At 37.2% G+C, this 130,342-nt stretch overlaps 4 protein-coding genes across 4 annotated transcripts; all 4 read right to left on the bottom strand.

Annotated features, from left to right (window-relative positions):
- Window positions 1–49,648: 49,648 nt before the first annotated feature.
- LOC145776784 (multidrug resistance-associated protein 1-like) lies at window positions 49,649–72,427 on the bottom strand. Its single transcript, XM_082588010.1, has 28 exons — window positions 72,293–72,427; window positions 69,305–69,425; window positions 68,908–69,041; window positions 68,065–68,166; window positions 67,585–67,686; window positions 67,146–67,292; window positions 65,677–65,834; window positions 63,741–63,867; window positions 63,079–63,255; window positions 62,773–62,841; window positions 62,471–62,569; window positions 62,192–62,275; window positions 61,907–62,015; window positions 61,431–61,546; window positions 61,048–61,168; window positions 58,678–58,767; window positions 57,978–58,164; window positions 57,423–57,546; window positions 56,627–56,717; window positions 56,134–56,242; window positions 55,318–55,444; window positions 54,788–54,889; window positions 54,271–54,414; window positions 53,851–54,009; window positions 53,326–53,492; window positions 52,732–52,846; window positions 52,005–52,084; window positions 49,649–51,369 (listed from the first exon to the last, which is right to left on the bottom strand). The coding sequence occupies exons 1-28, from the start codon at window positions 72,350–72,352 to the stop codon at window positions 51,261–51,263; spliced, it is 3,330 nt and encodes a 1,109-aa protein (XP_082444136.1). The 5' UTR covers window positions 72,353–72,427; the 3' UTR covers window positions 49,649–51,260.
- Window positions 72,428–74,493: 2,066 nt separating this feature from the next.
- LOC145776783 (ATP-binding cassette sub-family C member 3-like) lies at window positions 74,494–80,720 on the bottom strand. Its single transcript, XM_082588009.1, has 5 exons — window positions 80,634–80,720; window positions 79,982–80,114; window positions 79,234–79,368; window positions 78,177–78,314; window positions 74,494–74,518 (listed from the first exon to the last, which is right to left on the bottom strand). Exons 2-5 carry the CDS (start codon window positions 80,062–80,064, stop codon window positions 74,494–74,496), a joined length of 381 nt encoding a protein of 126 aa, XP_082444135.1. The 5' UTR covers window positions 80,065–80,114; window positions 80,634–80,720.
- Window positions 80,721–84,210: 3,490 nt separating this feature from the next.
- Window positions 84,211–114,445, bottom strand: LOC145777751 (multidrug resistance-associated protein 1-like). The gene is made up of 38 exons (XM_082589196.1): window positions 114,326–114,445; window positions 112,991–113,170; window positions 112,592–112,717; window positions 111,821–111,967; window positions 111,441–111,560; window positions 111,009–111,127; window positions 110,233–110,361; window positions 108,028–108,131; window positions 107,552–107,678; window positions 107,058–107,232; window positions 106,373–106,493; window positions 105,380–105,513; window positions 104,927–105,028; window positions 104,320–104,421; window positions 103,352–103,498; window positions 102,336–102,496; window positions 101,940–102,066; window positions 101,150–101,326; window positions 100,389–100,457; window positions 100,049–100,147; window positions 99,261–99,344; window positions 98,396–98,498; window positions 97,775–97,880; window positions 96,708–96,852; window positions 96,172–96,292; window positions 95,611–95,700; window positions 93,860–94,046; window positions 93,146–93,269; window positions 92,976–93,066; window positions 92,219–92,327; window positions 91,414–91,540; window positions 90,896–90,997; window positions 90,455–90,598; window positions 89,504–89,662; window positions 89,115–89,281; window positions 88,196–88,310; window positions 87,565–87,644; window positions 84,211–86,882 (listed from the first exon to the last, which is right to left on the bottom strand). Exons 1-38 carry the CDS (start codon window positions 114,359–114,361, stop codon window positions 86,774–86,776), a joined length of 4,665 nt encoding a protein of 1,554 aa, XP_082445322.1. The 5' UTR covers window positions 114,362–114,445; the 3' UTR covers window positions 84,211–86,773.
- A 5,465-nt stretch (window positions 114,446–119,910) lies between these two features.
- On the bottom strand, window positions 119,911–125,772 carry LOC145776971 (succinate dehydrogenase [ubiquinone] iron-sulfur subunit, mitochondrial-like). The gene is made up of 8 exons (XM_082588227.1): window positions 125,586–125,772; window positions 124,939–125,075; window positions 124,635–124,778; window positions 122,028–122,106; window positions 121,755–121,858; window positions 121,523–121,634; window positions 120,973–121,095; window positions 119,911–120,623 (listed from the first exon to the last, which is right to left on the bottom strand). The coding sequence occupies exons 1-8, from the start codon at window positions 125,658–125,660 to the stop codon at window positions 120,534–120,536; spliced, it is 864 nt and encodes a 287-aa protein (XP_082444353.1). The 5' UTR covers window positions 125,661–125,772; the 3' UTR covers window positions 119,911–120,533.
- Between the last annotated feature and the right edge of the window lie 4,570 nt (window positions 125,773–130,342).

Below are 130,342 nucleotides of genomic sequence, written 5' to 3'. Positions count from 1 at the left end.
AATTAAGTCTGTAGATGGCTTCTCATTTGTGGAATAAAAATATTTTTATGCAATCAAGGAATGCAAATTCCAGATATGATTGTTTTGTTTACTTATTATGTTTAATTATTCAGTTGCATCCTAAATAAAGGATTCTTTGTAATAACATTGAAGAACCAGAACAGAGGTTGAGGGACATCAGTTCCTATTTTTTTATTCATTATTTTAGCTAATATGATCTTAAATATAATACTGTAAAGGCGACTAGTTACATAATATCAATAGGCTACTGAAGTGATTTCTTGTATTCTTTTCTATCATGCGTTGCCTTCGTGATTTCTCCCCCAACCAGGGCCGTTGAGAGGATATTTCGGGCCCGGTACCAATAAGATCCCCGAGTCTTAAATCAAGATACTTCTAAGAAAAACCGACAATAGCCAAAGAATATGGAAATTTTCGAGCCCCTTAGAATACCTCTGGGCCCCTAAAATTATTTCGGGCTGGGGTCTAAAAGTACCCCGTGGACCCCCCTGTCAACGCTACTGCTCTCAACACTCTACATTAAAAATTCCTTGAAACAATATGAAAGACTGATCGTTAGATGGGTGTTCGCGAAAAATGCAAAGCACTTTTGACAATCAGAGCCAATTTAGCCTATTGTGCATTTGATTATATTGTATTTGCCAAGTCATTTGCATTGAAACTGTTGCTTAGAAAAGTATAATTAGTTTGAGCAGACTCAATTGAATGCTAATACTTCTCTGCATACGTTACGTACAACGTTTATACCGAAGTTCTGGCCTTGATTCCGACGACAAAATACGTTTAAGTTATGAACCTACTTTAGCCTACACACAACCTTCATTCTGTCTGATAGTGTAACTGTAACGTTTAACACTGTAAACGAAATCCAACGACTGCCTTTCTCAATTTTCACTATCCAAGGACTGGAGGACTGGAGGTATGGGAAAGAGCATGCTGCTGTGTGACAGGACACTTAAAGGCATTACCAAAGGCGAACACAAAGATTGGCTTCCTTGCTTTCTCGTCCGCGTATTTGTAATTTGCAGGTCGCTGCAGTAGATGAGGTTCATTAACCAATCAGAAGGAAAGATTTAAATCAGCTGATTGCAGTCATGTGACTCATGCACGTTAGAAAGTAAATTAAATAAAAGTTTTGCCCTCGCCAGTGTGGCTTAGAAGGTTAAGGTTAGTCAAACAAGAAAATTTCGATGGTGTGGGTTCTATTTCCACCCCTACCACTACTCTTTTTTCTTCTGTAATTATCAAACAAAATTTAAAGCAAGAATCAACTCTCTAGCTGAGCGCTAAAAAGGTTTACAATTCTGCATTCAGCTGGTTCATAAACAAAACTTCCTTTGTTAAAGCGTCTATTGGTTAAAATACCCCATCTGCTGCAGCAACCTACAGATTATACATACGCTTGCGGTCCACTTAATCGTGTGCAACACTGCTCCTACTAAATTGACGACAAACTTTTCAGTTAGATTGTTAGAAGAAGTGTGTCTAACCAGAGATGCAATCGTCTGAAGAATATCGCAAGGACATTGTTTCGACGCCAATGAAGGGCTAGGGGCACAGACATAACAAAACAAAATATCGATGTGTTTGCTTCTTTCCTTTCGCAGTGTCAAGCCTAATATCTGACATTCTTTTCTTTGTCATACTGTTGACCTATACATCACAAATAAACTGAAACATTATAGAAAAAACAAATAATTTATTTGAGAGAGCAAACATAGAACGTGTGTCATTACCATGTTTATAATTTCACACTTTATTTAATGGTTTCTAAAAGAAAAATTGCTTTGATTGCTTTGCAATTATGCTTTGCAAATTAAGGTGCTTTGCAATCACCCAGTATGATGAATTGTTTTTCAAACTACATAAATTTGAGAAGGTTGGACAAAGAGCGGCAATAAAGTATAAATAAGTTTTTCTAAAGTTTTTAAAATACATTTATATGCTTTACTTGCTTTGCTTGAAAGGGTTGTCAAAAGTGGAAAATTCACATAAAAATTGAAAAAAGGACAAAATTAATCTGAAAAACCAACATTTCAGCCCCAATAGTCAAGAAAGAAAATATCCAAATAGTTTTTAATGAGGTATCTCCCGCTTTAGTATGCACCCGGTTAAGTACGCATCCCGGTTAAGTACACACCTCAGTTAAGTGAGCATCTCGGTTAAGTACGCATCGCGGTTAAGTACGCATCCCGTTTAAGTACGCATCCCAGTTAAGTACATACGCACCTGTGAGGTAAGTACGTACAAGCCGACAAGATTCAACTTGCGTACTTAAGTGAGATATTGCTGTAATCAATTGTGATAAACTAGAATTTCTTAACAAGAACAGGCAAACTGGACGCATCAACAACGAATCACGCGACCCACCTTGGTCTTGAAGCTTTGAAGATAAGCAAAACAAGAGAAACTTTATTACAATTCTTGTATCAAAATTAGTTGCTTGTTTACTAAAAACCTCAACAGCCTGTTTTACCTTACAGACTGTTAACGTTTTTAGCAAACTATTAAATTCGCTTTGCTTGGCTTTTCGCTTGGCATTGAGCATTTTTATAGTAGTAATAGCACTTATTGTTTAACAGTTCATATACTGAATATATAAGATTTCGCAAAGGCCACCAAAGGCAACGATTGCACTTTGCGGCTTAAAGGCACCAAGCGCCAGCATCTCGTCCATTATCAGCTTCTAAGTTGCATGTACAGAGCTGGGATCCTTCACACCTCTCAAGCCACTTTCCAACGTGATATTGCGGTTTTTTACAAGAAACAATGCATTGTCCAGAACAGACTGGGGAGGCCTTCTTTGCTCCAACGCATTCGCACGATGAGGATTTGAGAACAGACGTGTTTGAACCACAATCTCCCAATCGACATTTTTCAGTACATTCTAAAAAAAATAACAAGTCATTGTCAGAAAGAAAAAAAAGAGTCGCAAGCCAAGTGTGCAATTCATTTAATTCGCAGACAACATTTGTACACAGACCACCTTACTAAAGTTCAGTAATTCATCAATGGAAACTTCAACTGCTCATTTTACTTTTTTAGATATTATTAGTCGTGGTAATTGCATGGTAGCTGAACGACATTCCACACACTGATGTTGTAGGAATTTTGCATGCATTGTGCAGCTATTGTGTTGGTCAATATTATTCGCTCATGTAAGCTGTAAAACGTTTAGCCGGAGCAACGTGTTAGTAAAGTTAGAATTAGTAATGTTTTGTTTTTTACCTCTGTCAGTCAGTTCAACATTGGATTCGTAACCTTTGGGATCATTTCCCATGGTGAAGTATTGAGCAACCACGTAGACATTGTCTCCTGACTTGGCCGAAGCACAACCGACACTATCTGTCTCTTTCCATACTACCTGAGTGAAGTGTTCTAGCAAAGGAAAACACAGAAGTGTTAATTGCAAAGCTTCGAAATAATGTTGGTTTTGATTTTGTTCAAAAATGATATCAGAAAATCCGTAAAAAAATAAAAATTTGAGCGAGTCTTCCACATAAAACAAGTATATAATCACATAGTCTACCTGTATACCAGTATAATAGACAAATGACAAAATTGTTGCACTTACTAGTCTGGTCAGATGGTTTACGTTGATTGTAGTTGTAGTCAAAGCCTTCACTGTACCATTGCATGACAGCATCCTTTACTCCATAGTTCCGCTTCGGTTCATTGCTCATGGCAATGTTTTCTCCCACTCTCTCATTCCTTTCCATACCTCGCATTGAATGCCTCATAGACTTTCGAGTAACTTTTTGCTTGGACATCTTCATGGCGTATCTTTGAGCACTTTCACCAAGTGTGCGATTATAGTGCAATGGCGCCGCTCCGTGCAGGCATCTATAGTAGTTGTGAGCTGATACGCACTGCTCTTCTTCGGTTGCGTCTTCTCGTTCTTCTCGTACGCATCTTTTTGGAGGGTTGTAAGGAGTTTTTACTTTTCTTGATGACATATCTGTTTCAACCTCAGACTCTGACAAAATGTTATAAAGTTCTTCAGAGTCGATTGTGTCCTTATCATATGAATTACCAGCAAACAGAGATTGAGGATCAATATCTACATTATTTGTGTTCCCAACAGTTGTCGACATAGTTGATGCTAATGCAGGTGTACTAGAAGCAGTTTCGGTTTCAGTATTAGGAGCTTCAGTGTAGAACCCGGGACGGAACTGTGTATCCGATCCTTGGTTTTGTGTTTTTTCAGATGTGGAAATGTATTGGGTGTCTGTGTTTTCTGTGGTATCGGTAACTATGATCGGTGCTTCGGTTGTGCTCATTGCTTCTGTGGCTTTGATGGATGTGCATTTTTGACAGAGACCGCAACTCATTGGGCAGGTCCTCAGCATCCATCTCCTGTATCTTCTGGACGTGCAATAGTTGTTTTCGTTGGCAAATTTGGAACATTGCGGATGGTTGTCATCGCAATCTGTTGCAACAATTATTTCTTGAACTCGTTTCTATAGCAGCTAATTTGTATTTCTAAAGGCAGTAATTTTATATTGCCGTTAAGCAAAATTTATTTTCAAATTAAGATTTGAGTTTAAAGTCTATTTAAGTGACATTTTGTACAAAATTAATTATCCCCAAAATAAGTTGTATAATGGTCAATGCATGGCTCCGCGTATAATTTGATTTATAATACGGCTTAATTTTGCTATAACACACGCTAGCGTTGGCATAGAAATGAAAGATTTGATAACTTTGAAAAAATTTTAACTTTCTTTTTCTGTAAAGTTGTCCCTTGTGACTTATTAGTTCTTTAACTCAGGTCTTCAGTTGTAGAAGCATAAATAAACAACTTAAGTGTAATACAACTTTAAATTCTTTTTTCAAAGCATTTGAATTTTACATAAATCACTGGTTTACAAAATTCTCATATTGTTATCAACCAGTTTCAAAACATTATCTCACAGACATTTTTACCCTTCTGACAATGACCACTGCAGGAAATTTTCCAAGATTATTCTTGAACATATTAATTTTAGTTTATAAATCTTATTAATATTCCTTAAAAATTTCGATGACCTTGAACAGTCTTTTAAGTCTGTGAAACAAAGGTTGAAATAGAACAAAGCTTACTACAGTCGCTACTCTCACAAAAGGGCAACTTCTTTCTCGCTATCACTACCAAATAAGTAGTAGCGTTACAAAAATAGCGCGCTACTGGCCAACCCTGTTAAAAACCGCTATCACAGTCTTGGCCTATACTTACCATTCCTGCAGTTCGAAACTGTCTCAGTGGTTTGAAGTGACCTTGATGTACTGCTCGTATCGTTGCATTTTGTACAATAATTGCAACTTTTTGGACAATATTCTCTCATCCATCGTCCATATTTACGAGTTTCACAATAATTTTTTTCAGTTGCAAACTCGCCACACTTCTCTCTTCTGTCGTTGCAGTCTGTTATTATGATAACACTTCAATTTTTTCATGTTATAAATTTCAACGTTCTTAGTTGGTTACACAATCATGCGGACTTTAAACTTTTAAAAGTGATTCTAAATGAAACGTTTACAAAATTAACTCTCATTATTTAAATAGTAGGCTATAACAGATTGGGTTTCGCAGCCTCAAGCCGAAGAAAAGAAATTTATAAAACAATGACATTGACTCCAACACCACATGACTAGGAAACTGTGTTCGGAAAGCTAGTGACAAACTGCTGCACATTGGTACCACAGCGAATCCGTATCATCAGACTAAAACATATCGTTTGTATGCTCACTTAAGATAAAGTTTAGTGTCTACAATTTTAATGACTTTTCCAGAAATCAATGTAATGAAGAGTCACCCTATCTATGGTCTTCCTTGGAAGCCTGTATACCCCAGGTTGGAAAACATTGGCATAGTCATGTAGGCTACTCACCGTCCCTGCAGTTCGACGTTGTCCCATTGACCGGCATATTTTCCGTATCGTTGCATTTTGTACAATAATTGCAACTCTTTGGACAGTTCTGTCTCATCCATCGTCCATATTTACGAGTTTCACAATATTTCTTTTCCGTGGCATATTCGCCACATTTTGGTTTTCTGTCTTCGCAATCTGCAATTGTAGTAAATTTCTGTCATGCTTGTTCTTTACATATTCTCTATCAAATAGTGCTACGCTTTTAAAACACATAAAACTACAATCATTTTCTTCTCTCATGGAGCAAGTCAACCTACGTTAAAAAATATTTGGTTGGTTTGAATAATTATCTTCTGACTGAGAAAAATTCTTTGAAAGGATAATGTTACCAGTTTCGCATACTTGTAGAGGCTTTGAACCACTGACTTAGGCCTGGTTATCAAAACCGACAGAGTGACGTTTCCGATTGTTAAAAGTGGTGTTTCCTATGAAATATTTCATTGACCGGGTGCGGCTGAATGGAGAGCAGTTCTTAAAATTTATTGCTCTAGCGCACATTCCGAGAGTCGAACCAGCGCCGTTTGATTTTGATGTTTCTTTGTGTACAAAGTCAGGAGCTTAACCAGTAGACCAATATGGGGTGGAAATAAAAATTACCGTTAGTGCAAGTTTGATTGGTCGCAGTCGACTTTCTTTCCATTGGAGAAGCACAGTACTTGCATACATTGCAACTTTTTGGACAATTTTGTTCCATCCATGACTTGTATGTGACATCATTGCAGTGATTCTGGGTCTTAGCAAAGTACTCACATTTTTCTTCTTTGTCCTCGCAAACTATAAAAATGCAGACAATTTTCACAACTGTCAACTTCATTTAAAATATCGTCCATCAACTATTGAACTGCAATATTCTATATTACAAGCACATCATTTAAAATGTGTTTCTTACAAAATTATTTGATATGAAATATGTTGTACTCATGCGCTTTCAAAAACGTTTTGCTAGGACAGAACATTTCGAATTTAAGGCAAGTAGCCTAAATTCGTTTCAGAATGTTAAGCATTTACAAAAGCGTAGAAAGTGCATGCCCTATAGCATTTTAAATACTGTTCTTTTGTAAAACTGTAATTCTAATGTCGTGTTTCTTTTTAAAACTGCATAGTATAACTTGCCAGATCTGCATTGAGGTCCAGGCAGAGTTGGCTTTGCACAAGGAAGGCATTTTCCACATGACACTGGACACATTCGTTGGTACAACATGCCTTTGATCCCTGAGTTACAACTCGACGGATTTGCCATCAAAGCGCACATTTGTGGATTTTTTTCCTCGCAACTTCCATCTGTGAACGTCAAAATCTTGGTAGAAAAATTTCTCATGAAACAGTCATTTGCTTTGTTATAAAGCAGCGGCTTTCAACCTGGGGCTCGCAAGCCGCTTTTCTGGGGATCGCGAGATGCCTGAAAATCCAGTCTGTCGTTTTCAATTAATTTTTTTCAGACAAGATTAAAAACTGTACTTTTTTGCAATCAACTATTCATCGACCCGAGGTTACTCTATAATTCAAGCTTTCAGACGTTGCAAAGGCTTTAACAATAGAAAAGCAATCGATATTTTTCTTTCTTTTTTTGTAGGCCTACGTTGCTTTGTGCAAACTAAAGTTAACTAGTAACCAGCACGCTATAGCTAAAAGCAAGGTTATTTGGAATCCTATATCAAATATGGATGTGTCAGCATCGTTTCGAATGGCATTAAAAAAATTCAGAGTGTGGGTTATGTTGTTTAAAAGTTCTTTCAAGTTTGTTAAAAAAAATGCAGCACCAACCATCTCATTGAAGCTGATTTTAATAAATTATTAAAAAATTGCAATTACTTCAACCGATAAAAATGCAAAAATGTAGCTTATTTTTATTATTTTTTCTACTATAATTTTGCCAAACTTGACAGAAAATGGAAATAATGATAGGAACAAATCTAATAAAGCCGTAGACATTTTTAGTTTTAAAAATTTGCATAACATCAGCGAAACGAGACATAGCTTTATATCGTCGTGAGTCAAATTTGGTTAAATTTTGCATTAAATATGCTTTTGTGGAATAGTTTTATGGGGGGTTCGAGAGGCTACGTTGATTTCTTTGAGGGGATTATGGTAAAAACAAGGATGAAAACCCTTCTACTAAAGAATGAGATTTTGAGCAGCAAGTAAAGCTCACAAAGAATATTATTGTTATGGAATAATTTAACAATTTGCAATACAAAATTTAAAAAGTATTATTTTTTATTTTGTTCAACCGATTGTAGAATCGTGCAAGGGATAAGGCGCTGGCTTTCCAATTAAGCAAACCAGGTTTGACACCTGGCTCATACTGGTTGTTGAAAAACACCGCTCACCTTTCCCCAGGGTGTAGCCTATTACATTGGGCAGGCATAGTTGCCGAAAGAAAGGCGGCCTAAGGAAAGGAATTAACCATCCTATTCTCATAAGTGCAGAAAGCCTAGCCTTAGTGTGATGAGAATTTTATCTTCTCATTTCCCGAAGCTCAGTAACTGAGTATCGGTCTGCCTTTACTTGTAGAAAGCTGCATGGCTGGGTGATAAAAACGTTTTCTGGCCATTTACAAATATGTTATCGCATCTGAATTTTTTGAGTGGAGGAAATTGCTATTGCCTGGTCCTTACGTGATATAATTGCATATAATGCATTATAAAATGCATTGCTAAAAAATGACAGGCAAACATAATAACTGTTGTATGAGAATCTTAAGCAATGCATTAAAACGCCAAATCCCGAATCCTCTGTGCATAAAATTCAACTGAACAAGGTAAATTTAACTAAATTTTAATTACAATATTAACAACGCAGTTCTTTAAATTCGATAGTAAAAGCAAAACACCCACCAGCGACGCAATCTTTAAGGAAAATTGGGCACGGCTCACAAAGTCTGCAGGTCTTCCTACACATTCCCTTGAGAAGCAAACTTGTAGCCCCCAGAAAGCATTTGCTGGCCATTCCAAGGCATATCAAATCATTGCTGTCCTTGCATTGTTCTGAAAAGTTAAAAATGGTTTATCAAAGGAGCATTACATTATTTAAATGTTAAACAATTTGTTTTTGTTAACAACAAACGAAAGAAACAACATGTTTTGAGCGTTACACTGTAACACTTGGCAAAGGGAAATTTTCAACATTTCTGCCTTAAAAACCAAAATACTTTCTTCACCAAGTCCCATAGTGTATTTTTAACGCCTGAAACAAGCTGATTGTTTGTTTGTTCTTTCTATTTTTGAGATTTCAACAAAAATAATCGGATTTAATTGCAACTACAAGTCAACAGCTTGAGTTTAATGCGACTTTTCTGGAAAGTGGCGTAGATCAAAAATGTGTTTTGTTTCAATCTTCTACTTTGAAAAACCCAATCATAAATTGAGTTTCATCAATAAAATAATACAGAGCCCAAAATGAAAATACTAAACTCATGTATAGCAAACTTTCGAAAAGTTAACGATTTTCATCTTCAGCGTTATTTTATATCTAATACTATAACATGGGTAATGAGGTTATTTTTTTCAAGCATCAACAGGCATGGCTCAGCAACAATATGACATTTAACATTGTAACACCAAAATATAATAGAACGAACGTTTTCGACTATACATATAGTATCTGCCTGGATACTTCTCCCTGAACTTAATTCTCTACTTGATCCGTTGTGATGTGTAGTCATTCTGTATGTTGAGCAGGACAGGTAGTCTTTCAATGTTTAAATCAAACAAGACTTGTGATGTTATACTGTGTTACTCTAGTATTTTCTTGTGCAATGTATAATTATTTTTTTATCGGCTTAAAAAGGATTATACGTATAGTAGAAAACATTCGCTTTATTTTATTTCTGTGTTACAATGTTAAATGTCGTATCGTTACTGAGTTATGCCTGTTTAGAATATTTAATAGCTACTGGTATCTTTAACTTAAGTAGCAGTTTCAGTTTTCAGTACTGAAGATGAAAACAGTCGACTACAGTTTTCAAAACGTTTTCTAAACATAAGTTTGACATCTACATTGTGGGTACTTTATTTTTTTAATTAGATGGATCAGACGGTCCAGGCGTTTCATTATTTTGCTCCAGAATTATGTATAAATGCTTGTTTGCATTTTTACGTAGATACGAACAATCTAAATCACAAATTTATGATAGTAAAAGATTTACTGTCAACGATTAATAACAACTTACTGCATTGGTTTTGAAGGAAAGACGTTTGGAAACTTCCCCCTGATCCAAACCCACCAGCAAAACCGCCACTTGAGCTTGGAAATTGTCCGGGAAATTGTCCAGAAGTTTGTCCGGGAAATTGGCCAAAAGTTTGTCCGGGAAATTGTCCAGAAGTTTGTCCAGGAAATTGTCCTGGAAATTGAGAAGCTCCGAAATTCGGTGAGCTCCCAGGGGAATTTCCAGTTGGATTACTGCTGAGTAATTGATACAATTGCTCCGGTGTAAGGGATGAAGGATTAGAAGGAATATTGCCGGAGATCGTGTTAGGTATTCCAGATGAACTGCCAGTTTGACCATTATTTGTTGAAGGAAAACTGTTTGTGTTTGGAAAATAATTTGAAGATGGTAATCCCCCTGATGGATTAACCGATCCTGAAAGGAACCCAGCGGGAAAACTTCCGCTTTGAACTACAGAAGAACTAGGAAATCCACCTGAAGGATTAACCAGCCCGGACGGAAAACTTCCGCTTTGAACTACAGAAGAACTAGGAAATCCTCCTGACGGATTAACTGATCCTGAAGGAAAAGTTCCGCTTTGAAGTACCGAAGAACTTGGAAATCCTCCTTGTGAAGGAAGTTGTATTGAAGCAGGAAAAGCTCCTTGAACTTGCGCAGCTGCTTCACTACCAGTGTTTTCACCTGAATTTTGAAGCGGAAATGAAGCCGTTCCTTCATGATCAGCATAAGTTGACGCTAGCAGAGCCAGCAAAACTACCACCTTCATTATTTTTTGGGGTTTACGTGTCAGTTTGGTAAACAACTTTTTTCCCGTATTAATAAATTTCTAAAAACAACAACTGTATCTTTTTTGAAAATTTAAAAAGTGACCCTTGATCAAAATTTTCAGCTCATAAAGTTTCTAAAGTTGTTTATAAACAGTATTTTCCCTTGTCCTTTTTCTTCGGTGTCACTTGAACAGACTTTATGAGCGAATGAGATCTACTTCATGATTTAGACTTTATATATCATCATGAAATTGGAGTGAGGCAGAACATAATCGTCACACGACGTGTATAACATCAACCGTGGAACGAGTTAATCGTCCCTTTGGTCATTACGACTACTTGATGTCAATGAATTTATATTCGTAATGTCAACCAAAGTGATGGTAATACCTAATTGAAAGCAGTGTTTGCCATTATTACATTTAATTTTCAATATATTGTGTAATTTTTAACATAATAAGGAAACCAAGCCTTATTTTTACGTCATTACTGCGTGTAATTTTAAGTTAGGGTCTTGAATGTTGCTATTATCGTTTTCCTTTTTCTTCACAAACTATAGTGTACAGTAACATAAACGTGTATACAACGTTGTTCTACACACTGCACATTGAAACATTTCTCAACTTCTGAAGCGTCGAGTTCAAACTCTTTGTAGCTAATTGAAAATGAATATTTTTAGGTTGCATTTATTTTGTGTGATGCCATAAAATCGTAGTAGCTTCTGCTTTATTGCTTTTCAACTGTTGACTTCAATCTTTTCAAAGGCAGCATAAAGTCCAAACTGTTTTGTTCATTTCATCAAGGCCAACATCAATCAATTAAAGATCGTAATATCCTCTAGATAAGAAAGAAATAAAAGTAAGAATAAATTTGTATATGTAAATTTAAGTTTTCCTTGGCAATTTTGCCTCACCTCAACACCTATAGCTATTGCATACAGCATAATAGAGTTGTATTATAAAGGCGATTACTTTTCCTACAGCTTTGAAGTATTTTAAAATATGAAGGTAGTTTTGTTCAAACATTAACGTGGTAATTATTTTCTTCAAACGAAATAGAATTGTGGACTTCTCCGACTTGAGTGGTAAGCGAACATCCGTCGAGATTGTACTACGGTGTCCAATATGCCGTTCTCAACCACTCGACCACGTCTCAAGGCAATGAAGTTGTTAACTGTAGTCTGGTTCAGTTCGATGGTTTCGTTCAACCTCTACCGAGGTTCGATTTCCACTCAAGTCGGAGAAGTCCACAATTTCCCATCAAGTTAAAAGTTCGATTCCCGCCCAAGACACGTGGATATGCTCCACCGATGAGTCTAAATAGGGGTGAAACCAAGTATGTCGTCTTCCTTTTTGTTCGATTGGGGTCTTATCGACTTACAAGTCTTCATATCCTCTTAATTATTAAATAGAGAGAACCTATCTCACTGTCCACTTTGGTCCATGTAATTTAATGAATACATTTAAACTGCCTCTGTAAGCATCGTAGTGACCATCTTGATCGTCTTGAGGTAGGCCTTATGTTCATATTACCTTTAAGCTTCACATTTCCAGATTTCGTTATTGATTTTGTATGAAATCTACAGCTTTTACCACATTGTTGCTTTTTGAAATCTTTTAAGCTGTTCAATGCTCAATGCATAACTGCTTTTAACAACCGGGGGAAATTTCGTTGCTGTTGTAAACGTATCTTCAATAACAAATTTATTTTCTTAGCACTTGTTACATTAGCAATTCATACAGTATGTGCACTGTGGAAGCCACAAAGTTATTAAAATATTCCGTTCATTGATAGTCTTGTGTTTTGAGACTTGAAAGGCTTTCGTTTGCAAACATAATGGAACTTCTTTTCTTGATGAGAAATATCACGCAAACGTATGCGCTGTTCCTTTAGATAAATATATCGTATTTAACTAGCAGTTACTCAAGCGATTAAATAAAACGAAGACATTCTGTTTAATCAACGTAAACCTTTGTAACTAATTGCAAAATTGTGGGGTCATGTCTGCACAAGCACAAGTGATGCAACCACTTTTGTAAAGAAATTTGTCTAATCAATTGCGCTTAATTGTAAAAGATGATAATTGTCGAGAATGGTTAAACTTGCAATGTAAGCAATTTAAAACCTTGAACCGATGATTATTGACAGCCAATGGTTAAATAGACTTTTCTTTGTTGTTCTTTCTTGTTAACAACAAAGCTGAAAGTCAGAGTCTTCATAATATACTCATTATTCACTCCACCTTTTTTGCTGTGATTAGCTTTAACACTTTTAACACTTACAAACAGTGGTATAACTTGTGCCTCAAGGTGAGAGAAATGAGCAACGCAGTTGAAAGAATAATTAGGGTCTGTGCCAATAACAAGTCGGGGCCTCAAAAACAAGACAGTTTTAATAAAAAGTTTTGAACTCCATAGTATGTGATGTGGTGTTAAGTTGGTGGTGGCATGTGTAATTGCCCTTTGGAAAAAAATTCTGCGTAATATGTACTGTATAGTGTATAAAGACATTCTGTGCTATATAGGCTACAGTACACCAATGATGGAGTGTTTATCATGGCAATATGCAAATTGCTTAGTTTGTTGTATTATTATTTATTTTCGCATAAAAAACATGTTTGATTACGCACAATTACTGTATGCTCAAAGCACTAATCGCTCAATTGATGCAATACGCGTCTTCTATGTCATTTCTAGCTTTGGTTTAATAGACAAGTAAGCAACTTGAAGAGTAGAAAAGTTTTTTTTCTGCTTTACTTAACCTGATACATACGTTTTTCTTTCTAGTATCTAAAGTAAAAGCTGCTGCTTTGTTCAAAGAACTCGTAATGGTTTGAACACAGTTTTTTTGTAAATTTTGTTATAAAAATGCTAGTTGTGGTGAGCTGGATTTATGGCTGAACGTTTTAAACCAAATTTCATTCAATGTATTAGCAGGCTATATCTTCGGTTGATGAACATAGTTGAATGCACAAACAGTAAAACATTTACCGATTAGCAAATAAGCAAATTAACAAATTTCATCCGAGGATATTTTCTCTCCTTGCGCACCTACGTTAATTTAGCGATGAGAATCGGCCATCACTGATCCACCAATTGTGATTCTTGATTAACTAATCCGACGATTAGCTTAATTATCCGCTTAAAAGATGCGCTGTTGGTGCATCCAGCCCCAACTGGTTTTGTGTTTATAATTTTTGCATCACAATTGCCCTTTTGAACTATGAAAACTTGCCCTCGAATTTGAGTGACCACATAGCACCGTAGCACATAAGCCTAGATCATGATGAGTGATAGATTGTTGGCTTAAACTGATTATTTTATGCTTCAAATAAAACCCAACTGACCAATATCATTATTATTTTTATTTTTTTTTGCATTTCTTTCGTCCGTATTTGTATTTGATTTAATTTTTTTCTGTTTTTCCATCTTTTTTGTGTCAATTTGCTATTTATATAAATAAAATACTTGCTTTCATATATCTGTTTGAATGAGAGAGTACAGACTCGACGACCCCTTCCGCCTTTTTATGGCTACGGTCTTTCGCGCTCTCTCATTGGATGCCAACTTTATGTTTTTGATTTCTGTAAGTTTTGTTTTATATTGCATCCACACAAAAATAAATGACCATCCATCCATACTCGAGAAAGATAAACACATTTTTTAAACTTATTATTAAAGTTACTTTACATGCGCTGACATGAATGTTCACAAGCAATTAAAGAATAAAATCTCACGCTAAAGAAGGGCTATAGCTATCTATATCTGCTTATTATCCTTGATATCGTGATATAACCTCTGACTTTTCATCTGAATTTTTGTTCGCTCTTAGTTTTAATTTTCACAATGATTACTTGTGTCTTGAATAGTTTTCCGGTGAAGGTTGATTTTGTGTCATTTCTGTCCAAAAGAAATAATAAATTCACAAGGCTAGTTTCATTATAGGCTATCTGCCATAAACGAAAGAATTATAAAATTTGGATAGATAGTGCAGTACTCCGGCAATGAAGTCTTGATTGAAAAGTTTGTTTTCAAAACCAATCGGATAAGCACCACAGGTCTGGAGAGAGCCTAAATTCAGTCAAAACCATAACCAGGATTTTTTTAGCTTTCTTATCCATGATAAGCCAGACATCCATAAACAAATTGCATTTTTTAAGGTCGAGTTCCTTTTTGTCAGTAAAAACAAATATCTTTAAAGGGTCTAATTAACTGACGTCGATGCCCTGATACCCCCGCAGAAGAATAGGTCGATCACCCCTGCTATACACAATATTAAAGCTCGATGTTTTAGTGAATACTCAGCATTCCACGGATAGCGATGTACAGTTGTACACAACTGTTCAGTAGGTCTTACTTCTGAACTGCAAAACGATTATTGAACAACATTTTATTGCAATTCAGCCTGACAACATCATAAATTCATATTCAAGTGCAGAATTTGTTAAAAAATTGCCATCAATTGTTTCAATTCGCGTCACACATTACAGGAATACAATGATGCCAAACAATAAACTATTCTGTAATTTCAATACGCCCAGATTTACGATGACGTTTTTGACGTGACAAAAACAAGACACGTTTGTTTTCAAAATTTCTTCCAGCCTAAAGAATGTATGGAGGTACGTGGCCGTTCACTCTCTTGAACAACTTCAAAAACCGAATAGCCATTGTTTTTGTGAGACCTCCAGACTTCGCCCTTTTGATCGATTTCATTTCTTCTACAAATTAAACAATATTTTGAAACAGAAATGTTTTAATCTCTAAAACTATTGTTAGAATAATTGCAGAGTTCAATAGGGCCACACCCACACTGCAAGTTATGTTCTTGGGCGCTGTACATGACGACAGTTATATATTAATTCGTTCAATCATAATTGATAAAGCTTTGGTAGAGAGTTTGCTTTGTTGAACCATAGAGAAATAAAACATAGTAACTTTAGCGGGTTTAGCATACTTTATTTCACACAAAATATAACATAATTAAATAAAATAAACTCAAACGTTTTCGACACGTACGTGTCGAAAACGTTTGAGTTTATTTTATTTAATTATGTTATATTTTGTGTGAAATAAAGTATGCTAAACCCGCTGAAGTTACTATGTTTTATTTCTCAATCATAATTCTAAAAAAATTAATAATTGTGTTTATTGGCATTCGTCTATGGCTCAAATTCAACTGTATAATGTACTTACTATTGTGTTTCAATGCTTTACCGGGTAATTACTTTGAGTTTATTGTGTTTTAGCCACTGTAATTAACTACATAACAGCAACTTGCGCAACTTACGTTTTATCCTGGACAGTGAACACGTAGCATAAATTACGTAACACTGTATATACATAAACCAGTTGCATAGTAAACATAGTTGCTATTCATTAAAAACCAGCAAAAAATCTGTATATTACCTCGTAAGTTTATTAGCTATAAACGACTTGTTTTCACCTGATGCTGCGGGTTCACTGTGATAGTAACGAACAACGTTTGTCACAAATGACTAGAAAACTGGGTATCAAAAGGTAGTGATAAAACGTTGCCACCACAGAACCCGCAGCATCAGGCTAAACCAGGTCGTTTGCATCTACATTTGTGAAGTAAACAACGATCATGCTGCTAAAGCGAAACTCGATCTATTTTATATTGCCTCGTAAGAATGCACATTGAGTATTATTTTTAGTCACCTAACGTGAAGTACTTCGCACAAGCGTTTTTCCAAATAGCATACGAGAAGTTGGTCTGAATGGTATTACAATACGTCGCTAGTGAGCCGCGAAGTCGTAGATTAGCATCTGCAAAAATATGGCTTTAACATATACTGTGGATTAGTATAGCTTTTATCAGCTGCACAGTCAGCTAGTGAGAGCCCTGAAACGGCAATCGAAAGGGCGCCGGTTCGACACCATTCAAGAGCATGCGGCCGTGTCTTTGACTGGACACTGAAGGGCATGCTAGAAGGTAGACATGAAGATTGGCTTCCTTGCCTTCTTGTTCACTTAATCCAAATCTTTAACTACCGGACTTAAGCCTGGATAGTACAAAAAAGTATAGTTTTTAATATATATTGTCATAATCCAGTGTATCTACTGCACTGATGAGGCCATTTATGCTGAAATGGTGTACCAATGTCTGCAGTTATATCACAGTATATACTGTACGTGTAAAGGTGGTCTACTCAGTTACTGAGCTTCGGGTAATGAGAAGATGTTCGCATCACATTAAGCACTCGGGTCTAATGAGAGTAAGGTGGCCAGTTTCTTTTTTCTGCAGTTTTTTCTTCAGTAATCAGGCCTACTCCCACTCAGCTGATTAGACCCTGAATAGAAATGAGCGGTGTTCATCAACAACCAGCTTAGGCCGGGTGTCGAACCAGGTTTGCATTATTAAAAAGCCAACGCCCGAAGTGTCGTTGGCATCGCTGATCTTAATTATTAGTCACAAAATCGTAAGTTATGGCTTTATCTTTCTAATAAAAACTGTCACTTTTCACGTATTTTCAACGTGAGGTTTAATTGGTCATAATTGTGGACTTAATTAAACGTTACCTGAGAGGGTCATATAAGTGTCAAAGTTTATGTAATTACGTGTTTATGCAACATAAAACTTTGAAATCAAGTTAAAGAGCATCTAAAGATAAATTATTTTAAAAAGATTTTCGAAAATTTCAATTTGAATATTAGAAAATGCGTTTCAATCACAGGATAAAAGCCACACATCAATCAATTTTAAAGGGCATTGAAACTATTTTCTGAAAACATTGCTTTGTTGGCGTTTTAACAAGGCCATGTCGATCCATTAAACAAGAACAACCACACAATACGATGAGTATTTCAGTACTTTAAGGATTCAACGAGCAACCTCTCTTGTGATCCCACAAAGCAGCAACAGAAGTATTTGCCACGAACTGGCACCCTCACACAAACAAAACAAAAATGCCAAGAAGTCTTAGTTCAAAACAAAAACACACCAATTCCCTGGTGTGTGAAAAAGTTAATATATTCCATAAATATTGATTTGCGGATGTTTGCATCTATACTTTTGTCGAACAAATTTACTAAGTGCTCCTAACAAGGTGACATATCAGCAATCTAACAGTAGGTTTCATTGTAAAAAAGCAACCTACTGTTCTATACACTCACAGTGATTGAGACAGACTGCTATAAGTTTTATGCAGTTGCATTAGGTTTGATAGATATAATGCTGGTTGGTTTTGAATCTTTATCCTCGGACTGACAAAACCTTGATAGGTTATTCCTGGTAGTTTCGCATACTTGTAGAGGCTCTTGACACTGGGCCAGTTACCGAGATTGGCAGAGTGAAGTTTTCTGATTGTTGAAGTGTTGTTGACGGGGAATTATTCCATTCACTAGGTGCCGATGAATGGAGAGCAGTCTTGAAATACTTTGCTCAAGCGCACACCCCGGGAGTCGAACTTGCGCCGCGTGATCTTGAGCCGGGCGCGTAACCACTGAGCTAACGGGGCGGACAATGTGTTGAAAAGGTTTTCATAACGGACTAGACAGTAGATGATAAGACGAATGTTATTATGAGTGCAAACAACCAATAGGATAGATTGTGTTTCGCTTTTAGCATCCTTACTTATAATAACCAATAAATAATATCATAAGTAGCCAATATAATGTGTACTGAAGCGTCAGAGTTGCGACGTCTAAAAATGATCAAAATTTAATGGCTACTACAAAAGCTTGTAATTATTGCGTAATACACACTGCCCCCCCCCCCCCCCCCCCCACCCCTTCTGTGTTTTGAAAGTGAATTCAAACTGGCAACAACGATTACACAAAGAAAATGTTGGTAGTCGATAAAAAACTTCTAAAAATGACGTTTTATTTTCTGCCCAGGGTGCAGAAAATGAACTTAGGGTAATTGCTGTAATAAGTTACGTTTCTACAAATGCACAAAACTCCCTGCATTGTAACCAGGGCTATGGAATCGTGCCAAAAATATACGACTTTGACTCTTCGGATTACAACTGACCTACTACGACTCCACTTTCAAAGTTGCCAGGCTTTTGAGGGTTGCCAGATTTTCCAATTTTTATACTTTTTTATTTTATTTTTTTAATGTAATTTTACTTAAGTTGTGACAAGAGCAAACACTTTTGTTTTGGTGTAATGTTTTAGAGCGTATTACGAAGAACAAGAAACAATATTTTGAAAAAAGATTGCAAACAAAGTTTTATTGTTCATCGTTTTGCATAAAGCCGTAGCCTGAGTGGGCTATTTTTTAACGACTTCAATTCTCACCACGCCGAAATCCCTTCGGCTCTGTAGTCTTGCTTGTAAAACGCTGAGAGCAATTCTTCTTCTTCTCTCGTTTGACTTGTAGCAGCTTAGATTGGCAATGCCTCCTCGTGCAGCCAAGATACGGTAGTTGGGTCCAGTTGTCGAATACCAGTGATTCCACTTGGGGGTCGTAAGATGGAACATTCGTGGAGTATGTGTTGCATTGTTTGTTCTACCGCTCCGCAGACACATATCGGCGAATTATGCAACCCCCACCTAAACAGATTAGCTCCAGTACAGCCAACGTCACATCTGATCCTGTTCAATGTGACCCATGCCTTTCTTGAGAGGTCTGCTCCAGGAGGGATGGAGAGTGCTGGCATAACTGAAAACTGGGGAGGGATATGTAGCAAAGAGAAAGTAGCAAGTAGCAAAGTAGCAAAGAGAAAGCTGAGAGCAATGTATAATTGGGATGAATGTAGCGTTTTATGAAAGTGCATGATAATGGACGGTTTACACACCGTGCGTTAGCTTGGATGAGTGTGCAAATAGGCGTGATGCAGGGAAGTTATAGGCTACACCATACAGCACATTATAAATTAAATATCAACTTTTGAAAGACTTTGTTTGGTTTCAATTCAAACAAGTCAATCATCACTTCAACCATTGATGGTTCACATTGTGCCTAACGAGGCCTACTTACCCCTTTTATCAATCACGTATCCGCTTGATGGCGAAGTAGAATAAACTAGAAGAAAACACAGAATGAAAAATTCAAACAAGACAAACTGCTGTTGCTTCATTGCTAAAAATATTTTATGCACTTAAAGCAAAAAACTTAAATCTTAAAATTCAATACTGTTTCTTTTTTCATGGTAGTTTGATTATAAGACTTTTGCCGTTCAGTTGTCTCACATCTACAAGAAATTAACAATAGTTGTGCTATCAGTCTATAAGCTTTATGCTTGTAAAATTGACAGTGTTGGCTTGTTGAATTTTTGCTTCCATAGCTTAGGTTATATTAATTTTACCACAAAATAGCTAAAAAAAAAACTAAAAAAACACTGTAACTATTCTGTGTATCGTCTGCCATCAAAATATTTTCATCTTTTGTTGTCGATAAACAAAATAGCCTCTGCTGTTCAACCCAACCCACCCACACCAAAAACATATCGTATTATTTATTATTTATCAGGTCATAGCAAAAAATTTGTTTTGCATAAAATTAAGATTTAATAATTGACGATTGTGAGAATCTATATCCTTGGACTGAAAAAAAAAATTAGCTGAATAATCCAGCTGTGTTTCTTGCATGTTGATGGTTGAAGTTCGGGAGACGTTTCGTGGCAGGCAACGAACTGCATTTGTATCTAATTTTCAAGAAAATACATCAATCAGCCAACCAAGAACACTTTGGGACACTGCACGACAAAGGGAACATTGGAAGAATTTACGAACTGAGCATCTAGTTCATCAAAGGCAGCATCGGTTATGACACTGCAGAAAGAGATGATTGAAGTTTAGAACTTTGCTTAGTCACAGAGGCTGAGATAAATTTAGGCTTGTTGTGAAGTGATGTCGTCTGCTAGGTGCCAAACAATAGAACTGCTGTTCTTGCAATGCTCTGCTCGAAATTTCAACTATCGTTGCTTGGTTTCAGAGTTTCTTCATTTTCAGATCCAGGCAATGATCCTCTGAGTTGTCGGAGCCTTATTTTGTAGACTATATGTGCAACCAGGCGCGAATCTAAGAGTTTTTTTCGGGGGGGGGCCAGAAAATTTGAAAATCAATTAAAAAGAAAGAAAAAGCTAAACAGATATGAACAATGATATTACGACATATACGATATGCTAGAAAATAGACATTAAAACAACCATTTTCATCAATTGTGATGCCGAGGGACTAATATCAGCTGTTTAGAAGCATATCATACCATTTGATGCGTAAACATACAATTTTTCACAAAATTTCGGGGGCCCCCCCCCCATAAATCCGCGCCTGTGTGCAACGTAGATTTAGGCTGAGTAGGTGAAGTTTGAGGCACAGCAGCCTGTCACAAATATTTGTGATAAACAATACAAATGAATTTCCAATTGCCCTTTTGTAGCCCAATGTTGCAAATCAAAAACATTTTGCATTGCCAACCATTCGTTGTTGGTTAGACTACACTTTTCTGAAATAAAACTTTCTAAAATTGGTTTTCATACATTTAGTGAAGTAGATGCTGATGTCTTTCAACCTTTCTTCTGGTACCTGGATGTTATTAAGCATGAAAAATTATACATGGATCCTTTATTTAGGAAGCAATCAGCTATGGGGTTAACGTCGCTTCATTACTTCATTGCTATGGAACTATTCAGCTTTAACTTGTGTAATCAGTCTACAACAGCAAGCTCCAATTAAAACGAAGCCTTGTTTTCAAACAGTATAATTTTCCTAATTTCTGTACTGATAATATTTTTACCACTGATTCATTCAAAATAGAGCATCTAATATTTTAACTAGTCGCACTGCTTAATTTGCAAAGCGTAACTTTTACAAAACACATGTTCAAATATACCTTTCTCCACCCGTGCGAGTCTTATCCTGTTTGAAGGGATATCTTCTTAATATATATAGTTGTGTATGAGGCTGGTATAACTGTTTTTGCAACACACATAGGAATTTGACGTAAATTACTCAAAGGACGTCTAAGTGTGGTGATGTGACAAGTTGTAAATCAGAAACTGTCCTGTTCAAAACTTAATGGAAATTTCCATTTGTACTGACATATTTAGGCAACGACTTGAGTGTTCTCTGTTGCATCCCATCAAAAAGCAGGGAGCAGAAATCGATGAAACTATGGTCCAAGGCTATCAGAGACTACGGTATAACCTAAAAAAATGAAAAGTCATTGTATTTTTAATACTCGAGGTCATAAATAAATTCAGATAAAGCTTTATGAATATATGATCATCAAATTGATCAAATAAAAGGCTATTAGCATAATAAGTATGTACTAGATAACACGCAACTAGCGTTGGTCAAAAATGATGCTTGACCCGCACCAACTGATATGAAAAAAATAGTTACGTATAAACTCAAATATGACGCGTTGAGACAGCATCATATATCAATGAATCATAGATTCCTTAGAGACTGTGGCTTTCATATTTTTGGTTAACTAAGCAGTTGATAGAAAAATACAACATACATACTCCAGAGCTTTAACATTTAAGGTAAGTCATAACTCACGCTGTTAAAGGTAAATGATTCACCACTTAGTTGATATATTTTGTGAACATATGAAAATACAGCAACATCCATTTATTTTGATAAAAATATCTCAAAAACTGAATTGCACTAAAGTAAAGCAGAAATTTAATCAATATTCTTTTGCTTGATTTTTGCTTAGCCTACTTTTGCTTCTTCATAGGCTAGTTGATACGTTGGTGACTATCACATATAACAAGTTGCCTTCTCTATAATACTTTTAAATTGAAAGCCATTTTAAAAGTATGTGAAAATAGGCTTCATTTTATCAAAAAGTTTTTACAAAATTTGAACAAACCTACCTAAAATTGAAGATAGATTTAAGTGTGATCCTGTTTCCAAACACCTTGATAATACTGAAAGCAAAATGAAATAACCATGCGTTGGAAAAAGTAGAGTTTGTTTTTCATAATAATGAAGTCATTTTGAAGATTCAAAGAAAATGAAGGGGTGTACCAGCAAACATCTATAGGATTGGCCCATGATACAAGAGAAGGATCCCAAGAGGATACAAACTGATATGAATGAATCAACAAGTGAATAAAAAATAACAGTTAACCTCTCAAGTACATGTAGCTCCACACAGAGTGAAATTTACATGTCTTTTGACTCTTTTTTATTTCTTTAAAAGTATTATTGACTCAAAAAGAATGTCTAAAAAGACATTACGAAAAGTAACTACGGACAAAGGCCAGTGTTTCGATCTTCAGATCTCTTCAGCGTAGTAAAGTGAAAGTAGAAAGTTGTCTTGAAGGCGTTGGTTGCAAATTCTTGCAAATTAATTAAAATTTGCAAATTAATTAAAACTTAATTAATTAAAACTTAATTAATTAAATTAATTAAAACTTTGCAAATTAAATTAAAACTGAACAAATTCGTTAGTTGCAAATTCTTGTCTTTTTTTCTAGTTTTTATTTTTAACAAATTCCTGCCATTTCTTAGCACAAATTCTCCTAAAAAAATCACACCTTTTAATAGGCTGTAAAACTACGTTTCGCTGAGGTCCAAATTTAAAACTTAAATCCAGTCTCATTGTCTCACAACAATCACTCAAGTTTCAAATCATCACCTCAACCAACGCCTTCAAGACAACTTTCTACTTTCACTTTACTACGCTGAAGAGATCTGAAGATCGAAACACTGGCCTTTGTCCGTAGTTACTTTTCGTAATGTCTTTTTAGACATTCTTTTTGAGTCAATAATACTTTTAAAGAAATAAAAAAGAGTCAAAAGACATGTAAATTTCACTCTGTGTGGAGCTACATGTACTTGAGAGGTTAACTGTTATTTTGAAGAACTGGTGTTAATTTTTGTTTTTTGTTTTCTTTTTATTTGTAGGGAAAGACGATGAAAAATAGCCAGACGACTTCGTTGCTAAGTCTTTTATTGTTCACTTTTGTATTTTAAACAGCAGAGTTAATTTCTATGTGTACCAAATGATAAATAATTTGTAATCCTCTATTGATTGTGTTTGGCACATATTGTTTTATTGTGATGGTTAGAAATAAAAACAAACTGAACTGAATTGAAACCATGTAGGCTACAGTATCTTTTTGCAACAAAACAGCAGGACGTCAAAGTCATGGTTAAAGCAGCAAAGCCGGCAGCCGTGGCCGAGTGGTTAGCGCGTTGGGCTCGCAGTCGAGAGCCTGCATGTTCGACTCCAGCCACCCGCACTTGCTGTTGTTTCTCTGGGCAAGAAACTTTACGATAATTGCCTCTACCCAGTGATCGATTTCGAGTAATGGGTAGCCTAGTACCAAATTTAAGTCATAAGTAGAGTAGACAACCGGAAACAGACATTGCCGTCGGCTGCAGCGTGGGTCAGGTGTACGTCGGAAGGCGTACACCGATGCATAGCGCTCAAGTCCGCTTTCCCGCAATGCAGGATAAAGATAAACAAACAAACAAACAAGCACATCTTTCTTTTATAGTTTCTTACCTTCTTCAGCTAAAGAACTTTTACTTTCTGTGCATTGCATTTTCTGCTATTGCATTAGTAGCCATCATCATTAATCGTTAGTATTCGTCATTATTATCATTAGTGATCACCTATATCATCGGCCTATTATTTCACTGCTGTATTTAAGATATCATTTGGATTTTGATTACTGCTGAATATACAACGTTACATAAATAGAAAAATCTCAAAACTGAGAAACTTGGCGCTTCATTGCCTCCAACCCTCGACAAGAGAAAGTAACTTACTGACGTGATGACATATGTATATTTCACTATAACTTCAAAAAGTTTCAATTTAGCTTTTCCTTGAAGTCCCTTTTGGGTTGATGTACTGTCAATCAGATGCGATTTTGCTTTTTGATGTTTAGAAATGAAGAAAAGTAGCAATGGCAACTTCCAGTGGTGAATCCTTGAATACACGTCTTCACACAAGATGGCATAGGCCTAACAGTGGAAAATTAATTTTACTATAGACTTTTTCGTTTGCATCAGCTATATATAATTGTTCTTAGCTAAGTTTTTACAAACGGTAAATACGAATGCCCGTTTAATAGCTATTAAATAATACTTTCAAATATCTTTGCACATTTTAGGCATTTTCTTTCGCTAAATAACGTACACCACTCAGATGTAGGCAGTTGCGCGTTACACCTCTACTAACGAGCAACTTCTTGGTAGCGATCGCAGTAGCGGCGCTACATTTTTGTTAGAATAACTGCTGCCGTAGCGGCTCGACTTTTTTCCAATGTAGCAGTAGTGGAGAGTCGCTACATTTCGCTCAGTTGCACAAAAATGACTTGTTTTTGGAGATTTTTTACAGAAACAATGCGTGGTAAGTCAAGGCAAGAACCATTGGACTATTACAGAATGCATCAAGCCACATTGATACGGACAAGAGTGACACCAACCACCCAGTCATGACCTCGAGAATAAATAAATTTTTTGGTATGTTGGTGCCGTCTCGTGAAACATCGAAAAGAGAAAAAACGTCAATTGTGGAGGCCTTATTTTTTAAGCAGAGAAAGTCCTTTAGTTTTCCCAATAGCGAGTTAAAACAGCTGTTTATTAAATATAGCTCATCCATTTTTTCCATTGGTGCTACAGGGAGGAGACTTTTCTCGGTTGGAAAAGACGTGCTGAAGTCAAAGCAGACAGGACTCAGTGACTCGCAGTTTAAAATTTTTGTATTTATGGAAATCAAGAATACACTTCACTGAGAACGTGTTTCTATAACGACGTTGGAATGGAAGTGTAAGTGAATAATACCACTCGTTTGCAATGTCGTTTTGACATCACAAGTTTGTTGAATTGTGCTTCCTAGTGTCGGTATAAGACAAACGTAGCCCGAGAAGTAGCGGTAGCGCACGTTACTTTTAGTCTGAGTAACGGTAGTTGGTACTAACACCGTATGCCAATGAAACCTCTATTTCCCAGTCTATGCTATACAGTTTGTGCGCACCTGCTCTGTTGTCATGACTTTGTGAGCTCAATCGACTGAGTTTTTTAAAAGTTTGCATAACACCCAATTAAATAAAAATGGAATATAAGAAATATTAGAAAAAATCTTTTTATCTCGACTCAAAGCAAAATTATTTGTCTCCATTTCACTTTAACTTGTTTCAAATAAAAAACTTTTGCAAAAAAAATGGTTTCAACCAAAACAAGTTCGTTTTGAAAAGCCCTACCACACCTACCTCATTTTTCTTTCGTGTGAGAAGATTGTTCAAATCTTAGAGCAGATGATGGAAAGCCAAGTGAGTGTAGCTTCGTCCAGTTCTGCCATGTCATGCATTCCATTTGGAGCCTTGTAAAAAAGGAATTCAAGAAGGACATGGTCAGCAGTTTGTTGCTCCGCGCAGCACTTGCAAGCCAATGAGGGAGCCAAACTCCACTTGTACCTACATATGGGAATGGAAGCGGCCGACTCCTGTTCAAAATTTATTTCGCTTGATCCAAGTCGGTCGGAGCAGGTCCATACCAGTAAGACGCGCCACCAGGTGAGGTATAGAACCATAGAGTTTAGTATTGGTAGTGCACCATGTTGTGTTCCAAATATCTTTCATTCCATATAATATGCTGCACTGGTGGTATGATCACTGTACAACAGTCGTGGCCAAAAGTTTAAGACCAAACCGCAAATTTCGAGAAAATCAATTCTTCATCTACTTCTATATAAGAAAACGTAATAAGCATTTATATTGTATTTTGCATCAAAATCTCAAATTTTTAATATTTAGTGTGTCCTCATTTCGCTTTGATGGGGCCTTGATTTCTCTGGGCATACTTTCGATTAAATTTTGCAAAGTTCTTCAGGAATTTTACGGATCCAGACTAATTTGATTACTTCAATTAGGGAAGGAATACTCGAGGGATGTTTTTCCGCAACATTACTCTTGAGAAAAGTCCAAAAGTTTTCGATATGGTTAAGATTTGGACTGTTCCCCGATAGCTCAATTGGTTAGCGCGTCACTTCTGGAACGAAGAAGCTTTAAGATCAAGCGGCGCTGGTTCGACTCTCGGGGTGTGCGCTTGAGCAACGCACGTTAAGGACTGCTCTCCATTCAGCGGCATCTAATGGATGGAATAGTTCCCCGGCAACAAGACTTCAACAATCGGAAACTTCACTCTGTCAATCTCGGTGACCGGGCCTGCGTCAGTGATTCAAAGCCTCTACAAGTATGCGAAACTGCCAGGATTAAGCTCTTCAAGAAGCTTTCCCAGTCCGAGGATAAAGATTCAATCAATCAATCAATCACTGCAGAAAAGTGACTTTCTTAGCCCTAAAAAATCTGCTACTGTCTTTAAACAATGGCATAGGACTCCATCTTGCACCAAAATTGTACACTCGTGCACCGACATGTGCATTATTGCGCAGTTGTAGCTTCTCTTTTATTAAGTTCAATTATTTCTGGCCGTTCATCATGGTTCTTGGTTTTAGAAAAATGAGTTTGGCTGTACTTTTGGTCGAAATGGCTCCCCATATCATCACACGTGGATGTTTCATCGTTTTCCGGGTATACTTTTCATCAAATTGTGTTCCTGAGGGTCGACAAACATTTCTTTTTCTTGCACCAAACTGTTGGACACTTGATTTGTCCGAAAATTAAACTTTAGACCATTGGGCAGAAGTCCAGCCTTTGTGCTGCAAAGCAAACAGGAGGCCCTTCTTCTTCATGGCTAGTGTAAGCCTCGGTTTTCTTGCTGGTTTTCGTGACTTCGGACCAAATTCTACAACTAAACGGCGCCTAACAGTCCTCCTGCTGACTGGAATACCGGCTTCATTCAAATCGGCCCTGATTTGTTTGGCTGAACATGTTGGAGATTTCACCACTTGCCTTTTCATGAAGATGTCAGATAGGAGTTGTTTTTCAAGGACAACCACTGCGCTTTGCATCAGCATAAGTTCCTGATTTCTTAAATTTCACAATTGCCTGATGCACAGCAGTTTTACTAAATCCAAGCTGATCACCAATTTGATGTTCTGTGTAGCCTTCCCTGCGGAGAACAACAATTTGACATCGCTGAACCTCCGAAAGGGAGCACATTTTGCCCATTTTGGGCAGATAAGTAATACAGAAAAGTGATCTCTACTGGCTGATGTTCAATTGATATTTGCTAAATAATGACTTATTACATCATATTTCGACCCAGAATAAAGATGGTGCAACTTAAACAATATATGATGCAGTATTATTGCGTTATACAAAAAACGTCATAAATCAAGTCTGGTCTTAAACTTTTGGCCACGACTATATTATCGTAATAATTCAAAGAGAGCTGGTACAAAGGGATGTCTTAAATGTAATTGCCGGGAAGATTCTTGAGATGGGACGCCGAGTTTTGCGTAAAGCAAGTGATCAGGATCTGCTGACCGGCGAGTCAGGTGTATAATGGCACCCTTTTGGCGAAGCTCAGTAGATTAAATGCTTGAAAGAATTGGTAGGTACTCTGTTGGAGTACGGAGCAGGCATCTAGTCAGAGTACGCAATGCGTCGTTGATTGGCCGGTCGATGAGGCGGGACCACACCTATCAATGCTCATTTTGACAATAGAAAAAATTACTTAACTGAAAAAAATGTAATGAATACAGATTCACAACTTAGAAGCAATCTGTTGCAAGTCAAGCAACATCGATGATTTAGTCATACCAGTGAAGGAGAAGCGGCGCTTTTTAGAGCTCCATTTTTTAAGTTTTAGAGATTTTTTCCGAGTTTAGTGAATAATCTTGAACTTCATCTTCAATCACTTCTGATAATTTAATTCAGCAACAGCACGCATTGATTTCTTCACAAGCGATCAGAAGTAGCCTCCAGGCATTCTCGTGTTTGTTGAATCCTGTAAAAAATATTAGTAAAAAATAAAACATAGGCCTACTTAATGGTAGACCTACAACGTAGTTTCTATTTTCTAATTTTTTTAAATGTAGCTTACCTTAACTGTTTCGCATGAGAATTTCCGAAACAACTGACGGGAAAGTTTGGTTCCACTTCAGTAATTTTGCTAATCATCAAAGAATAATTTATGACGCAATGACGAGGTATGATTCAATTTAAAAGAGTTCAAGTTGGATCAGAAACACGTTGCCATATGGCAACATGGAGAATGAAATTGTAAAACTGATATCAGCAAGGTGCTGTAATCAAATTTACTTACTGGAGTTCAGTATACTCGCAAACATGATATGGCAAAAGTGTTATGCCATGAGTTCATCCAGACAAGCATAAGTTGTCATCTTTAAAAATTGATGGCTAATAAAGAGGAAGTTATTTGAAGAAAAGAAATATTAAAGTAAAAGGCCTTTTTTCCAACCACTCCATAATTCGCTGTTCTAATGAGACAAGCAACCATTTAATGTTGTTGATTCTTAACCCCGAAACAGACAAGAATAAAAAAGATTATGTAAACGTAATGCAATGGTAGCATTCCGACAAGGTGAAACTACAAGCATCCCATGGCGCAAACCAGGGCCGGATTAACCATTAGGCTAATAAGGCTATAGCCAGTGTTGTACGTTGACGCCGTCAATTTGACGGCGTCATTTGACCGCGTCAACTTTTTGTTGACGCTGAGGCTAGCGCCGTCAATTTATTTTTCAGTTGACGGAAGTGATAGCGCCGTCAACTATTTTGCCGATTTTAAGCGTCAAGCGCTAAGCGTCATTTTTTGTTTTCATGGAAAATCTCGTTTCACAATAAGAGTTTCACAATGTATTCTGGCCAGCGAGACTCATCCGAATTACCGGCTTTTGCGTTGGTTGGAATGGCTCCATGGAATACATGCGGAAGAAGTTCTCCAAATGGTGATCACCCATGTATTGAGAACGAGGGATCAGAGACAGAAAGCGAAAAATCCATGAATGGCATCGCGGACGTTGAATATACTTTATTTCAAGAGCTCTATGCCCCTGAAAAGAGCGATGTTGGTGCAGTGGACCTCGTTAAAAGATTTATACGTGCTAAACTATCACAGCACGCTTGGAACAGTGATACCTTTCCGACTAAACGTTTTCAACTTGTTTTTGAAATACAACACACCAATACCAACCAGCGCTGCTGTGGAACGCATGCTTTCACTTGGAAAGGACAATATGCGCAGGGGCGCCGGAAGCGGGGGGGAGCAGGGGGAGCGGATGCCCCCCTGCCCTCAAATTTCTGTGGATGGGGAGGGAAGAGAGGGCAATGGTGCCCTTTTAAGGTCATGTAAGCTACTGCACACTTTGCAATATAACAATTTATGCTATTCGCTTTTAGCCTAATTATAAGGTTCTATTTTTGCCTCAAAATAATATTCACGACACAAAATTCTCCATCACAGTAGGCTAAGTTATATTACATCATTATAAAATAGCATGATGCCCTTCCGTGCCATTGTTCTTTGTATAGCGGACACTTGTATCATTACTCGATAATGAGCTGATAGATGAGCATTATCGCTATATCTTATCTTAAAACTTACAAAAAAAATTGGCCTTTCAGCAACAAAAGTGCCTTTTTTTCATACTCCTGCCCATCCAGTCAAAAATCGCTCCGGCGCCCCTGAATATGCGTCCCAAACGCAGCAGATTGTCAGACAAACGTTTTGAAATGCTTGTTTTTCTGCAAGGAAATAACTAATAGGCTGAGCAGCTAATTACAATACAGTCCCAAAACATAATACCTGCTCTTTATTTATACTATAGCTATTGTTAGCCTGAACTTGGTTGAAATATTTCCGTTTTATGAGACGCTGGCAAAAAATAGCGCTAGAAATTAGCGCTGACGCTGACGCCGTCAATTTCTTTAAGAGCTTACGCAGTCCTTTACGCCGTAAAGTTTTTAGGCAATTTGCGCGGACGCTGACGCCGTCAAATTATTTCAATGACGCGTACAACACTGGCAATAGCCTTAGGCCCTGGAAAAATTCGGCCCTCAATTTTCGAAAGGCTGATATTGATACAGATCCAGTTACAGTACAGTACAGTTTTTGCTTAAAAACAAATGACCGAATTGAGTCAATACATATGAAGAGCCTATTTCCAAAACCACGTATAGGCGCCACTTTTACCGAAATTGAGTTTAGAGCAGGGCTTTTCAGAGATGTGCGTATACGCCGCAAATTCTACGCCGCATAGCCTACTTGCAGCGTATACTTTTTGTTTGCGCTAACGTTTATGGCTACATTTTTTTTGGATAGTTTGCGCTTGAGGCTACGCCGTAAAGTTTTCGCGGTTTTTTAGCGCATAGCGTCAACGCATACTTTTTAATGTATTTTTTTCGCTACAACACGCCAATACCTTCCAGCGCTGCAGTTGAAAGAATGTTTTCAATGGGCAAAGACATGTTAGAACCAAAACACAGCAAAATGTCAGATGAACACTTTCAGATGCTTGTGTTTCTTCGTGGAAATTCAAAATAAAACTTGTTTGTTTCGAGTGGTTTATACCGTGTGAATGTTTGGCACCTTGCAAACTAAATGAGTTTACGCTAATGTATGCGCTGATGCTGCCGCCACCAACTTTTTTTACAAGTTACGTTGACGCATACGGCGTATGATTTTTCGAAAGTTTGCGTTTACGCTGACAGCGTCAATATTTTTTGTATGCGCGTACATCACTGGGGCTTTTCAACCTATATAGGGATCGCCAGTCGCGAGTCGTTTTTCGGAGGTTCGCGAGGCGCTTGAAATTTCAGTGTATTGTTTTCAATTCTTTTTTGCCAGAAAAGATTAAAAACTGTGTTTTTTTTGCAATCGCCCATTCCTCTACTTGAGGTTATTATATCGTTTAAGCCAGGGGTCACCAACTGGGGCCCGTGGCAGGGCCTCTGAGAGAAATTTTCACTAGGGGCAAAAAGAGTCATTCCGGGCCCCCTTTCACTCCGGGCCCCCTTTGTCTTTGGCAAAAAGTGTGATGTTTGCTTACGCGTATTGCACACCACACAACATTTTACTGCAGAATTGGACATCTGTGCGCAATAATAGTATCAGGCTGCAATAAAACTATTATTTTGTGTTGTGCATATCATGTGATCTTTCCCTCGCCAATTTGTGTATCCTGCATTGAATTCGTGTGTCAGTTGTTGATGGTGCTGTTGAGAGGTGTCGCTTATTGCACATCTTTAATGTAAAATTTTTAAATTCATTTTTTTACTTCTCTTAGATGTAGCTTTTCTGAAGAGGACACTATGTGGTGTCGAAAACCTTGGATTTAATAGTTTTTTCATGTTTTTTGTGTGTTTAACGTTAAATCCGTTAACGTTACTGAGTGTTATATGTATCTGGTACAAGCCAAGGAAAAACCTAGAACATCACACAACTCAAGCGAAAGAGAAATTGAAAAAAGAAAACTAATCAGGAAAAAATGATGGTTTGCGAAAATGAGAGAATTGAAAGTAGGCTAGTTGCTTTTAGCGCCAAAAAAATCTCTTTCGCAAACGTCCCTATCGCAAACCATCATTTTTTTCCGATTAGTTTTTTTTTTCAATTTTCTCTTTCGCCTTAGTTGTGTGATGTTCTAGTCGTTACCACAAGCCAAGCTCTCTACCAAGGCTCAAACATAGCATCTTGTTAAAACATAATCTAGTTAATCATCTGACCAATCGTAACCTTTCTTCATCAACTTTTGCATTCACCACATGCCTAGCAGAGGTGAACGACAGAAGTCGGCAGCAGTGGCCGAGTGGTCAGCGCGTTGGGCTCGCGGTCGAGAGCCCGCATGTTCGACTCCAGCTACCCGCACTTGCTGTTGTTTCTCTGGGCAAGAAACGTTACGATAATTGCCTCTACCCAGTGATCGATTTTGAGTAATGGGTAGTACCAAATTTAAATCATAAGTAGAGTAGACAACCGGAAACAGACATTGCCGTCGGCTGCAACGTGGGTCAGGTGTACGTCGGAAGGCGTACACCGATGCATAGCGCTCAAGTCCGCTGAAGTGAAATAAGCGTGAAACTACCTTTGTCAAAGAGTTTTTAAAAAACACAACAAAAAAACAAAAACACCCGGCCCGTGGAAGGTATCAGCGTACAAGTACATAACCAAAAGTACTTTCCTTGAGGAGTTAAAGAGCATGAAGGCAAAAACTACTTTCAGGGAAGCATATTTTCGCTTTGCCAACGATTCCACCGACCGACCAATCAGATTGTAGTTCTAGGTGGGGTTCGCTTAAAGTTATTCCAATGCGATGTCCAGTCCAGCCACACTGTCCCAGTGGTTGAGTAAAACGCGTACAAAGTGGAATTATTATGCTTCCGGGCAGTTGAAAAATAAGCACCGCATGTGGCAGTTGTCTAATACAATCAAAGAAAGACGGTTTTGTAGACTCTCACAAAAAGGATGAAAAACTAACTCATTGCTTTTTTAGAGGGAACGCTGTTCATGAGTTAGAGATAGTAACGTTTTTTCGGTGATTTCCACAAGCGTTTGTTGCATGGTGCCTGGTTTCTTTCTCCTTGTTATTGGAGCCTATTTTTCGCTGATAGCCTACGTTTGCCGGTCACTATTGTGGCCTGTATTGCGATGTGTCAAACATTTCTTTGTTTACTGAAATTGTTCTAATACAATTTGTATACAGTTCTAATACAGGATCCTTGTTCTAATAAAATTGTTAATTGCAAGATATTTTTTGTGAAGTGAAGTGACGACACCACTCTTGCTTGGCGATGAATATTCTGATAAAACCGCTCGCTTTGCTACAAGTGCGCAAAACAAGTGGCCTCGTTTATTAGACATTGTTAAAGAAGTCAAAAGTTTTGTTAAAGGAGCTTGGCCTGGCAGTAGCGTTGTTCGACTAATTTTGTTGCTGCTGTATTCTAAGATAAATATTAACTTAACAACATGTAACGCTGGATACTGGGTAAGAAATGTGCTCTTTTCTAGCATAATAGTCATCCTACCTAAAATGTTATTAGTGCGACCCGCCACAGCTCTCCTTAGCGCCAAAGTGGCCCGCATGGAAAAAAGGTTGGTGACCCCTGGTTTAAGCTTTCAGACGTTGCAAAAGGCTCTATAGCAGTGTTTCTTAAACTTTTTTAGTCTTTCGCCCCCTTTTCGTTATCGAAATAAAATTTCGCCCCCCTAATTCTGTTAAGTAAAATAAACATTGATAATAGAGTGACAGACAAACTTAGTTTTGGGAATTTAATCAACGAAATTGACAGTAACATGATAATTTTCAATGGGATGGATGAGCTTGGCGACTTTTACAAAGTTTTGAAATGTTTGGCGACATCTTCGTAAGATAGAGTCGAAGATCATCACATATATGAACTAGCAAGTGATTTCTTTGCTTTGAAAGCATCAATGTCACAGACGAAAACCCCTTTTAAACCATATATGAAGTAGGAAACTACAAAATCCACATTCTAGCTTCTTTCCAGAGAAGCTCATATTGGCCAGCAACCTGGCACCAAAACAAATCGTAACCTATCGATCATTTCTGAATTTCACTCTTGACTCATCATCTGTTTGCATATCAATGAACTGCTCTTGAAGTTCCACTTCTACAGTATGTCTGTAGGTTCGGTAGAAAATGGTTATAGCCTACCACCCAGTTTGGAACATGGAGGTCCACGAGATCTGCAAAGCGAAGTTTCATGTCTCTATGAAACATGTCTAAATGTGAGCAGTATTTTTTCTGTTGTTCTTCTGTATAACATTCTCGCTCAAATTGGGAAACTGAGTTAAGACATTTTGACCCGCGCTTTTATCTTGTTGTTGACGCATTTAATCACAATATTCAGTGATTCATGCGGTTCAGGACTGACATTACGGCCTACGGGCAACCAAATGCTGACGGTGAATTACACAATGTACTGCAATAAGTCCAGGAATGGCTCTTTACATCAGTGCAATGAACCCTCGATGCTTTCCAACCATATTGCCGGTGCACCATATTACCGGAGCACCATTAGTTGCACATTGTGGAATATTCTTCAGTGGAGTCCCCTTCTCTTCGTAGAAGTTTTTCACTGCATTAAAGATGCTTGATGCCCGAATATCTGTAGGAAGACTGAGCGCAAAAATCATTTCTTCTTGTTCTCATATTATAAAAAAAACGCACATATCCAAGCAGCAGCAGCGATACATTGTCGGTCAAGTTGGATTCATCTATTTGCGGTAAATGGTTTGCGCGTTGGACTGTTATTGGTGGTTTGATAAATTCGCCCCCTTCGAGCGTTTTTGCCCCCCGATCGCCCCCTTTGATTTTTTCGCCCACTTTGAGAAACGCTGCTCTATAGGAAAGCATTCGATATTTTTCACCTAGTTCTTGTAGGCTACGTTGCTTTGTGCAGACTAAAGTTACCAGTAACAACGCTATGGTAAAAAAGCAAAATTATGTAGAATCCTATGCAAAATATACATTTCTCAGTATCGATTTCAATGGCATTGAAACAAATTAGTGTCGGCTATTTTGTTGGAAGTTCTTTCAGCAACAGGTGCACGCATTGACGGTGCAAGCAAGTTGAAAATATGCAGCACCAACCATCTCACTGAAATTAATTTAAACAAATCCACAAAAGACTGCTATAAATTCAACCTGTGAAAGTGCGAAAACGTAGATTATTCTCATTATTTTTTTCTCCTATTATCTAGCTAAGCTTGATAGAAAATGGAAATAACAATCGGAGGAAATTTAATAAGCTTAAAAGCCGTGATATCATCGCAAAAAAACGTTTTTCGTTTCGGAAGTTTACGTTGGAACAGCAAAACTAAACATAACTAGATGTCGGCATGAATAAAATTTGGTTAAATTTTGCATTAAATATGCTTTTGTTGAATACTTTTATAGGGTGACGCGAGACCACATTGATTGCTCTGAGGGGGTCGCGGTGGAAAAAAGGTTGAAAACTCCTGGTTTAGAGAATCATTAGGTACAGTATTACCATAGGTACCTACTATCCATTTCTTTCTTTCCAAAATCTTTTTCATCTGCTTCAAATTTGACAATAAAAATTGTGTTTGTTTCCAAAACCAATTATGCACCATCATTAGCCATTTTTCTGTTATGTTTATGTTATTTTACACTAAATAATTTCAATTTTTCATGTATGTATTGTTGTTACTTTTTGTAGCTTGGTTTGCAAAAATAGGCCCTTCTCTAGAAAACAGGCTTAGGCCCACAGTACCCTTAATCCGGCCCTGGCGCAAACCATTACTATCATTCATTTTGTGGCAGTGGTCTTGACGTAATCTCTTTAAAAATGCACTCAATTGTAAATGTTTATCTTAGCCACATTTCTATTCTTACTTATCCTATCCTTTATAAAAGGAAAACAATGTGTTTGAGAAAGGTTACAAATGTTAGCTTTCTACTCAATACCAGTGGTTTTTTGTTCTAAATGTCATATTTTCTACAAACAGAAGAAAGTAAAGATGAAAATTAGGAAGACAGCAAAAGTGATAATAATTTTCATTACCACTATCATCATCATCCATATCAACATCTGAAGACTGTTTGTTTTTGCCTCCACAAGTTTTGTAAACCTGAAATAAACTCATAGAAAATGTGATTCTGCATGTTTAAATTCGAATAACTTTTTATAGAGATCACAAAAAGTTAATGGTTTTCACTACAGTACAAACTGAATAATAATATGATCAGTGACAGAAAACTTTTATCAGAACCAAAACAACTTATCGCCAAAATCATAACTGTATAAATAAACTGGAAAGTCTATTTAATATCCATGTAACTTACTCATAAGAACCTACGGACTATAGGCTACTGTCTGTATGTCTGTTATTGCTTAGCTATCCAAATCTCATTTGTCACCTGTAATGTACAACCCTATTAAATTAATTTCTTTGAAGACGTAGCACAATTACGTAACAAACAATTTTCAACTTTTTCTTTGACAAACTCCTGTCGGCGTGTAGCACAAAGTCGTGTGTTTATTAATTACGTGTTGTTAGCCGAAGGGGAGTTAGCAGCAGGTAATAATCAAGATTTATCTGTAAAACGATTAAGATGATGAGTATTTATCAAAATGAATTCAACCTGGCTTTCACAGAACGAGATACGCCTTTAAAATCGTGCTTTAATTCCATGTTGTCGTGGACAGAACCATAATGTTATCGTAAACTGATTATCGTTTAATTGATTTAGCTTGTTACATTAAGATTCAGTTCTGCATTCAACCAATGCTAAAAACAAAGCTCTCACACCATAAAAGGGGCTGTGCCAAATTCTCTTCGAATCGGCTGGGTGGTTGCCAAGAAAACGCCAATTACAATTTCGCCACTACTGGCAATAAATAGCCGAATATGAGTACTGTTATGCCCAATTGCCCATATCTTGAGACTCAAAGGCCCAATCAGCATAAAGTTTTCGTGTAAATTCTGCAGCAAAACATGGAGCGTGTTTTGAACGCTCTTTTAATTGTGTAATTTTAAAACAGCGTCCTCTAGTGGTAAAAAGTTAATTTTTTTTTTTTTTTTACAAAATGGTTCACAAAAACTGCCCTGTGGTTGGGGCAAACAATGATGATTATTTCTTCAAACTTTAGATTTGTAATTAACACTCATTAACGCAAAAGCGAAAAAAGTCAAGCTATTTTTGAAAGAGTCAGGCGTGTGCACTGTGCAACGGCCTAGTGTTCCCACCTTTCTCCAGAGCATACAAGACATATATACAAGACTACAGGGTATGGCAAATAACTTGAGGTAACTGTTCTTTGTAGTAATCAATGCAGATGGGTGCCTGTTTCATCAATTTACAGTAATTTTGCAGCAATAATCAGTAAACGATTATATGTTCGTTATTTGCAGGGTTTATTGCTGCCATATGCTGCTGATGCTCTGGGCAACGGCCGTTTGACACCCGATGAAGAAGGGTTTATTCCAACTACATGTAGCCTATGTTGCGTTTTCGAATGTGTGTCAGGCAGGAACGTTAATGGCACCAATTGACAACAGTTCTCTGTCGCTAATTAACTTTTTTATCAGGATAAAAGCTATCTAGTAAGATATGGAGTTAGGGGTAAGTTAAGTTCCACTCAGAAGATTTAATTTTTTAGTAATTTTAGCGATACTTAACTTTAGCAAATAACTTGAACCAGCAATCTCTTATCAAAAATGAAACAAGTTTTGCGACTGTAAACAATACATGAGTGTGTTATCATGGAACATCATAGGCCTTAAAATAGTTCATTTACTTGGTCGTACATTAAAAAAAAAACAATTGCTATATCATTAAGAGTTACAAATTGCCAGCATTTCAAAGATACAAAGCGTTTCAAATTATAGTATCATCAGGTTACATAATTTCAACGCATAAAAGTCACACTAAATGTTGGTTATCCACATCAATGTTAAAACTGAAAAGAGTTCATCAGTGTTGTTCGAAATCTAAGGCAAACAGGCTATCACGCAATGCAACAAAAGCCCTTTCCATAAAATTCCTTTCTCCAGCAAAATAAGATTAGCATGTCAACTTGTCAAAGTTGCTTTTGAACACCAAGCTTCAATACTACATTTGCGTACTGCGTATTCATCGGGAGGTTAAGCCCACAGCTAACCGCTCCAAACTATAGACATTTATATGGATATATCTCTTGCTTCTAATAAGTCTTGGTTGAAACCACGTTAATTCATATAAAAATGAGGTTTTTATTATTTGAAAAAATCTTTAATGACGATTTGTTGTGAAAATAAATGTGAGGTTTGTTGTAAAACTATTGATTCTCTCTTCTGATTGGTTGTGTTTAATTGATCTTGCGTACTCTGTGCACAGTCGACGTGTTGGCTTCTGGCGTGATTTGTGAAGCTTTTGTTCACATTTTTCTTTGTCCACTTTTCAGTTGTGTTGTGAGGGTTATGTAAAGTTTAGGTGCTAACTTTATGTTTATGTTTAGCTATGTTTTATAAAGCCTTTGATATGGTAATCTTATTAAGCAAATAAAATATGTCAAGGTTTTTGTCAAAAAACACGTGTGTGTAACTGAATGATGTGAATTGGCACAAACACCGTGAACAGGCATCATAGTGACGTCATTTGAGCTATGGGACAGAGTCTATCTTGTTTAATATTCCCTCCACATGCTGTTTGTTAACTGATAATCATGTGCCAAAATTTAATTACTCGAAATTACTACCTTCTGTCTTTCTGATGACAAAATAAACCCAAAGTATAGACTTGCTTAACTCCATATTTATGTGAAAATGCCTTCTTGAATGAGGTGTGATTTCTTTGACAACAAAATCCGTTATGTTTGGCCATTTATACGTCTGCAGACGTTGAATCAATGTAAAGATGATGGATTTTGCTAACTGGGTTAAAGTCACCAACTCACAATTACAACCGGGAAATAATTATTGTTTAAAACTTTTTGCACCTGTTATAACGGCGAAACTATTCAATGAAACGCATCTTCTTATTAATGATGTAATTAATAATGGTGTGGTTTATTTTTGTCACTAGGCAACTGATAAACTATATTTGGCAATTGTATTTTTTTTTTATATAGCCTACTACCCTCACTCATTCTGACTTCTTTAAGCAAAAAATAAATCTTTTTTCAGATCTACAGTAAAGTCGAGAATAAATAGATCAACAACCAATGCACTCGACAACTATCCTATTACAACCATCATCATCATCATCACATATTGCGCAATAATGAACTTTTGTCTGGGTTTCATTGTTTTGTCAGTCGATATGACGTATTGCTTGAATAACTTCAATGAATTTTTGTGGCTTACTCGGTCGTATGAAGATGGGACATGATTTAAGAATTGAGGAAATTATAAGTTATTTTAACTTTAAAGCGTCATAAGAGTTCGAAAAGCAAAACTAGCCTACTCGAAACGTTTGAAAACCAGCCATAAGCGTCTGATAAATTGAGGCCGCACAATCTTTGAAAATTGCCTGAGTAGGTTAACTACAATTATGCGATTCTTGGGCCAAAGAAGCTGCTCCAGGGCAAATGGGTAGCCACAGTGCAGAACCTCGGCAGTAAACTGATAGCACAGATTATAGCCTGCTGCCTGAGAATTCCAAAACGTGCGTTGTTATACTGACAAAGCAATAAAGCCAAGATATCAAATCTCACAGCCATTGTTTCAAACTTGTCTGAAACGTTTTTTTTAAGAAACCTACTCACAAACGAAATCCTTTAATTCTTGGCTGTTGGCATACCACATGACGCCATTTTCTTTTTTCTCTTACCCTCTTCCGGGTTACGCCAGTGTTTCGTTTCTTGGCGAATCTATTCAAAGCAATATGGCAATATACGCCCATATTAGTTATAAGCCGCAAAAATAAATTATTATGTGCAGCACCAGCCTACATGGCAAAAACGCGAAATCAATACGAGCTTAAAGTTATTGGCCTATCAGTGGTGAATAAAGTTTCAAAATACTTTAGTCACGAAGTTAAACACTGCATTGCAGAACTAGGGTAGCCTAGTTATCGCTTGAAGTGCCATATTTGGAAGGGAGCAAATCTCTCAAAATGGCGGGTGTACTGCATGTTGATACTTCGGTTTGATCATGCTCAGGGTCATAACAGACGTATCTACCCAATTATTCACATGGATACTAAGTGGTAGGATAACTTAATGTTATCGACAATCATTGACATTTGTGAATAAATAAAACTCCTTGCTATTGTTTTATCAGTTTGGTCATGTCCTGTGCTCTACACCTTCTTAATTTACACGAAACATTGCTTGTGTCAAATTCCTTGTTAATTTAACAAAGTAGTAGCCTACAAAACAAAGCAAAAAGGTGGCGCTGACCCACTGATGTGGGGGACTGCAATCTGCACCGGTGACCCCACTTGAAGTGAGAATTTAGCCGGAAGACGTATGTAGTACTTGCTCTTTATCAAGTATGAGCTACACAATCAAGAACAATATTTGTAAAACTTGGTACATGAAAAGTTAGTACGCGAAAAACATTCAGTACGCCTACTACCCAGTACTACAGCACAATCTTCTCCGTTTGTGCAATGTGCATTCATCATAATTTTTTTTATATAATTCTTGCTAATTCTTCTCGAAGTTCGATCGGTTTATGACATTCTGTTTTTCTGTTTTTCAAAGATTGTTACTTTCACATTTCGACAAAAAGCAATGAATTGAAAAGTACAGTATTTCAAAAATACGGTAGCCTATTTCTTCCTAAGTGTGATATCATAAAACAAAACTGCGACGTTTGAGAGCACAATACAGTATACATCAAAAAAAGCAAATCTAAGCATTGTTAGTTATGAGCAGATACTATAAGATAGGTATATAATTCCCTTTCACTTGTTAAACTTCAATCGGCTATATACAAAGCAGAAGGCACCAAACTGCAGCCAGTTCTGGACTTTTAACCAACTGTACTTTAGCAATAATGTGGATCATATATGAACATATAATCATCAAAAGTTAACGCTAAATAAATAGGCTACAAATACAAAGCAGGTGAAATGCTAAAGTAAGTTATATCGTCGTCGTCGTGTCAGTCTCTGGGGCCGAGGGTCTATCCTTTTACCACCCCAGAGTCACGATGTATATAGTTTACCATTAAGTGAAATTTTAGTCAATTTTAGTTTAGTAAAAAAAAATTAAAATAGTTCTTTTTTTTCTGAACGGTTAACTATGTTGGACTTTAGAAGCTTGTGATAAAACAACGATTTTATTTTCTCTACAACCCATTTGCTCGTAAAGACTGATCGATTTAATTTTTGTAATTTTTCACGTACAGTTTGTTAACGTAGACTGTATTGAACTGAACCAAATGGTGACCCGACCTGCGAGCAAACCTTTACAGCCATCTGGTCTTTTTCGGAATAGTTTGGTGACTTCTGCATAAACTGGATGAAAAGAGCTCAACTGCATTGAAAATAAAACGCATAGAAAAACGTCATATGAAATCTTGCAATATGGTGATAAGTAACAAGAACTATGACATTATGGAATTTTGAAACAACGAAATTATAAACACTTTGTGTCATCAGTTGCACCAATATAGGCTAGTACCGTACGTTAAACAAAACGTGTACTACCAAGAAAGAACACTATCCGAATTCAAATCATTCACAACCGGAAAATTGCATTAAAAAGTGATAAAATTCTTGTTTTACTACGGTTTCAATGATATCAAATTAGCACAAAACGTCATTGTGAACTGTGACGTCAACGTGGCAAATTTGTGTGCGATTTTTTTCGGGGGACCTTGCAACAAAGTTCATTCAAATTGAAGTAGTTTTTTGTTGCTATCATTTTTATAGCAGGCTATATGCAGATCTATGTTTCGTAACGTAAATGCGGGGATGCGTAAATGTTACAAGGCTAGAATGAGAATCATTCTTTCCTATACCTTTTAAACGGTAATGAATAATCTTACTCATGTAAAAATATTAAGCCTACAGCTGTAGCGACTAAACTGCTACGTTTACAGCACAAGAACATACAAATTGCATTGGAATTAGCCAAGCTATGTGGAAGGAATCTGTATACTTGGTTGCTGTTTTTTTAACCGGATCACAATTCGTATAAGGATTGAAACACGTATTGCTTTTTTTTATCCTTATTTTTGGTTACTTTTGGTACGCTTCAACATACCTGCAAACAAAAATAGTATAAGTTTTTAAGCACCAAGAATCTCTACGAAAAAGCATTGCTGATAAAAAAAAAAGAAACTAAAATCAATTTGAAAATTAAACAAGATTTTGTATAAAACTTAATATATTGTAAGACTGTTTTATTGTTTATACGACACGCTTAATTGCATACAGAAATACAATAACTTAATGACTTTTTACTTTTTGTCAACACAGTATTAAGTTCATTGTTATATTCAACATGGGGATTAATTCATGACCTGTATGATCAAAATTGGTTGGTGATGATGATGATGATGTTCGTTTGAGCAATCCCGATTGTTTCAGTTACGTTAAAGTTTGTTTCATAGGTGTACGAGCCGGGGGTGCAGGGGGTGCAATCGCACCCCCAACCTGTCGAGAATTTGGGAAAGATTTCATATTTGGGCAAGATTTTATACCTAATTCTACACCGTGGAAAAGGATTTCCTGAAACTGGAATATCAACTTTTTCACCAACTCACTCGCAACAGCAAAATTAAAACTACGGTATTGTACAATGTGCAAAATTCTTAATTTTAAATTCGTTAGATAAAACTATATGTCCCACTTTGCAAAAGCTGCAAATATTCTAGCAACAGTTCCTGCAACTTCATGTTCAGCTGAGAGGTCTTTTTTCCGGATTACGGCGACTGAAGAGTGAAGACGTATTTGAGATCAACAATGGGCCAAACACGACTGTCAAACTTAGCTTTGTTGCACTTGGAAAGACCAACAACAAATAAAGTGAATGTCAATCGCATTGTAGATATATTTGGACAACGAAGTGGGCGAAACAAATACTTCTTTTAAATTTGTGTAAGCTATACCGCCAGTCTACCACTGTATTTAATCTATTATAATCAATCCTGGGCATGACGTTAAAACTACAACCGGTGGGAAAGGCTCCAGTGGGCAAACTCTGGAGTTATGGGAAATATGGAGTTAACCCTTAGTTTTCCATTACTCCCAGGTCTGCTCTGGCCCGTAGCAGTAGTACCTGTCAGGGCCCCAGCTATGGGTCAAATAACACCACTCCGGCTTGTCACCTTATTCAAACCTGGATGTGTGGCAGACTGTGCGGAAGAAGCCCATCACTGGATATAGCTCTACGGACAGAAAGGCACCATCCAGTATCACAGTTGCAGGACGTGCCCAAGAACATGACTTGACACGAAGACGTTATGGTTATCCTGCTGCATCTCATGCTTCACCCAATCGCCTCGACCAAGTCTTGCCATTGGACCCTGAAACCTGAGACGAAGGAGTGAGGTTGGAGTCCTGCGCAGCCCTCCCACACTTAAAACAAAATCATGCGCAAATCATGTTTGGCCATCTTCGGAAACGAAGGGCGAACATTACGAATCGATACTTTTTAATTTAGTTTTGCAGTTTTAGAGCCATGTACAACTGCATTCTATTGGTTCGTTAGTGTAGTATCAATTACTCCCTTCAATCGTCTTTTGATAAATTTGTTATTTTGCAAATTTGCATAATACCAGTGGCTTTGTGGAAGTCGTGTCAGTTGATGCCTTATGCTGTTTTTTGTTTTTTTTTCTTGAAGGCTATATTATTGCTTTTTCTTACATGTGTACAGTACTTTTGTTTAGGCACAGTTGATTATATTTGGATATTTGGGCAAGAATTCTTTCGCACCCCCAAAAAACATGCTTCCCGTACACCTATGGTTTGTTTGTTTAAGCTGTTGGCTATCTTTGAAATTCAATAAAACTCACCATTAAAGGTTTCAGGTGAGATTTCACCCATACTGTCTTTTATGCGTTGTTTAAGCTTTAGATACAGCGAAAGAAGTTTTTTTAGGCGATGGCTTGCTGAACTTCGTGTTATTCTTCGAAGTAATTTCTCTTCCATATGTTAACTATTAGTTCAAATACATCAAATCAAACGTTACAATATTTTTAATTGAGAATAATGATAAGTTATCAAAAGCGTTTTCTTAATCAAGGGATTAACTTTTTTTGTATCGTTTATCCTAAACCTTTGGTTTTTATGAATAATTTCATATTATATATTTTTATTTATTATTATTATATTTATTATATATTATTATATATATATATTTTTATATATTATATATATATATTATAAAATAACACAAAAAAGTTTCAAAATATATAAAGTTATTATACAGTACAATATAATAATATACGCAATTCAGCATGTTTCAGCAGCAAATAAATATGTTGAAAAAGCATGTAAACAACGGTTACTAATATAGCCTATTATTGCAAAAAAGTTTACACTATGTTTGTAAATACAGTACTGTAAACGTATGGATGCAATTACGTCTATTATTTGATTGACCTTGAAAATAGTAGAAATTCGGTGATGTATTTTAAAGCTTGGCTACAATTTCAACAGAAGAATAAGTGTTTTGTAGTTTTTTTGTGTGAGACATAATTTAACATCAATGAACTAAAGCGTTTGTTAAATCCAATTTTAAATAGTCTCCTAGACAGCAAAATTCGTGATTTTTACATTGAGTTTGCAGACGTTGAATCAATGTAAACATTACGGATTTTTCTGTCTGGGCTTATACAGGTAAATAGTTAACTAGACAAAGAAAACTATGAAATTAAAAACTGTAAAAATAAAGTGTTGCTCTGAAAACAACACAAGAGAACCATATCAATTTTTACGGTGTCCGACGTTTTTTTCGTAAACAATTGTTCGTAAAACAATTGTTCGTAAACAATTCTTCGTAAAATTAATTTTTCGTAAAACAGTTACAATTCTTTACGAACAAATTAGGGTAGCGTATATGCTAGAGATGTGCTAGATGTGACGTGCTGTAGTGTAGACGAGCAGACAGAGTGTAAAGTCCCTGATTCAGAATGGCAGCGAAAAAGGAAAGCCAAAACTTTTGTATGGTGGCCAGCTTTATCACAAAGATTATAGTGCACTTAACGCACAAGGGCAAGAAACTACTTATTGGAAATTTGAGAATTTTCAAAGGAAATGTCCTGCACGAGTAACAACAGGGGCCCCGAAACAATTTTTGACTGGGGGGGGGGCAGGATTATGAAAAAGGGCACTTTTGTTGCTGAAAGGCCAATTTTTTAAAAAATTTTAAGATAAGATATAGTGATAATGCTCATCTATCAGCTCACTATCGAGTAATGATACAAGTGTCCGGTATACAAAGAAGGACATCATGCTGTGTTATAATGATGTAACCTACTGTGTTGCAGAATTTGTGCTGTGAATATTATTCTGAGCTTTTGATTGAAAGATTTTGATTAACGATTTCAAAAATATTTTCATTGTCGAATATCTCGAAAACTAGAGCCAATTCAAAAAAACTAAGTGCATTTTCGGAATCAGGGGTCTTGAAATACTTTGAAATGACTCTCACCTTTATTTGTGCCAAACAATTTTTGTTGGCCTGTGTTATAATTAGGCTAAAAGCGAATAACAGAAATTGTTATATTGCAAAATGTGCGGTAGCTTACATGACTTTAAAAGGGCACTATTTCCCCCATGTCCCTCCATGATGCCCCCCCCCTGCCCCCCGCTTCCGGCACCCATTAGTAACAACCTGAAAAATTGTTCACAAACAATTGACCTATCACCTGTTTACAAACAATTCCCTATGCGAACAATTGATGTATTCGAAGAAATGATTTACGAAGAATTGTTTTACGAAGAATTAATTTTACGAACAACTGTTTACGAACAATTGTTTTACGAACAACTGTTTACGAACAATTCACCTATAACCAATTTATACTGCAGCAACAACTAACAATTCATGAAACAATGATATGAAAAGCGTTGAATTAATGATGTTTTACTTTTTACAACGCAATATCAAATTCGTTGTTATAATCAATATGAGGAATAATTCATATGGCTTATATAATCAAACTTGGCTGAAGATAATAATGATGATGATGATGATGTTCGTTAAAGCAATCTCAGTTGTTTTATTTACGTTAAAACTTGCTTGTTTGAGCTGTATTCTCGGAACTCAAATAAACAATCACCTTTCCGGTCTTCACATTGACATCTTGTCCAAAGTCACTTTTTTGTGACGTGGAAGCTTGTTATACTGCTGAAGAAGTATTTCTGGGAGAAGGCATTTTGAACTTCGTGCTGTTCCTTGAAGTATTTTCTCTTCCAATATGTTGACTAAAAGTTCGAATGTACCATGTCAAATGTTTGATTGGAAATATTGATATTAAAAGCGATTTCTTAATCGAGGAATTAGTTTCTTCGTTTCGATTTTTAATCGTTTATCCTAAACTTAGGCATTTTAGGAATAATTTTATATGATATAATAATAAAAAATTATTGTGAATTATATAAAAATATAATATAGTATATTAATATACGCAATTCAGCATGCTTCAGTAGCAAATGAACATCTTGAAAAAGCATGCAAAGTGTAATTAACACAGCCTATTGTTGCACAAAAATTTGATTTTTGTGCAACAAAAATTTGAGGACGCCAGGGGTGCACCCAGAGCGTCTTCACACTTCTTCGTTAGTGATCTTATCCATCCAGTTAATTCCCATCATTCTACGAATGAACCAAATTTCAGCACTGTTGATCTTCTTTTCTATCTGCGGGCGTACAGTCCAGGATTCACAACCATATAGCAGAACTGACCAAATGCTCCAGTTACAGTAAATAAATAATCCATTAAGCAAAAGAAAGTTTGAATTCGCAAAGAAAAGCGCGTAGCTTGTGTTTGCTTGCCGGCTAGCATATAATTCCACTTAGAGTTAGACGAGATTTCAAGGTCGTTAGCTGACTGAGACTATACAGCGCTGGACAAATCAATTAGTCATTTTTGTAAAAGCTCTTTTTTATTTTTTTTAACTAAAATCTACACTTTACAGCCAGCTTACCTTTTCTAAACTAAAGATTACAGCATGCAATCAGTTCACAACTATTAGTTTGTGATGACTATAGTCAAAAAAGAAAAAAATAATGCTCTGTATGTCCTTGCGCTACATGCAACAGTTGTTACCTAAAACCGAGCGACCAAGCCGGTTTCAATTGGAGTGACATTGCATATTGAAACTGGTGTACTGCACTGTAGTTTGAAAAAACCTTCTTAAGTTACAGTTTAATTAATTAATTATTTTAATGCGACTTGAAAAACATTCACTTGATTTTGTCAGATCTTGCTGGCAACTGAATCAAAGATACAAGCCAACAAGGCTAGTTATCATCTTTAACATCAGAAGGTAACCTAGTAAATAGTCACCAGAAGACCGCAAGTTACTTTAATGATAACTGATCTGATGGATATTTCTTTTGAAATTCAAACACTTAAGTGTTCACACTAACTTAGTCCTTGACATTTAGTTCCAGTGCGAAGGCTCGTATCTTGACTACATATAAAATGCAAAAATGACTAATATGCCATACTTTTGTATTCTAACGTTCCATGCGAACGACGACGTAGGCTATGCTGAGGAGAAACATACGGTAGATAATAGGGTGTTTCATTTTTTCACCATTTTTGAAATTCAAAATGCCTGGGGTCCCATCTGGTGGTATTTGGGGTAAAAAGTTTACACCCCAATTTTTTTCAATTATGACGTCATATTGAGGTGGTCCACGCGGTTTGAAATTTTTGGGCCTCAAAATCTCGAAATTTGGCCGTATCTCCGGAACCGCTCATTATAGATCGACAAAATTAGTATCAAAATGCGCAGAAGGGTCGGTTTCCTATACCTGATGTAGAGAATATTAAGGTCTATTTGCTTCAAAAAAAAAGTTATTTCAAAAAATCTGATTTTCGGTCTATTTTCTCCTAAAGAACAGAGATCAGGTGATTAAGATAAAAGTTTTTCTGTATTTTTCCACTCTTGGAAGCTGTTATTGCATAATAATAGTTGGTGTAAAGGTTTCAGTACTGGGCTTGTCTAGTCTTGCTATCTGGTTAAGCAAAGCCCCATCTTGCATTGCTCCGGGACCCTTCTTGGCGCCGTCCACAAAAGAAATGACATGGAAAAGATATATTTCGTTTATGTGGAACATGCATTTGAGGGTATGAATATCATGACCAACTTCATCATTAAAATAATTGACCAGTCGAGTATTGACTCCGGACTTTTTTCCTGTGTTGAGAGCAGTCGTATCAGCCATGACTGAATATACTTGGGAAAGGTGAACTCTGCAAGCCTCCTGGATGATGGTGCCAAAAATCAGTTCTGCAGTGACCAACACACTTTTGGGAAAAGATTTAACAGCAAGCACACTTTCGTGCTTTATGCCATTATCATCAACAAGTTGACCCAAGAAAACGTATCGATCTATTTCATCGACAATGCGCCCATCATAACATAACTGCATGGCAGAAGCTGAGTTGAGAGGGTTCTCACTTTCCATCAGAGATTTTTCTCTCAGAGATTTTTTGTCGTTTGCGGTATACTGTCGAAGGTGATGCAGCATTGCAGCTACTTGATCTTTTCCAAGAACCGACCTCATAAGATCTGACTGCTGGCGTACCGAAGTCATCCTACGATCAGCAAGTACACAACTTCTATCATTTATGGAAAAAGCATGTACTTTCTTGTACACTTTTCCCCAAACAGCTGGTTTCAGAGGCTCGTATTCCTTATCATCTTCCCAATTCATATCACCATCAGAGTCGTTTTCGCTACTGTGTAGACATCTAACTACTTCATTTCTTTTTTTCTGTTTCAAACATAGTAGTGCCGATGCTTTGGCAGATTGTATGCCAGAAGTGCTAGGTTTCTCTGTTTGCTAAGCACTGGAAGACCAGCTTTGTTCCATATGCCAATAACATCTTTCAACAGTTCATCTTTGAAATGGGGTATATTCTTCAAAAACTTAGGATTAGTTTTGGCTACTTTCTTCCTCAAGTAAAAATAGTGACTAACTATATCTGAATTAAGGGGAAGTACATTTCTCTCCAATCCTTGAAGTTTTGCATCGACTTACTTATACCTGACCTTAATGCCATAATGACACTTAATCTAAAGCAGGTGATCAGCATACCTCTTCGCTCTTCCTCAACGGTTACATTAATATTATAATAGTAATACCTTCAAATTACTATTTCATCTCTTGCAAAACGAACAAGGACTATTATTACGCAATAGCAGCTTCCAAGATGGAAAAACACAGAAAAACTTTTTATCTTGATCACCTGATCTTTGTTCATCATAAGAAATTAGACCAAAAATCAAATTTTTTAAAATAACTTTTTTTTTGAAGCAGATAGACCTTAATATTCTTTACATCATATATAGGAAACCGACCCTTCTGCGCATTTTGATACTAATTTTGTCGATCTATGATGAGTGGTTCCGGAGATACGGCCAATTTTCGAGATTTTGAGGCCCAAAAATTTCAAACCGCGTGGACCACCTCAATATGACGTCATAATTGAAAAAAAATTGGGGTGTAAACTTTTTACCCCAAATACCACCAGATGGGACCCCAGGCATTTTGAATTTCAAAAATGGTGAAAAAATGAAACACCCTAGTAGATATACGTAGGTGTAAAACAAAACACAATAGTGCGTAATATGTTCAACCATCATATAAAGTTGAAACCACAAAATAAATGAGTCATACAGTACACAAGCATTGTTAGATTCTCATGACTGACATTTTTTGACCTTTCCTTGTTACCAGATGGTCTTGGAAGTTGCGACAGCGCTAAAACCTATTTCAATATTTGTAATTGCAACACCAGCGCAATAGCACTTCAAACTCATAGAACATATGCATAAAGTTTTTTTACATTGATTTTTTACATTGATCCAACGTCTGCAGACGTTGGATCAATGCAAAAGATGGTTGATTTGCTATCTGGGTAGGTCGTTATGTTTAACACCAACCAATGTGGAAAACGGCAAGCAGTTTTGCTGTAATACTATTACAAACAACATGTATAATATATAAACAACATGAAAAAAACTCTGGAACTTCAGCTGCAAAAAGTAACCAAAAGCAGCATTTCAACTCATTCAATATCACGCCAACTCTTGGTACTTCAACCACGAAAAAGAAACACTCTTTTCTACCCTGGATACATGCTGGATTGTTGCACAATATTTTGCCACAACTACCAGAGTTCAGAGGCATCACTAACAACATAAAACGCTTCTACAACATAGAGTACAGTTGTAAAAATAACAAACATGTTACAGAAATGCGATCTTGAATTGCATAATATTAATCACGTATACAAAAAGACTATAGTGATAAATAGTGAAAAGATAAGTTGCATGAAAAAAATTGACGAAGAGGCACCACGTTGAAGATTCGGGACAATGACTAGGCAGTTTTCCTTGGTTATAGATTAAAGGTTGAAACTCATAGCAACATAATTTTCTTTAAATCTGTTACTTCCTGCACGTTTGGCAAAGCGATTTCAAATCTCTGAACGTCGAACACAAATTGAAAAAAGAACTTGAAATCAAACTTGGAAGTCTTCCATCGAACAAACTTACAATAGAAACGCGTTGAAAATGCTAACATGGCACTACCGCAATCACATGAAAGGAGATTATCAACTTCACATCGTGTATGACGTCAGAATAATTCGAGCACAGCAATAATAATGTTATTATTCATTATTATTATTATTGGTTACCGTGACTTCACACGCGTCTCAAAGGGAAGGGGTAGAGCAGTAGCATGTTTTTGCCGGTTCGCACAAACTGCTTCCTAAAAATAAAAGTTCGCAGAACCGGTTCCTGGCCAACTGTTTCGAGTGGACCTAATACAATCATCGTACGCAGGGTTGCCAGATGTGGCTAATTTTCGTCAAAGCGAGCCGGTTGCTAACTAGATTGCATCTCACCACTGGGGTGGAGCGCACACTTGCTTTGGCAACATTACTGCAAGTCACCGACATTTGAACTGTTGTGCTCCGTCTACAGTAATCCAGCATCTTTCGCCATTGCGTGGAAGACACCTTCAGCTTTTAGAAGATTATCCGGGGTGTCAAACTCCACTATCTGACCAGCATCAAGGACTAAGATTCTGTGGAAGAGACAACATTGCTGAAACAACTAAAGAAATTACTTGAGATCAGCTCTCAAGAAACGTTCAAATATTGAAAAAGGAACAAACCTCACATACTGCTTACAAAGAAAGTTATTGGTCTCTCTGTGGTAACATGGTGGGCGGTGGGATGGTGCAGCGGATGCGCTCGCTTTGTAATCCTGGTTCGACTCCCAGCTTAAAGCTGGTTGTTGAAAAAAAAAAAACGCTCATCTCTACCCAGGGTGCAACAAATTGCTGAAGGAAAGGCGGCCGAGAGAAAGGAACTGGCCACCCTACTCTCGTTGGTGAGGAAGGCTTAGTATAATGAGAACCTTATCTTCTCATCCCCCGATGCTTGGATCAAGTATGGGACTCATCTTTTACCTGTAGTAACTACCCTCAACTACCTTTACCATGTCCCTACCCTGTCCGCCCGTTAGCTCAGTGGTTACGCGCCCGGCTCAAGATCACGCGGTGCTGATTCGACTCTTGGGGTGTGCGCTTGAGCAACGTATTTCAGGACTGCTTTCCATTCAGCGGCACAAGGATAAAGATTTAAACCAACCAACCTACCTTTGCAACAACAACTTAAAGCAGTCACAAAATAACTAAAAGTGTCCACACAAAGATACCTTGTGCTATCCATGATAGTGTTGAGTCTGTGGGCGATGGTGAATGTTGTGCAGTCCGCAAACTTGCTTCGAATTGTCGACTGAATGAAAAAAAAAGCGTAATAAGAAAACTGAGGAGTAGGTTCGGATGGTGGTGCAATGTGACATCAAAAAGATAAGAATTGAGTCAAAAACGTCATATTTTATAAGGTGTGTGATCGTCATATGCAGGGAAATGATTTGATTAAGTGCAGATTTCAATTAAGTGAACTGAAAGGAAAGGAAGCCAATCGTCGTTTCCAACTTCAGGCATGTCTTAGTGCCATGCTAAAAATGTGGAGGTGTGCTCTAGGTCAGTGTCGAATCAACGTCCTTGCGCCCAGACAGCAAAATCTATCATTTTTACATTGATTCAACGTCTGCAGACGTTGAATCATTGTAAAAATGACGGATTTTGCTATCTGAGTGGGTGAGTTGACCCACTGCTGCCACCACTCTGTCACACAACCGATGGGAGGATGGTGACAGGAAAAACGAAGGTTGGAGGAATGTTGCAAAAGACATGCGAAATGTTGGCAGATGCAAGAGATCGTGCTCGAAGGATGAATATGATAAGCAACGAACATGGCCAACTTCTACATTGATCAGCGGGAAAAAAATGCATGCTTATAACGAGATGATGATCGAATGACCAAAACGTTATGTGAACACGCGAAACCAAACGATGAGCAGAATGCATCTAACCCACCTGAATCAAGCCATCGGTTTCCAGGTCTACCGCTGCAGTCGCTTCATCGAGGACCAAGATCTTCGATTTGTTAAGAAGTGCCCGAGCCAGACAAACAAGCTGTCGTTGGCCAACGCTGCAAATTAACAACCAACGTCTGATAATACAACTCTGATACGTTTACTGGTGATGCCCGCGCTATTCAAACTGAACACAGTATTTCAACGTTCAATATAGTAACAACCTTTTATGTCGTTATAAGTTTTTAAAAAATTGTTACATGGATGTTCTCTGCAAATTCTGATGCTCTTGTCGTCCCATTTCAATGGTGCCATTCGCAGTTTACTGGCTGACAATTCTCCATCAGAGCATTGTCTATGGCGTTATTGTGATCATTTTCAACTGGCTGTTTTGAGTATTGTGCTGTGAATGTGGGTCTGTTGGTTGGATACATATTTGTTAAAAAAATACTTGTCTTCCTCTGAAGCCTACCGCTGGCAATTAGTCCAATCAGATACTGTAGTTTATTTATTTCAACCCTATCAGTTTATCAATTGAAAGTTTTAAAAGAATCTGTACCGGTAATAAACCAAGTTTAAACAAGATCCCACCAACCTCAAATTAGTTCCACCTACAGCAACCTTGCACTCCAGTTTAAGGGGTAGTGACGTCACAAAGTCCTTGAGGTAAGTGTGTTCCAGAGCATCCCAGAGCTCTTCATCGCTGTGTTCGTCGAATGGATCGAGATTCACTCGTAATGTTCCAGAAAACAATACCGGATCCTGCAGACAATAGAATCTGTCCTAAAATGAACATTGAACAACTATTGATTCCTTGTGGTTTATTACAGTCATAACTTACCAACTCCTTTCTATTTCTAAAGAAATAGTTTTTTTTTTTATGGTAGAATGAAAAGATAAGAGTGAAAGGGCATTGTATCTCAGGATAAGCAGTTAACATGTCAACAACAAACTCCAATGACATTCTCCTTAATTTTTGTAACGGAATTTCTATAAGAGCAATTTTGCGTATGATCAATCATATTCTGAGCGTTGACCAAATCTTCTTCACAAAAAAACGAACATCAACAGTTGATCAATTAATTTTCTTCACACAAAAAAGCGATAACAATTTCCTCACTTGTGGCAATATCGAAATCCTTTGTCGAAGGTCCTGTAGGCCTATGGTCGCGATGTCCAAACCATCAATGACGATTCGGCCTTCGAAGGCTTCAATGATGCGGAACAATGCTAAAGTCAATGACGACTTTCCGGCGCCAGTTCGTCCAACAACACTGATCTGAAAGGGAAAGCAGGGTGTTCAAACTGAAATACAAATGACTGTAGGGTTATGCTCTTGGATTATCATCATTATCAACCATTTTTGGTTATACAGGACATGAATTAATCCTCGTGTTTAGGGTGTGACCTGTCTGTCGCTACACTGGGTGATCGAACCAGGCCTCGGCAGGTTTGCACAATCGTCAAGATTATACTTAGGAAGAGTCCCTCATAGTCCGAAAAAGAAATAACCCGCAATGAATTAACATCTTTCATTTACCTTTTCTCCACCTTTTATATCAAAGGAAATATCCTTGACCACAAGGTCAAGCTCATCTCTGTACTTTGTGCTGTATCTCTCAAAGGTAATACCACCGATGGAAGGCCAGTCGTCGGGTGGGCGGATCTTTTCAATCAAGGGAGCCTGAAATCGATTTGTTTATTGGTCTCATTCATGCTCAAGCTCAATTTAATCCACTGAGCAAAAACACGGCATTGGAATCGAACCGACAACATTGTCTCTATAAGTGTGGCTACGTTTTAAATCGTTATTTCGAAGTTAAACTTGAAAACTACATCAATTAAGCTTAAAAAAAGCATTTTCGTAAACCCAAGACAAAACATTCCAACGACCATTCGAATAATCTAAACCTTAGTTATTACCCAGACAACAAAATTTGTCATTTTTACATTGATTCAGCGTCTGCAGACGTTAAATCAATGTAAAAATGACGGATTTTGCTGTCTGGGTAGAAAAACAAGTCACATAAAATGATATATACACCAACAGAACGGACCTCTGCCTCCAGCATAGAATATTCGTGGATCCTTTCCACTGCCACAAGGCGGCTTTCTAAGTCACTCATTCGAAGCACAAGTCTGTTCAAAATCACGGTGATCTGGAAGAGATTGACTGAATTATAATGATATCAAGCAAAAGTAACTTCGTATGTCATCACTACCGAGTGCCAGGAAAATGAGGCAATAACCCAGACAGCAAAATCCTTCATTTTTACATTGATTCAACGTCTGCAGACGTTGAATCAATGTAAAAATGACGAATTTTGCTGTCTGGGAAGACATCCAGTCAATTTAGAAGGGATCGGTTTGATGGCTGGGTTTTCAATGTACCGGGTTCACAATAAACTTCTAAAGTTCTGGATACTAGGTCTAAAATGGTCAGTTTCTCCCGGCTGAGCATGTACGATTGTATGCCTATTGCCATTATTAGACCCTGTCTGCCAACGATGCACCGATATGAAAAAGAGCTGATGCTCTGGCCGGGTTCCCAAACATTTATATCTGACGTGGATCTTTCTAGCCTCACCTGCATCGCAAACGTGATTGAAAGACCGACATAGCCTGCTCCTATGCGATCTTTGTTAGCCACAGCCAACATGGCGGCTAACGTTACCAGCACAGTTCCGACAAGGTTAAGACGAAAAGCAAGCCACCTGCAATATACAAAATCGGTAAAGCAAAATTCATAGCCGTTATTCAACCCCAGAAATCAAAATTCGTGATTTTTACATTGATTCAACGTCTGCAGACGTTGAATCAATGTAAAAATGACAAATTTTGATATGTGGAACGTATTTGCTTTGAAGTTTTGATATACGTAACGTCTGCAAACGTTGAATCAATGTAAAAATGACAAATTTTGATATATGGAACGTATATTTCGGCTCCAAAGACGTCTAATAACAGCAAAACTACTAATGGAGATAACAGAAGATCTTGACAATCGGCAGTTGAATATCAAGTATGACTGTTTAATGTTGATCATGCGTCTAATCTTCGAATCCTTGTGTTCGTATGGTAATCTTAGACCGGGCTATCAGATGACGGTGAAAGCGGTAACAACAGTTTTCCACACCAGTTGGGAGCCTGACCAATAGTCAACGAGGGAACGCAAGAACTATAATAGAAGCTGCTTTAAACAAAACGTTTTTTTTCATTTGAGCTTTTAGAGCAGGAAATTAGTTTATTTAGCCTACCATCCCAGGTCATCGATGAAAGATGATGTCTAATGAAAGCTTTAAAATCATGTTCTTACCATTATTCTTACCATATTCCAGATGTTGAATCAATATAAAAATGACGGATTTTGCAGCCTGGGTATATCTCACAAATTGCCACTCACCTGATGGCAATGTATCCAGCATAGCTAACTTTGAAATGAGCATCAAGTCGAGTTTGATCCTCGGTGACGAAACGATCTTCTGCCTGGTACGCTCGAATGACACTCACACCTAAACAACAACATCAAATTGGAAAAAGCTGAAACAAACTTTATTCGGGAGAAACAAGTTTCTTCTCTAAATCTTGCAAGAAAGTAAAACAATATTCTGTCTCATTTTAAAAGATCAGTGTTTTAGCCTTAGGCAACTTTGGGTAAGTTACAACGTTTTGATTGCTCTTGGAACAACCCGATAAAGTTGGTAAAATATTTCTTACTTACGGATTGATAGCCAAGCCGACTCTATGCAAAGCAGACAACTTTTGTAAGTAAGGTAACTTTGCATTCCAGAATTTTTGAGAAGTGAAATTAATGCATTAAAACGAAGCACTGCCAGGGTGCTAGACCATGATGGTTGAGAATCACAGACTAAGAAGCGCAATGCTGGCCGACCTACCTGAGAGAGTCTCGGTAAAGTGGGAGTAGATGGGCGATGACGTCACGGAAATTAACCTCTTCAATTGACGAGAGGTTCTCGTGTAAAATCTCTGAAGATGGAAAGGGAGAAATGAAATTCAGAAAATTATGCATTAAAACATCTACAGTAAAATTTTCTTATCCCACTCCGGTCAAAGACGTTCAAAACTCCTATCAAGTGAGAAATTCGATTCCCGTTTAAGAGTAGTGGTTAGTGCGTTCGCCGGCTCGTTGGCTTAGTGGTAAGTGCACCTGCCTCTGAATCGTTAGGCATGGGTTCGATACCCTGTCTGGTCATACCCAAGACTTTTTAAAACTGGTACTGAATCTAATTCCTGCTTGGCACTGAGCAATAGAATGGATTCGGGTAATGATGTACTCAGTTGCGCCTCCATACGGCTGCATTGACACTGTCTGCTTTGCAAAGCGCTGAGAAACAACGCATTCTGCGATGGATACAGCGCTATAATCAAACATTATTATTAAGACACATGGATATGTACCACTGATGATCTCTGGGGTCTTCTATTTTCGTTCGATGGGGGTCTTAATGACTTAATAAATCTTCACACACCCTCAAAGTTTCCTGGTAAATTCTGTCTTGATTTAAAAGCAAGCAAAGCTTACACTTTTGAGAGGGACAACATACTTCACTACAACAATATTTTTACACTTAACAATTCCCTATGTCTAAGCACATTATAGAAGGGGAAAATTGATCTCTCGTTCAATACGTGTCAGCGGCCACTCAACAACTAAAAGAAACTGCCCCATACCTGAAACAACAAATAAACAAAACAAATTGGAATAACAGCAACCATGTACAAAGGGGTGGAGTAACAAATGGTGAAGAAGGCACCGACCAAATACAACAAGGAGTTGAGGGAGTATAGCAATGCACTGCAAATTAAATTGAAACTGGTTAAGTGATTATCACTCCATCTGTGATAACGTAAACTTTTAACTACTCCTTTAAAGTAAACATGATACATGCCAACAAATTTCGCATCACTTTTTCATTTGGTAAAAAAATGATGTTCTTTGAGCTATAAGAAACATGTTTTTATAAAAATTTAAGAAGTGTAATTTTCATGTATTTCTCTATTTTTTTGAGTAATTTATAATTGAAAAACTACTTTTAAGATAGCAAGCTTTCTACCTAATCACCTTTGAAATGTGCGCTAAAGATACAACGTAAAATACACAACGCGCAGTTGATATTCTGAAAAATGATTAATGGTCATATTAGTGCTTAACGAATCTCAAGTGATCTCAGTTACAAAAATAATCCCAATACATCTCAGAGCGGCAAGACAAAAGAAGGTTTTTACTTAATTAAAAGATGGTCCACGCTGTCCATGTCCACAGAGAAGCGATTGAGGATTCTTCCCGTCGGAGTTCGATCGAAAAATCTCATTGGACAGCGGAGAATGTTTGAAAGCACAAGTTTGTGCAAGGCAGTCGACGCTCGGACACCACAAATGTACAAGAGAACGGACTGGAGTAGAACAAAGACGCCTATATAGAAAAAAGGTTAAAAAGGTTAAAATTTAGATCACGATAAACAAACGTTTGACATAGACAGCAGTGAGTTGCATGACTCGGCTACATAGTGCACAGTCTCCGGTACGACGCTTGAAAAGCCATCGATTCGATGCCGTTTTAGAGTATGCGGCTGTGTCTTTGGCAATGCACCCAATAGCAAGTCTGGAAACGAAAATTGCCTTGCCCCTTCCCGTCCACTTAATCTAAAACCTTCAACCACAAGGCGTAAGTCTGGGCATACAATATGAGAGAAGAAGCTGTATGAGTCTTTTTCCCTAACAGCTTCTGCTACAAAGAAGTGACAAAACATTTCAGAATACCAACCCAGTACCAACAGTATAAATTAAAACTTTATACGAAGGTAGTCAACACGTTAGTTTCTTGCATTCGGAAAGAAAGTCAGTGCGGTAATTGTACGACTTGAATCAAGACACATTTTTTCAATTTTGAGTTAATGTTGAGTAGTTCTCCAATTGCTACTTGTACCTTGTAGTCCACCCAAACCAGCGTAGACTCCTATCCTTAAAGCGGTGCCATTCTGTGTGCCATCAGGATTCTTCGGGTCATTGCTCCATTCTGTTTGAATATTAAGTTGCATGGAAGTAACAACTTTGTTTGAATTTTCATTCTTTGCCAGATAATTGTGTCAATTAATTACAATGGGAAAAAAGGGTGTATTAAGAGAAAAATAAAGAGAAAAATAATAAGAGAAAACTCATAAAAAATAAAGCATAATTCAAGTGCACCTAGTTGTTTTTAAAGTCAATTGATCAACAAGTATAAAGCAAGGCGGGTAGCAACGAGATAGATAATAATAACGCGTGTTTATGCATATCGGTACATCTATCGTAGATATGCGTTGCTCTCTGCGCATTACAAAGCAGACAGTGTCAGCGCAGCGGTGTTATTGATACAGATACAAAGCGATAGGATGGTGTAGCGGGTAAAGCGCTCGACTTCCGGCCCGATCATGCAATCATGGTCCGATACTCTGTTAAAGTGGTTGTTGAAAACACACCGATCATGAAAACACAACGGGTCTGCTACTATTCGGCGAGTCCTATTCGACGAGAGCCCTTTTTGGCGAGTTCCCTATTCGGCGATTTTTTGAATTTTTTTTTAAATTATCGGGTAGGCTACCGTAGCCTAATTAAGTAATTATCATTGCCGCTTTTACATCGTCTTAACGTCGCTAAACGTTGAAATAAGACCCTAACCCCTCACTCCTAACCCCTAACCCCAACCCCTAACCTCTAACCCTAACCCTAAAAATCCCTTTTCTAGACCCCTGCTATGTTATGGTAAGTCATTACGGTCGTGGCCAAAAGTTAAAGACCAGACTTGATTTATGACGGTTTTTGCATTACGTCATAACACTGCATCAGATATTGTTTCACTTGCATCATTTTTATTCTGGGTCGAAATCTGATGTAATCAGTCATTATTTAACAAATATCAATTGAACATTAGCCAGTAGAGATTACTTTTCTGTATTATTTGTCTGCCTAAAATGGGTAAAATGTGCTCTCTTTCGGAGGTTCACCGTTGTCAAATTGTTGTTCTCCACAGGGAAGGCTACACAGAACGTCAAATTGGTGAGCAGCTTGGATTTAGTAGAACTGCTGTGCATCAGGCAATTGTGAAATTTAAGAAATCAGAAACTTATGCTGATGCAAAACGCAGTGGTTATTCTTGAAAAACAACTCCTAGAGCTGACACCTTCATGAAAAGGGAAGTGGTGAAGACTCCAACATGTTCAGCCAAACAAATCAGGGCCGATTTGAATGAAGCCGGTATTCCAGTCAGCAGGAGGACTGTTAGGCGCCGTTTAGTTGTAAAACTTGGTCAGAAGTCACAAAAACCAGCAAAAAACGAGACTTATACCAGTGATGAAGAAGAAGGGCCTCCTGTTTGCATTGCAGCACAAAGGCTGGACTTCTGCCCAATGGTCTAAAGTTTAATTTTCGGACGAATCAAGTATCCAACAGTATGGTGCATGAAAAAGAAATGTCCGTCGACCCTCAGGAACACAATTTGATGAAAAGTATACCCGGCAAACGATGAAACATTCACCAGGTGTGATGATATGGGGAGCCATTTCGACCAAAGGTACAGCCGAAATCTTTTTTCTAAAACCAGGAACCACGATGAACGGCCAGAAATACTTGAGATTAATGAAGGAGAAGCTACAACTGCACAATAATGCACATGTCGGTACATGAGTGCACGATTTTTATGCAAGATGGAGCCCTATGCCATCGTTTAAAGACAGTAACAGAGTTTTTTAGGGCCAAGAAAATTACTCTTCTGCAGTGGCCGGGAAAAAGTTCCAATCTTAACCCTGTCGAAAACTTTTTGACTTTTCTCAAAAGTACAGTTGCTGAAAAACATCCCCCGGAGTATTCTTTCCCTAATTGAAGCAATCAAATTTGCCTGGATTCGTGAAATTCCTGAAGAACTGTGCAAGAATTTAATCAAAATTATGCCCAGAGGAATCAAGGCGTCAGCAAAGCGAAAGGAGGACACACCAAATATTAAAATTTGATGCAAAATACATTATAAATGCTTGTCTTATATATATTTTAGCAAGAAATAAGTAAAAAAACGACAAGAAATAGGTCGAAGAACTGATTTTCTCGAAATTTGCGGTTTGGTCTTGAACTTTTGGCCACGACTGTAAGTCTAAAACAGAACGAAAATTAAAGACGCCATAAATAAGATTAGATTTATGGCTCATGGTAAGTAATATTTTTCGCTTTGATGGTCAGAAATACTGTGGTCGAAAATATATAAAATAAAAAAAGATAAAGCTAAGCCAATAAAGATAACACCTCTTTCTATACAAATCTATAGTACCTGCTAGCCAGATCCCGTACACAACGATGGTGGCATTTTGCAAAAAGAATGCAAGACAGGCAGTCGAAACCGCGAAATAACCCATGAACTTGATATAATGCTTTAAAACGGCCATGCTGATCTAAAATTAAATTTTAAAATATATAATTTGGTTTGTAATTTTAATAGAAAAAATAGGCAATAGGCATACGAAGCCAAGTAGGCTAAATTAAATTACTTGGCTTCGTATGCCTGTGGTTGAACAAGATAAACTCTCTACCAAAGCTCTAATATAGAAAGCAGATTTGTGTTATTTTCTAATCACACAGCAAAACAGTACAAGTCAACAGACAAACTGTTGAATTATTATTAATATTTTGTTTTGAAAAGTTGACATATCTCACATTTCCAGTACGGGGAGTTTCTTCATCGGTGAGCTTAGAGGTTGCCTTAAGATCTCCGTTAGGTTGCTGCCAGCTATCAGGGCTAGAAAGACAACTACTGTCGACGGAATGATATGCTGAAAGTGAAAGAACAAACAAAGCCATTTATTTAAAATGAAATCTTTTTTTTACATTTCCAATGGTTGAGTGGAAGGCGACCTCTTTTGAATCGACAAACGTGGGTTCGATACTCTACCGGAGCATACTAAGGGTCTTGTAAAATGTCAGTGAAAGTCATTCCTGCTCGGCACTGAGCATTGAGGAGAATGGATTTAGGAAAACAATGTATTCAAAGCTGAAAGTGTCTGCTTTAACGCGCATCTGTTAGAGTAGCAGTGCTATATGAAAATACCCTTTATCAATATTATGTTTCATCAGCAGAGCAAAGAGCACATAAATGTAAATATAGCGAATGGTGAAGGACTGTATGCTCTTACTTGAGCACTTTTCGCAATAATCTTCGTCTGACTGCTCGGCCTGAGAACAAGTTTTCAGTATTTCCGAAAATGCACTTTTGTCTGTCAGCAATTCAGAGTAGGTAGTGACCTATGAGAAGGTGTAGGATTCACAAAGCGGTGGAATATAATATCGTTTCGCCAATGAGAAAATACATTTCCATTCATTCATAGCAAATAACGTAATTCTTTTACAACAACGGTAAAATTTATTGCCAAAACCTGTACAAAAATGGTTGATTGTTTCAAGGGGTCTCAAAATCTCACCTGTTTGATTCTTCCATCCACCAATACAAAGATCTGGTCAACTTGGGAGAGATAAGACAATGCGTGGGTTACCAAGATTCTAGTCTGAGGCAAAAAGGTTATCAATGCAAGGAAGATGAATGGCAAATTGTTCTGGAAGTTTTGCTGTATTATAATCACTGTGAGTCATAATCGACAGAACTTGCAGAACAAAAACAGTTTTACAAGCATCCTAATGAGAAAAAAAAAACTTTCTTCCAGAGATAGTTGACGATTTTAAACAACTTTTTCACAACTAACCTTTGTCTTGAGACAACCATCCGGTCCTATGACGTGGTCGAATATATTCTTCCCCACATGCGCGTCAACGGCGCTCAGTGGATCATCAAACAGATAGATCTGAAAGAGATGCGTGGATTGACTGCATGGATGAACCCAATATGCAAACAGTGGCTTAAAGCGACAAGAAACAAGTTTAAAAAATAGCCGGAATTCGGCAGGAGCTGGAGGTTGTTCAATCACTGTTAAAGTAATATTTTTATTAGTGAAGCTTTTAAAGTACAAACTTAAGCAGGTTAATTGCAACAACATTTTTTCCAAACCTCACGATCTTGGTACACAGCTCTCGCAAGAGAAACCCGTTGCTTTTGCCCGCCAGAAAGGTTGAGTCCCTGAAAGTATAAAACTTGATAATCTCACTGAAGGCAGATAAATTTGCCCCACTTCCCTTCCTTTGATTAGAGCTGAATTTACGCGGTTACTATATCATTTTCTGCATGTTTTCAACAGCAATGAAGAATAAATTACGTTGTAATTGTAAACAAGCTTCAACATACAAAAAGCCGTACTTACAAACTTAATAATAAAAACGTAAACCAACGTTTAAAAATCTTTATTGACTCGCTCACCCTTTCTCCGATTTCCGTCTGGTCTCCATGAGAAAGCATATCGAGATCCGGCACAAGTTCACAAGTTCTAATGGCATCTTGATATTTGAGGATGTCCATAATCTTTCCAAAAGTTATGTTGTCACAGACACTCAAGTTCTGAATCCATGGTATTTGTGGAACGTAGGCGACAGTGCCCTGAGGAAGAGAAGCTTTGGTTTAGTGCAAGTATCAAGTGAACAGTCCGCCCGGTTAGCTCAGTGGTTACGCGCCGGGCTCGCGGCGCACGTTCGACTCTCGGGGTGTGCGCTTGAGCATCGCATTTCAGGACTGCTCTCTATTCAGCGGTACCTAGTAAATGGAATAATTCCCTGGCAACAACACTTCAACAATCGGAAACTTCACTCTGTCAATCTCGGTCACCGACCCTGCGTCAAAAGCCTCTACAAGTATGCGAAACTACCAGGAATAACCGATCAAGGCTTTGTCAGTCCGAGGATAAAGATTCAAAACTAAGCCAAACCATTCAATAAATATACGTCAAATAACATTTAATATAAAACCAAAACAGTTTATCTTAGCCAAGACGCAGACTAATAAAGAACTATCACAAAACTCATTCGATCAAGGAAGTCGGCAATACAACTTGCTTCATCGAGAAACTTAAAAGGAAATAACTTCACCTTAACAGCGACACGACCTTTAGTCTTTTCCATGTCGCCTAACAGCGCCGACATAAGCGATGACTTTCCACAACCGACCTGCCCCACTACAGCGACCAGTGACCCCTCCCGGACGGACATAGAGACACTGAAACGAATGGATAGATTTGTTAAATTTATATTGCGAGATTAGGGAATTCTAGTGACGAAAACGTAAGGCAGGGGTCAAAAGACGGGAATAAAGGATATGCAAGAATGCGAGAGAATAGAATGTTATTTGTAACAGTAAATGTTGTTTGTAAGCATATTGTGAGAGAGGTGTGCATCCTGCTGGGCCAAACACGCGTGTACGACTGTACGTGTTAGACAGTGGGCCAAACTTGCATTTATTATCGATTAGCTCTAGCACAAAAAGAAAGCAATATAGTTTATTTTAAGATAGCCAAAATTTAAAAATCTAGATTACACAACCAGTTTTCGTTTTTGATTAATCATGAATTGGTTGCCTTTTTAATTTTCAATAAACATAGGGATATGACTTCTACCTTCAGATCACAAGATCATCTGAGCATGAGGCCTTCGCTTAACCAACACATTTCGGTAAAGAACAACAGGTCTCTTGATACGCAGAGTTAAGATAATGCAAAAACATAATCACAGCAGTGCGATTAAAAAAGTTGACAAATTTACTAGATTAAAATGTTTTATTTCAGAGTATTCTTGGCGTGGGCCAGAAACTAAAGTGTGCAGCTGGCCGTATATTTTCGCTTCACGGCCGCCTTTGGTTCATAAGTTGCACAAAATGCACACCCCTGCTGCAAAAGATAAAAAAAAGTCGTCGATCACTTCGGAACTGTTGGCTAAAAAATCACTCTTATAGTCTAAGTCAAAGAAACACTTCATATTTTATATCAGGGTTGAGAAAAACCCGGGTTTTTTTAAAAAAGCCCAACCCGCCCGGGTTTTTTTTTAAAAAAACGGTTTTTTTGGGTTTTATTGGGTTTTTTTAAAAAAGATGCAAAAAAAAGATAGATTCATGCTTATTTCACCTCAAAACTACTTTTTACGAATGAAGTGCCTTTCACTCACAGTACATGCTTGCATAACTCAATAAAATAATACACTAGGGCTGTTGTTGCTTGAATGTTGCATCATCCATTAATTTCAAGATCAAGTTGGATGTTGCATCATCCACTGATTTCTATACCAAGTTGATGCTACCGTGGTAGAAATCACATTATTGCATCATTTGCTTTAGATTTGAAGGCAAGGAGCATTTATGCCATCATGTTTAAATATTTTTTATCATTTATATATATATTATATATAGTAATGGATGAGCAATTGAGCGATTGCGTGGCCAATGGCCATTTAGGCAAATGCTCTGAAACAGCCATGCGTTAGAATCCAGAATCTGTAATTGGTAAATAGCCTCCTAAATTGCATTTCACATCATATATACAGACTACAGTAGAGTAGTACTTTCACCAGTTTAACTATAAGGCCTTCTTGCATAAATGAGTTTTAGTGTAGTATACACAAAGTGGCATTACTTGATTTTTGTGTACCGTACAGTACAATATCCACTGCGTTTTCAGTTTATTCTTGAAAATTTACTTCACAATCACATCCTTAAGTCCTAATTTGAAGTTTGTTTTAAGTGCCTTGTAGTGTTTTTGTTCATTTTTTTAATTTTCTAATAAAAAGTGGACAAATATGGTGCTCTGGGTTTTTTTTATGTTTTTTGGGTTTTTTTTTTAAAGTGCGTTTTTAAAAAAAAAAAACACCCGGGTTTTTTTGGGTCGGGTAAAATACCGACAACCCTGTTTTATATTGCATTTTTCTCTTTACGAAACTTTAAAGTAGATTGGTCGTTCATGCCGACAGCATCTCCATCACGATGTCCAACCGGTTTTAGAACCTAGAAAGACAAACATCAAAACCAGTAAAAGCTTACTCGGAGAGAGTGTCTGGTTCGTCAGAATTCCATCTAAAATTCGCGTTTTCAACAACAATAGCATCTCCTGGCTGACCGACGACATCGTGTTTCAAGCCCATCGGTTTTAACTCGTCTCTGGATAGGAACGAAACGACCCGGCAGAAACTGACGTATGCCTATCAAAGAAGCAGACAGCTTCTTTAGAGCAAGAAATTATTTCATGTGTCCAACGGATGAAGCTTGTTGCAACACATAACTTCAAATCTAAGCCATCCAGATTTTACAACAAAAACAGTCAAAAGGTTTAGCTGACTACTTTCTTTAAATGCTTACCCAACTTTGTATTGTCAATATATTCTCTGAATTCTTTTCAAAGTTTAAAAGTTGGACTAGCCGACTAACGTAAAATTATGTTAACAACAAAAGTAATTTGATATACAAATGAAGAATAATTGGTTGTAAAATGTTCAAATACGATCTGGAAGCGAAACAAGGACTTCTATTGAAAACATGATGTTATTGTTAGTGCTTGTTATTTATAAGTGTCACAATGTTTATTGTTTATATTGTGTCACAAAGTTTATATTATTTACATTATCCCTTGTTTATAAGCAGAAAAATAAGTGACAAATATACTGTCATGCAAAGTAGCAAAGATAAAAACAAGTCTGATACAAGTCAGTACGCTTCTCGCCTTGTAGATCAGGGTAGAAAACAAGAAAAAAGTTGAAAACTAAAAATTTCAGGTATAGGATGCGAAGGTACTTTGCTCGGAGGAGAGTAGTTAAATAAGCATTACCAGATCTTTTGTTTTTAGCTCAAAAATAGTTGAATCTATCCAACAATTTCATAAACTCCACAAACTAAGACAAAACGCGAAATTTTGTTGTCTCACCAAGTGGAAATTTTGCTTGTTGGATCTGTCTACTAATGGAAAATTTTCGTTTCAACCTAATCTAGATAGGCGATTATATTGAACACGTTTGTTTGAAGACATTCAAAATCAAACTTTTGAGGACAGCCAATGGTAATTAGCCTCCTGGTTTATAAAGTTTGCAAAAGCGGACAATTTGGCCGAGTTCTGTTCGTTTTAGCAGCGGTACACCTGGGTTTGACACCAGGTCAAGTGATAGTTGAACTTCAAAGCTTAGAAATGCCAAACATTCAACGTTAAATCAATTTAAAAAAGACAGATTTTGTAAATTGGGTATGCACGCTTGGAGCAACTGTGCCCAAGCACTACAAAATGGTGATTTAAGTCTAAATCAAATCATTTTTCAGTACCATTTTAAACCGAGTTCTTAGAAATGATACTAACTCATATCAGCAACAAGGAGGAGGCATGAACAGCTGTTAAAGCTGACAGACGGAAACAAAAAGATACGGTCAACGCTACACTCTATGCACCAACAATAGGCAAATATTTGCATAAAATATCTGAACTTTTTGCATTCAACTTCAGATTCCAATGCTAGCCATGCACTTACCTCTGTCAGTGCAGACACAGCCTGTGACATTTCAATTAAAGGAAACTTCAGACTGTTGACAAGAGCTATGGATACAAAGATTTTTTTAGCATCCAAGCTATTGCGTGCGTCTATCAACATGTACGAGCCAAACATGGCCAGAGAAACCTGTGATAATGAAAGTAACCCATATATATATATCAAAGTATTGACAATGTGATTGCTTGCCTACAACAGGTAAAAAGAAGAGTTCAAAAAAAAAATCCCGCAATTAATCAGGTTGGAATTGGTATGAACTGGTCAAATTTTAACCAAAACATTTTTTTTCCCTTTGAATAAACGGTTAGTTTTTATTCGTATATTAAGTCGCAAAAAGGGTCTCAATATACTAGCAGTCACAATGTCACATGCTTTAGTTGAGAGACACTTCAGCAACTCAAAAACCTTCAAACATACTTACGAAGAAAGGTGTACATAAATATATGACGAAAAAGCACGAAAGAAGATACGCGCATTTTTTAAGATATCCAAGTTCTTTTGAGCGGATAGCCGCTATTTTGTCCTGAAGAAAAAAAGAAACACATAACTTGGTATAGCTGGTATACTAGGCTAGAGGCTATACAACGCAACGGTGAAATGAAGCATTAACGTTTTCGTCGGCTTTCGATTATGACAGCATCAGCAGCCGCAAACATGAGTTGGCAGCAGAAAAGCACAGGAACAGTGTTAAAACTTGTCGATTTGCTATTTCGTGTATGAAGAGAGTAATAATTGTTGTTGTACGAATATATGTTTAGTTCTTCTGTAAAGTGATAAATTTCATGATTAAGTGTAAAATATAATTTTATATAGTTCAGTGATTGTGAGTTTTCACCTGCAACAGAGGAACCACAAGCTTATGTGAACACTACCAATTCTAATCGAAACATGCAGTACATACCTGAAATGAAACTTCCCAAGCATGCATCTTTATAGCCTTAATTCCACTCAGTATTTCATTAGTCAGCTTTGTCCGCTTATCTTTGGCCTTCATTTCTTTAATCTGAAAAAGTAAACGACCAATCCAACAAAATTCACTTCTGTGTCGCTGTTATGTCACCAGACGTTAAAAGCGCTTTTATAAACAAAAAAACACTAAGAAATGCCACTGTTCAATAACATCTACGATCGATACATGACAAATGCATTAAAATGTTGTTGTAGACCAGGGGTCGAAAACTTTTTCAAGCAAAGAGCCATGAAAGCTACATATTTAGAAATGCATTTTCGTGAGAGCAATATCATGTTTTAACACTTAATACAACTAACATGAAGTGGCGGCTGAGGAATTGTGAAGTGGGTCACGGTCTTCGGTGAAGACGAGAATAAGAGCGGGATCTGGGGACTTCACCCATAAAAATTTGAAAACTTAAATTTAATTTATGCATTTTAAATTGTGATAAAGAGTTATAATAAAGCTTTCGCGTTTTGAACGTTGGAATATAAGATTTTTCTGCGAGTGAGATGACGTCATCAAAAGAGCCATATGTGGCTCGCGAGCCGTGCGTTCCTGACCTCTGTTGTAGACCATCGATTTTGTTATTAATTGTGCAATCGTCCGTTGCAAACTGTAGTCTCAACAAGCCTAACTACGTACATGAATGACTAATGCAATACCGTCCTTTCCCTGAGGAAGTACCGCATGTACATTTTTTAATAATAACTTTGCTTTATTCCAAACAAATTTTTACAAAGCAAAAAAGAAAACAATTTTACAAGCTTTAAACTATTTTGAACACCTTACTTGAATCTTATTGGCCGTTTTGCCGAAAACAGTGTTGAGTGGTACGAGCATAAGAATCACAGCGAGCCCAGCAAACACAGAACATCCAAGAATATTCCACATAAAATATACCGCTAGTATCAACAGCACAGGAACTGAAGAGCATATGTAGCAATATCATACATTTGAAATGTGGCATGAAGGAGATAGTGAAGTTTGGTTTGGTTTTTAATCTCAGATAGTCTTACTGCTAATAAAAGTAGCTCGATACTCTATTAGGCAACAACAGCTACTAATACATAACAGAAAATGAAACACAATCTTAAGCTTAATGCAGATTAATACAAACAAAAATAATAATGCAAAGGTCAATCGAAAATTTAAGCACAAAAGTCACTAAGCGAACAAGATTAATTACCGGCCCAAATTGTATTAATGTATTGTATTGAACTGGCGAGTCTCCGCGTATCCACAGCTAATAAATTGACCAGTTCCCCAGTTGTACTTTTGCTCATTGCAGAATTGGAAAGGACAAGTGCCTGGAAATAATACGCTGTGTTGGCAGGTACTACGGTATCACAATTTATCAACACATGGTCTAACCCTAAAACATTTACCACGAGTAGGCATACCACGAGCTTACTAACAATATTGACTCTTGTCTGTATTTATTGTTGTGCCATGATTTTGATGAGCAGGCAGGAAAAGAAAAATAGATCTTTTTTAAGTAAATTTAACCTCGCCACACATTTCTTCAGGCTAAATCAATGTAAACTGGACTGGCTTTCAAGCTGGGACGCAACAGAAGGGATGACACTACAGCAACTGAAACGTTTAATCAGGAAACGGTCGAAGACTGCGGATGAACTGTAGCTTGCCTTCCGGGAAAGCAACCTACATCAAAGGTGATGCAATAGCTTATAAACAGGACCACAATATAATTAATCCGCCAGCCTTACTTCCACTCGATTCGAAAAGCGTGATTTCGAAATGTCGAAAATATCTGAAGATGGCACTGCCATATGCCATTTTCAGTTTGACTCATAGACTCCTTAAGACAGTAAAGGACTGGAACCTCCCATGCTCGGGGTTTGTAGCTTGAGTCCGAATGATCAACTTGAGCCTGGCTTAAATGACTTCTAGAGAAGCTAGAAACACAATCTTGGATTCTATATGAGGGTTTTTGAGGATGGCGAGTTCAATAGTGTTATTTTCAACAATACCTGAGGTCATTTTCAAGGTCAAAATATCATATTTTAAGGTCAAATTACAGAATTTTGGTCATTTTTGCCCATTTTTGCGTCTAAATCGTAAAGCAAAACTGTTTCAAAGAAGTCTGTGACGAAATATGATATTGTGAACCTACTGCATCTATTGTGTAAGATATTTTCTCTACACTGCGTAAGTTCTTTGAAGTTCTTTTTATTTATTTTCAGAAATATTTTGGTGATTTCATATGCCCTAGCAAAACATTGCGGTTCCAAGCCTTTGTGACGTAACAGTTTATTGAAATCAAAGCTGTGATTTGCATGGCAAGACTGAAATGCGTTGCCGGTTTCATTTTGCTGAGTTGTTATCCTTTGCAGATGCACCTTTAGCTAGTAGTATAATGCTGCTTGTACCACTTTAGCTAACATTCAATTGAAAGCTTATGTCCTCAATGTAAGTGACAAAGAAAAGCCTTTGGGATGCCTCAGGGGGCAAGAAATGCTTTCCAACTAGTGATAGACATTGTCTATTATAGTGTCATCTTGTTATGTATTGTCAATTTGTGTATTATATTGTAATCATTGACTCTTTTAGATAATAGCCATAGTGTTGAGAAATACATATGATGTTTATGTAATAGCATATTTCGTCACAGACTTCTTTCAAACAGTTTTGCTTTACGATTTAGACGCAAAATTGGGCAAAAATGACCAAAATTCTGTAATTTGACCTTAAAATAAAATATTTTGACCTTGAAAATGACCTCAAACGATGTTGAAAATAACACTATTGAACTCGCCATCCTCAAAAACCCTAATATGAAATCCAAGATAGTGTTTCTAGCTTCTCTAGAAGTCATTTAAGCCAGGACTCAAGTTAATCATTCAAACTCAAGTTAAAAACCCCGAGATCGTCAGTTTCCAGTCCTTTACTTAAGGAGTCCATGGTTTGACTACATATCTCAAAAGAACAAAACTAAAATCATGTGCAATAACCAATTAATGGGTTTTTCTAATGACCATTAGCAATAATGTAGAGTAGAGTGGTTCAAAAAAATACAATTTTCTCGGAATCTTCCTCCACAAGGCTTAAAATGTGCCATTTCCCCATAGAAGTGCCCTTGCAAAAATTTAGACTGATTGGAAGTCGTTTAAAGGTCAATCAGATTTTCACTTTTTTACCACATTCTGCCTATGCCAAACCCTATCGCACACAGGCCGATATTGTGTACAAGAATTACAGAGAGGGAAATGCCCGCTATCACCTTGAAAACCACAGCAGAGAATGAGCTAGACTTCTATATGATGCAGAATTAAACTTAGTGTGTATGTAAACAGATTTATTAACTTAACACCCAACAAAGCAAAAATCTTATTTCCATACTAAACTATCGGCAATTCGGCATCTACCATTATTATTGAAAAACACTCGAAACCGGCAGTAGTCTCATCAGTCATCACTTCAATCATTTTCATGAGACTCAGAAACAGTACCAGTACCTACTGCAGTTAGTAAGCATCCACAGGAAAAGGTTTCCGGTGCCAACCAAAGCAACCCTTAATCTCAACAAAGCCTGAAATGAGACTGTGACGAAAACAGTGGCCGAATGTCATATCTGATTTAACACCACAGTCCTTGATGCTCACATTGTATTTTAATTCATTTATCGTGATATGGATGTCTCTTTGTGATAAAAGCAAATTGTATTATGCTTAAACTTATTTAACCTGTCAAAATAATTGAAGTGATGACTGATGAGACTACTGCCGGTTTCAAGTGTTTTTCAATAAAAATGGTAGATGCCGAATTGCCGATAGTTTAGTATGAAAATAAGATTTTTGCTTTGTTGGGTGTTAAGTTAATAAATCTGTTTACATACACACTAAGTTTAATTCTGCATCATATAGAAGTCTAGCTCATTCTCTGCTGTGGTTTTCAAAACAATAGGGGGCATTTCCCTCTCTGTAAGTCTTGCACACAATATCGGCCTGTGTGCGATAGGGTTTGACATAGGCAGAATGTGGTAAAAAAGTGAAAATCTGATTGACCTTTAAACGACTTCCAATCAGTTTAATTTTTTGCAAGGGCACTTCTATGGGGAAATGGCACATTTTAAGCCTTGTGGAGGAAGATTCCGAGAAAATTGTGTTTTTTTGAACCACTCTAATGTAGAGCAAATTAACCGTTTCTTACCTACCTTTCTGTATATGAGAAGAGACAATGCTGAGCGCAATCGCATACCCAAAACACTACTCATTTTGAAATACTGCGCCGAAGCAAATGTCCTGATGATACAAACGAGAAAAAATCCCCCCGCAATCAAGTAACCTTTCCATTGTGGCCCGCCAGTGGAAATAAAAGAAAGAAGACGCCTGGAAAGACACAAAGCCACAGTTACTGATGATGTTACAACAATGTTTGATGAAAGTGAAGTCCAAGTAATCTGATTGATTGAATCTCTATCTTCGGACTGGGAAAGCTTCTTGCAGAACTTAATCCTGGCAGTTTCGCATACTTGTATAGGCTTTGAATCACTGACGCAAGCCCGGTCACTAAGATTGACAGAGTGAAGTTTCCGATTGTTGAAGTCTTATTGCAGGGAAATTATTCCATTCATTAGATGCCGCTGAATGGAGAGCAGTCCTTTACGAGCGTTGCTCAAGCGCACACTCTGAAAGGCGAACCAGCGCCACTTGATCTTGAAGCTTCTACGTTCCAAAAGTCACGCGTTAACCAACTGAGTTATCGGAGCGGACTAATCTGCCTGCAATGTAGCTTCTGTAGCATTAGCATAACCTGAAAATGGGCTTGCCTTACGGGTCTGCTACTATTCGGTGAGTCCGATTCGGTGAGTTCCTAACTTCTAACCCTAACCCCTAACCCTAAAACGGCAATGATAATTAGGCTACGGTACCCGATAATTTAAAAAAAAAATTGAAAAAATCACCGAATAGGGATCGGACTCACCGAATCAGACTCACCGAATCGGACTCACCGAATCGGGCCATTCCGTGCCTTACAGGTGCAGGTTAACTTCCTCGACATTTATAATCAGACAATGATCGGACAAAAAACGTTACTACGACGCTACGTATATGAAAAAAAAGAGTTAACGAGCGACTTTTATGGTGTGAAGCTACGCAACGTACTTTAAGGTCAATTCCATATTCAGTTCTAGTGGTTAAAATAATTAACACAAGGACACCAATACTTCCATTAAAAACTGGAACTACAGAAACCTTGGTAACCTGGCCAGGGTCCTAAACTTTAAAAGTATGAGAAGCTGCCAATTCCGATTTGAAATCAACTACTTTAGAACATGGTAAGTTTTAAAGCACTCGCTTAAGCATATTGCACTAAAATTCGTGAAATTTCATTTTATGAAGTTGAAGTGTATCGTGCCCAACCATTCTAAACGTACATATACTCACATAGAGATTTCTAATATTGGTTTAAGAGTAAGACAATAAACAGTCGCTTGGGTGGGGCAAAATAAAATAAAGCGCAAATACTTTCCTGGCAACAATTTTATAATTACAGTACCATAAAAAATTATGAAATACGTAGTTTCTTTCCAAACAAGAATTTAGTTGTTACAAAATAACATTTTCTTGTCTATTGACCTGAGAATTTCTGGATTGGCGAGACGAAGAGCCAGTATGACTGATCTTGAAAGAATTGTAACCAAAAGGCATGGAGCGTATGTCTTTAAGATTGCTTGGAAAAATAGCAACCTTTGCGCATTTTCTGCAACATTCGTGTAAATTCGGTTAAATCAAAAATACAAACAAGAATGTGTCCACCTTCGAATAGGTGGGCGTGGGTTCGATGTCATGTAGGATCATATCAAAGACTGTTCAAAAATGATACTGAATCTTATTCCTTCTTGGCACTCAGCAATGGAATGGATTCGGGTATTAATGAACTCGGTTGTGGCTTTATACAGCTGCACTGACACTTTGCTTTGTAAAGTGCTGAGGAGAAACGCGTATCTGCGATGGATGCAGCGCTATATAAAAACACACATTATCATTATTAGATACTTCCAAGCGAAAAACATCAGCAAGCGACGTTAAGGCAATATATTTGCCCTAACTACTGCCGATGCAATAGCTTATGCATGTTTTAAAATACATTAGAAGAACACCTCGTATTGCAACTATTGACTTATTTTCTACATAAAAAAGGAGATCAAAAAAAACTTAGAAAATTACCATCCGATTGGCCTACTTCCGGCAGTTTACAAGCTTTTCACCAGAGTAATTAATAACAGAATTACTTGAATTTTAGACTATCAGCAACCTAAAGAACAAGCTGGCGTTAGAAAAGTTTTTTAGCCATGGGAAATCTGCATACTAATTACTATCAATCAACTAATCAAGAAAACATATAAATACATTATTCCGCTCTTCTTCGGATTGCACTGGAAAAACAAGAAATCGATCAACCATACACAATCATACAACCATACAACATTCATACAACACAATCATACAACCATACAACCAAATCGATCAACCATGATTCGGTTACATAAAGATTCTAAACCATTTTTAATTCAAAAAGGAGTACGCCAAGGTGACACATTATCTACAAAATTATTTATAGCAGCCCTGGAAGAATGTTTTAAAGAATTAATTAAGAAGAAAAAGGAATCAAAATAGACGGTGAATACATACATCAATCATTTGCGTTTTACTGATGACATATTTCTTATACATATCTGAACATGATATGTATAAGAAATCTGAACATGATATGTAATAGCTAAAAGAACATGAAAAGCAAAAAGGTTCGTTTTCAAATGAACAAAACAAAAGTCATGTGTAACACATTAGTAGAAACAAATAGTAATAGCCTATTACGCGAGATGAAATAATCATCATCATAATCCATCGTCGGTTTGTTCCCCACTAGTGGGGGTGGCCGATTGTTTCCGCGCAGCAATTGTCTTAATCCCTTTTCTCCATTTCACCCTGTCCCTTGCATCTTCCTCCTTCAGTCCGACTTTTTTAAACTCATCCTTCACTTGTTGTTTCCACGTTCTTCTTGGACGACCGCGTTTCCTCTTCCCATCCACCTTTAGATCTAGTGCCTTTCTAAGAAAACTTCCTTCCTCCCTCCTTATCACATGTCCATACCAATATACCATCTTACTCCATTTGCCCTTGCCAGTTGGTCTATGGTCTCTCTCATCTCTAGCATATCCAACAATTCTTCAGTCCTTTTTTCCCTTCTCGTTTTCACCCCAAACATTGCTCTCACCATTGACCTTTCCGTTCTTCTCAGGATTGCCAGTTCACTCTCTCTCAATACCCATGTCTCGCTACCATATAGCATTGCAGGCCGCACACAGCTCCGATATACTTTTCCTTTCATCCTTAGTGAAAATTTTCTGCCATGCAACATTTCCCCACATTCCCTGAACTTTGCCCAACCCAATCTTGCCCTTGTTGTCACCGCTGCTTCACATCCACCACTTCCATTTATCCGATCACCCAGATAACAGAAGTCTGTCACTGTTTCGATGCCTTCCACTTCATTCCTTCCTTTACTGCATTTCCCACAAACAAAACACTTCGCCAATCTTGTTGCGGCTCTCTTGACATTAGCACATCTTGCATGTATCCACTTTCCACATTCCTTGCATTGCATTGAATTTCTCATCACTCTCTTGCCACATATTCCACAGGGATCTACTTTGCTCTCAACAACTGTTTCTTCTGCTCCACTCACCATCACTTTTGTTTTTTCAAGATTCACCTTCATACCCTTGGTTTCAAATGCTTCTTTCCATTTCTCAAACTTTCTCTCCATTCCCTCCATACTATTACTTGTCAAGACCAGGTCGTCTGCATACAAAATTTCACTCAATAAGCCCTCCCTCACTCCTTCAGTTACAACGTCAACCACAATAGCAAATATCAGAGGTGACAAAACTGATCCCTGGTGTACACCAACCTTCACAGAAAACTCGTTTGAATAATTTGATCCAACTCTCACTTTTGTTCTTGCATCCTCATACATAGACATCACAGCTCTCACTAATACCTCCGGTATACCTCTTTTCCTCATTACCCATTCTATCACTTTCCTTGGTACTCTGTCAAATGCCTTTTCTAAGTCGACGAAACACATATATAGTTTTCTCTGCTTCTCTCGGTATTCCTCCTGCATTCTTCTCAATATAAACAGAGCATCCACTGTACCTTTTCCTGGCATAAATCCAAACTGCATATCATTTAATTTCACCAATGTTCTTAACCTCTTTTCTAGTATTCGCTCCACAATTTTCATTCCATGCTCTAGTAGTTTTACACCTCTATATGCACTGCAACTTCTCACATCCCCTTTTCTCTTGAACAGTGGAACAACAATACTATGCTTCCACTCCTCCGGCATTCCCTCTCCATCTAATACCCTTTGGCTAAGTTGTAGCATTACTTCAATTCCCAACTCTCCACTTGCTTTTATCATCTCTACGCTCACTTCTGATGGACCAGCTGCTTTATGCAGTTTCATTTGTCCCATTGCCTCCACCACTTCATCACGAGTAACCTTTCCCACTGGACCCTCCACCAGATCAACCTCTGTCATATGAAATAATAATCGAAAGATTTGATCAATATATTACCTTGGTCAAAACATCACAACTCCAGCAAAGAAAATGAAATAGCAAGAAGAATATTACTTGGTAGGCAAGCCTTCAGAAAAGCAAGTTCGATATTTAAGTCAAAATTATCCCTTTCTCTCAAAAAACAAGTCTACGACCAATGCATCCTTCCAACTGTTACATATGACGCGGAAACTTGGAACCTTACAAAAAAGTTAACTTATGTATAAACTAAGATCAATGCAAAGAGCACATGGACGAATTATGATGGGTTTAACATAGCCAGACAGAAAAACTGCTGAATGGATTCGAAATCAAACAAAATTACTGGATATTGTGATAATAGCAAGATATCAGGACAAGAAATGGACAAACAAATTAACAACTTGGACACCCTGGGAAAACAAACGCAAACGAGGAAAACCACAAATGAGATGAAGCAGGGATGAAGAAAGGAGATTGACAAAAAATGTGAAACAACTAACTGGTACCGTACATAAAAACACACAATCGACTCGATTGGAAAGAAAAGGGGCCTACGCACAGCAGTGGGCTACCACAGGCTGAAAATAATGATGATGAATTTACTTTTATTATAGTTATGTTAATAACAAAAAAGCAAAATAATAATAAAGTGCTGTATTTAATATATGTTTACCCTTTTGGAAAAAATTGCAACTTGTTGTTTGATCAGAAGACAACCTTTCTATCAAAAATAAACCATTTGTTCAGGGATATCTATAACTACGGGATTGGAAACTCTATTCAGTGCTATACATCAGTAGGGTCATCACATTACTACGACTACAGAAAGATTAACAAAATAAAATGCAGACTAAAACATATACAAAATTCGATTTTACAATAATAATACAAAATGTACACTCATATTAAAACTTAATTGATTATAAAAGTACATTTACGCTGCTAGAAAAAAAATGATGAATCCAAAAAATGAATGAATGCAACGAGTCCAAAAACCGGGTTGTTCTTTAGCATTTTGCGTGCTGCAAATAGGATCAGAAGTAAATGAGGAGTGTTCAGCAATTAGTGAAATATGCTGTTGTATCATCAACTTGTTCACAGACCAATCCAGTGCGAAACCAATTCGTTTACGATGTCATCAGAACTAAAACCAATAGTCATTCTGGAAATTTTTTAAGCAGCAAACAAAATACAACATGACTACGCTATGGAATACAAACAAATAAACAAACCAGGCAAGCGTAGACCTTACAATTTACAGCAGGTGAATTGATTGTTACACTTTTGGTTGTTCGTTTAGCCTACTACTTGCTGCCCTTTGAGGTCAATTTATGTGATTATTTATCACAGCAGCGCACATAGAAAAGTGACCCTACTGGTGTATAAAATGGTTTTCAGTTCCATAGAGTTTCCAATCCCGTAGTTATAGATATCCCTGCATTTGTTAAAAGATTTGTCAGAGAGGACATTGTTGAGCAGGCACCACGTATGAGCGACAAAATGTGGGCTACCAGCTACTCGATCCCTGCACATACCAGTAGTTTCATCAGCCGCTATTAATTTTTCGTTTTCTTTCTTGCAGCTTTTTGTTTTTCTATCCTTTCTGAATTGATTTTCCGCTCTACAAAAAAGGTTAAAAGCGTTCATACATATCATAAAAGCATACACAAGAACGAAACTAAGACACAGTATTGAAGCACCACACAAAGAAATTCAACAACAAAAAAGCCAGAAAATAAATTTGTGTTAAGATTGGTTATAAAAAGTAATGTATAGAAGATTTTAAAAGCAAGGCATGATGTATTGATGTAATACAAATCCAGTTCTACCTCCGACAATTACCCTCCTACAGAAAAATATTTTTGTATATGTACAGTATTCAATCGACTGACAGACGTTTAAGCAATTGGCCAAGATATACTGCCAGGTCTTGCAATGATGCAAATGCACAGAACAGCAATTTTACCTGAACAAGTAAACCTCAGATCTAATATGAACATCAGATAAATAGGCCACTGTGTAAAGGTGGTTTATTCTTAAAGAGTCTGTTTTGGTTTAATGTAACTTAAATAAACTTTTTGCCCTCTATTGCAGCATAATTTAACTGAGTTTTACTGTTAATTTAGGCATAAAATAGAATGTCTAGTTTTAAGGGTTTTTTCAATTTTTTCTAAGAGTGGTCTGAAGGATCTCTTTTATGAAACGACTGAAAAAACTATAAAAAACAAAAAACGATGACTAAAAGAACGTTTCACCCATCCGTAATCATCAAGCATGAGATCAGTCTGCTGAATAGCCGAGTGGTGAGAGATTCAGTTAGACGTTCGTTGTTCAACACTCTTCTGTTAATTAAGCGGTTCTTAAACTCAATAATTGTAATATCTAGGTGACTTCATAAAGCAACATCACTTGTAGCACAAACATAATAGCAGCAGCATCCATGATCCACGTTTATCGCCTCACGCAAAGAACCAGCTAATGATTATTCACACTGAAGCGCTCATATCGAAGTAAACACAATCAAACAACACAGGTTGCACCTTGTTGACATCTCAGTCTGTTTGAATTTCAAGTGTTTTGAAAGAAGTTGGTAATTTGCTTCTGCTGTATTGGGCTCATCTAGTTCCCAAAGATCTTCTTTTTCAAGAGGGCGTTTGTAGCCAGTAAAAAAAATCCTGAAAGAGTGAAATATTGTACCACAAAATAAACCACAGCTGTTCAAAAGTAAAACTATTGCAGTACCGTAATGGAAAGTCTGTACTCTGAAGACAATATATACAATGATAAAGAAATGCATGAAAAGCAAAAAATGTAAATCATCATATGTTTTAATTTATGCACATGCAGTCCAATCAATGCCAAAATCGAACATGATTTACTTACTTCAATTAATCAGTTATTGCCTAATGTAGGCCAAATAGTAATAAATTATTAAGTCCATACGATGTGAACACAGGTCCGATGTTTATATCAAGCAGGCTTGTTTTGAAACTTTTGCTTGTACATGAATCGCTACTGCTAATAAACAGTTCTTTGAGCTAGGTTCTACTGAAAAAAAGTATTTTTTTATGCTGCATAACTGCACACAACAGGTTTAAACAACCTCATTTATCCAACCCAATAGTTCATTTGACAAACACTTTAGAAACATAAAATATTATAGACGATCTGTCCACAATGATTTAATTTTCAGCATAGGTCTTGCCATCTATCCCATCAAAGAGTCAAATACAATCAAAAAGGGTTATAGAAGCAAATAAGTTTATATCTTTGTTGTCTTAATCTTACCTAGTGAACCAAGAAAAAAACACTTTAGATAGAATCGATGCATTTTTTTCTGGACACGGTTGATTCTCATTCATCTTTTTCATATTCAAATTATGTAATCAAACATTTAGGCCTGCAATGGTTTCTGGCACCCCTGTAGTACAAGAAAAAAAAAACTTTTTAAACAATTTGCTAGATGAACATTCTAAAACTTGGAAAAAATTATGAAGTATTAAAGATTGATCTAAATTAGGCTAGTAGGCTACAGGTGGGATAGAAATTTTTTTTTTTTTTTGGCACTAATTTGGTAAATTAGCTTGAGCCTACAGAGTTTTTAATAATTCTTAGCAACTTTACCATTGTTGCAGTAACAATAGTTAGCAGTGCAAAACTAAATCAAATTCCCTCTTTGGCAGCTGCGGTTTGAGCTACTTTGGCACCTAATGTGATGTCGCCTTGATTATCTTAATTAATTTGAGATAAGGTTGTTTATTTATTACTTAATAAAACCTAAACCTAAAAAAACCTATAGCCTACACTTTAACCTAAATTCTTAAACATAAGTTTAGGCTAACATACGATACAGTGCTAAACACTTTTCACTAGGCTATATATTCTATCTTTTAACTTCAAGGATTTGGGGGAAAAAGGCTTCTACATGTAATCTATTTACCTCATATAAAATCCTTCTTATTTTCTGTTTTAAATGTTCATTTCTGTTATTGTATCTTTTTCCACAGTGCAGGTTAGACTACCTGGGAATCTACCACAAAGGCAAAATATGCAAATGAATAGAAATGATTACATAGTTTGCTTATTGTTAGTGAAGGAACTCATTAATAACAAGTAAGTTGATCTTTATGACAGCCTTTGAATGCAGCTTACAATTATACTGTATATGAAACTAATCTGAGCAGAAACAAACTTTATCAAAACTTTCAAAGGTGAGGCTAGACCTGCTGTTTTCTCAAGCAAAGCTTTAATTTTCAGGCTACACTAGAAAGACCCATGCTGATTCTGTTGCAGTCGAATTTGACCACTCATGATGCAAGACATAAAGCTGAATGAAGCACAGCCGAAGCAGAAACCAGTGAGCAACCTGCCTTCCTGCGTTGCCGCGATTCGTTTGAATATTTCGCAGAAATTAGCATACAACGATATTCATCATCAAAGTTGCCAACTCAAAATTTCGCAATCTTTATTAAAAATAGGTAAGAGCATAAAAAAAAAACAACAAGTGCAATACTTTGTCGTTCTTAAGAAGATTACATACTGGCAGAATAAATTTCACCTTTTAGGCGCGATAAATTCAATTTGATTTAAAAATTTAGAACTACTCATTAGCCTACTGTTTGTTTTGTTTGTCGTGTTCAGGCTTACACCTGGTGGTTGAAGATTTAGGTTGAGTGGACGGGAAGGCAAGCAAGCCAATCTTCGTGTCCACATTCAGGCATGCTTTTAAGTGTTCTTCTTCTTCGTTTGAACCTTGTTCTTCGCCACTTCAAGGGTCGAGGGGCTCTGCCTTTTACCACCCTTGGGCAGTGGCGGCGACGCGGTCTAGATGTTTGGGCAGGTGTCGAGACACAGTGTTTAAGTGTTGTTCCCAAGACACAGTTGCATGCTCATGAGCGGTGTCAAACCAGCGTCTTTTCGATTGCCTTTCCAGGGCTCTCACCACTCGGCTATAGGCCTACACTACAGCCTACTGTTGACACCAATCAACTGAAATTAAGCATAATTACTACTTACTAGATGCATCATGTAGCCTACCCCGTGGTGCTAATTCTTTTGCAGTCATGCGGTTGCCTTTTTCTAATGTAATTTTTTTTTCTGTCTGTTTGTTTTCTGCACTATTGCTTTTAATCGCTGCGTATTTCTTGATCCTTTCAGTCAGTTAGCTAGTTATCTTCAAGAAGTTGAAATTTATTGCATTTTATAAATATTTTCAGATTCCTGATGATGGCTTAAGTTAAGACGAAAACGCTCGACGGTTAAAACTATTTGTAAATATGTAAAATATATTGTTATAATGTTCAACCTTGTTGTATTGTTGTTTCTTGCCTGACTTTGGTACAAGAAAGCAAACTTTCTCCCGAAACTAAATTAAACAACATCAGCCTACGATTCACTATGAATGTGAAACAATACCTACAGTAATTTAGAGCCTCAATTGCTCTCCCATGTTGGACTTTCAAAATGATAATAGCTTGTTATTACTGTAGTAAAAAGCAGAAATTTCACTCAGTCGATCTCGGTAACCAGTTCTGCGTCAGTGGTTGAAATCTTCTACGCGTAGGCCTATGCGAAACTTCCAGGAATAACCTAGCCTATCAAAGGCTTTGTCAGTCCGAGCCTAAAGATTGAAATCCAACTCCGGACGCCAACCAACCAGACTGCAGTTAGCAACAGCTTTATTGTCTTGAAACGTGGCCGAGTGTTTAGAAACGGCATACTGGACACCGTAGTAGCCTACAATCTCGCCGTAGGTTTGATTCCAACTTAAGTCAAGAACATCCACAATTTCCATCAAGTTTGAATTTCGATTCCCGCTCAAATTACATGGATATGCACCACAGATGATTTCAAATAGGCCTAAGGGTGAAACTCAAGTCTGGCACCTCCCATTTTCGTTCAATCGGAAGCCTTTGACTGCAATTCCCACATCTCCCTAACTAAGTTATCACTGTAGCCCAGTAGTTCTCAAACTGTGCGTCGCGACGCCCTGGTGCGTCGTTGCAATTTTCCAAGGGCGTCGCAGAAGAGTTTCGTTTCGTAGCTAAATTCAGTTTATCTTATAAAGATGAGGTTAATCCTTTGATTAGCAGTTTCAGTTGTCATCAAAGTTGTTAACTTCATTAAAACACGCCCACTGAAGTCAAGAGTTTTCAAAAAACTTTGTGGAGAAATGGATGCAGCGCATCGGAGTTTGCTCTTTTAATTTTCATCCAGGTGGCTTTCGCTTAGAAAATTCTTTGAACGCTTCTACGAATTGGTGGATAAACTTCAGGCTTTTTTGCAGCAAGAAAATAATCCACTTGTAGATTGTTTAGCTCAGAACAATTTTTTATTGAAATTGGCTTACTTTACTTGTGTGATATCTTCGCCAAACTGAACATTTCTATGCAAGGGCCGAATAAAAATGACATTTCAGATAAAATTGCAGCATTCGTTAAAAAGCTGCTATTGTGGAAGGAAGATATAGCAAACCTGTATAGAAGCTCTCGATACTTCACTTTCTTGTCCAATTTGCTTGAAAAGAAAAGTATGACGCTGCCTTCAAATTTGTGAAGCATATTTGGGCAACATTTGTCCAAGCTCGAGTCGAAATTTGCGAAATACTTTCCGAAAAATTTATCAAACTACGAATGGATTCGTGATCCTTTCGTCCAACCTACTCCACTGTCTTTTACTGCACAAGAAAAAGAAGCCTACATTGACCTTTTTTGTGACAATTCCCTGAAAAGGATGTTTAATTCAGGAAATCCGGCAAATTTCTGGATTTCAATGAATAGCGATTATCCACTATCCAGCTTTGGTGAAGAAAGCACTACGAATTATTATTATCCCATATGTCACGTCATATTTATGTGAAGCAGGATTTTCTGCCTTGGCGGTGATAAAAAGCAAATTTCGATCACCAATAAACACTCAAAGAAAAATGCGGGTGGCAATTTCAAAAATTCTCCCAAGATTTAATGAACTTTGTAAAAACAAACAAGCCCACACGTCACATTAAATAATATGCATTGCTTTTTGTTGTTGTATCAACAAACAAAACTTTAATAATAAGTTTCCTCATTAACTTTTATTTGCTGGTGCGTCGCAAGTCCAGAAAACTTTTCCAGAGGCGTCGCAACAAAAAAAAGTTTGAGAACCACTGGTAGCCTAAGCAAGCAACACAAAAACCAAAAGTTCTGCATGAAATAACCATCAGCTTCAACATCGTTAGAACGAGCCCCCGCAACGAAGTTTGGTGGGCAAGAAACAAATCTTTCGTTGAGTCTTCATATCACAAATAACAGGAACCTTCTTTATATAACTCCAACTCCCTTATAAATATGACGTTGGAAGCATGAGCAGTGTGCAGATTGCCAGTTGATAGGCTAACTTCTGACTTACCTTCACTATTTTAACTTGAAAAGCACTCGATATTTGTCGAGTCTATACTTTTGTCTTCACTTATTGACACCGATTTTACAGAAGATTCTTGCGTTTTTGTAGCAATAACCGCGAAGACAACTTTTGCAACTAAGGCTTCAACAGTTTATTGTTGTCAGAAATATTCGGTGAAACCAACACATAGCCTAATGAGATGAACAAAAAATACATCAACACTCAATCATGCAAGTTGACGGCAAGAAAACACTGCGCACACTTCGTAGCTGGTTTAAGTATGGCAAACTAACTAGCAACTAATATAGGCCTACCTGCTGCACTACGTTGCTATGGCCACAAATAATTCGATGTCCTTTGATTGTGATACCAGCAGTGTGCGTTTGATGAATGACTTCAGCTTTGAACAGTTCAATCACACAGCTTGATAAATGTTACGTAATGTTTTGATCAACGTCAAAAGCATGCTGTTGTAACGTCTTTTCTACGCAATCCAATCTGTGAACACATTGCAGAGCCATTGCAAGCAACACTTCAATATTCGAAGCAGCAATAACACCAAATATCTACCATATGCTGCAATTATACTTTTCTAAACTGCAGTTCTTCGACAAGGGAAATATCGCTTCACAGATAACGATTTTTTCATCACAGGGCTTGACTGTGACAGTTTTAGAAAGTTGTGGGTTATTTTTCCTTATTGGAGGGGGTTAAGAAAAAAAGAATTGTTTGTATTTCAGAATTTTAGACCACTCGGTTACAATGTGTAAACTAATTCTAAACAATAACAGAAGTCATCAGAATACAAAAAACTAAAATCAACGAAAGCTAAGACTATCAAATTTAAATATTTATTGTCAGGATCAAGCTTTACAAAAGCTTTTCTAAGTCCGAGTATAAAGATACCCACAACTGATCAAGCAAGGAAGTATGACTAACTGCGGGTACAACACTAACATACACATCAAATGCTGATTGTTGCGAGGGTTAGACGCCAACGAATGCCTACTTTGTCTAATGGCATTTCTCCATGCCACCCGGCTCTGAGAGTCGACCGACACAAAACCCATGGACGTCATAGGACTGGATTTTCTTTGGCCACGCGTCATACATGTTGTACGTTGTAATATTAAATAAACAGTTGAGTTGAAGTCAAATTATCGAAGTACAGAAACACATCGCTGTAAACTCAGCCAGAACAAAAAGAACTCATAAAGTTAAGAAATTATCGCAAAGAAATACATCGGTGGTTTTAGCAAGCATGTGAAACCCTACAAGCAGAATACAGAAACGCAACTCAAGAAGTTAGCACTTGCATGACGTCACTCTACGTCAACGCCAAAAGAACCCTTTCTTCTTTCTAACTTAGCATGAAAAACAATTTGTCTATCAATGGTTCTCCTAACTTTTTGAGACATTAAAAGTTACCTTTTTATACCGTTTCAACATCGTTAAACGTTGAAACAATGAAAAAATAGCAATTTTGCTGCCTGACATCAAGCAAATAGTATCTCCAGTATGAGCGTGAGGGGTTTGCTTTTATACTAAGCGATACAATGGCAAGATATACCGCAGGCACACAAAGTTAAAAATAGTGTACACCAGTTTGTAAAAACTATATGAGTACGAAGAGAATATCAATAATTACGTTCTGTTTGTGTTTATGTCAAGGTAAGCAGCGTATGTCAAATCATTTATTCCTGTGTGGTACGTTATTCGGAAAGGTAAAATTACGTTATCACCAGTACAGTGGAGTGTTTTGACAAAGTAAGGTTTGAAAACTAACAGATTAGTTTGTATGAAATACCAAATGTGCATCAATTGTGTACGTTCAAAAAGCAAGCAATCATTCGAAAACAAATTTACACTTGAACGTTGACAGTTAACAGTGCAAATTTGCACTAGAATCTTCAAAAACATCAAACACGCTTTTACATCGTTACAAAGTACGTTGGCACTAAAAGCTGAACATTGACTTGAGAACTATTTAACTAGATTGAGGTGCGTGGTAGCTTGTGGCAATGTAACAGTGCACGCTTCATTCGCAAATCGCAATTGTTGAACAGCAGGAAACTTCACACAGTACTGAACAAAAATCAAATGAGAAACCAAAAGTACCTATCGAGTCACCAGAAGTACGCGCGTGTTTCGTATATAAACGTTTAGAAAGGTATGAAGAAAATGTCAACATAGCACCAAGTGTAACTATAATAGCCTAAACAGCAGCCATACAAAGAGATGTGTGATTGGATAATTAGGAAATGACCAAAAAGATTTAAATTTTCTAAATAAAAAAACGGCAGAACCAAGCAATGTGTACTACAGAAGAAGTACAGCAGAATTCGCCGAATTTGTTACCTCAAGGAAAAAATGACGACTTAGGCAAACTGACGAGTTATACAAACAAGTCAAAACCATAACGACCCGTAAATGACCGACAAAAGTGTGACGAACAAGGCGAACTGACGAATTAAACGAATTCTACTATACAAGAAAATATGAAATGAAACATGTTCGAATATAAAACGAAATAAAACACCAACTAGGTTGTGGATGAAACACCAGCACTCGTCCCCACTTGTCGCAAGCGGAGGTTAACAAAGAACAACTAAAAACGTATGACCGAGTACAGGTTAGAGTTTAATGACACCACACCACGTTGGATGAACGTAAATATACGTTGAACATTAAAACAACAAATCATGCCAGCCCCGCGTCTTTTGCCATCTCGAAGAAGACTCCTTTAGCTTTGACCAAGTTAGAAGGCGAGTCAAACTCAGCAACTTGGCCAGCGTCGAGAACCAGAATTCTGAAATGTAACGGATCATGTTCCACTCTGACCGAAACTCTCGCTATTTAATAAAACGTGAAATAAAACGTAATAAAACGGAAATAAAACGTGAAGTCACGCTGAAAAGATTATTCACCTACTATTTTAATAGCGGGAAAATAAACGAAGAACGAGTAGTGGCAGAACACATTAATTTGAACATTAAACAATAGAGAATAATAAAATGAGTTAGGTTTGGTAACTTGTACATTTTATTTATAAAGCTTTCGCACTCGTACAGAAAGCTCCTTCAATGTCTTGATCACAGAAACAGCTCATGTCGGCAAACAATGGCGCAGTGTTGCCAACGCTCGCCACTGGGAAGGAGCTTGATGATGAACCTCATGACCACACAGAGAAGCGCCCTTTCAGGGGACAAGCATTGGTTTATGGTACGGCACAGCAAAGAAAACAATTGAGTACAAAATGAGAGTTTAATAACGGCAGCTGAAAATTAAACTACCAGATAAATTTAAAGAAAAATGAATTTAACCGCATTAAAAACTTACAAAACGCCCTTTACAAAGAAACAAGATCATGCGCCTTTGTCTTGAAACAAAAATCCTGCCTTGTGAAAGGAGACTCCACAAAGTTATGTACTACATCATTGGTTTAGTGGTAGTGCATGATTAAAGCAAATAAACAGTGGTAACTGCAATACCTCGTGCTGTCCATGATAGTGTTGAGTCTATGAGCTATGGTGAAGGTGGTGCATTCCTTGAACTCAGATCGTATGGTGGCCTGGTAATAATATAATAATAATAATAATATGAAATTAATCAACATAACAATATATGTTCTTCTACAACACTGTATCCATCACAGAGCTGTAAGACGGGACTACGGATAAGACACTCGCTTTCAGTCATGTGATCTTGGTTCGATTTTCGGCTGGCAGTTAAAATACACCGCTCACCTCTATGCATGGTGGAATATATTTGGGTGGACAATTGGACATAATTATAGTTGCTGAAGGAAATGAGGCCGAGAGAAAGGAACTGGCCACCTTACTCTCGCAAGTGCCGCAGTGCGGGTTTATTGTAAGAACCTAGTTTCTTATACCCTCATGCTTGAATTCGAGTATGAGAATCATCAACTGTTTCAGGTATAAGTGTTGCTTTACATAGCAGAAAGGTTTACATCAGCCGTCGAAATAGTTAAACCGGCAAATTTGTGTGGGCAGTCCATTCATATTTCTTACTAAAATATTGACAAACCTGAAGAACCCAGGACATCAAACTAGACAGAAGTGGTGGCAGCGTCGCGCTTTAGATTTGATTTAACCAACCAACCTGGATTAAGTCGTCAGTCTCCAGATCCACAGCTGCAGTTGCTTCATCGAGGACAAGAATTTTAGATTTTCTCAGAAGCGCGCGAGTCAAGCACACAAGCTGGCGCTGTCCGACGCTAAAATACAAATTGTTTGCAGATTTAGGCGCTTTGCCAAAACACGAATGTTCAAATTAGCTGTCAGTGTGGTTGTCTTCCATAATACAATCAAAATAGATATCGTTCCTTCTATTAGAGAGCTGAGTAGTTCAACAGCAATAAAGGTGAGTATAAAAAATCGTTACGATTCGCAAGCGATCTGTTAAGCAGATATCTTTATCAGAAATGGACAATGTGTGGACACAGTGAAGCACTATTTTTCAAAATACTTCCTACTACTTGGCTGGTGACATCAACGCAATTTGTTCATCGTATTTACTTATTAAAATAACTTTGAGTTAAATTTTTTACATCAATAGTTATTAGTTGTAAAAATGAGACTTGATCCAGTTTTTGGCATTTTGCAATGAGTACTTTTCCACTAGTGAGTGTTGGCCCAACTGGCCTCACTACAGAAATGTTGGCCTACTTGCTAGAAGCCCCAGTGTTTCCACACGGGCATCACGTCGAAGCTCGGGGCAAGGTTTGTTTTTGTGCTTGTATTAAAATCGACATTTTTTTCTCAGCGCTAACATGTGACGTGAACAAGCAAAAAAGGAAGATATTGTTCTGCAAACATGTACGTTGATTCCATTGTATACGGACGTTCCATTGTATACGGACGTTCCATTGTATACGGACGTTCCATTGTATACGGACGTTCCATTGTATACGGACGTTCCATTGTATACGGACGTTCCATTGTATACGGACGTTCCATTGTATACGGACGTTCCATTGTATACGGACGTGCGGACGTAGAAATGAAATTGAGTGACGCACCTCAAATTATCTCCTCCCTCCATTATTTCATGCTCTAGCTTAAGCGGAAGTGACATAACGAAACTTTTGAGATGGGAATGTTCTAGAGCATCCCAGAGTTGGTCATCAGTGTATTTGTCAAATGGGTCGAGGTTCATTCGCAGATTTCCAGAAAACAAAACAGGATCCTAGAAGAAGAAAACAGGTATTTGAGAAACTGTAAAGACGGCATGAACTCCGCATACACTTCATGACAAATTTGTCTGATCAATAACATCTTTTGAAAACAAAAATCCAGACTGACAACAGAATATAAAGCATCGTGTATTGAAATAGAAACATTAGGGTTGAAACCATTTGGAACCGGTTTAAACAGCAACAAACAGGAAGGTTTCAATCCTTCAACCAACCTGTGGGATGATCGATAGCTTCGATCTGAGGTCCCCCAAACCGATCTTGGAGATATTCTTGCCGTCGATGACGATCGTCCCCGCCACAGACTCAATGATGCGGAAGAGAGCCAGTGTCAAGGAGGACTTTCCGGCTCCGGTTCTTCCAACGATCCCGATCTTAGAAGAATGAAAGATTACTTTATGTAAAAAAAAGTGAAAATAACAAAGAAAATGCAACATCAGATTCTAAAGCTGTAGTGTGACATCATCATGAACTCAGTTTGGTCATTGTCATGAACACTTTGAGGACAGTTTTATGCGATATAATCACAATAATGTATTTTTTATATCGCGCTGTATCTATCGCAGGTATGTGTTGCTGTTAGCGCTTTACAAAGTAAATAGTGTCAGCGCAGCCACATAAAGTTGCTAATTGCCAAAAATGAATAATAGTCAATACTACTTTTAAAAAGTCTTGGTATGACCGAGGGGTATCGAACCCATGTCTACCGATTCAGAAGCTGACACTCTCCACTAAGCAACCGGATAGGCATATTATTGAGTGATGTTTTGTTCTTTCTTTGAATTGCTGAGATCGAAGCTCATTCTATCATTTTACCAATTTACGTTGACATTCTTTCCCGGACTACACTGTAAGACTACTGGAGAGCAGCCTGTCTTTAGTTTCATCGTTCAATGCACGCAAACCTTTGCAGTGATATGACAGTTGCATACTGGTACTTGGAAATGACTTCTAGATACTTATAAAAAGGTTGAATTAAACAATTCCCTTCGTCCCTTCCTGAAAACGGGGTCCAAGAGATAGAAAATAGAAAAATTTAAACCATCATAAAGAACTTGGTTGTAGATATAAATACAATGGGTCAGAGATTTGTTTGCCGAAAATACATAGTGGACTGGTATGCTTATTGCTTAACCAAAAACAAATCAAGCATTCTGTGAACTTACTTTTTCTCCACCTTTTATATCAAAAGAAATATCCTTGACTACAAGATCAAGCTCATCTCTGTACTTTGTGCTGTATCTCTCAAAGGTAATACCACCGATGGAGGGCCAGTCGTCGGGTGGGCGGTCATCCTCAATGAGGGGGGCCTACAGATACAAAGAAAAATGAGACGTCTGCAGACGTTGAATCAATGTAAAAATGACGGCTTTTGCTGCCTGGGATGAGATAGGTTGTGATGGAGGTTTATAAATAGCAGAGGTAACGTTTAAAAAGAGATATTTTTATTGGTTGAGACAGAATACAGTGTTTTTGAACGGCAAGTAAAGTTTCGTACATCGCTGAGAGTTTAGAAAGGCTTTGAGCCGGCTCAATCTGAGACGAGGCCTTTTTTTCGTATGCCACATGGCAGGAAATATAAAACCTGCAAGATCCCAACCACATACCTCCTGTTCCACTTTGGTGTATTCTTGAACGCGTTCCACAGCCACAATGTTTGTCTCTAACTCACTCGATTGCCGTACAAGCCAATTCAGCGTTTGAGTGACCTAAGAAAGGAAAAAGAAAAGATTATCATTTTGCATCGTACTTTTGGGTTTAGTGAATCTTCTCACATTTGACGAAAGAATATTCTTGAATTATCACCAGGTATGAGCAATGAAAAATGGAAAACAGGAAACATACAAATTCGTGTTCGATTGAATCGAATTAACAAAAAAAAAGTTTATGCTTTTTGTCTGAACCATTCGTATGAGTTTTTGGTCGCTAACTTCAAGAGCATCTCATCTTTCTATCGCCCACACATTTTAAGCTACGCCCTTGCCCGGTGCCCAATTATTATTTCATACAATCTTAGCATAAGATATCGCGTACTAACAATGCGTTAAGGTTGTTTTAACATGCAAAGTTGCCAATGTAATAGGTATACAATCCATACCGAGATATAATTCAACAATATTCTCACCTGCATGGCGTAAGATACAGACAGCCCAACAATCCCTGGGTCTATGGAACCCTTTCTGGCTACAGCGAACATCGCAGCAAACAAAACAATGAAGTTCCCAGCCAGTTCCAACCGAATGGCCAACCACCTGAATGTGGAATGCACATTTTACAGTTTTGGTTAAGTGTGGCAAATTGCAATATTTAAGACGTGGTAGATTCTGCTGTGGTTGATGAAATGACGCAGTGAGGTGGGATAGCTCAGCAGATAAGACGCTGACTTTACAAATATGCGAACCAGGTTCGATACCCGGCTTAAGCTCGTTGTTGAAAAACACCAATCACTCCACCCAGGGTCTAATAAATTGGGTGGGCATTGTTGCTGCATTGATGCTACTACTTATTCCATTTTACATTTATTACACCCTTATTAGAATCATCGCAATTTTGTTTTTGAAATAGAATTACATTTTAATAAGATTCTATTTGAATAAGAACCTTCTGATGATCCCAACAAGGGTGAAACAAGCTGTTTAGATTTTTAGGTGCATCTGCATACTGCATAGTAACTATATTTGATATAATTCGCTCTGCTTGGCATTGAGCACTTTTTGAAGTATTGATACTATATATTGTTTAACCATAGACAGATAAAACCAAGCAACCACACGGCATTTAACATCATACATTAGATGATGTTAAATGCCGTATGATGTTAAATGCCGTGTGGTTGCTTGGTTTTATCTGTCTATGGTTAAAGAAAGTCACCTCTCTACCAAAATTATATATTGTTTAGGTATACAATGCCGATATTGTGAACTATATACCTGTTGGAGACAATATTTGGGTAGTAGGACATTTGGTTGATGTCAACTTTCATTTCATTCTGCTTCATGAAGTTCTGTTGCAGGGAATAAGCTCGTATGGTGCTGACACCTGAATGTGCAAAGGAACAACGGTTCGAAGTTCGAAGGGAAACGAAAGATGCAATCACATCCCGGACAGCAAAATACGTCATTTATACATTGAATCAATGTAAAAATGATGGATTTTGCTGTTCTGGACGCTTTCTATAAAAATAGTGCCCATCAAAAGAACAAAAAAACTCAACGCACTCAGCCTTCCTTCGATGTAGTTATAGAGGAAGTTTGAATAGATGATTCTTTAATTAAGTTTCAGTGTTGGACCATAGAAGGGAGAAACTCTGTTATTACTGTAGTTCCATGGAAAAGCAGGCAATGTCTTATCCTGGTAAAATTGGAAGCACGTTTACTATATGGAATTCCGTCAGCCACCTCCGATGCACAAACATGGCGGCTCACAAATCAATTGATGTCGAGAGGAAAACAACATCTCGTGGTCTCTGGGATTCCAGCATCAGCAAGACAAGGATTTTTAAAACAACTGATTGTGAAGGCGAAGAGGCCAACGTCATACCACCCTCTGTCGAGGTTTCCATAAAGCAACTTTACTAGCAATAAGCTACCTTTAAAACGTAGCATGCAATTAGCAAAACGACATGATCCAGAAAACAAAGCCAAGCTTAGAACTGCTCCAGCAGTACCACTGATGCGCAATGCTCACCTGTGACGGTTTCGCCAAAGTGTGAATATATTGGGGAACGACTGACGGACTCAAGGCGCTTCAGTTGACGGGATGTGCGGACGTAGAACCTCTGCAAGCACAAAGCGGAAGGTGAAGATATGGCAAGAAAAAAGCAGGCAAAAAGTATTTAGGTACAACATTCAACTGACCTGCACAGCTACGTAAAATATCAGGATGGGTATCAGAGCGACCAGGAATAGAGGAGTAGCAAAGGTGATAATGAAGAGAGTTGATACGACTCGAAGAAAACTGCTCAGGAACATTGAAACTGTCCTACACACAATGTTGGTTCAAAGAGTCACCAACTGGCTCATTCAGGTCATGTTGGTTACAAAACGAAAAACTTCTGACAGCAAAATCCGCCATTTTTACATTGATTCAACGTCTGCAGACATTGAATCAATGTAAAAATGGCGGATTTTGCTGTCTGGGTTATGTTTTTGCTTCAATAATTCGTCTAACTGAAACGAGGAACTGTTGATTTAACTTATAAATTTTAACACCCGTCGAAATTTCTAGAAGTTGCCCTCGCCACTCCCGAACAGTTTCCGAAGGTTTTCGGGGAAAATCGGAAAAATTCCGAGCTTTTTTATTCAAAAAAATAACATAACGACCGCCTTTTTTTCGCCGAAGTGTTCTGAAACGGCTCGGGAGAAAATTTTGCATTTTTCTAATCACGGCCTGAGAACAACCTCTCGGAATTACAACTACTAATTTTTCATAGAAGTTTACAAGAAAAGTTAAAGTCAAGTGAAATGTTAAGTTCCCACAACTTAGCTTGTCACTATCGCCTTAAAGTTTGAAAAAGAAATTGCATACGAAAGGACAAAGTTGCAGAAGACACGTAAAAAGAAGGGACTCACATAATGAGTAGCGTGTCCATGACGTCAGTGTCTTTGCTACAGCGACTGATGATTCGACCAATCGGTGTTTGGTCAAAGAATGACATCGGAGCTCTCAGGATGTGACTCAGCATTTCATAATGGAGAAGCTTGGATGCGCCAATCCCAGCAAAGTAAAGCGTGATGGTGGACAACAGGTTGAATACGGCTGGAAATATATACGAGAGCATTTGATATTAATTTCCTGTCATCACAGAAAGAAGTTCATTTTTTTAATTATCTTTAACCAACTGTTTGAAAATTGAGTCTCAATGGCAAAAGCGGAGAAATAAAAGTGCGAATGTTCAATGGTAAAAATTTAGTGAGAAATCAAGCAAAACCAAACTCATTGAAAATAAATGAAAATTTGATAGTGCTCGTAAATCGTAGCCTACTGCGAGACATCGAATAATTTTATTTCAAACGTTTGTTCAATCAACAAAGCTGACTTCTTCGAGAAGCCTGTACAGACCGTCTTCAATTTCCAACATGCAAATGCCACAGTAGAAAAACAAAATTACAACCAACTTCATCACAAAACTACTTCTCATTCAGCTTGATTTGATTAACTAAAGCATTCTCAGAATTACGGCAAGACCTATCGATGGTCAGTGGTTACTACCCAGTACCCAGTAGAACCATAACAATCAAACGAAAGAATTATATAGCGCTCCATTTCATGCTCAGCACCATTTTGAAATACAAGAGCTCTTAAGGCGAAAACAACAAAATGAAATAAAATATTGAAAAATAAGAACATCTTTTAAGCCCGAAGCAAGTACAATAGTACATGTGTTCACTGTACTTTGTATTGAAACAATCCATAATTATTGGTCAGTGGGCTTAAAATGATGCGGCGTCTAAGCACTTTATCGGCATGCACAATTGCAAAGTCAAACCACAAACTTGAAATTTCATTCAAGCATTTAAATGACAAATAGTTATTTTTTTTTCTCAGTGGCCAACCAGGGGCAGCTATTGAAGCGTCTAATTACGGACACTCCCCAATTAATCGTATATTTGTGCAATGGATGAGCAGGCAGACAAGGCATGTGGCTTCAAATCGTATAATCCTGGTTTGACACTCAGCTTAGAAGGTAGTGCCGCGAGCCTTGTAGTTACAAGGAAAACATGATGTTCTCATACTCAAAGCTCGGCAAACTAATATTATACCGCCATCGCCTTGATTTTACACAAATACTATGACCGGATGATAGCATCATAGTGACTGCTCTCTGGAGAATGACAAAGGTTAATTAATTAAAACACAGGACAGCTGTGGGTTAATGATCGCGTCTTTTCCATCATGTCTCGTGCAATATTTCTAATAAATTGCTCATCGGATGCAACGATTAATGCGTTTCGTAAACCTGAAACCGCACAGGGCGTGTCTTCAAACACCCGGCCCTCGGAGCATACGAGTGAACACCCCTGAGGAAACCAGGGGGCAACCTTAACTGCTCCATGGTACGGAGAGGAGATGTGACATGCAACACTGTAGTGAAGAAACGGTTTGTTATGCTGTAATACAGGCAGATGACTGTGGTGAGTATAAGATACTTTCTATTATTTAAACATAATGCATCAAGAAAATCACTGGTACATATAGACGTAGGCTAAATGTAAAGTGAAAATAAACTTGCAAACAGATATATCAGATTTATTGCGTAGAGTGGTTTTGGTGCTAATGCTGTATAGTGTATATACTTATGTTAATACTAAAGATTACAAACCTTGTCCAATTCCCAAGGCCCCATAAACACCCAGCCTGATCTCAGTTCCATTTCGAGTCCCATCAGGGTTCAAAGGGCCAGTGGACCATTCTGAACAATTGTAAGTATAATTACAACAAATAATAACGTCACGTGTGACTCAACAAGCGTAACAATGAGGCGATTTTTTATTTGGTTGCTGCCTTGTTTGCAGTTCAAAGATTTAACCTTTTAAGTAACTATATTTCAGTTTTTCCGTTCATGTATTTCCCAGCAGCCTAGTGAAGCAAAAATCGACAGCGATAGAGACGTGTTTCACCCCGAAGCTGGAGAGATGTCCATCGTTTCCAATTCTTGCTACACTCGACTGCCGAGAAAAAATTTATTGACTTAAAAAAGTCTTGATGGCTAGCGTAGAGGCTATGTTAGAATAGTTGGCGAAACGCAGTGCTCGCCGTTCTGTAGAGAGTAGTCAGCCTTTTGCTGGCGCCAGTAAAACCGCTCCTTTTACACAGAACACGTCCATTTGTTGTAAAAGTTACAAGTTTAATGCTTTACGTCCTACCTACAACTAATCGTTACCTGACAACCATAGGTTGGAATAGACTTGGGCGACATTTTGCAGCACATAGAAGAGTATGACTATAAAGGAAAAGAAGAAACCGATGGCTCGCATGTACGCCAAGAACACTGAGAGTTTCACCTTAAAAACAAACCAAATTTGAGATGCAAAGCATCAATGCGTATTTTATAGTTAAATAGAAAGCAAAATACAACATAAAATCAACGTTGAATGCAGCAATATTAGCTGCAATTTTGAAATTGATCGAGTTCGTCCTCGTTGTGACTTTACGAACGTTCCTGGCTTATGCAAGGTTTTCAATTTGTGTATAGTAACAAAACAAATTTTGTATGGTCAATTGGTCATTGTTCAACCACAACCATATACACGTAGCCGATCTTACCCGTCTACTGCAGCTATCTGTAATTTGCAGAGTTAAAGTAACTTTAAAAATACACGACCCTAATAAAAAGTATCGGTGTTTTCTTGATGCTAATTTTTCACAAATACTCGGAATGTAAAGCAATGTGAATGTTAACCAAAGCATCAAACCCACGTTTCCTGTTTCCGCCTTTTCCGTTTGAATAAGTTTTTGCAAGGACTTGGGAGGAGGTAGGTGGCAGATACGTTCTTCCTCCTGTTTCTTCTTCAGCGGAACGCGCTTGCAAACGGGTCCATGCACACGGGCCTTGGCCTGTTGCCTGTTAAAGCATACAAAAGCTACGAATTTCAAACAAAAATTTTCGAACCATAAATCTAAACACTAGTTTTCTAGTGGTGCCTACATGACAAAGAGAATCAAGACAAGTTAGGAGGCTAAAGAAGATCAAAGAAGATATGCATCATAGGAAGGAGGGGGAGTAAAAGAGATGTACTAACTAGACAATAATGATGAGACGGCAATGTTATTCCGAATGAAAGCACAAGCAATTAAGCATCTAGTCAAAACTAAAAATGATTTTAAAGACTACTGAGTACTGAAGCTAAAGAATGTGAGAAAGGTTAAGAAGGGACAAACATGAGTTGGTGAGAACACATGATACGTGCCTTTGACAGAATGCACCTCATTAATGACCTCATCTAAAGCGAGAATAAAGCCAGAAGATTGGTTGTTGTAGATTGTCTGCTGTATTCAGCAGCATAATATTACAATACGACAATTGAATTATTGTCAAAATGTAATTATGGAACATTTGTACCATGTGCAATTAGCCTATGTAGAAATTAGTGTGACGTTCTTTAAAACACACAATAGCTCGCTCCGATAGCTCAGTTGGTTAGCGCATGACTTCGTGAACGAAGAAGCTTCAAGATCACTGGTTCGACTCTCGGGGTGTGCACTTGAGCAATGCACGTTAAGAACTGCTCTCCATTCAGCAGCACCTAAAGGATGGAATAATTCCCCAGCAACAACACTTCAACAGTCGGAAATTTCACTCTGCCAAATAACCTATCAAGGCTTTGTCAGTCCGAAGATAAAGATTCAAAACCAAACCAAACACAATCCCGGGCAATAAATCAGTCCTTCTTTGCACTGAATCTACGTCTGATAACGTTAATGGTCAATGCAAAAATGACTGAATTTGTAGTTGGGATGACACATACAGTTCTGGTTTGACTAACTTTGCAAACAGATGTTGAGTGCCTTGAGTGGATCCTTCTTCCAACTCCATCTCTGGCTCTAGGTCATCTTCGCTGAGAGAAAAAGATTCCGGATCAACATTCATCACTAGAGAAAAACACATAACTGGTTGGTACGTTAGGTGAGGTAACAGACTCCAATTAAAATTTGTTACGATTGCTAAGTTTAATGGGGACATTATGTGGTGTTTTGATCTTATTCAGCTCCTCTACCAGATTTCTTTCTTTTCTTTTTGTTGTAACGCATACGTATGGGGTTTATACGGTTTAAATTGAAAATCAAGCTGAATCAGGATTTTTGTTTGGATAAGTACAAAAAACAATATAATGCAGTGCATGAGGCAGAACTTTTCATTCTTCACTTTCACAATTTGAACTACAACGTTGTGTTTTTCATCATTTATTAAGACGTGACGTCACTGCGACAAATCATTAAAATCGTCAATTTTTAAACTTGCAGACATAACATTTTTTGTACTGCTTTTACTTAGGAACCTTGTCTTCGCGAATTTATGTCTAAAAAAATCAACATCACTGTCATAGAAACCAAAAAACTCGCGGTTCTCCAAACCAATGAATGGATAATGAAGCCCAGTAACTTGCCTGTGGGGTCGCCCTCCATATTTTCATCTTCCATCTGCGCGTAGGTGCGCAGGAACTCCGCAAATGCCTCGTTTTTAGCCAGCAACTCATTGTAAGTACCAACCTTAAAGTATCATAAACTTGCGTCGATAAAACATTTAAACTAAAACAAAGCATACTGTTATTGTCATTCCTGCAATGGCTTGCTGGAGAAACATAAGTGTCGATGTAAAACACAGCAAAAGGGATCAAGTAGGCAGTGCTGAGAGATCAACAAAATCCGTCATTTTTACATTGATTCAACGTCTGCAGACGTTCAATCAATGTAAACATGATGGATTTTGTTGTCTGGGAATTATTATGCTTTTTCAACAGTTGGAAAAATATGTGTTTTTTACATTGATTCAACATTCGAAATTACAGTTAAAACTTTGAACGTTAAATCAATGTAAAAAGGGTAAATTTCTTTGCAGACTATTGATAAAGATGCAAATATTTCAGTCGTCTTCTTTATGTAGGAAAAAAGAACAATCGTCTAATAAACATGTTTAAATATTAAAATACATAAATATTATCTTCGATAGAAAGTAAATTTGAAAACAGGATCGATAAAATTTGCAATTATTTGTTGGCTTCTATTTTTAGCCATCATGAACACCCCTATATCTTACAAAATAAGGTTAAAAATAAACTCAATTTCATCAATAAATAAAGCATGAAATTTAAACTCATCAAAAATGAAATTTTATAGCAAATTATATAGAAAACAGTTTAGTCTACGAAACATTTGCTGAACACGAGTTTGGCGTCTACATTTTGGGCACTGTATTTTTTTGATTAGATTGGCTAGGCGTTCCAACCAAGTTGTTTCTAAACTCAAACTCACTTCAGAGATACGACCCTTGACCAGCACAAAGATTTGATCGACATGTGGAAGAAAGGCAAGGCCATGGGTGACCAGTATCCTCGTCTGTTCAAATCAGATACAAAAAGTAAAGCAAACATACAAATAATAAAGATCCTGACTACGGTTAAATTGCTAGAAAATATGAAAGTAGGACGAAAAACTCTGACTGAAAGCCCACCAAGTGTTTCTTGGAAAAAAGCGTGAAAGAAGTAACTTAACAAAGCACACGGCGAGCAAACCATTATGAAAAATGAGCTCTTTTGCTTTTCTTCCATTTTTACGAAAACCCTTAAGCGGCCAACCGATCAGGGCTGTTCAGAGGAAAGTATTTCATTTGCATTGGTATCTAATTGAGGTTTTCAGCGAAAAATTTCATTTTGTCGTAGATTAAAAGGAGTTAATTTCGTTACCCACCCTAAACGAAAACAGAAACATCACGGAAAACAATGAGCATTCTGAAATCGAAGGTGGTTGGCGTCATGCTCTTTCTTGCACGAATTACTCATTCTTAAGGCCTTGAGGATAAACTCGAATTTTCTCAAAATTGAACGAACGTTTGTCTCAGTGTAAATTTTCATGCTTTGATTTTGAAACAACTTTCCAGCAATTTCTTTCGAAGGGCATAAAGTAAACTTTCAATTGAGCACAATAAAAATCGTTTCAAACAACCTTGAAGCCGATCGAGCCTAACAAATGAAACAAACAATACTGAGACTAAACACAGTGCCAGGTTTAACATAACAAATCGATAACTACTTTGTTTCCACCTTTGTCTTGAGACAACCATCCGGTCCTATGACGTGGTCGAATATATTCTTCCCAACATGCGCGTCAACGGCGCTCAGTGGATCATCAAACAGATAGATCTGAAAGAGATGCGTGGATTGACTGCATGGATGAAATTGAACCAAATATGCAAACCGTGATTTAAAGTGATATTTTTATTGAAGACTGCACAGATTTAGTGAAGCTTTTGAAGTACACAGTTAATAGTAATAACAATGCCAAGAGAATTGCATCAAATACTATATCCTCTCGTATGCTATGTTGCAATATAGACTGGTACCTACAACATAAGCCCAGCAACAATATGAAGTAAATACTTACGTCTGCACTTTGGTAAACAGACCTTGCTATTGACACCCGTTGTTTTTGGCCGCCGGATAGATTAATTCCCTTTAAAAAACAAAAAACATACAGACTCGGTTAAATTGACTCATCCACGTGTATTGGTGTATGTTACTACACGAAAGCTATTTCCTATAATAGGCCGTCAGATTAACGGAAAGGTACAGCAACTTACTAATGTGCTATCTATAAAACATCACACTTAGATCTAAAGGACGAATAATACACTACATTGATGTGAAGCAATCGTTCTTTACCTGAGCGTTACCGTCTCCTAGAGGGTACCGTTGACTTTTAGAGGGGCGGAAAACTCAGGGGGTGCTACATTCTGAGGGTGTAACGATATTTTTCTCATAGCAAATTTGCTTTAGTAGTTCTGCTAGATCAAGATCAATGAATATCCGTGCTCGGTATAGGCCTACGGGCCCTTGAATCTATAAGAAGCATTCTTTTGTGGAATGTTCGTAATGAGATGTTGATGTGATGTTTATATAGTTATGTCATAATGCGCATTGTCTGGTCTGATGCTTAATTCATTCGCTTTTAAAACGTGGTCTAACTAAAATTATCTTAACATGATTCTCATCATCTTTAGTACAATCCTTATATTATGATAGGCACTTGACTATGGAAATATCTGGAAAGGGGCGCCAGGGAAAAAAAGGCCAAGAACCACTGGTGTAGAGCAACAAAAATCCAACGGCATAACTTTTATACATTCAGGAGTGACGATCAATTACCCTTTCGCCAATCTCTGTGTGATCCCCATCTGGAAGCATCTCGAAATCTTGCGCGAGCTCACAAGCTTGAACAATGTCTTGGTACTTGCAAGGCTCCAATGATTGCCCGAAGGTGATGTTGTTACGGACTGTTAAGTTTTGTATCCAGGGAATTTGAGGCACATACGCAACGGAGCCCTTCAGATATAGAAAGTTTATTATTGATCGAAGTGGAACTCGCAAGGTTAAAAAAATAATCACAGATTATTGCAGGGGACATGGATGTTGACTGTTGAGGAGTATTTGCGTGGACATCGTCTGCGATGGGTTGGACATCTGGAATGGGTGGTTGAAAACAACCTAACAAAGCGAGTTTCGAATAAGGTAGTGATGGGGAAAGTGAGAAAGGGAAGACCAACGAAAACATGGGAAGACACACTGAAAGATGATCTGACAAGAAAGATTAAAAATAACAACGACAGAGAGAAGTGAAGGAGTCACTGCAGACAACTGGTCTATCCGGGTGTTTCGGGATGAAGACCAGACTTTTTGGAAACAAAATGAAGATAATTGAATTTACTTAGTGCTTATCGATATCAAATTCAGCCATTAGAAAATAGCAGATGAAATGCAAGTGAAATTTGAACTTTAACAGCTTTCTTGTACAACCCTTACACATACAGTATAAAGGGTTGAGATTAACGTACATCTGCAATGGATACAGACACAAAACAAATATACAGATACAGATATAAAAACACATGTTATTACACAGAATAAATCCAAAATCTTTGCAAATTAAAAAAAATACCTTAACAGCGACACGACCTTCGCTTTTCTCCATGTCGCCAAGCAACGCCGACATAAGCGACGACTTTCCACAACCGACCTGCCCCACTACAGCGACCAGTGACCCCTCTTGGACGGACATGGAGATGCTGCGGGTGCAATTCACATAAAAATCATACTCAAAGTTGTTACTTGCAAATTGAAATTACTGAAACCTTCAGTATTATAAGATCGCTTTTTAAAAATTGGTTTTGTATATTCTGGAATGGTGCAAAAATAAACATCAAAACTTTATCTAAAATAATCACTATGGCACTACCTCTTAAGATATAAGTTAAACTATAAAAAGAACTTAATGTTTAACCTTTAATAACAGTATTTTTAGGTAAACAGCCTGATAATAAGAAAATAACTTCACTTTGACAAAGCATTTGCTTCATTTGAGTCCCATTTGAATGACCCGTTCTCGATGATGATAGAGTTTTCATCGGGAGCTGGAGTGGGACCTCGTTCGACATTCTTTACATCCAACTCATCGTTGTTCAGGAAGGATTGAAGACGCTGGAGACTGACACTCGCCTGATGAAAGGGCAACACTGCAGCGTCAATAAATACCCACGAGCGTGAAATAAATGTCAGTGTGATTTAATAACAAAAGAGGAAAAGTTTTGTCTGAAAAAGTATTAAAATTGCGAAGTGGTAACCAAGCAGTCCATACCAAGAGAAAGACGACAAAAAACATATTGCCGTAAATATTGTGTCCTTTCCTGCACTTGTCAGTGTAATTCGTCTTCACTGTTTGTCGATGCAACTCCGATGTGCATTCGAAAAATTTGTGCAGCTCATGTAAGGAGAAGGACAGGCTCGAGAACCGAATGTGGGTGATAGAAAGTAAATCCTAGTCAGCAAATCAACCGTTTTTTACATTGATCTAACGTACGCAGACGTTGAATCAATGTAAAAAGCAATCGCTTTGCTTTCTGGTAACCAACTACTACTTCTTGTCCTGAATTAATTTGTTACGATAAGAATGACCAAAACAACAGTTGAATCAAACCTTGAAAAACTAATCAGCAATTTCAAGTAAAACTATTTAAATCACCAAGGTAACTAAATATGAAGATGGTTGGTATATTGGAATTAGCTAGTTATAATCATGTAATGTAAAGTTAAATGTTTAACCACGATAGTGCAGGCCTCCCTACAACCACTTATCATTATAGCTGGTGAAATGCAGCACTTAAGAACGATTTAAATTGACATGCCCGGATGTATTTAAAAAGGTATATTACCAGTTACCACTTACAAACCTGAAGTATGTTATTTTCAAACGAAACATTGATTTAAAATCACTTTGGCTTTAAAGTATCAGTTAAAATTTACACTGAAAAACAGAATGATATAAAATTATAGATAATCGGAACATGGTATCACCTGAACAAGCGAGGTTACCACCATTGGCAACATGGTCAGGGGAAACCGAAGCAGGTTGAACAAGGACAGAGACACGAAAGCTTTCCGAGCGTCTAATATGTTTGTTCGATCGGATAGAACGTACACAGCAAATGTGGTTACTGAAACCTGTATTGAAAATGAAACCACATTTACCTTTACCAGGGCTGACGTTGGGGAAATTACAAATCAAAAAGAATGGATTATGATCAAACAAAAGGGGACAATTGAGCACAGACAACCTACATTGTAGGTTTCAATCAGTTCATATGAGGAGGCAACACGTATTTAAACTTAACATCAAGATCAGTGGAAAACAATCCACCCCAGTCCCTGCTCGTAAACATCGGACTTTTATCGTTGATTGAGCGTGTGCAGAACTTTGTTGCTGGGACAATTCATACAGCGAACCAATCGTTTTGTTTGCAGACGTTGAATCGATATAAAAAACGGTTGCTTTACTGGCTGGAATGGTCCTTGTTCTTTCGGCTCTTGAATTGTAACTTCCAATGGAATTGGGTTGCGTGCCGAGTTCTGACCAACAGTGGGAAGAACCGTGGTTCTTCTCCCACCAAGAGCACACTACTGCGGCTTTGACAGAACGCTTAGTGACATGCCTTTTCCTCTTTTAACATGCGCAAACTGAATATTGAAAAGCCGATTCTTGAATATATTATGCTGGAGATGAGATTGTGCAGATGCCAGTATTCGATGAATGCAAAATAGCAGTGCTATGCTTGAAGGTGGCCACAACGATTGGTCCCCTTGCTTTTCTGTGTACTCAATCAAAATCGTCAACACCCTGAGCACAACTCTACAGTTTAATTTCCTTGCGTTGGTCAAACAACCCTATGGATAATTAAAAACATTGAAACTGGACATAGATAGAGTATTTAAACAGTCAACATGTTCATCTCCAGGCTGTGAATGTAAAAATAACGTTCATTTACCATAAACGGAGCGCACACGAAAGTGAACATCGACACGGCGTTCAGGTAGGCGGCATGACGCAATTCTTTGAGCTCCTTCTCTCGAATCTCAGACACTTTATCCTGAAAACAATCGCATGTAAAGGTGGCACCAGATTCGGTCACCGAGCAATAAAAGACGACATTTTCTCATTGTACGAGGCCGCGGGTTTGGAGAGAGTAGAGTGGCCAGTTTGTATGTCTCGGTCGCCTTTTAGCAACTGCAACTATTCAATTTATTACACTCTGGGTAAAGTTGAGCAGTATTTTTCAACATTAAGCTTAGCCGGGTGTCGAACCAGGTCTATATGGTTGGACGCCAAGCGCATTTCTCACTCGGTCATCCCACGACTGCCAGACTAACGGCATGTACTTTGCATGGACACATAAAAACAATTGCAAACATCAAAGAACGTTTGTAAATAGGCACTGAAACGACAACTGATGGTAGTTGTTGCATCCCTACCACTTGCCTCCGGATAGCTTGTACATTTCGTTCAACATTCATACGTGGTGTGGAAATATTAACCACATGAAACAAGCAACTACGGTTAAAATATTTAAATTCAGATTGAATATTGAGACAAACCTTGAACGACATCTCCCAGGCGTACATCTTCAAAACCTTAATTCCATTCAAGATCTCGTTCATAAGCTTGATACGATCATCTTTGAATCTCATCTGTTTGACCTGTGATATAAAGCAGACATTAATTCCGATGCTTACAGACACCACCTTAGTGCCATGCTTGCTTAATGCCAAAACCCTTGTGACATTTTTTTTGTATTCACTGTAGCCTACGATGTTATCGGATGTAAAATGAAAATGACTTTTGATGTCGAAAATTTTCAGACGTTGGCTTTCTTGGGAACGTTTTTCTTTACATTCACACAGCGTCCAATTTGTATGAGCTCTTCTCGTGTTTAAAATATTTGTGGCTATCTTTTTATGATTTATTGTCATAACTCAAGTACATCATGGCCACCCATATAGATGCCATCTTCAGGTAGACATGAGTACATTAACAAGTTGTTGCATTACCTGCAAAGCTCTTGCCTTGGCAGCAAACACAGAGTTGATAGGAATAAGGAGAATCATGACAGCTAAGCCTGCAAGTATCGAAGGACCAAGAACTTGCCATAGAAAATACAAAGCCAAGATGATCTGGAATGGACCTGGAAGTAAGAAATTTTTCAAGCGTCAAAAAACAGTTTAAACAAACACAGTTACCAATAAGCGGGTAAACTATTTCGAACATGCGGACGTTATGTTTTATAACTTAGAAAAGATTGCAGGTTAAATTACAGCCAGGTATGACTAAAACCTATCAAAACAACGCGATAATCAAGAATAGTTGAGAGAAAAGGGCAACACTTGTGAACAATCGAAAAGAAAAAGAGCATGGCCACCTTGAGATCCGGCCTGATTTGTCACATTTTGCAGATTTTGATTACAGCTACTGCTAGTGCTTGACTGACATTTTTTGAGATGTTTTTACTTTTTGCGGTTTCCTAATGACAAAAAATTTTTTTGTTGCCTTGGGAAAGCAGTAGCAAATGAGAAAAAGTAACTTGAAAAACGCAAAATCAGACTGTTATTTAAAATTAACAGTCTGACTAAAATTTACAAAATCAAATTTTCTTTGTTTTTCAACATGTGAGGATGTTAAAACCCATTGTGTCATCTGGGGAAAAGAATAAAGAAAGCGTAAAAATCTAATTTTTAGAAAAATTTATTTAAACGTTCGCCCAAAGTTAGAAAAACTTGGAAATTTCTGCAAAATGTGACAAATCAGGCCGTATCTTTAGGTGGCCATGAAAAGAGTAAATAAGAACACATCATCACACTTCAGGGCAGTTAAATAACAATGGCCTTTGTTGAGAAGAAGCGATCTTCCTGGCGTCAGCACTACCTGACTTAGTGACTGGTGATCCCAGCCTCATGGGCGAAACACGTGTCTATTGCTGAATTCATGCTACACTCGACTGCCGAGAAACACAATGGTCTTTGTTTCCAAAAACAATCAAAACGTACCCGACCATATGATGTTGAGATAGGACATGAGGTCCATGAAGCGTTGGGCATCTACTGACATAAGATTTACAATCTCTCCCACCGTGCTTTGCTTTCGGGAAGAGTTAGACAGAACTAATGCCTGGAAAGCAAGATGTGCTGGATAGAGGTATTGAAACAGAACACAGCTCTTCTTGCAAAAAAAACTATTGTTTATTCCAGAAATACAATTTAATGCATTACAGCAGATCTAACAAACAGCAAAATGCTGACAGAAAAAGTTATGAACTAACGATGGTTTCTTCCTAAAACAATAACCAGGTGCAAATTAATTCACAGACAAAACTTTGAATAAGTTTGCATCTGACCTTTATTACAAGAAATATAAGGTAATGCATATTATTTGATAGTACCGTATATAGCTGTCATTATGAAAATATTTTATCCATCCTGTACATATATTTCGTTAATTCATAAAAGTAACTAATGCCATTGGATCAATCTTAACGCGATACAAGCAAAGAAAACTTCAGCCTCCAGGAAACTCACTGATATCGATTCATTACCGCTCAAAGCGGTCACTTTTATCAGTTAGCTTTCCAGTTAATGAAAGCACGTTTAGAAAAGTCAGTCACATTTGCAAGAGGCAACTTGACTGTTCTAAAATATATTTAATGATAACAAGCCTACATAATTCTGTCATCACCTTTTTATAAACTGCCGATATGATGGCACTTCGTAGTCGCATCCCGGCAACGAAGCATATGTGAAAATATTGCTGGAGGATGATGCTTTGCAATAAAGCAACAACAAACATGCACACAGCCAAGAAGTACCCATGCCAACTAGGGAGGTCCAGCGATATAAACGTTATGAGGCCACTGTAATAAAAGCAAAAAGTTTTTTTTTTTAATGCAAAGTTGCACTGTGATTGAACACAACAATAAAATCCTGTTCAGCTATCAACTCTCAGAAACAGTTTCAGGAACCATTTGTTGCAGTGACAACACTTTAAAATTATCAAAACTAAAATCTTCTTTTTTGTGAGCTTGTCGGGACTAACGGAAAAGCTGCACTAAAAATTTTTGATTGCAGAAAAGCTGCAAGATATTTACGGGAAAGCACTACATTCTTTACAGAAATTCATTTTGCGTGACGTTAAAGAATAAAAATATAAATGAGAATAATTTTCATACTTACCCGAGCAATTGTGGGCTCACAAAGGCAAGGATGTCCTGCAAGACTTTCAAGAAGCTACTTATCAAGAAATAAGGACCGAATGACTTGACCAAGGCAATCAATAGCGAAGCCCCCTTCTTACGCCCTCCTGTACCACAAAACAACATCTAAATGTATGGTACAGTACAGGTGTGCCAAAAATTCATTAGTCTTGAGTCGAAGAATATTCAAAACTTTCAGAAACGTGCACAACTACACATACCGCATGCTAATCACGGTAACGAGCGGGAAAACATTTGAATGCACGTAGCAATTGCACTTCTGCACCCTTGTTATTGCATCTTGAACGTTGCCGCAAACTAACCACAGCGCAGGAAACTTTATTACTTCGTATACTACAAACGACAATTCAAATTACTTCCTGTTCATGATATTCACAAAAGCATTAAGCATTCGCTGGTTGCAGAATGACGCTTTCATAAGTTATATTGATTTACTTTTTGGTTGAACGATTAAAACTTCTTCCTCCTTAGAAGGGGTGGACTCTTTCTTGAAATCAACCGTAGCAGCAAAAGAGGAAGAACTTTCGCTCCTGTATTTACTAAAACGAATAATTTTTTTAGTTGCTTGCTTAAATGTTTTCAAAAGGCCTAACTGGGGCTATTTTGCATTACGGGTCATTCTATGCCAAGCGTCCTAGACCTATCAGTTGGACCCTCTTCGATTTTGCTTAAACTTGGTCAAAATGTTATTTGGCATGATTTAGCCATGCATTACAAATTTTAGCTCAGTATCTATTATAGTTTTGGAAATATGATGCTTTAAAGTTTTAGGTACACCCTAAACATTTCCGCATTCGGTTTTTTGGACCATTTTCAATTAACCATATCTTTTTCTCCGAAGGTTGTATAAAGTTTATTTTTAGTAAAATGATTCACTTTTAGCTATATTACATGATTGCATCGTCAAAATGCAATTAATTTGCAGCATAATGGAGTAATCAAGCCTCAAAGTAGCTCTTTTCTTCATCAAAAACAAATTTTGTGCCATATTTGGAAGTCTGTAACTTTTTTATGAAAAGTAGGATGGTTATTATATTTATCATGTATGCTCTTTCCCTACCAGGCAACAACTTCACCAAGTTTGATAAGTAACATTATGTTTATTAGAAAGTTACAATGCATCAAAATATGCACCCCAAGCAAAAAAGCCAAAATAAGGCCGTCTTGTGGTATAAAAATGCCCCCGTAGCAAGGTGTTTACAAAATAATCTTTTTAACCATTTGAAGAACATTACCTAAGGAACTTGTGTACAAAGTTTTGACTTTGTCACTCAACCATTTAAGCGGTTGAAGTGAAAGAGCAAAAAACAACTGTAGAGACAAAACTATTGCTCTGAGCCATTTGGAACTGTTTTTATTGAATTCAGTGCCCCTGAAAATCCCCAAATAGCAATTTTCCCCACTCCTCTACCATCTATATTAGAAATATACTTAAAAATCACTCATGCGTAACCAGGATTTGCCCTCGTGTGGCCAAATTGCAATCCTCAATATCTCGAGAACCGAAGGCCATAGAATGCTAATTGTTTTTTTAAAAGAGTTGTCTCAGTGAGCTCTATCTGAACACAATATATCATAAAATTCTGGAACCATGGGTGTACTAATATTTTTTTTCCTAAATTAAGCATGGAATGACTCCTCTGCAAATAAGCCAATTTTTTATTATGGGGAGTTAAAAATTGGCCCCCAACTTACCTCTTAATATTTGAGTGACAAAATTAAAACTTTGTACACAAGTTCCTTAGGTAATGTTCTTCAAATGGTTAAAAAGATTATTTTGTAAACACCTTGCTACGGGGGTATTTTTATACCACAAGATGGCGTTATTTGGGCTTTTTTGCTTGGGGTGCATATTTTGATGCATTGTAACTTTCTAATAAATATAATGTTACTTATCAAACTTGGTGAAGTTGTTGCCTGGTAGGGAAAGAGCATACTTTATAAATATAATAACCATCCTACTTTTCATAAAAAAGTTACAGACTTCCAAATATGGCACAAAATTTGTTTTTGATGAAGAAAAGAGCTACTTTGAGGCTTGATTACTCGACTATGCTGCACATTAATTGCATTTTGACAATGCAATCATGTAATGTAGCTAAAAGTGAATCATTTTACTAAAAATAAACTTTATATAACCTTCAGAGAAAATCATATGGTTAATTGAAAATGGTCCAAAAAACCGAATGCGGAAAAGTTTAGGGGGTACCTAAAACTTTAAAGCATCATATTTCCAAAACTACAATAGATATTGAGCTAAAATTTGTAATGTATGGCTAAATCATGCCAAATAACATTTTGACAAAGTTTGAGCAAAATCGAAGAGGGTTAAACTGGGATCTTTATGATTTTCAGGACGTTTGGCATGGAATGACTCTTACATAAACCAGTCAGGATACCTTGGTATGAAGAATACACTTCAAACTTTGTTGCTTTTTAAGTTTTTTTTTTTGTGATAAGAAAAATCATTATGCGATAACTTTTGTATTGCGTATCAACACGTATTGTTCATACTCTCAAAAACTTAGCGTATTGTACATAATAACATAGAGATGACGTAATGCCCTTCACAAGACAATTCGCCATTATTTTTGTTTCCGAATGCATCCCGTGAATTAAAGTCACTTTCAAGATACTTACTTGGACTTGGCCAATTCTTTATTCCAGTTTTCTACAAATTGCTTTGTGACATGGGTGGACTTGTTCATTTTATTCAGTCGCCACAGATGACAGTCTTCCAGTGGCTGCTTGTAGCCAGTTATTGCCAGTCTATAATAAACAATTAAACATCAAACAATGAAAGCGAGATTATAATGCAATTGAACGCAACGCTCTGCAAAACTGCATTTGAAAAAAAGCAAATAAAAACAATCGGGTTTGGCAACCAACGTGTGTGTGGTCACATACTCAGTAACAAGGCTTCGTCAGCCTGAGATGTTGAATAACTACGATGGGGATTGGGCACCCTTGACCACTTTAAAACATCAACAAGTGTCACTCTAAAATTCTTTTGCTTCTAAGCTACAACTCGTCGAGAGAAAAGAATGTAAAAACTGGAAAGGGCACCATACCGTATTTTTCGAACCAGGGTTAATATAACGCAAACTTATTTAGTCACAGTCGCACCAGGTTAAATGAAAATGTAAAAAGTCAACCATCATCATCATTAAGTTCCTTCCTCTCGTCGAGGGTTGGAGGCAATGAGACGCCAAGTTTCTCTGTTGTGAGATTTTTTTTGCTGTAGTTTTGTAAACAACACAAAAAGTCAACAACACAATACAAATAACACACAAGGCACCAATCAATTTAAAAATTTACGATTATTGATATTTAAAACTTAGTGATCCACGAACAATACGAACATGGTGGATGCACAAACACACATAGTACAAATAGCTAAAAGTTTTTAGACATACCCTGTAAACCACCAGAACGACATCTTAGAAATGAAGGTCGCTCCGTCTTCAGGGGATGGGGGGTGATGGATGGTCTTGCCCCCAGCATGGGTAAGGGTACTATCTTGTTCACTCTGAACCTGAAATTTAAGACAAAAAGTAACAAGAATTGTTGCCGACTTTGCAAAAACACACATTAAACAACATATGAAATGACCATTAAACTAAAATACCTAAGCTGTATGTAGATCACATACGTAAATTTTCCCTCTTGTAGTAGGCTAGTGTAATTCAACATTATCAAAAAGTTTGAAAATAATTTATCTTACAAATACAGCAACACGAATTGCTGGTTTTGAATGTGCAGTTGTGCACATCATTCATTTTTTTTTCATTCTTGCACTAAATCTGATTGCTCTGACAGTCAATCCACAACAAAGACAAAACACTTACATGCTCTGGGAATGCGGGTGCTTTATCCGCAAAGAAACAGAGAAAGCTGTTCACAATTATTCCACAGAATGACAGAAAAAACATTGTAGATCTTAAGATTTCGGTGCTAGACAAGGAGCTCTAAAAATACAAAATCATATAAGCAAACATGCAAAGTTTCGCGGAACCCTGAGGTACCGTAACTATGAAAATTAATTTATGAAATAACACTCTAGGTGGAAAACTATACCAAAGTATATTTTGCAATATTGCAATATCTCACACCAAACAATAATAATTTTTAAGTTGCTTTTTACTTTTCTACATAATATGTTTTACGTCATGTTACATGTCAACTCATACAAACAAGAATATGTCCAAATCTAAATACTGTATATTACCCCAGCTTGGCTTGACACAATGCGATCAACATTTCCTTTAAACACAAATATCCAGCTAAGAAGAAAGAACAACCAGTATGTGGTCAAAAGGCCGGATGATTGAATTCCTTTTATTCGGTCATACTGAGTCAAGATGAGAGCCAAAGCCTGAACAAATAGAAGCTCAAGTGACAAGTGATCAGGAAGAAAATGATATAGACAATGTCTTGCTACAGTTATATATTATTATTTGATGATATTTATTTATTTGCAAGCATGGCGCATAGCTCACTGCTTGCAGTTTGAGCACTTTTGCAAGGTTGGCAAAAGTACCCATTTTGTGGCCTCTTTAGAAACAACAAATTAAAAAATTGCCAAACGAGGTTTGTAGCTCCCAGTGCACTCACTGCACTGATGCAGCTGTGAAGCCGAAACGGTGTGCCACTGTCCGTAGTTAATTATTATTTAATGTTGTTATTATTAATTATTTATTAAAGTATTTGCAGCATCACGGAAGATAGGCTAGTAGTTAGGAAGAAAACATTTTATGAGATTTACTTGCTTTTTATTTTACTAGCAACGGAACAAATAAGCACAATCGTACATTAATAACATTACGACAAAAAACAGTGTTGATATGTATGCAAATTGCAATGCCGTAACTATAAACGCTATGAACACTGTACACTTGTACTTGTACAGTCACCAGAAAAACGCAAGTCATTTCATTTATCAAATGCCTGGTAAACAGTCTCCTCTCTATATTTACTACAACACATTTCTTGCATTTACCATTGACATTCCAAGAAGTAGTGGTGTGACAAGGTTAACCGTTGCCACTGGCAGTGATTGACCCCAGTCTACTAAGTTTTTGATCAAATCAGTCCAAGCAAACACCCACAAAAGAAAAGTTGTAATCTGAAAATAAAAACAACATTCCACTTCACAGTTTTGCCTGTTTATATGTTGGAATTATGTAATAAGTTTTTTCATGAATGCTTTTTCTTTGTTTATTTGAGCTTCTGGGGCCGAGGGTTTATTATTTTACCAGGTTTGCAATGTTCCCGGACTACACTACAAGGCAAATAAAGGGTAGCCGGTCTTTGGTTTCTAAAATTAGTACACTACACAACAAACTGATGTAATATGGTATAACACATTTGAACATTTCAAAGCAATTTATAAGCAAACCATTTTGGCTTTGAAGAGAGCAGATATTGAAATACGAGAAGAATTCCTTTTGCATGTTGTTAGGTAGTAAGGCAACGCTAGTATCCACAGAAATCCACAAGGTGTCAAAGTGAATACAAGTTGTTGGAAACAATTGGAAAAAACTGGGTTTGTTGTATTGTAGACTTGATTTGTAAAATCCTAAAAAATCATGTTTGTTACATTGCAACATAATATATACAATTATACATTGCTCCAAGCAACTTTGAATTGGAACATTTTAGACTATTAAATATAAAAAAAAATATGTAAATAAATATCCCCAAAAAAGCACTCCAAAAAGTCTACTTTAGAGAAAATCCTCCCTGATAAACATCGCTTTGAATAAAATCATGACCTTATAAAATAGAATAAGTATATAAACAAAATTAATTAGATAAAAAAATTTGTCAAATTTATTGATAAAACTTTTGCCATTGTAAAGGGGAAATATTTCTCTTGATAAAAAATTAAAAACATTTAGTTGAATGATATTTTTCTAGTAGCCTATGGATTTTTTCCCATGGGGCTATTTTGCACGGTGATCTTTTTCGAGTAGATATTTTCAGGTGTTTTTTTTATGTTTTTACCAATTATAAATATACTATAAAAAATAATAAAGACAAAACAAACAATGCTCACTAAAATCCAAAATAAACACTAGGCCTATCACATTGTTTGAATAAACTGTTTGCATAATAAGATACCGTTCGATACTTCTATATAATACAGCTTTTATCCAAGCAATCAAAAGGCTATATATATAAAGGTATAGGCTACTGACACAGTCTATTTCTTGTCAAAAGTCAAAAATGTGCATAATTTGGTGACAGAGACATTGAAACAGCCATTGAATAAAATCAGCTATCAGATCAAATACGATAGAAGTCACTTAATCAGTATTTTATAGCTAACATGACATATCAATACAAACAAAATTTAAGATGCATAGTACCAAAAGTTGCACAATTTAAAATGAAATGACCATAACTGCCTTCTTGATTAAATCTTCCAACACTGGTGATCGCTTTCCTAGCCTGAAGATAGGGGAAAGCAGAGATTTGTAATGATTTTTCATAAACCATGACAATAAAAGCTGTTATTTGCTTTGATGTGACTGCTTTTAAGTGGCAATACAACCAATAACTTAATCAGAAAACATATTAAAAAAAATTGTGGATCAGTGTTCACCTAATTCAAACTGTTATTGTCAACTCAATGCACTTTACTGCTGAATAGAAATACAGGTAGCCGTATGTTATATCTACAGTAGTCTACAAATATGAATGTTGTCCCAATTAACTTAACTAAACCTACCAAAAAGACTTCTCCACAAAATTCTGTCAAGTCCATATGAACATGTGCAAAACAGAAGCTTTATGCAATTAAAGCACTTTTGTAAAACAAAATTTCAGCCCTACAGACCTACCGGTACCACTTTAAATGCATACAACAATACAGATCAAAATTTAGTTCCTTGTATGCTTATTGTCTTTTACTTATGTCCAAACAACAATACCAAAAATATTAGCCTACTCTCTGAAATGAAACCTTCATGCCAGTCTAATACTACCGTAACTTGCATCATTTCATTAAACTTTAACGGCTTATAGCCTAGGCTAAATATACATAAGTTCCCATAACTGCAAAAACGTTTGTTAATAGCGAAAATAAAAGTAACTCTTGAAAGTTAATATTCTGACATTATCTGACTTCAACTACTTTCTGCAAAAAACAACCGAACTAGGGCAATTACTTTTAAAGATTTTAATACGACATGACAACAAAAACATCATGATTATTCAATTTCTGTGTGTTCTCGTCTACGGTGCCTTCATCAGTTCTTTTTATTTTGCTCTGTCCATCACATTATTCTCCTTCAGCCCAACTTTATTTGTTTTCATATTTTACGTGTTCTTTTTAAACATCCCAGGACCCAGATCTATGCCTCTTCCCATTCCCATCCAGGGGCGCCGGAACGATTTTTGACTGGGGGGGCAAGATTACAAAAAAGGGGCACTTTTGTTTACAAAAGGGCCAATTTTTTTTTCAAGTTTTAAGATAAGATATAGCGATAATGCTAATCTATCAGCTCACTATGTATTGAGTATAATGATAGTCTACAAGTGTCCAGTATACAAAGAAGGGCATCATGCTATGTTATAATGATGTAACCTACTGTAAAGCCTTAAAGCAGCCTGCGGCCATGGCCGCTAAGTAGTGCTTGAATGACCGCCGGTGCTACCTCCTCAATCGGCCAAGTTTGGTCGCCGGTCTCTTCTAGCCAATTATTTAATTTCGCAATAGAATGATGGTGGATTAACTGTCGAAAAGTATCAAAGAGTGACGCAAAATTAGGTCAGCGCGTTATAATTGCCACTGTTGCATTGTATCTTTGTTATTGATGGAATATATTCATCTGCGATCACCAGCGCTGTCAGTCTTGTTTGTAATTCCCGACGTTTATTTTAACAAAGTCTTAATCCAAAGTGCTAATTTACATCGGCTGGCAATATTGTCGTTTTTATGTCGATTCGATGTTGTCGGACATTGAATCGTAGGTTAGTTGACATCCGAGGGGAAAACATTTTTTGATAATATTTTGCAAAAATCATGCTTCGTTTAGTAATGTCCTTCACATCATTGAAATACTTATTTTATTACCTTGCCATCATCGTCAACACATGTCGAACGTTGTTTTTCGTTGGTAAACAGAATTCTAGGGGAGTGGCGAACTTCTTTAAAATCTTGCCACATTGAAATCAAGCCACATTGGAGACATTCGTGCGAGTGTCGTTAGATGGTCCCGCAGTACTGAATTACAATCCCGATAAAGCAGTTATTGCATAGTGCAACGATTCTATTGTAGGACGTCGCCCAGGCCCAGACTTCAACAACGCTAAGTGATCATTTTAGCATTGTTGCAAGTTTAATTCTATTTACTTGTGATACCGGTATCGTTATTTTGTATTTTGGCCTCCAAGCACGCAGATTTGGCGACCGAGAAGGAGCTCCCAGTAGGGCACGACGGCTGCCAAAAAAAAACGAGTTTTAAGGCCTGTAGGGGAAGGGAAGGTAATTTGATACGGAAGGTAATTTGATACACCCCCCCTACAGAAGTGTACAAATAATATTAGTCAAAAATATTGTTATTAGGTGGAATATCTTTGAAAATAATGCCTACAAAAATTGCACCATGCAGCTAACTCGTGCTTTTATGGCATAAAATTGCAAAAATGTGCTTTTTGAATATTTTCGTAAAATTTTTAACTCATGATTATTTTCGTCTGGAAAATTAAAGAAAAGTTCTTGAAAGATGAAACCAAACTCATTTGACAGTTCATTGATAAGGCTTCAAGGGCATGTCACGTTTTTTCTGCAATGTGCATCCGAGCATACAAAAATCAGAATTTTATAAATTTTTTGGGAAAAGGTAAATTGATACATGTGGAGAAGGTAAATTGATACAGTAAATTAAATTCTTTTTTGTGACTGTAGTAAATGTTGTCATTGATCTAGTTGATTTTAATAAGTTATTCTTTATTAACAAGACCTGCTACTTTGAGAAACAACTATTATATAGGCTTTCGTAGGCCTACACGCTGTCTGCTGTCAAAAAATGAGAAAAGCGCAATGCTCCCCCCTTGAATAAGAACTCTAGCCAATGATCCTTCCCATGTCCGTTCCGCTGCAGAAGCTTCGCCGCACACATGGGCCTCAACAGTCGTCCTTGCACCCAAGCACGCCAACCACATAGTAAATTTTCATTTATTGCTTTGCTGTCAAAGGGGATTTCTGTATTAGTTTTACTGTATCAAATCACCTTCCAGGCGTATCAATTTACCTTCCGTGGAAGGTAAATTGATACATTTGAGTGACGTTTTTAAAATTTTAATTAAAAAAAATGTAACAAAGATAGAAAAGTGAAAATGTTTTTAAAAAGTGTGTAAGGGATCAGACTTTCATTTCAGCTTAAAATCAATAGTTTGTGTCACGTAATTTTCAGTTAACAGGCAAAAATGTTAAAAGTGTATCAAATTACTTTCCCTTCCCCTACTGTGTTGCAAATTTTTTTGCCGTAAATATTATTGTGAGGCAAAAATGAAAGATTATAATTAGGCTAAAAGCGAATAGCAAAAATTGTTATATTACAAAATGTGCAGTACCAGTAGCTTACATGACTTTAAAAGGGCACTATTGCCCCCCTGCCCCTCCATCTGCAGAAAAATTGAAGGCAGGGGGGCATCCGCCCCCCCTGCCCCCCCGCTTCCGGCGCCCCTGTTCCCATCCACTTTCAAATTCAATGATTTTGCTGGGCAACACCAAAATTATTCCTCAAATGAATACGTACCGTAGGCTATAGGCTATATTAAGATTCAAAGAAAATAAAGGGGCGTACCAGCAAGCATCTATACTATAGGACTGGCCCATAACATAAGAGAACGATCCACATTTTGGATAAGTTGGTAGGCTACTTTTGAAAGAAAGCTACCCAGAAAACTTGAGCTGCAAACCGGAACGCATCACCCCATGATATCTACTGAAGGAAATCATTGTTTGCAACTTTCGAAACACTTTTCCAAATATTTTTGTTGCTTTGAAAATTTGTTACGTAAACCAGTACGGTACCTCCAACGGTAGCGAGTTGAAAACGTGGCTTTAGCGCACAGGAATTTGTAAGATTTGTTTACGCACCACCACGACTTAAAACCAAGTGAACAGTTTATGCATGTTGTGCATCAAATTAGACCTTGCAAAATCTTTATTATTTGATGCTGTGATCCGTAACTTTGCATGGCAAAAGGTTCGGAAAGGATTGAATGCTTTGTTGAGCTATTTTCATTGCCCGCATTGTGTGTTTACAATTTTTCCTTTATCTACTGTAGGTTGTACTAAAATTACCACCTATAGCAATGTCGATTCACAACATGACTGGAACCAACGCAGACTTGTCAAGGGAGTAGACGTTATCCCAAAAGCGGTTCTTGCAGGTTCTACACAACGAACAGACAAAGACAAGAGTTCATGAGCAAACACGCCCTCACTGCCTTAACAGTAGAGAGTTTAAACAAACTACAGTATAATGCATTATTTGGATATGGTGCATTTTTCTCGGAAGTGTCTTTATTTGGGGCCGGGAAATCGTTTTAGTACGGGACTTAAATTCTCCTCTCAACGGCCGTGGCCAAAGACACCATGTATGAGGTGTGCAACTGTGCATGTGCACATCATATAACTTTACTGCAATTATTTTAAGAGTAAGTATTGAGCAACAATGGCAATTTTGCTGCAAGTGCAGTCGAATGGTTTTTGCTGATTTTCATAATTATCGAAAAAAGTTTTTTCATATATAGTCTACGTTGTTTAAAATCGAAACTTTAAGGAATTCAATTTCACGATGAGGAAAGTAGCCATGTTCGGCTTAAGACACATGATGCAACGCATGATACAAATTCGTTACTTGTATTTTTGCTGAAATACAGTATGCTGTTTTGGGGTCCACTTTTAGTATTGTTTCCCGACCAGTCATGATTTCTCTCGGAAGCCCTGAGTGCAGATTCCATTTCTGATTTTTTGGATTGTGATGAAAACGACAAAATGTTACCCTAGGACAGTAGTTCTCAAACTGTGCGTCGCGACGCCCTGGTGCGTCGTTTCACTTTTCCAAGGGCGTCGTAGAATAGTTCCGTTTCTTGGCTGAACTCAGTTTAAGATTATAAAAATGAGGTTAACCCTTTGAGGACCGCTGGGATTGGTCCACATGTGTCCCATGCACTTAGCCAATTACACCGCAATTAACTAAAAAATTTGCCACTGCTAATACCCTAACGTAGTACTGGATGTCTATCCTTCCAAAAAAAATTGGAAACTCTGAATCATTTTTCTAGGTATTATTTCAGTTTGAAAACAGTGAAGAGTTGAGGTTGCAAGTGCATTTTTTCCCTTCAAATTTGCGAAGCAGAGGCTTATTTATTTATTTACATTTGTCCAAGCTCGAGTCGAAATTTGCAAAATACTTCCCGGAAACTTAGGAGCAAAATGGTTGGAACGCCTGGTTAATAGGATGAAGACAGTATGGTTTTCGAAACGTTTGTTTGCTGAATATGAGTTTGGTATCTACATTTTGGGCACTTCCCGGAAAAATTTTCAAAGTACGAATGGATTCGTGATTCTTTCATAGTAGCAAATCCGGCAAATTTTTGGATTCAATAAATGACGATTATCCAGGTTTGGTGAAGAAAGCACTACGAACTATTATCCCATTTGCCATGTCGTATTTATGTGAAGCAAAATTTTTTGTCTTGGCGACGATAAAACGAAATATCGATCACGAATAAACAGTGAAAGAGAAATGCGGGTTGCAATTTCAAAATTTTTCGCAAGATTCAATGAACTTTGTGAAAACAAACAAGCCCACATTAAATAATATGCATTGCTTTTTGTTGTTGTGTCAATAAACAAAACTTTAATCATAACTTTCTTCATTTACTTTTATTTGCTGGTGCGTCGCAAGTCCAGAAAACTTTTCCAGAGGCGTCGCAACAAAAAAAAGTTTGAGAACTACTGCCCTAGGACCAGGCATTTTTGAATGACCTAGTGCGCGATTTATCAAAGAAAAATCTGAGCTTTTAGGTTTTCGCCAAAAGGAATTAAATTTGTTAAAGCCAGGAACAATAATCTAACATTTTCGTTGACATGCAAATCTAACCTCTTACTTTAAAGTCAAAGATTGTGAGTGTTTTTGCACTGATGCTGATTCACTCATGCATGAGCCACGAACACATTAGCGCAGAGTGGAGACTGTTGAGTGTTGATTGATTCCAGCAAAGCTAGTTTGAAAGCTGCCCTGCTGCACAATGGGAATAAATTTCAGAAAGGTTCACTCAAAAACACCAATTGAGTGAATCTCACGAATCTTTTATCGCCGCAAAACTAAACACAAAAAATGTGATTTCTGGTTTATCTAGCAAGAATGTATTTCCAAGAAAAACAACATTGACATGAAACACAGCGTCAAAGGCTAAATAAGATGTATCTTGCACTATTCTTGTTTCATATTTTTTTCTCATGGTTTGCTGTAGCCTACAACTGTATATTATAATATATAGGCTAATCTGAGCCCAGCGTCCACCTTAGTTGGTTGTCAATAAGGAACGTAGTGATGGAGGGAGCTTGGGAGAGCAATCGTCCCCTAAAAGTTTATCTCACCACCCACCATAAAAATATGCTTTTAATAATTAGCTACAGTATTATGTTACAACGTTTTAATGACTGAAAATATTTGCCCTCCAAACAGTTACTTTTGAAGCCCTAAAATTTTTCTTTCCAGCTACATCGCTGTTGTCAATCTTATTGACTTTTCTCAACGGCACACTTTGTAGCATGCAATGTTGTCAACAAAAATTGTCCTTTACAAAAACTCAAATGTAGTTGTCTTGAACAAGGTGCGACACACACGCATAATACATACAGCATGATGTAGATACAATACAACTTTATTTAAATAGAAAATCTTGTAAAAGTCTCATTGTGCTGCAGCGGCAGAAGCTCTGTGAGAGTTGTGCTGTGACAGCATCTTCTTCAGTTCAGCAATGGCGAGGCCCGGATTCAATCCCTATGAAAGTGCAAAATGCAGGTCACCACATTAAGCTGCATTTCAAATTAAATACATGCACAATGCACATGCTTTTTTCAGTCGTTTCTTTACCACTTTACTGAAAGAAATTCTACAACGTAAGTTCAGTCAGGAATATGAGTTCAGTACAGTAGAAAAATTCAGAAATAGCAGGTTTTTAAAAGTCATACAATTTATAATCTTCTTTTGGAGTTGACATAACTGTAGTAACACGTCAAGTACCGGTAGCCTAAATGAATGAAATAGATTGACGAAAAGGTAATAGTCTCATCTCTCTTCATACTAACTACCCGCCGCTGATTGCAACGCAAAAGATACTAAATCATACCTTCGGGCACGTTTTGGTGCAGTTCATGATGGTGTGGCATTTATAGAGCGAAAAGGAATCGTTCAGTTTGTCTAACCTTTGAGCTTGGCTTTCGTCTCTGCTGTCAATAATCCACCGGTAAGCCTTAAAAATATCAAAAACATTTAGAAAAGGAAAACACTTTTATCACACACAGTGAAAAACAAATAGTTCCTTTAGAATCAATGATTACTTATTATAATACTTAATAAAAAATTAAAAACAATAGGAAATAAACCCTAAGTGCAACCTTGTTAAATGGGATGTGAAAAGTAGGCCATGCCTCAATGCACATTTCGTTATCGTCTTAAAATTTGTTCACAAGTGGATTTTGTGGCAGTACTAGTTACAGACATGTACTGTAGGCTATGTACCTTAATACCCAAACACTTATTCATGCACGTTTAATTTCCTTCGAGATTTTACCACTTTTTTCTATTTAACATGTTGAAATATCGCTGGTTATATCTTTCTTACCCAGTAGATGTGAATGACAAGAAATACTGTATAATAATATAATGATTAACCACACCTGCATAAGCACTGCTGGTCCAAGATACTTATCGGAACTCCACCAATAGCTTGGGCAGGATGTTGAGCAGCAGGCGCATAGAATGCACTCGTATAAGCCATCTAGTTTTTGCCTGTGAAGTAGAATTTTGTATCATACAAGAAAACAATTAACTATTTGATTAATGTATGTAAACCATCTCCCCAGTAAATTATGTTTTGGAATTCTTCTTTTCAGCAGATCAGAACCATACCTGTCTTCAACGGACTGATAATTTTCTACACCAAGTTTACTCTTATCGTTTTGCTTGAGAAACGGTTCAATGGAACGGTATTGTGCATAGAAGTTGTTCATGTCCTGCACGAAGAAAATGTTTTAGTTTAAAATCTCAAACCAATAATATTATCGATGGTAGTCCAACCAGAATGATTGAGAAGTGAACACTCATCCTCTGCACAGTCCCATTGCAATCAATCACCATCATAAGAACGAGTTAGCTAATACAAAAAAAATGAACCAAACTCACAGGCACAAGATCTTTGACAACGTACATGTGCGGAAGAGGGTAAATTCTGGTCTTCTTCTTCAGATTTGTGTCAATACGCCTTCACATTAACAAGAGGGGCATTTGATTAAAATAAAAATTGATTAACTAATTCAGATTTAACATATTACGTTTATTTTTAACATAATTTACAAAAAACAAAATCACATTAAAACAAATGTCACATCAAACGTTTTCAACATCACATGATGCCCTCTGTAGGAATAACATAGAGTAATTTTGATATGCTAAACCTGATTACGTTACTCGGCTTCGTATGCCGATGGTACAACAATAAACTCTCTACCGAAGCTCTATACCAGGGTTACTCAACTAATCTTTACAAAGCTCCAGTTTGACAAGTTGGAATATTTTTAGCGGTCCAGTGAATGAGTTATTTCACACGCAACCACGAAAGTTAAACTATCTGCACAAAACCACTTCTTAGGTAAAATGTAACTCGAATTGGATTTCTGAGAAAGCTTTGGGGAGTCTGAGAGTTGAAGCTCCCCAGCAACTAGGATAATCACAGTAAAAATTGTTTCCTCCCAATAGAAATCTGTTTAAAAAAGCCCAGAAGGTCCGGAGTTGGACCGCGGTCCACCAGTTGAGTAGCCCTACTCAATACTAACTACTCAGCCTAGTACTCATATGCAGTGGTGGCCTTTGGGATGGGCGAACTGCGCGACCGCCCATGGCACGCGCTTATCCAAAATATGCACAAATAAAATTTACATTAAGCACGAGCAAAACATTGGACAAAGCTTCTCTTATTAAAGAGTTTGCGCAATAAAAGCTAGAAAGGTGCATTTTGTGTAAGTGCTGCAGACGGGTGGTGTAGGACTCGGAGGGCACTGGGTGTGGTGGTAGGCCTACAACATAGCATCAGAGTGATGTGAAGATGTCACAGGATGAAATACACCTTTCTTGCTTACCATCGCTGTGTTGTTGTAGTATCATGTCAATCATACGCGCCGACTTCCAGGGCGGGCCGGTACCCCCCGTAAATTTATGGTTGGGGGGCAACAAAAATAGTTATTACAAGTGGTGTTTCAAAGATAAAACACTTCGCGAAAGAGGTTTAGATTATTTAAACGGACTTAAAGAATGCCGAAAGCGAAAAATAGCCTACGTTGCTTGCTCTTGCTGCAAAACAGCAGCTGATCGCATGGCTTTCTCATTTGGTATGGAAATTTCAAAGTATATGGTAAAGTAGCTTACGCTGCTGGAATAGTCACGCAACTATTCACTGCGATAATAAGTTAATCAGCTAAATTAAACTCGCTATTTTCAACGAGGTCTTCTCGTTGTGAGATCAATTATGATTCAACAGATCGCATTGTTTTGTTCGCAATGTGTGAGAATTAAATCGAAAGCCGATAAAAGAAAAGGTGTTTAATGGTTTCGGTCGCAGATATTGCCTGCAATAACGACGTCTCTTACCGCTATTATCACCTAGCTAACCTGACATCATTGTTTTATGCGGCAGCTTAGGTTTGACATCGACTTCAACGATCATGGACTGTTACGTAATAAGAACGATTATAATATATCCTACACGCAAAAATAAAAAAATTGATCTCTTAAAACAGTTCTTTCCGCTGTTTTGTCTCGTGAGCTTTGCATATTGCTCAACAAGAGCACAAAGTTTAGAATTGACAAGAAAACATTAAATTTGAAAATTAAGTTTGAATCACTGCAAATAAAAGTATTCAAAACTTTTATTTCGGCCGACGCCATTTCACACTCCGTAATCTACGTCAGCAATGATTTTGCCGCAGCAAAAATGCGTTCATTTTGAAAACTGCCGAGCTGGAAACAACAACTTGTCCCGTGTATGAGTTGAACCTGCTTTTTTGAGGTGAAAATCACTTGCGAACATCTCGACCTATACTCGAGTATATAGGGTATTCGATAAAAGACTATAAAGACTTTCGATAAAAAAAACAGAAGAGAAAACACTTCGCCGTTGTTAACGCTTTGAAAGTAAGTAATTAGCAAAAACGAACGAAACGAGTTTAATAAAACTGATAGCGAGTTTCCAGTTTCCACACTGCGTGAGATCATGATTTTTAGCATTTTATTTCGATAACTTCAGTCTTGATCGTTGTTATTCACTAGCACGAAAAGGAAATGAATCGGCTTGTTTTCCAACTGTTCCAATTATGAGCTGACAATATCAAAATTTTTACGATTAGGCGTACTGCATGCGTAAAACTAATCGTTTCAAGCAGCGGTTCTAAGAAATTCGGTTTGCGACTAAGGTGTCAATATAAACAAGACAGTGAGCTTAATCAAAGACTATTTTAATTGAGTAAAATAGCCTTATGGTTATGACGTCATCACCTTTCTCGCTCCCCAAGGTTTTTTGAAAAGTCGGCGCCTATGATGTTAATTCCTTTAAATATTGTGTTATTGTAATTTATGGTTATTTGAGTTTGCGTACTTTAATTTGTCGATGCCGGGCTGTAGGGGGCCCACAAAACCTTAAGGCCACCACTGCTCATATGCAAACTGAAAGACTTAAAATTTAAGTAAAAACTTATTTCTTAAAAACTCTACAAAGTAAATTTATCACTGAGTACATACGCAAGGCATGCTAAAGTATTAACTCCTTGAATGTTCATTGCGCACGAGCCACATATCCCCTCTCTGCATGATCGTCTGAAGGTTAAACCAGGATCATTCTCGTTCTTGATTTTGATCAACGCGTCCAAAACCATGGGTCCACACCTATCCGAAAGTAAGTCAATGAAATATCGCAAATCAGCTTTCTGGAGAAAGAGAAACAAACTCACAATAATTAATCTTTCAGTAAATATCAGACAGCATCGGTTGACAAAACGTTTTCTGATGTTTCGTGACAATTAATGAAGTTTGAAGTTACACTTACTGATTCAGATCCACTTCATAATTTTGCATGAATGGGAGCTTTCCCTTTTCCTCCGGGTTCCATCGATAGATCGAAAAAGTTTTCAAACGAACATCGGGACTAGCTGCAGCGGCAGCAGTTGCAGAGTGTCTTATGGCCTATGACATCCATGTAACAAAATAAATTTATTATAGTAGAGAAATGCAAATTTCTTTCAAAAATATCTTTTACAAGTTTTTCTTATCATACAATAACAGAAGTTTGTTTGATCTAATTTTTTCTCACAGACAATCAAATTTATTTCAATATATATTGTACCAAATAAATAAAATCGAATCAGAAATATCAAGCTTAGCTACATAACACAAAGTACAACAACAACAATCTAATTAAAAAGCGTCAATAGAGATCACTACAGGTGCAATCATGTTACACATTTTCTATCCATAGTTGTCATACTCCACTTTCACACAGACAATGAAGTCCATCAATTACAAAGGAAATCAATTTTAAATTTACAACAACAAATATGGTTACACGGTTTTAAATCAGTCATCTGAAAAGTAACCACTGCCTGGTGTCTGGTCTAATCACTCTGACTCTAAAACAACTTATAATAATGTAATGTGATGGTATCAGACAGTACCTTTTACACAAAATCTACTTACTTGGCAATTTTGTGAAAACAGCAATTGGTTTGATTTTCGCAACACTGTGCAAGAAATTTTAAGACCAGACGCCATTTTGCAGAATTATATCATAAAATTCAAAAATATATTTCAATAAAGCAAAAATTCAGTCACCATTTCAAGTCTACAAATATATATAGTAAAAATTCTGAAAAGTGGATAACAAGTTACATTGCTCTCAAGATCAATTATTCAGTATTCATTTACAAATAACATATTTTGTTATAAATAGGCTAACAACAATCACATACTAGGCTAATCAAATAATACTGAAATCAATTACATTGGTCTACACGATTGTTGTGATATGAACTTCTGATATGGAATTATTTTGGGGTGCCAAATCCGACCTCAGATCTATTTTATCATATTCATGTTTTTGAGATATGATAACAACAAATTGTTACTTTTGTCGAAAGATTAGACAGTGATTTTATTGTAAACACACTGTGCTATATCCAGAAATTCGGGCCATGGGGTGCATAAATAGCTGAAATACACCCACACTCCACAGACTATAATTTTGATACCGATTTGCTATTGACGCAACATTATTAACCAACCAGTAATGACAAGCTAAAAGAAAAGTTAAAAGTATAACTGAAAAAAATATGAGAATTGTATACAAAGGGCTACCTCCATCGGTTAGCACAAAAGCCTCAATCAAGACGTCTAAATGGAAACGAAGCAGATTGATACCAACACCTGTGATGTCACAAAGAAAAGAAGCAAAATGAAATAAAGATAAGGTAACCTGTAGAAATCAAATTAAATTTATATTATTTTGACGCATTTGAGTTTAAATTTGCTGTAATGACAACATTTACCCACCAGTTCAGAATGTTAGTTCAGAAAATGATTACATTCGGCTTTAGGATGGCCAGCTTTTCAGCAAGACAGAGGCCACAACTATTGTGACCACCTCCACCGTAAGGCAAAGCACAAGCACTGTGTGGACGGACCATGATATTTTAGGATCAACGGTCAACACCCTTGTCCTTAAGGTCCCAAACCGCCTTAGATAGTTCTGTGCTATTTCGTTTAGATCTATTCATGAAGGAACATTTGTGGTTGAAGAAATGTTTTTATAAGTCGTTTTACAAAACCAATATAATTTAGAACCTTTGAGTCATTATCAACGGTGGCTTTATAAATAACGGCCTTCTGCAAGCATTGCCCATTCAAAGGATAATCTAGTTTTACCCTAATACAATTGCAACCAGGCTGAGATGGTTCATTTACAGCCTGCAATATTGATTTATTGTGGGTGGAGTGGATATGATGCTTGCAACATTCGGAGCACAACTATACCTTAGCTTAATTGTACTATGGTTGAATAATGAATAATTGAATATCCTATGCAAGCTATGATGGGGCGAAAAGTGGATAGAATGGATGCAACCTATTTTGTCCCCAGAACACTTCGTACCCCGATTTCAAGGGACGAAATCGGGGTACGAAGTGTTCTGGCGACAAAATACGTAGGTTGAATTCTTGGCTTAAACATTTCTAACCCTGACGTCATTGCATGGCATGGACAATTGTTGCAATAATATAATTTTTAGTGCATTCTAAAAAATGTTAATACTGTATCCTTTAGCTTCCATCTAAGCAGAAAAGCTTTGGATTTTTACATTGCTTCAAAGATTGATGACGTTGAATCAGCGTAACAAAGATGAATTCTTCGCTAAGAATGGATGGGAGTACCTACTTCTACACTAAATAGCACAATTTAGTTCAAGTCTTACATCATAATGTCTGGCTTTGATCTCCAAGTAATATTGATAAGGCAAGGTTGGTTAAAAAATTAGATTATATGTGAGTAGGCTAAGTTTTGGTATTACAGCAAGAAAGAAAAGGCCCATGGAAAATTCTTTAATTGAGAATGAATACGATGAAACCTATTTGCTCTTCATCACTTTTGCTCACATGACACGCAAAAACAAAGCTAAGGAAAAAGCCAAGTAAAACGTTTGACTCTTCAAACGCAGGTCATTGGTCTGATGAAAGCCTTTCACTTCAGAGTGACTTTGCAGAAATTTTAAAAAGTCTTCCAAACCGTAGATATAGTTCAAGATAAAGTAATTAAGCATAACAATCAACGTTAAAACTGGTGTGTCCGCCGTGACTTAATTTGTCCGCCGAGATAGCTGCTCAAACCGGACACGTTTGTCCACTGCCAACAAAATTGAATTACACATGGCGGCCATCGGAACTTCGACACACATCAATAAAGTGTATTGTGATGTCACTTGCATGCTGCTTATCGTTAAACATCAGCAGCTGCTTGGTCAATCAATAATGTTAACAATTCAAGCATAGACAGTGCGTATTGTGATTTATCGGGTGCTTTGACTGCTTATTAATCCCTTGTGGTTATAAGTGGCAAAGTACTCTTTATTCACAAAGCCGCTTGCGTAAAATTTTTCTCAGAACTTCATGGCAGACAAATGCGACCGAAGGGAGAGACCCGGCGGACAAAATGTTGGTTTTTGTAGGTTAATCGCGGCGATGGTCGCCTTCAGTCTCGAGGCCTGGGTAGTGGGTAGCCTACCAAATTGATTGTTTGTTTTTTTTGTTTGTTAATCAACTAATTCCACAAGTTATACCAAACTGAAAGAATAACGTAACAAACACTGCAATAAATATTGAAAATTTAGCCTACTTTTGCAATTCTGCTTTTGTAGCCTACGCTTCAGCAAAAAAGCATATTCCCAGCGAATATGGGTCTTTTCGGCAGCGCTATTCATAATCACTCACTGGGAACGACACATGCATTGACGCTCAAGCTGAAATGCAACAGCCCACACATATGAAGTCTATTCGGAAACGTCATACATAATCACTCACCGGAGACGACATGGGCATTGATGCTCGACCTGAAATTCAACAACCCGCCGCATATGAAGTTTTTTCTGGCAGCGTAAATGATTGCGCGTCCCGATGTATGAGGGGACAACATCGAGAAAACAACATCGGCAGGGGACGACATCGTGGCTACCCAAATAAACTACCGTAGGCTATACTAGTACATGATAAAAGATATACCGTACTTACAGTTAGCTTTATTTTATCTGATCATATCTGATCATACTTTGCATACCAGTTACATTTACTGCAATGTAAAAGATGTTTTTGCTCTCATGCACAAATACGGTAGCCTAGTCTTGGCATCAGTAGGGAAGTCTGATGATCAATGCAGTTAATTGTCACTCCACTGTAACACAAGAGAAAATGCTCTTTTTTTGCAATAATTTATAATAATAATAATGGTGTTGCAAGCACAGCAGTGCTTTTTCACCTTCATAACTTACATAGCAACATTAAATAAATAAAAAAACGAAATAGAATACCAACAAGGAAGTCATAAACAAGAGACAAAATACCAAGAAAAACGAGTCAATACTACCTAAACAGGGGTTCCCAAACTTTCTGTTCATCGGTACCCTTTGGTCAATTTATAGATTCGCTCGTGTACCCCCAAAATTTTCTCATATTTTTGGCTTTAGAAAGTTTAGATATTGCAACAAATTAACAGTAGAGCTGCATTAGAAGACTGCATACATGATATTTTGTACCAATCAAAGCACACAAAAACAAAAAATTGTTTCTTAAACACTGATTCCCTATGCTTGAAAAAATTAAGATCCTTGTCTTTGAATTCCGGATGAGCTCTCTCCAAATGCCGAGTGAGAAGGCTTGGTTTCATCGAATCATTTCCCAATAATTTTTGTTTATCGTAAATGTAAACCCCAACTTTAAGTAGGTTTCCGAATATTTTCTTTTTTTGACACTCATTGTTTAGCTTTTTAGAAAGTCCGAAAATAGACAATGATTTTAAGTAAAACAATCAAACGTTTTTGAACTCAGCAGCGTGATTAGCTAATCGTTAAGCCAATTTATATTGCACACTGAACCTAAAAACAAATGAAGACCTGAATTAAAGAACTGGCTACATTAAAGTTTTTGAAAAAAAGAAAATTGAAGTTTTGAAAAACATTGCAAACTTATTTCAATCTCATGTTAAATCTTTTCAGTCTTATCCTAAGGTAGGCTTAGGCTACACCTGAAACTCATGCATTCTAGTCTGCTGACTTAGTTCTTAATTCAACTGTTAACATCCTTATACTTAATCTAATGTACCCCTTGAAAAGTCGAAATGTACCCCTGGGGGTACATGTACCCCAGTTTGAGAACCTCTGACCTAGAGCATACACATCTTATAAAGGCACATCATAACACTAAAAATCAAAGAAAAAACACCTGGGGCTGGAGACACCATATAAGATAGAATATAACTGTCAGTAGAGATAGGTATACAATACATCATACAATAGTGGGCTACATACATTACAGGCCTCGAAATTCCGGCGGTCATGGCGGACATGACCTCCGGAATGACCTCGAAGCCGACTCATTGGTCGGTCATAAATTGACGCCGCGAAATTCTTGACAAAAATAGAGCTAATGCAGCAAAAATAAATTTTAAATTTGAATTGTTACAATTGTTTGTTTAACGCGAACAAATACGGAGCTGAAACAATAATAGTACAGGCAAAATTGCTTTAAAGATCACATTAGAGTGGCGTGGTTAACGAGCTGATGGCAAAAGTAGCCATTTTTACATCATTTCAACGCTTTGCAATGTTGCCTTGAAATAAAGTTGTCTGAACTTTTCGGCAGGATATGTCTTCTAATTTTAACAATGAGGATTATTGCGTTACATTGATTGTTTG

Source organism: Aplidium turbinatum, chromosome 9 (genome assembly GCF_918807975.1).
Source record: "Aplidium turbinatum chromosome 9, kaAplTurb1.1, whole genome shotgun sequence".
Classification (NCBI taxonomy): Eukaryota; Metazoa; Chordata; class Ascidiacea; order Aplousobranchia; family Polyclinidae; genus Aplidium; species Aplidium turbinatum.
The sequence above is the reverse complement of the archived record's forward strand: the minus strand, read 5'-3'. Positions and strand labels throughout refer to the sequence as shown.

Excerpts from the sequence above, each read along its gene's own strand:
- LOC145776784 (XM_082588010.1), bottom strand. The coding sequence starts at position 72,352 with ATGAGTAGTGTTTTGGGTATGCGATTGCGCTCAGCATTGTCTCTTCTC. Across the intron at positions 67,293-67,584 it reads ATTTATGTACACCTTTCTTC|GTTTCTCTGGCCATGTTTGG; the intron begins GTAAGTATGTTT and ends TCATTATCACAG. Across the intron at positions 58,165-58,677 it reads TGGTTTGGGTGGACTACAAG|GCGTCTTTGTTCTACTCCAG; the intron begins GTACAAGTAGCA and ends TTTTCTATATAG.
- LOC145776783 (XM_082588009.1), bottom strand. The coding sequence starts at position 80,064 with ATGAAAAAGATGAATGAGAATCAACCGTGTCCAGAAAAAAATGCATCG. Across the intron at positions 78,315-79,233 it reads CAGACTGAGATGTCAACAAG|AGCGGAAAATCAATTCAGAA; the intron begins GTGCAACCTGTG and ends CCTTTTTTGTAG. Across the intron at positions 74,519-78,176 it reads CATTTTGTCGCTCATACGTG|TGCAATCCGAAGAAGAGCGG; the intron begins GTGCCTGCTCAA and ends TTGTTTTTCCAG.
- LOC145777751 (XM_082589196.1), bottom strand. The coding sequence starts at position 114,361 with ATGGACTTGACAGAATTTTGTGGAGAAGTCTTTTTG. Across the intron at positions 89,663-90,454 it reads ATATAAAAGGTGGAGAAAAA|ATCGGGATCGTTGGAAGAAC; the intron begins GTAAGTTCACAG and ends CATTCTTCTAAG. Across the intron at positions 86,883-87,564 it reads ACTATCATGGACAGCACGAG|AATTCTGGTTCTCGACGCTG; the intron begins GTATTGCAGTTA and ends GTTACATTTCAG.
- LOC145776971 (XM_082588227.1), bottom strand. The coding sequence starts at position 125,660 with ATGGCGTCTGGTCTTAAAATTTCTTGCACAGTGTTGCGAAAATCAAAC. Across the intron at positions 121,859-122,027 it reads TTGTCAAAGATCTTGTGCCT|GACATGAACAACTTCTATGC; the intron begins GTGAGTTTGGTT and ends TTCTTCGTGCAG. Across the intron at positions 121,096-121,522 it reads GACCAGCAGTGCTTATGCAG|GCTTACCGGTGGATTATTGA; the intron begins GTGTGGTTAATC and ends GATATTTTTAAG.